The 121,896-nt window shown below is 50.3% G+C and overlaps 2 protein-coding genes and 1 pseudogene across 2 annotated transcripts; 2 read left to right on the top strand and 1 right to left on the bottom strand.

The window, feature by feature from the left end:
- The first annotated feature begins 1,360 nt into the window (after window positions 1–1,360).
- On the top strand, window positions 1,361–91,578 carry LOC105488204 (SMAD family member 6). The gene is made up of 4 exons (XM_011752069.3): window positions 1,361–4,761; window positions 12,659–12,715; window positions 17,276–17,353; window positions 90,577–91,578. Exons 1-4 carry the CDS (start codon window positions 3,945–3,947, stop codon window positions 91,113–91,115), a joined length of 1,491 nt encoding a protein of 496 aa, XP_011750371.2. The 5' UTR covers window positions 1,361–3,944; the 3' UTR covers window positions 91,116–91,578.
- A 23,767-nt stretch (window positions 91,579–115,345) lies between these two features.
- LOC105488184 (cytochrome c oxidase subunit 7C, mitochondrial-like) lies at window positions 115,346–119,198 on the bottom strand. The gene is made up of 4 exons (XM_071101159.1): window positions 119,073–119,198; window positions 116,636–116,700; window positions 115,840–115,896; window positions 115,346–115,697 (listed from the first exon to the last, which is right to left on the bottom strand). Exon 4 carries the CDS (start codon window positions 115,550–115,552, stop codon window positions 115,361–115,363), a length of 192 nt encoding a protein of 63 aa, XP_070957260.1. The 5' UTR covers window positions 115,553–115,697; window positions 115,840–115,896; window positions 116,636–116,700; window positions 119,073–119,198; the 3' UTR covers window positions 115,346–115,360.
- Window positions 119,199–119,225: 27 nt separating this feature from the next.
- Window positions 119,226–121,532, top strand: LOC105488187 (mitochondrial proton/calcium exchanger protein pseudogene; annotated as a pseudogene).
- The last annotated feature ends 364 nt before the right edge of the window (window positions 121,533–121,896 follow it).

Genomic DNA, 121,896 nt, shown 5'->3' with positions numbered 1-121,896 from the left:
GTAACAGGCCGGGCGTGGTGGCTTGTGCCTATAATGCCAACACTTTGGGAGGCCAAGGCAGGCGGATCACTTCAGGCAGGTCAGGAGTTTGAGACCAGCCTGGCCAACATGGTAAAACCCCGTCTCTACTAAAAATGCAAAAATTAGCCAGGCATGGTGGTGCATGCCTGTAGTTCCAGTTACCTGGGGGTGCTGAGGCAGGAGAATCACTTGAACCCGGGAGGTGGAGGTTGCAGTGAGCCAAGATTGCACCACTGCACTCTAGGCTGGGGACAGAGTGAGACTCCGTCTCAAAAACCAAATAAGAAATGGTGGTAACAGGCCAGGCGTGGTGGCTCACGCTTATAATCCCAACATTTTGGGAGGCTAAGGCAGGCGGATCACTTCAGGCAGGTCAGGAGTTCGAGACCAGCCTGGCCAACATGGTGAAACCACATCTCTACTAAAAATACAAAAATTAGCGGGGCATGGTGGTGCATGCTTGTAGTTCCAACTACTTGGGAGGCTGAGGCACGAGAATCACTTGAGCCCGGGAAGCAGAGGCTGCAGTGAGCTGAGATCACACCACTGCACTCTAGTCTGGGGACAGAGCAAGGCTCTGTCTCAAAAAAACAAATACATTAAATAAAAAATAAAAACAAAATAGTGGTAACAACCATACCTATCCCCAAAGTGTTGTTCTGGGGCCTCAACCCCTGACACTTTTGATTCAGCGGGTGGGCCTTTGAACCACATTTTGGAAATCCCTGCCTGAAGAGTACAGTCTGGCAACACAGACCTACACACCACTTCCAGCCAGAGGATGAGCAGGCGTGCTGGTTCACGCCTCTCTGGTTTCAGCATGTTAGCATTGTCAATGCCATCCTCGTTTTAGTGGCATGTTACACAAGTAAGTTCCTGTGCCTCAGTTTTCCTCATCTGTAAGTGGAGATAATAGTAACTATGCTAAGTTCTTATATATTAATAATAATAGTACCTATGTTAAGTGGTGTGAGAATTAACTAAGTCCTGGAACATTGCCTTGCCCATAGTAACGACTCAATACGCATGAACTATTATTATTGTAATCCACAGTCAAAGATAATCCACAAAGAGCAGACACGGGGATAAAAGAAAATACATTGAGTTTCTCTTTGTATTTGAAGATGTATTAATTTCCCCAGGGGCGAAAAGTGACTGAAAGGGGCCACAAGACGGGCTTCTGGGGTGCATTGCTTTTTGGGTGCTGGTGACGTCTTGTGTGTTTGTTCACTTGTGAAAATTCATCCTGCTGTTCGCTTGAGATTTGTGCATTTAACGTGCACAATCTCCAGGGAGCTTCGTGGTTCTGTGAAGCACGAAGGGCAAGCATCCTTATCCGCGGTTTCAAACAAGAAAATGAGGCTAGGACCGCTACTTTAATTTGGCCAAAGTAGGAGATGGGTGTGAGGAAGTGTCTCAGTCCCATCTTTCGTTCGGGGAGCAACCGCCACTCCCAGAGAGCGCAGCGCGAACAGTACCTGGCTCCAGGTAAAGCTCAGCAAATGGTTCTGAATCCTCCTTGCAAATGCCACCCTTCCCCCAGCGCACACAGCCTCTGGGCACGGCCGGGGATTCGCACCGCCGCGCACGCCACAGACCAGCCCCACGCGTGGCCACCCTCCAGGGAGACCCGCTCGCCGGCGCCCCGCGGCCACCGCGGGAGAATGGCGCCCAGCCCCGGGCCAATGAGAGTAGCGGAATTTCTTTCATTCAGCGCGGGGCCAGGCTCCTGCCCGGAAAGGGGCGGGGCGCCGCGCCGGGGGTGGGGCCGCCGAGAGCGGGGGGAGAGGGCGGTGCCGGCCCCGCGGCCTGGCCAATCGGCGCCGCGCCCGGGGGGGGAGGGGGGCCCAGGCCTTTTTTCCCCTCCGCGCGGGACCAATCCCGACTTTACAAGCTTGAACTTTTGCCACCCTCGGACGAGCTAGCGCGCCCGAGGAGGTACCCCGCCGCGCCGGCTCCAGGGGCAGGAGCGGCCTTAACCCTTCCCGCGCCAGGCGTCAGGCTGCTGCCGCCGCGCCCCGGATCCCGCTCCCAACTCACCCTAATTTTCGCATGGAAACCTCGCTAGGGAAAGCGTGATCCCTCACCTACAGCCCTCTCCGAGGTGCGGAGAGTAAACTGGAGAGGGGAGAGGAAGCACCCAGCCTGGAGGCGGCCCGGCCGGCCGGCGGCCCGCCTCGCTCCGAGGGAGGGCCGTGGCGACCGAGAGGAGCCAGCGAGTAGACACTCCCCGCCTCTACACCACCCTCTCCATCTCTCCACTCGGGGCGAGCCTGGAGCCACCGTGCGCAAAGCGCCCTAAGTTCCCTGTTTGGCCCGGCAGAGCGACCCCCAACTTTGTGCAAGGAGCGTAGAGCCCCTCGTGCAGTCACGGAAGATCCGCTACCCCAACATATCCGCCGCCCCCTGCTCCTCAGGCTCAACCCAGGAAGGCACACACGCACACCCATTTTTATTAGCCTGCCCTGGGATGGGGGTTTGGAACAACTGTAAAGTGCAAAGTGTGTTTATAAGTTTGTGCACAAGCCAGGGAGAGGCAAAGCGCCCCGCTTGCGTCCGAGTCTCAGTGGGTCCGCCGAGCCTCGCGCGCCTGCCCGTGGCTCATGTAACCCTGTGTGTATGTGTGTGTGTGTCCGCGGGCGCGTGTGTGCTCGCTCGCATCCGTGCCCTGGGCACAACGCGAGGCAGAAAGCGGGCCGCGGGAGCTGTCAGGCCCTGGGCGGGGGTGCCGGGGCGGTGTGGGGCGGGGGCCAGAGCTCGGCCCGCCCCGGGAGCCGGCCCCTTGGAGCCTCCGGCCCTGCAATGGGACGTGTTCTCCTTTAAGAGTTAAGAAACTTGAAACCTTGTTTGCGCAACAATCAGCGCCGCGGAGCCGCCAAAGTGTCTAGACTGGCATATGATGGGAGTCAGCCAATGACTCCGCGGCGCTCCTCCGGGGGCCCTCAGTGTGCGTTTGAGGAGAACAAAAAAGAGAGAGCGAGCGGAGCAGGGGAGCGATCGAGGGAGCCGAGCCGAGAGAAAGAGCCGCTGGGCGCTGCCTCGCCAGACCTCGCTGGGACCCCGGGGCCACCGGGAGGCACTTTTGTGGAGGGGGGAGGGGGGGCGACCTCGGCAGCGTCGGCGCACGAAGCGTCCGAGGGCAGCGTGGGGCGGGCTGCGACCTCTGCCTCGGTGGACTGCATTTTTAATTAAGGATTCCCAGCAGCTCTTTGGGATTTTTACAGCTTCCACTCATGTGTTGACACCCGCGTCCAGGAGAAACTCGCTCCAAGTGCATCTAGCGCCTGGGACCTGAGACGGCGTTGGCCTTTCGTGCATGCAAATCCAGGGATTTAGGTTTTGTTTGGGATTTCCTTTTCTTTCTTTCCTTTTTTTTTTTTTTTTTCTTTTTGCAGGGAGTAAGAAGGGAGCTGGGGTTATCAACAAGCCTGCCTTTCGGATCCTGCAGGAAAAGCCCATGTAGTTAAGCGCTTTGGTTTAAAATAAGGCAGGGGAAAGGGAGGGCTTTCCAAACACATTTGGGGGTTTGCGCGAGCGCTTTGTGCTCATGGACCAGCCGCGCAACTTTTGAAGGCTCGCCGGCCCATGTGGGGTCTTTCTGGCGGTGCGCCGCCTGCAGCCCCCTTAAAGCGCGGGGACTGGAGTTGTTGAGCAGCCCCGACGCTGCGGTCCATGTAGCCGCTGGCCGCGCGCGGACTGCGGCTCGGCGTGCGCGTGTTCCCGGCCGTCCCGCCTCGGCGAGCTCCCTCATGTTGTCGCCCTGCGGCGCCCCTTCGACGACAGGCTGTGCACGGTCTGCACGGCGCTCCGCGGCGGAGCTTCATGTGGGGCTGCGACCCGCGCAGCCGGCGCCTCGCTGAGGGAACGGACCCCCGGTAACCGGAGACCGCCTCCCCCCCACCCCTGGCGCCAAAGGATATCGTATGTTCAGGTCCAAACGCTCGGGGCTGGTGCGGCGACTTTGGCGAAGTCGTGTGGTCCCCGACCGGGAGGAAGGCGGCAGCGGCGGCGGTGGTGGCGGCGACGAGGATGGGAGCTTGGGCAGCCGAGCTGAGCCGGCCCCGCGGGCAAGAGAGGGCGGAGGCTGCGGCCGCTCCGAAGTCCGCCCGGTAGCCCCGCGGCGGCCCCGGGACGCAGTGGGACAGCGAGGCGCCCAGGGCGCGGGGAGGCGCCGGCGCGCAGGGGGCCCCCCGAGGCCCATGTCGGAGCCGGGGGCCGGCGCTGGGGGCTCCCTGCTGGACGTGGCGGAGTCGGGAGGCCCGGGCTGGCTGCCCGAGAGTGACTGCGAGACGGTGACCTGCTGTCTCTTTTCGGAGCGGGACGCCGCCGGCGCGCCCCGGGACGCCAGCGACCCCCTGGCCGGGGCGGCCCTGGAGCCGGCGGGCGGCGGGCGGAGTCGCGAAGCGCGCTCGCGGCTGCTGCTGTTGGAGCAGGAACTCAAAACGGTCACGTACTCGCTGCTGAAGCGGCTCAAGGAGCGCTCGCTGGACACGCTGCTGGAGGCGGTGGAGTCCCGCGGCGGCGTGCCGGGCGGCTGCGTGCTGGTGCCGCGAGCCGACCTCCGCCTGGGCGGCCAGCCCGCGCCGCCGCAGCTGCTGCTCGGCCGCCTCTTCCGCTGGCCCGACCTGCAGCACGCAGTGGAGCTGAAGCCACTGTGCGGCTGCCACAGCTTCGCCGCCGCCGCCGACGGCCCCACCGTGTGCTGCAACCCCTACCACTTCAGCCGGCTCTGCGGGCCAGGTGAGCGCGCTGCGCCGGCCGGCGGGGCCCCGGCTCCCGGTCCTCGTCCCCTTCCTTGCCCTTCTCTCTGTGACACTGCGGGTCGGCGCAGCTGCGGGTGCTCCCCCGGGTGCCCTTGGAGCGTGGTAGCCACCAGGAGAGGCGCCTTAGCCCAGCCGAGGGGAGTGGGTATCCCAGCACACACCTCAAGTGGCAACTTTATCTCAAGTCTCCGGTAAACTTAAAAGGGTACACGTCGTAGTTTTCTCTGTGCAGTTTCAGGGACATGATGTAGGCTCCAACTTCATAGGCAGTGAAAGGGGAGGGCAGGCCAAGGAGAGACCAAAGAAGTAGGTACTATTTCCTCCTACCTCAATTCCGGAATCTACCCCAGTCTGTACCCAGGCTTCTAGCATTTGTATGCACGTGCCCTTACCCATACTGTGCTTTTCTATGTCCAAGCAGCTTTAAGTTGTGAAATTGGGTGTACACAAATCATAGCTAGAATCAAAAGTCTTCGTCAAATGCCCAATTTGTGCCTTTGTATACTTTCGACAAAGCTTTGCAGGGTAGTCCCTCTCTGGAGTAAAGAGCACCGTCTTTATTCCCCACGTATAATCATTCCCCACATCCCCTTGGGTGTCAAGTGCCAGGGTTTTCCATAGTCCTTCTTAACTTTTGTTTTCAGCTTTTGTATAGAGTTTAGGGTCTTGGTGGCATCTGTGAGTAGTTGAAGAAGCCAGATACTCGATTACCTCTGAGAACTGCCCCCCTTCTTTGTTCTCCTCTTGGGATTTCCTGCACACACCCCACCCTTAGCCTTGCTTACCCGGCTAGGCCCTGGTGCTCAGGTGCAGACAGGCGGAGGCTCCAGCAGGTCAGGAGGCTCCAGCAGGCCAGGAGCTTGCACTTACTTGCCTTGCTCTGACCTCTGCCTTGTGGGGAACACACATTTTAGCCTGTAGCTAGCCTCTGAGGGATGTATGGGAATCCATCAGGTGACACTGGGGTTTTGCAGGGGTGGGACTGGCAGGGAGCCACAGGCTCTTGAGCCTGGGAGGGCTATGAATCCCTCCATTCTGGCTTCCCTGGGGAGAGTCAGCACCCAGGCTGGGAGCACAGAGAGGGTCAGATCTTAGGTCTCCTGACTCTGTGTGGAAGAGGAAGATGGGCCTAGGATGGTGCATTTGTCCTAGGTGTCTTGTCTGTGTGTGGAGTAGTGTCTGGAGAGGAAAGGAAGTTTTCCCTCAGTGATGATTCCTGCATAGAGGGCATTGATGGGGGTGAGTGGGGAGGGGCATGGTTGATCAGGCACCTTACTCCCCTCATGGTAACTCCAGTCCTAATTTAGGATCTATGAGCAGTCCCTGATCTGTGGCCCATGCCAGGCTTTCTATGCACTCTTTTCCTCTTGCTGACAGCTTTCCCTGGAAGTGACTTTCTCCCCTCTGCGAACTCTGTCTCCTCCCTGCCTCTGGGGAAGGAGACCCCTATTTATGGTTGTCTTGTTCCTGGTCATTTTTTTTTTTTTAAGTGGGCCCATTCCACTCTTGTAGAAGCCCCTGGCAGGTATATTCTCTCTTGCCACTTCAGTGTGCCAGCAAATGTTTGTTGAGCAACTATTCTGGGCCAGGCACTGTGCAGGGTGCTGTGGCTAGCAGAGTGGAAATATGAGTAGGATCTGTGCCCTCAAGAAATATAATCCCACGAGGGATTTATGGAGGAGAAATGGGGGAAGAAGGGAAGTGTGCAGGGCCAGGTCACTGGGTCTGAACTACCAGAAGGCTGTGGGGTGTATGTAATAGGATGGCCTGAAGGAGCTCCACAGCTCCAGCCTGGAGCAGGACCTTGGAGGATGGGTCAGAGGAGAGGGAGCCAGCCAGCTCAGAGTTAAGGTGCCAGCCATGCTCAGGTGGGTGGGCAGGGCGGGGAGGAGTGAAAAAGCTGGAGACAATGGACAGGACCGCTCCTGCTACTACTCCTGGGACTAGGAGCTGGCTTGGGTGTTGGTTTACATTTAGTGGTTTTGGAGAGGTACAGGTCAAGAGATACCTGGCAAGCTGCAGTGGAACGGTTCTTGACCATGGACCTAGTCCTAGGCTCTGCCCAGCTCGTAACCTGCCGCTTGACTTTGGATGAGTTACCTCTCCTCAGCCACCGTGCTGGTCAGTGGGGGTGGCTCTAGGAACATTCTCCCCATCTAAATCTGGACTAAGCCTTGGGACTTGATTCCCCTCCTTCTCCCAGAAGGAGGCGCTGTTGCCAGGGCTGCAGCACCCCAAGTCTCCTCCCCTGTTCCTTTGCTAGCTGCTAGCAGGTGGGGCCCCCATTCAGCCACCCTGGGGACCGCTGGGAGGACCGATGGTCAGGGAAGAGTTTCCAGTATGTGCCAGGTTGACCCTCTTGCCCCTGGCCTGAGAGCTGGGGGAGCCCTGGGCTGCTCACCCCACCTCTACCGCCTGGCCGCCAGCCTGGCTCCCATAACTGGGCGGGCGCATAGCTGGGGCTCAGCCGTGCGCGTCCTGATAAGGAGCCTGCGCCTTCCAGGGCTCTGGGGAGAGAGCCCGGGCACCGAGCAGACAGACGCGCTCGCACACACAGCGCAGGCACACAGCTAGCGAGCAAAGTACACTGGAACACCAGCACTGAGGGACTCCCACCTGGCAGCCGTCACCTCTGCACCTTCATGGACCACCGCAGGGAGCCCCCGTGACAGGAGACCCCTTCCTGGGCAGTGTGGAACCCTGCTGTTCGGAGCCCATTCTCCATCAACTTGAGTTGTGGCTTGGGGCTAGTTTCGCCTTTGGGCTTCTTTTCCCGTATCTAAAGTAAGGGATTGGAGGGAATCCCTGCGGGCTGACATGCAGATTCCAGGCCACACAGGCCTCCGTCCCCTCCCCCACTCTGCCCCAGGCTTGTCTCGGCAACAGGGGTCCTGAGGAGGGGACCCACCTCTGCTGGGCATAAGCTGGGGGCCTCCTGGCCTCCCAGCCCGTGGGAGTCAGGCCCCGCTCTGCCTCCCCCTTGGGTGTCTTTCTGTCCCAGGAAAAGCCAGTTCGCTGAGCTCGGTGGGTGCCTATGTGGACGGAAATGTGGAGAAATACTTTAATCACAGCTCTAACCTGTGTTTATAGAGCTCCTTTCTCCTGAAAGTATCCATTAACTTCGGAATAAATCTCCTGCTCTTTGCTTCCCCACTTTTTTTTTTTTCTGTAATTATATTCAGTAAATTACTATTATCCAAATTGCGCCCGGGGAAGAGAGACAGAGCGAGAGAGAGAACTTCTAAACGACTGGAGGAGGCCGCCTAGGAAAACACAGGGTTCCCAGGCCAGGACTATAGGAATTAGAATGGGCTAGAAAGTTTTCCTTTTATTTGGCCTGGCATTATCCCTTTGAAATGAGATCAATTTCAAGTTGGGCTTCCAAGCCCCCGCCCTGCCCGGCTCAGCGGCCCCTAGCCCTGCTTGTCTGCTCCTCCTAGCTCCTCCTGGAGGTGAGGAAGGGGTGATAATGTGCAGTTTGCCTCTTGCTGGCGCCAGCCGGCTGCGCTGTTTATCTGGCTGCCAGGGGAATCTGGGCAATTAGGCTCAGCCAGCCTTAAAGTGCCAGGAGCTCCTTTTCTGCGTGTCCCATCATGGGGCTTAGGGTTGAGTCTTCGGCTTCTGGGGGCAGGAAGGATGGGCACTCAGGAGGCCCCCTCCCCACCCACAGCCCCTCTTTGGGAGGGGGGGAAACTTGGCAACCGGGGAGGCATGTGAATCTTTTCCTAAGCAAGATGCTGAGCTGCAAAGATTGGGGGTGGAAGGTAATGTCCCAAACTGAAACTTTTCCAGGCACTGGGAGAGGCTGTGAACTCTTCTGGCTTTAGAATTTAGGTCTAGATCCCAAAAGGCTAAGTACCCCCTGGGGGCTAACCAGAGGCATGCCTGGGCTGAGCTGAACCTTCTGGTGCACTGGCCCCTGGCTGACTGCTCTTGCTTCTGCAGGAAGTTGGAGGAGATTCCTGAAGTTGATGCCTCAGGCTGGATGTCCAAGGGGGTTGGAGTTGCTGATGTCTTTCTGTCTCCCTCTCTTTTCTTTTCCTCCCTACCAGGTCCACTTCTTTCAGAGGAGCCTGCAGTGCTCTAAAAGTTCTCCTGTTAAAGTTTAGAGCATATGGATTATTATTTTAAAATCAACACAACTTTTAAAAGTACTAAGACAACTTCTAAGAGGGGAGTGGACAGAGGGCCTGGTGGCAGCTCACAGTTTCTTTTCTGATCTTTGGTCTCACCCACCAAGTGTCCCACCTGAGTGCCCACCTTGCCCACCTGAGGTAATGCCCTGGGGCTCCATCAGTCCAGATCCATAGGGTGCAGCCACGTGGGAATGCTGGCTGATTGTTACCCAGTAGTGTTCATAGCACATTATTCATAATATCTAAAGAGAGGAAGCAACCCAAATGTCCATTAGCTGATGAATGGATAAATGAAATATGGTACATCCAAAAAATGGAATATCATTCACTCATGAAAAAGAACGGAGTACCGAAATGTGTTACAACATGGATGAACCTCGATGACTTTGTGCCACATGAAAGAAGAAGCCAGCCACAAAAGGCCATATGTTGTATGAAATGAAATGTCCAGAATGGGCGTGGGAATAGAGACAAAAAGTAGGTTAGTGGTTGCCCAGGGTTTTGGGGTTGGGGTCTAGGAAGTGACTGCCAGTGGGGATGGTGTTTCTTTTTGCGATGAAAAAAAATGTCCTGTGTTTAGATTGTGGTTGATGGTTGCACAACATTGTAAATATACTAAAAAAACCCACTGAATGGTATATTTTAAAAAAGGATGAATCTTAGGGTATGTGAATTATATCTCAATTTTTGGAAAGGGTTACCTGATACTGGTCTCCAGCTGGCCTTCCCCATAATACCTGCAGCTACTTTCATATGTGGCCTTGGGCAGGTCCTTCAGCAAGTGGGACCTTAGTTTTCATATCAGTGAAAAGAAGGAATTGAGTTGGGTGAACCCCAAGGCCTCTTCTGTCTCTGACACTCTAAATCCTTGTGTTGTGGGGTAGAGTCTAAAGCCTTCATGCTTTTTTAGTTGCCTACAATGGAATCTAGTGATTAGCTTTCAGTCCATGCAGTTGTTAAACAGTTGGCTGGGTGCGGTGGCTCATGCCTATAATCCCAGCACTTTGGGAGGCCGAGGCGGGCGGATCACCTGAGGTCGGGAGTTCAAGACCAGCCTGACCAACGTGGAGAAACCCCATCTCTACTAAAAATACAAAATTAGCTGGGCGTGGTGGTGCATGCCTGTAATCCCAGCTACTAGGGAGGCTGAGGCAGGAGAATCGCTTGAACCTGCGAGGTGGAGGTTGCGGTGAGCCGAGATCACGCCATTGCACTCCAGCCTGGGCAACAAGAGCGAAACTCTGTCTCAAGTAAATAAACAGTTGTGTGCATACCATTTTGCCAGAGCTAATGGGAGCCTGGTGAGGTCCCTCCTGAACACTTTGCAGTGCTCCACTACCTGGCATGTCTCCTGGTTCAGGTTCATAGATTTTCTTTCTATCTCACAACATTGGAACTCCCAACTCAGCTATGGCCGTGGGTAGTGGGTGTCACAACTCAAGGCTCAGGTAGCTCTTCCAGGTGGGACTTCATTAGCCTTTCCTGCCTTCCACCTTTTGATTCCCAGGTAAGCAGCCCCTGGAAGAGATGCTGGCATTGGTTACAGAGGCTTGACTCCAGACACTACTGCCCATAGTTGTCAAGATTCACCTTTGGGGACAAATCTTGGGGGCGGATGTCCAGAGCTCCATGCCATGTGTGGCCTAGGCCTCAGCCAGTCAGATTTTTGCAAAAGTAACCCTAAGAAATTGCAGGCTTTCTGATAAGCTCTTGCGGGTAGTGGAAAGGGCATGGAGGTCAGGGACCTGGCCTTGGTTCTGGCTCATTACCTAGCTCCTGAGGAAGTCACTTCCACTCACCAGGCCACAGTCTCCTCCTCAGTACAGTGGAAGCACTGGCCTCAATTCTCTTTTCCTGTGGAACTCCAGCCCTTCCTCTGCGCTGCCCCTTGTCCTGAGAGGCCGGTCCTCCTCAAGGCTGGCCTCTAGGCCTGAGAGCCCCCTAGATCCTCTTTCTGCACATCTTTGTCCACAGGTGCATTCAACTTTACCATAATCCTCATCCCAGTTGTCTATGTCCATATTTAGTGAGCATGTTCTGTGCAGGTGATGTCCCAGACCCAGCGGGGATGAAGCGGTATAAGAAAGGGCATCTCTTGATTCCACCTCATTGGGTGGCAGAGCAGAGTTAGGCCTGGACTGGAATCCCAGCTCCACCATGACTGGCTCAGGAGACATGCGCAAGTCAGTTTTCTCATCTGTAAAATGGGGATAATAATGTCATCTCATTTGTTTTTTGTATTTTGAGAAAGGATTAAATAAAAATAGGGGCCTGATGAGCATAATTAACTACTCTGTACCTGAGGTCTAAAATAATAAAATTGAAAGTGATTGGCATGGAGTGAGACACAAGGTAGGCACCGAGCAAATGTTCACGTCTCTCTCAGTGGCTACTCTGTGATTCACTTTTCCTTCTCCCTAATTTCTGTCCACAGAAAGTCTCTGTTTCTAAACCTCAGAGCTTTGACTTTGTTGGAAGTAACTTTGAGCTGGAAAAGCCAGGGTGGGGAAGAGGTGAGGCCTCATTGGGTGTATGGAGCAAAACAAGTGCTCCTATAACTAATTGTGCCTTATTACAATTGCGAAAAACACTTATTACCCCTTGTGTCATTACTGATACCCGCCTAATAATAGTTATTACCACTTTATTACCACTGAGAGTTTGTTTTAGTTTGCGATTTGATTGTGTTTAGTTTCATTTACCGAAAATGAAGGGTCATTTCATTCATGCAAATTGTTACTTAGTTTAGCAAATTGTTACTTCCCATAAAGCAAGAAGCTAAGGAATTCTTCTGAAGGCAAAGTATATGTTTTTAAGGAGGAGTATTTTAGGCAAATGAAAGGAAACCCAAAGAAAAATATCATAGACAATAAGGAATAATAGCATCTGAGCTGTAGAGAACTTGCGTTCCACCCCTGTCCTTTACAAAAGGGGAGACTGAGGCCAAGAGTGGAAGTGACTGGCTTTAAGACTTCCTATTGAGATAGCTGGGTTTGGCCCTTTGGGTCCTAACCCTTTCTACTGTCCTCCCCTGCACCTAGGAATGCTAGCTCTAATGCAGCTTGTTTGGACACGAGTTTCTGCGTCTGGGCCTTTGCACTTACACTCAGCTCTGACTAGGCTTGCCAAATTTAGCAAGTAAAATGCAGGATGCCCAGTTAAATTAGAGTATCAGATAAACAACACACCATGTTTTAGTATAAGTACACCGCCAATATTGAAAGGGGCACACTTATACTACAAAATGATGCTATGTTTATCCAAAACTCAAATGTAACTGAGCATCTGGTATTTTATCCAGCAGCCCTGGTTCTGACTTTCCCTGCACTCACGTTTCTCTTGTTAAAGTAGTAACAGTTACTGTTTATGGAGGTGTTTTTCGATAGTGCCAAGAGCTGCACTAAGCATTTTACATACATTATCCCAGCAAACCTGGGAGGTCTAGATGATGATTATCCTCATTTTAGAGCTGAAGAAACAGGCTCAGAGAGGTGAAGTAAGTTGCTTGAGGTCACAAAGCCAAATATGGCAGAGCTGGGATTGAGCCCGTATCTCTCTGTGCCCCAAGTCTGTGGCTTTAACTGTTGAGGGGATTTGGGCAGCAGAGGAGGTGGGACAAAGGGAGGGCTTTCTGGAGGCTGAGTTTATTATTTGCGGAAACCAGAAATTAAAAGCATGTAGAACCTGAGGTGTGAGCTCCCCGACCCTGGCAGTGACATGCTGTCTCCTGTCTTCCAGAATCTCCGCCACCTCCCTACTCTCGGCTGTCTCCTCGCGACGAGTACAAGCCACTGGGTAAGTGCACCCTCCTTCCTACCCTTGCAGAGGAGTGTCCCTCACTGGGTTCCCTTCAGCCCAGTGTCTGTCCAGCCTCAGGGCTGGAGGGCTGGAGGGGAGGGGTGAAAGCCAGACCGGTTGCTGTGAAATGGGGTGAAGTTGTGCAAACACTCCCACAGTTGGGCCAAAGCAGACCCAGCTTCTGCAGTAGGCTATTTACATCTCGAAATTCCACGGCTCATCATTAACCTCTCCGTGACCTTTTAAACATGGGCCTTTCGAAGATGAATGGGTTTTGACTTACGCATCTCACTGGAGGTGCGTTGGTATTTCTGTGTCTCTTTCCTCTCTCTTGGGCCCCCCAGCCTTGGGTTATTCTCCTTTAGAGTGTATTAATTAGTAGTATGACAAATAGGTTGGGCATGAAGTCTTTGTTGAGAGGAGCTGTGTATTTTCCCCCTTTTTAAGCCAAGATGTTCACTTGAGCAGAAACAATTGGAGTATTAAAAAGGAATGTATATTGGTATACAAAGCCCCTGGCATGGACTGTCCCCTAGGTGAGCTTAGTGGAGCTGGTAATTTTAGACAACTCCCATTCAGAGGCAGAACATGTTTTCTGTAAAACCTTGAGCCTAGATGATCAGCCCATATTCTGGGGTAGATGTAAGTGGTTTCAAAAGCAGAGACTGTTGGCTCACGCCTGTAATCCCAGCACTTTGGGAGGCCAAGGGGGGCAGATCACTTGAGGTTAGGAGGTTGAGATCAGCCTAGCCAACATGGTGAAACCCTGTCTCTACTAAAAGTACAAAAATTAGCTGGGTGTGGTGGTGCACATGCTCCCGAGTAGCTGTAATCCCAGCTACTCGGGAGGCTGAGGCAGGAAAATTGCTTGAACCTGGGAGGTTGCAGTGAGCTGAGGTCACGCCACTGCACTCCAGCCTGGGTGACAGAGTGAGTGAAACTCTGTCTCAAAAAAAAAAAAAAAAAAAAAGAATAGAGATTGTGGCTGGGAACGATGGCTCATGCCTATAATCCCAGCATTTTAGGAGGCTGAGGTGGGAGGATCACTTAAGCCCAGGAGTTAGAGGCTGCAGTGAGGTATGACTGTGCCACTGCACTCCAGTCTGGGCGACAGAACAAGACCCCCTCTGTAAAATAAAAGTGGAGAGTGCTTGGCTCTCTGTTTCCTCTAGTGGGGTTTCAGGGCATGGGTTCTGAGGCAGAGAAGTGATGGAATCTGTAGGATCCTGACTGGGGCAAGTTAGATTGGCCCTGACAGTGCCAGGAAAGCAACTTTGTGACCCAAGCAGTTCCCGTGGGACTCAAGCTTTAAAAGTCAGATGGCGTGGCAACGATGCTGAAACATTCCACCAAGTGACCGCAAAAAGTGGGTTTTGTTTGGCTTTTTTGTAAAGGCCTCCTCCCAGTAGTGTGTGTTAGCATCATCTGGGAGGTCACTTCTTTTTTTCTTTGTTTGAGATGGAGTCTCGCTCTGTCACCTAGGCTGGAGTGAAATGGCGTGAACTCGGCCCATTGCAACCTCCGCCTCCTGGGTTCAAACGATTCTTCTGCCTCAGCCTCCCGAGTAGCTGGGACTACAGGTGCCCGCCACCACGCCCGGCTAATTTTTGTAGAGACGGAGTTTTACCATATTGGCCAGGCTGGTCTCAATCTCCTGACCTCGTGATCTGCCCACCTTGGCCTCCCAAAGTACTGGGAATACAGGCGTGAGCCACTGCACCTGGCTGGGGAGGTCCCTTCTTAGTGTCGTAGACACTCAGGCATATCCACCCCAGTTTTCCTTCCAGACCCCTCACCTGCCGTGAAGTCAGAAGTGCCCACCAGGTCCCTTCAGAAGTGTGACCTTCTCAGGCTAGGTGGGCAGAGGCTGTCCCACGAGGGTGTGGGAGTCAGCGACCAAACTATGGTGGCCACCCTATTGTTGTTCCAGAAGTAGAATTGTCCCATGAATGGGGGAGCCTTAGTTTCTGGGGAACTGGAGAGATCTTCTGGTGGGAGCTTGTCACTTAAGAGATGAAGAATCAAACTGAGTGAGGGGGAGGAGCTGCCCAGCTAATGAGCTGCAGGGTTGAGGCACAAACTCAGAGCAGCCCCCACTCAGGTGGGTGGCTGGCTGTCCTTCCCTTGGAGGCCTGTCTCAGCATTTCCTAAGTCAGCATAATTGCACTAGTTGCTTGCAAGATCCTTAGTTCCATTAGAGAAAAAAACCTTCAAAAGTTCTTAGTGAAAGTTCTTAGCACCTCAGCTTGAATGTCAAGGATCATCGCCCTGAGGGTTTGTCAGTTAGCATGTGATAAAGCAGCAAAAATCAGGGCACTGCCCAGCCCTGCAGAGTGACCATGTGGAAATCAAACAGTTGTCCCCATGATTTTACAAATGAGATGACTGAGGCCCAGAAAGAGGAAGTGACTCTTACCGGTGGTCAAATAGCTCAGCCCACCACCTGTTTTTATATGGCTTGCAAGCTAAGAATGGCTTTTATTTTTGAAGTGGTTAAAAAAGAAATCCAAAGAAGCCTAATATTTCGTGACACCTGAAAATTACGTGAAATTCAGATTTTGGTGTCCAGAAGTGGAGTTTTACTGGAACACAGCCAGGCTTGTCCATTTCCATTTTGTCCATGGCTGAGGCAGAGTTGAGTAGTTGCAGCGGAGACTGTATAGTTCACAAAGCTGAAAATATTAACCTCTGGTCCTTTATAGAAAAAGCTGGTGAGCCCTGATGTTGCTTGACTCATAGTGGAGGCGGGACCTGAACCTGGAGCTCCAACTTGCAGATGGAGTTCTTCCTCCTTGAGGCTTGAGCAGTGATGGAGGTTGGGAGCGTTCTTTTGCACAGCAGCCATTGAGACACTGTCCAGGGCCTCACTAGAAACACTAGATGTGAGGGTTTGGCAAGGGCGTGATAGGGACTTACTAGCTGTGAAAGGTGGAAACCGCCTGTCGTTCCCACTCTTCTGGAAACCTCACAATGCTGTCTGTGTTGGCTGTAAGGCAGTTCACTAAGAAATAGGACTCGGCTTGTGATGTTGCTACTTCAGATGAGAAGTGGCAGCAGGGCTCTGAGCACTAAGCACTTTGGGAACATTCGGTATTAAAAGCAAAACTCTTCTAAGAAGTTCCCAGTTGAGCATTGAGGGGTTTTTTTTTGTTTTCGTTTTTTGTTTTTTTTTGTTTTTTTTTTTTTAAGATTTTTCCGTGTGTCGTTATTTTTCTCCTAACATATTTTTCCAGCAGATAACTTTTTCATTCCCTGATAAATAGTCCCGGGTTATTTTTTGGTATTATTTTCTCTTCCTTGCATTGTTGCTTTTTCATAAACAAAAAGCCAGTTCACTTCTAAGCCTCTGTGATCACATGAGACCAAAAAACAAAATAAAACCCAGAACACCCAGTCAGCATCTGGCAAGTGGGAAGCTGGAGAGGAAAAAAAAAAAAAAAAAAAAAACAGGCCAAATTGGTTAATGTTTTATCTTCCTGCTCCCCAAGCCATGTGGTAAAAGGAAAAAACTTCCTGCAGGATCAAATGGAATTCTAGCTAGTGAGGGCCTGGGCAAACGGTTTTATCCCAGGAATCCTTTGCCTGGAGTAGCTGTGCTGGACCGGGTGGGGCCAGGTGGGGCCACGCAAGCCAGTCCTGGATTGTGCTGGGTGAGAAGGTGAGTGTGCTGCAGGCGCTCCAACTCTGGACAGGCCTGTCCCTTAACGGGGGCAACACCCATTGCTGGTAGCAGAGGCACAGGCCCAGGAAAAGTTTTCCAAGTCTGCCTGTCCCAAAAGGCATCGGCTTGTCAATGTTCAAGCAGCTCAGTATAGCAGCTCAGTGTTCTATAGAAAATGTGCAAAAGAATTTCTCTTTCTCATCTAACTGTTCTGCAGACAGAGGAAAACCAATAATGTACTTAAAGCTACTTAAAAAAAAAAAAAGAACGCCTTAAGAAAAACAGTCCAGGCATTAAAAGTTGCTGTGTGAGCAGGTTTGGATGTTAGGGAGTGGGGGAGGGGAGAGAAAAAACAAAGTTAATCTGGGAGCAAATGCTTGAGCCCTTAATTAGAGGGGTGTAAGCGGGACAGAGTGAGGACGGCTGGTGACTTGTTAAAACAGTTTCCCCAGCTCCAGCAGGAGGGAGGAAGGAAGGAAGGAAGAAAGGAAGGAAGGAAGCAAGAAGGAACAACTTCAAGAATTTTAATGGTTGTAATTAAGTACGGCAACTATGGATTGTTTAGGGGCTTAATTTAACCTTACCCAGGGAGGCTCCAAGTTGCTACTTGCTCGGTCCCCTGAACTTGGGTTATTTCTGTGGTCAGGGCAGTACGTTTTCAGGTACCAGCTTCACAGTCAGCACTTTCCAGAAGAGTTCTTGGGCTGGGCTGGGCTGGTCGGGGGTGATCCTGAGAAGGGGTTACAGGGTGACATCAGAACGTTGGGAGGGACATGCTGCCCTTTGCAAGCACACACATCCACACACGTGCACACATACACAGATGCATGAGAAAGAAGAAAAAAGAGAGCGCTGCCCCACGGCCAACTAAGTTCTCTTTTTCTTTTCTCCCACAGATCTGTCCGATTCCACATTGTCTTACACTGAAACGGAGGCTACCAACTCCCTCATCACTGCTCCGGGTGAATTCTCAGGTCGGCATTTTTTCTCGTGCATTGCTGTTGTGTTGAAATTTATCGAAGGGGACAGCTGCGGAGGGGGCTTGGTGGAAGACTTTTTGACTTCCCCTCTTCTTTTTGTTTCCCTTTTCCTCCAATCCTTGGATGGGAAGATTGCCAGTGTTTCAGTCGCTGGTGTTCTTGGGGTTAAGAACAGTCTGTGTGAATGAAACCTGAAGATAACTTTTAAAGCACCTGTCTACCACGTTTTAACCAGTTGTCTCTCCCTTGTCTCACTTGGAAATGATAAAAACTCAGCACAGCTCTCCATCTCTCGTTTAGAAAGAGATCCTCTTCCCCCAGCTGCGAGAGGCAGCAAAGTGGAAGTGGTACACATTTGTCTTCCTCCTGTCCCCACACTGGGGGAGGGACCAATGTGAAGGGTCAGAAGATTGGGGAAATTGGAGTCGGTTGAATGAGCTTGCAGGGAGGATCTGGCAAGTGAGGAGTTTGGCAAAGGCCAGTGGTTTCTGTCTCTCTCCCTGAGCAGCGGATGCTGGGATAGGAAGCCGAGGGAACCCTGCTTTGGAGTCCTCTGTCCCCTGCAGTTAGAAGCTGGTCATAGGGACCCCCACATCCGGAGGAATACCTGAATCAAACTTTCCTTGAGAAATGAGAGGTTGGTGTTGGACTGGGGACATTGAGGGCCAGAGGCAAGGTCTGTGGGGCCCTTTGGGAGCATGGCTGGTGGCATAGTGGCCTGGTGGCGTGCTGGCTGGGACTGACAGCCCCTCAGGCTGGGGCTGCATACCTAGTGGGCATGGCTGGATGGCTGTGTGTCTCCATCTGAGCCATTCTTCCCTCACCCCACATCCATGCCATGGTAGCAGTCGCCAAAATAATAGCCATTTATTGAGTGTATGCTATGGCTAGCACTCCACTCGGCTGCTTTTATGTGCATTCTCTTGGAACAGCCACGGGCTGTTTGTCTCCAGGGTCTGTGCTCTTCATCACTGTTTTGTCCCCCACTTTTCTGCAAGGGCCAAATGTACCTTCGATACGTGTATTTCCCCTAAAGTCCTGTCATTCTTGATGCGGTCTCTCTGAAACTCTAAGGATAATGCAGCACTGGTTGCTCACAGCTGCCTGGCCATTTCCCTGGCCCACAGCCTTCGCCCATCCATTCCCTTCTCACCAAGACATGGGAGCTCACAACAGTATGGCTGTTGCAGAGATGGGGAGGCTGAAAGTGGAAGCAGGAATGTGACTTGCCACACAGGGTCCCACATTGGGCAGCCTGGTCCTGGGCTCCAGTGGTCCTGGAATCCAGGTCTTCTGGGTCCTATTCCTGAGTGCCTTCTGGTCTCTGGTGGCTCCCCTCATTAGGGTACTTCCTTCTCTAATAATTTCTTTCCCTCAAAGTCCCAACCAGATGAACACAAGTTAAAATTTCAATCCTTTCTTTTTCCTCTGCACCTACATGAGTGAAAGCCACATATAATTTTGAAGCAGGGGGCTTAAAAGTATTTCTGAATTTACGATTTTGTGTCACTGCCAGCCCTCAGATGGATTCCATTGGCGTTGGTTGTCTGGACAGATGGGTAATTTTTTGGCATCCTCTTTCTCCCTATTGTTAATGGTGGAAAGTCTGTGGTGTGTGTGTGTGTGTGTGTGTGTGTGCGCGCGCGCGCGCGTGTGTGCATGTGCATACCTTACCGTTTCAAGGTGTTTGCAGATGTAGTCTCATTTGATCCCAGCCATTCCAGAGGAGGCCTGGTGTGGCTCAGGCTGGAAGGACCAGACCCCTAAGCACTTGCAGGAAGCCCCTCCCTAAATCCAGAGGCTGGGAGGTCTCAGGAGACCCCAAGGCCATTAGTTTGGTTGCCTTTGGGCCTCACTGGGCCTGTGTCTGAGATTTCCGCCCAGATACCCCAAAGTAGTCTTTGGTATTGGGTGGTGAGAAGGTCTCTGCTACTCGTGACTGTGCAAAAGGACTGTGTTAGAAAATGTGTCCAATGCCTTAGAATTCTAAGGAGTGGAAGGATTTGGAGAGGAAATTGGGGATTTCCTATGCCAAGGACATTGAGTGAGGTCTTGAAGGACTTTGGTCTGAGTTCTGGGTGGCCTCAGTAGGTGAATGGAGTGTTTACCTTTGTGTCATCCTGGTCCCTTCCAGGGATGCCATGCGAGGAATGTTTCCCCCCGAGGGCCCACTGTTAGCTTTTCCAGCTCGCTCTGTGCTGTGGGGATCTGAGGTCCTGTGGGTTAAGCTGCCCACCTGCCTACTTGGAGCCCGGAGACAGGGGGCTGTACTGGCTGTCACACTGGAGGACATATTCAGGGAGGGAAATGGCCTAGGGGTGACAGGTCTTGGTGGGTGGTGAAGGCACGAGTCATTCTGCAAGATGGAATGCAAGGTTGTGTGGGAGGGCAGGGCCGGAGGTGAAGTCAGAAAGGTGAGGGGCAGAGGCGGGCACAATGTGTTGGGCCAGGCCAGGGCATTTGATGTGTCTAAGGACAAATAATAGGATGGTGCTGATGATGACAGCAGTTGACATTTATTGACACTCACTACGTGTCAGGCACTTTACTAAGCGCCAGCATCCTCCATTTCATTGACTCCTTACCACAACTCAGTGAGACAAGTGTGATTCTTCCCATTTCATAGAGGAGGAAACTGAGGCTCATTGCCGGGCCAACTGCCCATAATGTAAGTGGCAGGCTTGGAACGTGAGCCTGCACAGTGTGACTGCCCAGCTCCCGCCCTGAGGGCCCTGCCCAGTGTTCTACAACAAGCATCCCTGTTCCTTTCCCCAAGCCAGACCCTGGCAGGAGCAAAGTAAAATGATCAAAAGGAGCCTGGTGGGCACCTGTCCTGATTTAAGTACCGGGGAAGGGGATGAAGGGCTAGCAAGGGTGCAGGGCAGCTCCATGCCCTCCCAGGCCACTACTAGACAAACGTTGGGGACCACCCAGAGATCACACCACTTGCTGGCCTGGCCTTCCATCTCCTGGAGTTCTGGGGGTCTGCCGATCGCAAGAGCCTTGTCACCCTCAGTGTCCTGGGATGCATGTCATCCCCAAACAGGGTGTCTGCAGCTCCAGGATGGAGACTGCCCTAGTTTGTCTCGCACAATGACAATCCCAGCGTCGGCCCTGGGACTCTGTTTTATCCAGCTCCATGGTCTCGCTTTACTTCCCTGTCCTGTTGTTGAGGTCACTTGGGGGAAGGATGGGCCTCTTGAGGCTTAGTCCCAGGCCCAGGCAGGCAAGGAGGCATGCAGGAGGGGCTGCAGGAGAGGAGACGCACTTGCTTCAGCTCTGCTGAGTAGTTGATGGAAAACCTTCATTTGATCTCTACATCAGCTCCCAATTTGGATACGTGATCCCCACTAAACAGTGTAGAGGGGGCAAGTGGCTTCACCAAGGTGACTGGGGCTGGGGGTGGTGGAGGGAGGCTAGAATGCAGAGCTTTAAGAAAATCTAGAGACCTTACACCTGGAGTCTTTGATGGGATTTGGGAAGAATGGAAAGCCTAGAACTTTTCGGGTACTGTCAGGACTCTGGCACTCTGGTTTCCTCACCTAATTCAGGGCCTGGGGTACTGTCAACTGACTGTCCAAGGCCCCTGTCAGGCTGTCCTCTTCTCTGCAGTATTTCCATTCCTCTTCCATTTGCTTGATTTCAGTTTAGTTTGGGGAGGAAAGGAAGAGAAAGCTAGTTAAGTAAATTCATACTAAGGTGTGAGTGGCTGGTAGGCAAACTTTTTTTTTTTCTCCAACTTTAAAGTAGAACATGCCATAATTCTCAGAATTGCAGGATGAAGAAATGGCAGTTCCGAGAAAGGCTGGTGGCAGAGGGCAGGGTTCTCTCAGCATCTCTGACTCCAGCCTAGAAAAACAATGAACATGTCAGAAGGAGCTTTAAGCCCTGAGTGAGGGAAGGAGCCCTGGCCAGGCCGGGCTGGGTGAGCTCTGAGTCACTTAGCGGGAGCCTGAAGTGGCAGGGCTGCTTAAGCACCCGGGCCTGCCTGACTCCATGCTGTGGGGCTGGAGGCGGCGCACAAGGCAAGCTTCTTTAGGACCAGTGGCTCCCCTCTGCTATCTTATTCTAGTGCCTGTAAGATAACCGTTCAAATGCTTTATTAAGCACCCTGTCCCTCCGTTTTCTCACTTGTAAATCGAGGATGATAATAACGACATATCCTTAATGGTGAGGGTTAAATGAGATACTTTACCCCTGCCAGGGTCTGGCGCAGGGAAGGGGATGGGGATGCTTGTTATGGAACACTGAGCAAGGGCCCTCAGGGTGGGAGCTGGGCAGTCACTGTCCAGCTGTATACAAGGCACGGTCTAAGCTGCCCATCACTGGGATCGGGCAGTCCTTGCTGGAACCTTGGCCCTCTGTGCCTGGTATCTCAGTCCTCACAGCATGTGGGTTTCTTTAGAGCTCTGTCAGTGACAGCAGGCCCTTCCGTTTAGAAAGGAGGATGCCAGGGGAAGGAAGGGAGCCACAGTAGGCTACCTGGAGAGTTGGGGGCTGGGCTGGATGTGGGTGTCTTTCCTCCACCAACCAGACTGTAAGCTCCTTGAGGGCGCAGATCATTGTATAGATTGTTGTATTGTGTAAGTTGGCAGAGTTTGGGAACAGAGACTCAGGGAGGTTGGGAGACTGGCTCAGAGCCACACAGCAAACAGAGCAGTGTGGATCCACCTAGGGTTGCAACCCAAGGTGGGTCCACACTGCTTACCCACCTGCCACTTGGTAGCAACTGTGCCTGCCATTTGCCCATTTCAGGGGTCCCTTGGGGTTGGTGCTGTCTGATGTTACCATCAATGCCTAATGAAGCTGGGAGAGGAGTGTGTGTGTGCAGCGTCATTTCCTGCTGCTTTCTCGATTACAGGGAGCAAGTGTGTTCTTGTCCAACACCCTCATCTAACAGACTCTAAGAGTTCCGTGTTCCAGGGTGTGCGGTTCGGTCCATTCTGTGGGTCCTGAGTCCCTATAGCTGTGGTGGGCTGAAGAGCATGGGCTCTGCACCAGTGGTCCCTGTGATCAAGCCCCGAGTCGGCCATCTATAAGGTGTGTGACCTTGGGAGAGCCACTCAGCTGCTTTGTCCCTCAGTTTTCTCACTTGTAAAATGGGGATGATAATAACAACATATCCCTAGTGGTGAGGGTTAAATGAGATGATGCCTGTGAGTCTGCCAAGGCCTGGCACACTCCATGTGGTGGGTGTGGCCATCGCAGTGTTCCAGGCACTGTGCATAGGGCTAGGGGCACAGAGATAAAAGTTACATTATTTCTTCCCTCAAGGTATTCACAGATAGGTGAAGACACAAACAATAACAGGAGGCAGTCCAGGGGAAGAAGAGATTAGTGATCAACTGTTGGTGTGGTAGGGAGGTAGCTGGGAAGGCTTCCTGGAAGAGGCAATATCTAAAGGCGATATTTAAAGAATGAATGGAAGTCAGAAAGATAGGATTTGGAGCATTCCAGGTATAGCAGATGCAAAGACCTGGAGGTATGAAAAGAGCTTGATGTTGAGAAACCAAAGGAGTTGCAAGCGACTGGGAAGCAAAGCTCCAGATGTTGGTGGGAGACGAGATGGGCAGAGGCCAGGACCTGGGAAAGATTTTTTAAAAAAACTTTTTTCCAAACCTGCAGAGTGGACATATAAGTGCCAGCTCTGTGAATTTTCACAGACTGATCACACCTGACCGATAGGCAGGGCGTGCAGACTGTGGCTATCACATGACGATGCTCCGGCCTGTCACGTGAGGGTGCTCATTGCCTGTGGGTCTGGGGTGCTGTATGCAGAGTGGTTTCAAAGGGAAAGCAGGAGGGCAGGGGATACGTTTTAGCTGAAAAGAACATTTCATTAAGTTTTGGAGAGCAGGAAGGGCATTTCATCTGGGTGAGTGGTGCCCTGAATCAATCAGACTTGAACCTAGCCTGGTCCCCTTGGGTTTAAGAGGTGGCCCTCGGGCGTGACCCATGCTCACTCTGCCTATCCTCAGGGGTCAGGCTCCAGCCTGGAGACAGTGGACAGGTTGCCAGACTGACACCAATTCTGGCCAGCACCACCCTGCCATGTCCAACTCAGTAATGGGTAGGGGAGAAGTTACATTCAGCTCCAGTTCCACATGGATGGTATTTACTACTCACATCAAGCCCTTGCCATGTGTCTTTTTAGCTTTGACCAACCAAAGGGAAAAAAAATGCCTTCCCTCCCTAACGCCTCCTGAGTATCTCACAGAAGGACCCATTCTTCCTGGGCTGGGGGAGAGGTGTGAGGGGCGGTCGGCAGGAGTGATGGGGTTGACTAGAGCAGTCCTGGAGGAACAGGCAGCTGAAGGAGGGCCCAGAAAACCCGTGACTGCCAAGAAGCAATGCGGGACGGTGGGCAGTGTGCCAGAGTGGTTTCTAGGCTCAGCTGTGCCCTTTTCCTGCCATGTGACCTCAGGCAAATTCCTTGCCTCTCTAGTCTCAGTTTGCTCAGCTGTATATTGGGTCCACTGGGTCACTGATCTCAAGGGTTTCCTGGTGCTGATGTGTTCCAGGCTGTAAGTACCAGCTCCCAGGCCTTGGGGTGGGGAGTAGTCAAAGGGCTAGGGCTTCTGTCCTGGGGCATCTTAGCTTCTCTTGTCATTGTCCAAAGGCAAAACTGTGGCATGGAACAAAGTCATGAGGAGGGAGGGGATCAGTGTCTTGGACCTCCACCCCTCCATCCCAAGGCACTAAAGCTTGGGGGCTGCGGTGGGGGTGTACTTGCAAAGTCCAGAGAGGGCAACTGACTCAGCAGAGATAACAGAGCTTTTAGATTCCCCATGGCCTCAGACAAAGGACTTCAGGGCTATTGTGTTTCCTGAGTGTGGGCTTTTGAATGACAAGTCAATGTATTGAACATTTATTATTCAGAACTTACTGCAACCAGGTGTGGTGGCTTGTGCCTGTAATCCCAGGCTGAGGCAGGAGGATTGCTTGAGCCTGGGAGTTTGAGACCAGCTGGGGACAACATAGCAAGACCCCTACCTCTTAAAAAAATTTAAAAATTAGCTGGCCATGGTGGCACACACCTGTAGTCCCAGCCACTGAGGTAAGAGGATCACTTGAGCTCAGGAGTTGGAGGCTGTAGTGAGCCGTGATTGCACCACTGCACTCTGATCCAACCTGAGCAACAGAACAAGACCTTGTCTCTAAAAAAATAAGAAAAATAAAAATTGGCCGGGCGCGGTGGCTCAAGCCTGTAATCCCAGCACTTTGGGAGGCCGAGACGGGCGGATCACGAGGCCAGGAGATCGAGAGACGATCCCGGCTAACACGGTGAAACCCCGTCTCTACTAAAAAATACAAAAAACTAGCCGGGCGAGGTGGCGGGCGCCTGTAGTCCCAGCTACTCGGGAGGCTGAGGCAGGAGAACGGCGTAAACCCGGGAGGCGGAGCTTGCAGTGAGCTGAGATCCAGCCACTGCACTCCAGCCTGGGTGACAGAGCAAGACTCCGTCTCAAAAAAAAAAAAAAAAAAAGAAAAATAAAAATTAAAAACAAGAATTTATTATAAAAAAGGGGAAAAAAGAATCTACTACATGCCAGTGGCAGATGACACAAAATGGAGAAAGGCTGGACCTTCCCCTCTAGGAGCTGTTGGTCTAGAGGAGAGGCAGACAGCAAACAGACAGTGGTGACCGATCATGCTGAGTGCTGCCCTAGAGATGTGCTCAAAGCAGGGGACTCTGTTGGGGTGGGGATGGGAGTGTTCAGGGGGCATTCACCTTTACAGAGAAGGTGATTCTGAGTTGGGTTTTGTAGGATGACTAAGAGTTCACCAAGAGGACAACAGGCTGTAGATAACCTTTCAAGTAGGAGGATCAGCTTGTGCAAAAAGCAAGGAGGCATGCAGTTAATACCATACACTCTAAGAGTTTGTGGCTAGAAAGTAAATAAGCGAGAGATGGAGGAATGGGGAAAGATGAATCCAGAGAGGTTGTCCTGAACACTAGAGGAATGAGCTGAAACAGAGGGATCATGGTCATGGATACCAGGGAACCCTGGGATATACTTGGTCCTGAAGGACCTCATCTGACTTCTAATACTGGGCCTAGCTCAGAGCCAGGGAGTCATTGTGGAATGAATGAATGAATGAATGAATGAATGAATGAATGAATTTTTGCCTGGGATAAAGAGATCCAGAGAGAGCTCTTAAAGACAGAAAGATCATCACACATATTTAATAATCACAGCTAACACAGAGCTCTGTGCCAGGTATTCTCTAAGTGCCATAAATATATTTGTTCATGGACTACTCTGAACAACTCTCTGAAGTAGCCACTTTTATTAGCCAAATTAAAGGAAGACGTAACAGGCTCAGAGAGGTTAAGTGACTTGCCCAAGGTCACCCAGCAAGAAAGCAATAGAGCTGGGATTGGAACCCAGGCAGTCTGGCACTTGTTGGGTTCCTCTGTGTCTGATGAGGTGCCCTTGCTGGCCCTGGAAGATTCAGGACACAAACATGGTTCTTGAGCTTCTGTGTCCCTGGGTACCTGAGACTCAGCATGAACAATGATCACCAAGCCCCCCAGCAGCTCTGCTCATTGGGTGGTTGCTGAGTAGATAAATGAATGACCAGTGAGATGGCAGGTGAGTGGGCTTGTGAGGGGAGGCTGCTGGCGAGGCAGGGTATCGGGTGCCTGTCCAGGGCTGGCTGCAGATGGCCCCTACCCCTCACTATACATTGGCAGCCTGCATCATCAGGGGAACCAGCAGGTTGTCTGAGGAGACCTGAAATTCCAGAAAATGTACTTGGTTGCGTCCAGCCTAATCACAACCATCTGCCTGCCGGGCTCCAGGGTCCCCCTCCTCCTATCCCCACTGGCATGCTTTCCCCGGGTGTCTGTAACAATCGGGCGTCTGTAACAATCGGGAACTGCGCTCGAAAGTTTCCTTGTCAGGGTAGAGTGGCTGTTGCCAAGAGCTACTTCTTTGATGCAGAAAATATATCCTGAAGGCACTTTGTCAGATGTTTTTATATTAAACATTTTTCCTCCATGGCCCTTGGCTGCCAAGGGAAGCAGAGATGCATTGCTTTCCCAGTTGTCCTTTGTGGAAGGAATTCCTGATATTCATGGCCTGTTTCCCCATGCCCCCCAGTCAGGGCTTGGCACCCCCTGCCAGCGAGGGTAAGACCTTGGGGCTGGCATCTTTGCAAAGCCGGGGCTGCTCTGGCCCCAGGGAGGGACCCTACCCTCACCATTTGGTAGCAGTTTCTAGATTTGGAAAAACAGAGGTCTCATGTCTGGAGCGGACATCAAAGCTACCATCCCAGACTGCAAGGTGAATCATTGCCAAGACTTTAATTGATCTTTAAAAGGAGAGGTGGGAGCTCACAGATAGGGGTCTGGAAGTCATTTTGATCTCTTTGAGTTGTCCAGGATAGTGCCAGTGCTGGACAGAGCAGGGAGAAGCTGGGCTGGGAGGCCTTCCATGCCAGGTGGGGAAGAAGGAGGGGAGGCCAGCTCCGTGTCATGGGCTGAAATTGGGAGGGGCAGGGCACCATTTGGCTCCTCAGCAGCCATGGGAGGCAGCTAAGGTGAGGGGCTTTGCTGGGCAGATGTGGTCAGTGGGGAGCATTGGGAGAGGGGCTGGGCTGGGTACAGCTGTCTGACTCCAGCCTCCTTGGAGAAATGAGGTGAAATGGGGCACCCAGCAGGCACTGCTGCAGACAGGTGGCCATGCCAGCCCCTCAGGGCCTGTGTCCTCCGGGTGTCCCAGGACTGGTTCTCCCCCACCTGCCACCCCTTCACTTACCTTCCCCAGTCCTGCCCACTGCCTTATGTATGACATTCAAGGGAAATGTCCCTGGCCCTGCCACCCAGTGGCTGTGTGGTCTGTAAACCACACGTCCACTCTGGACCTCAGGTTCGGCCCCTGAGGAGGCTGCTGGGCCCGAGGGATGTGCAAGGTCACTCCTAGGCTTCTTCCCTGCACCGCCGCCCCCCACCCCAGGATCACTGGGGAGGAGACACTGTTTCCAAAGTGAGGACTCCAGGCTGCTCCCCAAGGGCAGATGTTGGGAATGAGGCTTGGGGGGCTTGGCTCTGAGAGCAGAGCCTGGTGTGTTGTAGACGTTGGGGTTATGTTTGTGATTCACGGAGGGGTCCACTGCTCCTTCCCCCCTCCAAGGATTCAAAATAAAGCAGGACAGATTGCACAGAGAGGCCAAGGCGTCTCCACACCACCAGACTCTTTCAGCTGGGATTGTCTGTCTCAGGCCCAAGGAGACTCTGACTGGGGTTGGGGGGCTAGGTGATGAAATCTCTGGGGCCTCCTGTGCTGTTTGACTGAGAGGGGAGCCGAGGACCGTGGAGAGAGGGCCCAGGCTCTTCAGTGGGCAGACCCTGTCTCCTGCTACGTGGCTGCCCAGCTGTCCTAGCTGCATTCTCCCTCACAGGGCGGAGGCCAGAGAGAGCCCAGGGGTTTCCTCTGAGTCTAAAGGTAGCACCACCCCTACCTGGGGGCCAGGAGGCCCAGCTCCTAGTCCTGACTCTGTTCCCTGTTTCTTGGTGGCCTCAAACTGCTTCCACTTGGGCTTGTTCATGTGTAAATGGATCATTTGGTCCAAATCATTGGTTCTCCACCCTTTTTGCCCATTAATCCTCTGAAGAGTTTTTGAAAAGCTCAGACCCTGTTCCAGAAATGGTTGGGGCTGGACTGGGCATTGGAATTTTTTTTTTTTTTTAATTCCCCAGGTGACTCTAATGCGCAGCCTGGGTTAAGAACCCAAATCTAAATGGACCTGGAAGGATCGCAGAGCCCCCAGACCGTCTCCCCCTCAAGGCAGGAGTCCTTTCTGTATCAGAGCCCCTGGCTGGTACCTGATTACTTCTGGGCATGAACATACATGGGATAAACAGCCTGTTCTTTTGTGAGCTGTGCTGGCTCTAGTCTCTGTAGCTGTGATTTATGTTCTGGGGGTTAGCTGTGCAAGGGGGTTACATCTGACCATCCCTCTGAGAGGGGTCACTGGGGGCTTACATATTCGATTCTCGCCACAACCCGGTGAGGCAGGTGTTGTAACTTCCAGTTTTTAGATGAGCAAACTGAGTCTGGCAGTGGTTAAAGTAACATTTGCTGACCAACTCCTCCAAACGGATGTTGTCATCCTATGCAGGTAGATTCTCTGTGATTGTTCAGGAAAGCTGGAGCTAGCCCGACCTGAGCCCTGATACGCCCTTGCCCTGATGCCTCCCTTGGGTCTGAACAATTTTACTAAAAACTAAAGAGCCATACAGCGCTCCCAAGGCCCGCTTGCAGACCTTGCAGTGGGGTGTGGAGTGAGGGGTAGGGATGGCCGGCACAGGCTGAAAGCCCAGGCTTTGGGGCCAGGCAGACCTGCTGTCAACAACACTTTGCTTCCCTTTGCGGCCTGCATTTCCTCTCCTGAGAGGTGGGCTCAGCAACAGCTTGTAGGAGGTCATGGACATCACCATGACCCTATGTAGCATGGTGTGCCTGGCACACATGTACTTTTCAGCGAATGGTAAGTTAATGAATTGGTAATCAAGTGTTAGCTTGAGGGATGGGATTGTGAGAAGGAGAAAATACCCAAGAGACTGGGCATTCTCAGCAAACTTAGAATCTAATAGAAAAGACTGGGGGAAAAGCGCTTCCTAGGGAGGCAAGGCGAATGCTGTTTCTTTTTTCTTTTTCTTTCTTTCTTTTTTTTTTTTTTTTTTTTTTGAGGCAGAGTTTCATTCACCCTGTCACCCAGGCTGGAGTGCAGTGGTGTGATCTCAGCTCACTGCAACCTCTGCCTGCCAGGTTCAAGCGATTCTCCTCTCGCAGCCTCCCGAGTAGCTGGGACTACAGGCGTGCGCCACCACGCCCAGCTAATTTTTGTATTTTTAGTAGAGACAGGGTTTCACCATGTTGGCCAGTCTGGTCTCGAACTCCTGGCCTCAAGTGATCTGCCTGACTTGGCCTCCCAAAATGCTGAGATTACAGGTGTGAGTCACTGTGCCCGGCCATAAATGCTGTTTCTCCAATGAGTAGTGTGCCAGGTGGCTGCCAGGGAGGCTGGGGTCACAGCTGGGTTTGAAGGTGGAGGGTTTCACCAGGCTTAAGCAGGGAAAGGGCATCCCAGCCTAGGAAACTGTTGGGCAAAGGCAGGAAGATGTGAGGACACTTGTTCTGGGAATGGGGAGTGATTCTGGCAGGGCAGTAAGGAATGAGGCCCACAGGGAGAGGGCCTTGAATGCCACTTCAGGGCGGGCTGGACTTCTGTCTGTGATAGGTCAGGGATGGGTGTCCCAGAAATCCTGTTAATTGATACATGGATGACTGTGGGCTTAGCGAATAGGTTTGTATGGCCTCAAAATGTGGAGTTTTTTTGTTTGTTTAATGTAAACTTTTTACCAATGCATAATACATGCAGAAAAGTGCAGATGTCACATATGAACAATTTTCACAAAGTGAGCATTCTTTTTTTTTGAGAGGGAGTGTTGCTCTTGTTGCACAGGCTGGAGTGCAATGGCGCAATCTCTGCACACTGTAACCTCTGCCTCCCGGGTTCAAGCAATTCTCCTGCCTCAGCCTCCCCAAGTAGATGGGATTACAGGCATGCACCACCATGCCCAGCTAATTTTGTATTTTTAGGAGAGATGGGGTTTCTCCATGTTGGTCAGGCTGGTCTCAAACTCCCAAACTCAGGTGATCCTCCCGCTTCAGCCTCCCAAAGTGCTGGGATTACAGGCGTGAGTCACACCATGCCTGGCCAAAGTGAGCATTCTTGTGTCACTGTAGCCCAGATGAAGCAACAGACCATGACCTCAAAAGCCCCCTCTCATGTCCCCTTTCAGCCATTCCCCACTCCCCACTCCCCACTCCCCACTCCCCAAGGGTACCTCAGCTCTATCCTGACTTCTAACCCCATTGTCTAGTTTTCTGGTTTTTGAACCCGATGCACACAGAGGCATACCCTGTTGCCTTTTTGGAATATAGCTTCTTTAACTCAACAGAATATTCGTGGGATTCATCCTTTTTTTTTTTTTTTTTTGGGAGAGTCTTGTTCTGTCACCCAGGCTGGAATGTAGTGACGTGATCTCGGCTCACTGCAACCTCCACCTCTCAGGTTCAAGTGATTCTCCTGCCTCAGCCTCCTGAGTAGCTGAGATTACAGGAGTGTGCCACCACGCCCAGCTAATTTTTGTAGTTTTAGTAGAGACGGGGTTTCCCCATGTTGGTCAGGCTGGTCTTGAACTCCTGACCTCGTGAGCCACCCTCCTCGGCCTCCCAAAGTGCTGGGATTACAGGTGTGAGCCACTGTGCCCAGCCTCATCCATACTGTTGCTGTGTATTGCCAATTGCTCATTCTCATGGCAGGATAATATTCTGTGGGAATGGACCGTGATTCTAGTCTAACATATCCATTCTATTACTGATGGTTACCAGTTATTGATAGTGCCTGGCTTTTGGTTTCTACCCATGATGTTACAGTCAATACCTTATACCAGCCTTTTTGAGGACACGGGGTCATACTTCTCTTGGGTACATACCTGGGAGTGGAATTGCTGAGCTCTACATTATATGTGTGGTCAGCCTTATTAGATATGGCGCCAGATTGTTTTCCAAGACCACAGCGTTTTAGTCAGAAGCCCCTCTAGAGGGGATTTGGTTCATTCGCCCCCTTACAGATGGTGCTTTGAGAGGGGCAGCGCCTGTGCTTGGTCCCCAGTTCCCAAGTAGCAGACCTCGGCCTAGAGCAGGGTCTCCCCTCTCTGTGTCTAGGACCTCTGCCCACGCGGAGGTGGTGGCCATCCTGCTACTCAGACAAAACTGAGTCCTGTCCCCATGCGTCTCCCTGCATCCCCGGGCACCCCTGAGGCCAGATTTTAAGCTCCATAATGTCCTTTCCTAAGGCCCTGGGCAGTGCACTCTGGGAAAAACAAAAAGGAGAAAAGAGTGAAAGGAAACTAAACATTGGAAAAGAAGTGTGTTTCCAATAAACTGGGCCTTTCACCGGTAGCCAAAACATTACATTCCTGTACCCCGGGAGCAGCCGGCCGGGTCTGCCTCTCTGGGCTGTAAATCTTGCTGGGAGTTGGGTCAAGATTGTCCCCGGGACACACAGACGGGCAGTGTCCTTTGGGGCTTTGGATCCTTGGATTTCAGGGTGACAGTGTGGTGTTTTCAGCTGGCTGACTGGGCCCCAGGCGAGGGGGCGCCGGGCCCCTCTGACAGCATGGACTCCCAGGCCCTTCTGAGGGAGCACTGTGTGAGTTACCGTAAGGGATTTTCTTCCCTGGCCTGCCCCCTCCCTTTCTTGGGTGCTTTGATGGGTTTGAGGTGTTTATAGGCTTGATTCACGACCGAGTTACCAGGGTTTTCCACGGAAATAACTTATTAAAGGGGCCGTGCACACAGCGACATTGAAGTCTGGAGAGTGGTGTGCATCAAAGGCAGCACCGCGCCCGGCCAGTCAGCATTTCGCTGGGCTCTCTGCTCCAGACGAGGGCCTGGGCCGGCAGAAGGGGCGGGGAGGGGGTGGGCCTGGACTGCAGGAAAAACACTTGGGCTTAAGAAAACACTCCCCAGACAAACTCAAATTCAGGTCCATGGAAAAAAAAAGGTGGGGAGGGAGTTAAAGCCCGAGATCCCAGACCAGCCCTCCATCAGACCCTCCTGCCCAGATGCAGGGACACATGTGGGTGCCCCGCTGACGCATGGTGTCCGGATTCTCTGTTTTCATGCCCGCACCTCCCCTTGGTGCAGGGCTGTTCCTTGGAAGGAAATGCCAAGGATGCGGACTGCCCACTGCCTTTTGCCAGGGATGGATGGAGGGCTGGGCTGGGCCATGGGGGAGAAGTTGGGGTAGAGGGATTTTCTGGCTCCTCTTTTTCTGAGAGTTTCTTTCCTTTGATTTTGTGACATCTGATTTGTCTGTAAGGCTCATGAAAAGCTTCCTTTTCCAGGAAGCCTTCAGGGATTGCACAGCCCACAGTGGCCTCTCTCTTCTGAACCTTCAGTAGCTTTCATCTCTGTACTGCTCCCTTGTAGTGCATTGAATTTGCATTGAGTTTATCTGCTGTCCCAGTCAGATTGTGAGTGACTTTTGGGCAGGACCTTGGTCTGCATTTGCTTCTTGGGGTTGTAACCAGGAAACTGGTGGCCCTGGTGCCTGGCATGGCCCACCTCATGCAGGAGGACATGGTGTGGAGTCATTCCCCAAGAGTCAGTCCTGGCTCTTTCATAGTAATAATGACAGCAGCAGTAGAAGTAGTAATAACAGTGGCTAAAAGATGAGTACAAAACAGGTGGCAGACACTGTGCTGTTTCTTGTTCCTTAAGCTTATTTCGTCCTACCAACAAGATGAATTCTATTTTCACTTACCTCCACTTGACAGGTGAAAAACCTGAGGCTCAGAGGGGAGAGGTAATTTGCCCAGTGGCACCAAGCTGGTAAATGGCAGAGCTGGGGTTTGAACCCAGGCCTGCCTTCCTCCAGAGCTTGTTTCCTTGGATGAGTCACTTTATTTTCTGGGCCAGAACGGTCATCACATTCTATCAGTGAACTCATAGACTGGGTGGAGAAACAGGAAGCCCTCATGAGGCTGCATAGAGTTTGTTGTTTTTGTTTTGGTTTATTAAGATATAATCAACATACAGTAAAATTTTGTGAAAGTGTATTAGTGTATGATTTTTTATAATTATGTAACCATTATTGCACAGTCAAGATAGAGAACATTTCCATTACCCTTAAAAGTTCCTTGGTGAGTTTTTGTAGTCAGCCCAACCCCAACCCTGAGCTGCTGGCATTCACCCATCTGATTTCTGTCTCTATAGTTTTGCATTTTCCAGACCATCTTCCAAATGTAATTATACAGCAAGTAGCCTTTTGTACCTTTTTAAAAACTCAGTATACTGCTTTGAGATTTATCCGTGTTGTTGCTTGGATGGACATTTGGGTTATTTCCAGGTTTTTTGGCTACAAACATTTGTGTTCAGGTTTTTGTGTGAACGTGGTTTTCAGTTCACTTGAGTAAACGCCTAGGAGTAGGATTGCTGGGCATATGGTTGAAAGTACATTTAACTTTACAACAGGCACTGTTTTCCAAAGTGGTTGTACCATTTTGCAATCCCAACAGCCATATATGAGAATTCTAGTTACTCCATATCCTCACCAGTGCTTGACATGATCAGTTTGTTTTTATTTGAGTTATTAAGCGGTGGTATCTCATTGTGGTTTGTTTTCTTTTTTTTTTGAGACAGTCTTGTGCCATCACCCAGGCTAGAGTGCAGTGGTGTGACCTTGGCTCACTGTAACCTCTGCCTCCTGGGTTCAAGTGATTCTTGTGTATCAGCCCCTTGAGTAGCTAGGACTACAGGCATGCGCCACCACACCCAGCTAATTTTTTGTATTTTTTGTAGAGGTGGGGTTTTACCATGTTGGCCAGGCTGGTCTAGAACTCCTGGCTTCAAGTGATATGCCCACCTCAGCCCAAGTGCTGGAGTGATAGACATGAGCCACCACGCCTGGCCTTGTGGTTTTAAATCACATTCCTAATGATGAATGATATTGAACATCTTTTCATGTGCTGGCTTGCCATCTGTATATCTTCTTTGGTGAAGTGTCTGTTCAAATCTTTGCACTTCCCCTCCTCCCCACAAAGAGACAGGGTCTCACTCTGTCACCCAGGCTGGAGTATAGTGGTACAGCCATAGCTTACTGTAACCCTGAACTCCTGGGCTCAAGTGATCCTCCTGTCTCAGCCTCCCAAGTAGCTGTGACTACAGCTGTGTCCCACTGTATCTGGCTAAGTTTTATTTTATTTTATATATTTTTCTAGAGACAGAGTCTTGCTATGTTGCCGAGGCTGGTCTCAAAGTCCTGGCCTCAGGTGATCCTCCTGTCTCGGCCTCCCATGGTGTTGGGATTGCAGGTGTGAGCCATCTCACCTGGCCAATTTTTAAATATTAGGTTGTTTGTTTTCTTCTTATTGAATTTTGAGGGTTCTTTACATATTCTAGTTAGCAGCCATTTAAATATATGTGTTTTGCAAGTATTTCCTCTCAGTCTGTGGCTTGTCTTTTTTTCAATGAAGTCTTTTGAAGGTTTTAGTTTTGCTGAAATTCAATTTATCAGTTTTTTCTTTTCATGCTTTTTATGTCAGTTATATGAAGAACTCTGCCAAACCCAGGGTCAGAAATTTTTTTTTTTTTATGTTTTCTTCTGGAAGTTTTATAGTTTTAGGTTTTACATTTAGGTTTATAATCCATGTTGAGTTAATTTTTGTATGAGGTGTAAATATGAGTCTAGTTTCTTTTTTTTTTGCATATAGAGGGTGTTCTATTATTGTATCATTTGTTGAAAAGACTACTTTTTTCTTTTTGAATTAACTTTGTCTAAAATAGTTGATCATGTATGTGTGGTTCTCTTTCTGGATTCTTAACTTTGTCCCATTGTCTATGTGTCTGTCCTTTTACCAATACTGCACTGTCTTGATTGCTGTAGCTTATTATAGTAAGTTTTGAAATCAGGTCATGTGAGTCTTTTGTCTTTTTCAAAGTTGTTTTGGCTATTCTAGGCATTTGCATATTTATATAAATTTTAGAATTAGCTGTTGATTTCTACAAAAAAGGCCTGCTAGGGTTTTGATTGGCATTGCATTGAATCTGTTGATGAATGTGGGCATCGTTGTCATTTTGATAGTATTGGTTCTTATAGTCAATGAACATAATATATCTCTCCAAATATTTAGGTCTTTTGATTTTTCTCGTCAATGATTTGTAGTTTTCAATATACAGATCTTGCACATTATTGTTAAACTTGTACTTAGGTAGTTCATGTTTCTTGGTGTTACTGTAAATGTTACTTTTAAACATTCTCCAGTTATTTATTGCTAGTGTATAATTGATTTTTATATCCTGACCATGTATGCATAGGACTTGCATGGCTTGGATGCTTGGTGTTGAGTGCGTTGTTTCAGGGGAAGAGTTGCAAAGTGAAGAATTTATTTCTTCTGGATTCCCAGAAACAAATGTGACACTTTGGGCAAGTTGCCTCAGCCTTTGGGTGTGAGTTTTTCTTGTCTGTAAAATGGAAGGCAATGGAGAAAAGTGGATTCAAAGACCTAGTGAGGTCCCATTCCGCTTGGGCACTGATGTTCACATAAACTGCAGGATGGGAGATTTGGAGGAGAGCTGAGTCCTTGTCATGGGGAATGCTTTCCTCATTGTACGGAACTGAGAGGGCAGGGCACTTGCCTGCGGTTGCACAGTGGCTGATGAGGGGACAGGTTTCCTGTGCCCGACCTGGGGTCCTGCACTCCTGATTTGGACTGGGAAAGGCAACCCAGCATGGTGACTGGGAGGCGACTCCACAGCCGGGAGGCAGGGAGAGGCTGGAGAGGTGGCCATCAGTGCTTGCAGCCAAGAGGCCCAAGGCTCTTCCGGGAGCTCTGACCCCCAGGAGTGGCCAGTTCACATTTGGCTGTTTTCAGAGTAGAAAAGCACTGTGCTTGGAAATGCGGGTTTTGGCTGACCTCACCCCGAGGTACTGAGTGTGGAGTTTAAAGGCCTTTGTAACTCTTTGGTTTGGAACTGGGTTCTGGGCATGGCAAGGGGAAAACACTGGAATGCATTAGTGCTCATTCCATTCGCCCTGCCTCTCGGAGAGGGAAGCAACCTCGTCTTCCTTGGTCACTGCAGACAGCTCGGGAAACTGAAGGGGGAACAGAGGAGGGAGTGGAGGTTAAGGGAGGAGAAGAGCCTTTTTAGTCAGACAGGCCCTAGCCTGGCCTTTATTTAATAGTGCCAGGAGCAGCTCTACGTACATGGCACTACCCTTTAGCTTTGACTTTTATGATACCCTGTAAGTTATTTCATTTTACAGATAAAGAAACTGAGGCTTAGAGAGGTTTCACTTACCAGAGTCACACAGATAGCAAGTGAAAGAGCTGCGATGCAAACCCAAATTTTCCCTGAACTCAAAAGCTGGTGTGACGGGAAGTGACTGTTTATTAGGTAGATGGCTTCCATTTAGGATGATGAAAAAGCTCTGGAACTAGATAGGGTGATGGTTGTACAACATTGTGAATGTACTTAATGCCACTGAACTATGCACGTTAAAACAGTTAAGTTGGTAAGTTTTATGTTATGTGTATTTTACCATATTTTTAAATAAAAGCTGTTGTGCCTTCCATGCTGCCTCCTGCCATGGTAGGCTCCGTGGCATGGTAGAGTGTGGACCCTCGTGGCTGTGTCTCCCAGTGGGTAGGACTGCCCAGGTTCTAGCAGAAGGGTGTGCAGGGGCTGTGGCCAGCAGAATAGCCACAACCAGCTCAGCCTTTTCATGCCATCCCCTGCTTTTAGGATAGAGAGAAACTCAGGCCCTGGCAGCGTCATTATGAGGATGCCAGGACACCATCCCAGAGCTCTTGGTCCACACAAAAGAGGTGGGACCTGAGGTGACCATGGCCTGCTGGCCACCAAAGCCACACCATAGTCCAGGGCTGGGTGGGAGCCAGAGTGGATGGCCGGGTGCCTGCCTATTTGGCCTCTGGTCTCTGTCCCTTGGCACTGTTGGGAGTTATGACTCTTTCCCCAACAAGAGCCTTCTCCTTTGGGAGGGCAATCAGGGAAGGAAGTCAGAACTTAACTGCCTATATTTTTTTAGAGATGCATCATGAAGGATGTAGGGGGAAATGATATGAAGTACTTCAGCCAAAACAAACAAGCCAAACACCAAATAAAATGGGCTAGATGAAGCAAGTGTGGCAAAAATCTTGATAACTTTTGAATCTGGGCGAGAGGTAGTTTAGGTTGGGTTCTTAGGAGCACGGCCTGAGATGGGATTCAGATGCACATAGTTTATTGGGGGGCGTGTTCTCAGAAGAAAGGAGTGAGGGGAGCATGTTGGGGCAGCAGGAATGTGGTCTCTGCTGGAGTCTAGCTCAGCCTGATCCCTGGGGACGTGGAGAGGGAACTGCTCCTCCGAATGGTCACACCTTGAGGTATGGGGCCCAGCCCTTTGTTCCCATGTCCGTTGGTCATTGGCTGTAGGCAGACAGGCATGTGCGCGTGCACACACACATACGCACACCCCTCATTGGAGCAGGGCATTATTGCCTGACCCAGGACAATTCTCCCGATAAAGGGACATCTGTGAGCCATTACCCCAAAACTCCCAGTAGCTAGAAGTAAAGAGGACCTGGACAGGGCGTGTCACAGCATCCGTGGCATAGGTGTATGGGGGTTTATTGTTACTGTTCTTTCACTTTTGGTGTATGCTTGACATTTTTCCTAAAAAATAAAAAACCTCTACTAGAACAAAGTTCTGAGGAGGAAGGAAGCAAAGCCACCCACCGAGCCCTGGCTGTATGCCAGGCATCTTGCTTGCCTTCTTCCGTCTCGGGGATTTCACCGATACCAGTGGGGAAATTGAGACTCAGGAAAGTTAAAGGGCCAGCTCTAGGTGTAGGGTTGCCAGATTTAGCAAAAAAAACCACAAAAAACAAAAAAAAACCAAAAACCTATGCCCACTTATATTTGAATTTCAGAATACAATGAAAAAAGTTTTGCATGAGTTGTAGCGTCATGTGTCCCATCCAATACTGGGGACATACGCATACTAAAAAGTTACTTGCTGTTTATCGAAAACTCAGATTTTAACTGGGCGTCCTATATTTTTATCTGATAACACTACCTAGGTTACACATCTTGTAAGTGGTGGAGCTGAGATTCATAGTGAGGTGGAGCTGACCCTGAAGCTTATGTTTTTCACCCCTGAAGGGTACAGCACTAACAAAAGGTTTTTGGAGGCATTCTCTCACCAGGGCCTCATGAGGGTGCTGCCTGACAGCAGAGCCCATTAGGATCATCCAGACGGCTTTGAAAAAATATTGAGGCCTGGGCTCCACCCCAAACCAATTACATCAGAGTCCCTCTTAGACACTCTCCCCTTCCCCCTCAGTTCCTTTTTTTTTTTTTTTCTTTTTGAGATGGAATCTCGCTCTGGCGCCAGGCTGGAGTGAAGTGGCGTGATCTCGGCTCACTGCAACCTCCGTCCCACCCTGGGTTCAAGTGATTCTCCTGCCTCAGCCTTCGAGTAGCTGGGACTACAGGTGCGCGCCACCACGCCCAGCTAATTTTTGTATTTTTAGTAGAGATGGGGTTTCACCATGTTGGCCAGGCTGGTCTCAATCTCTTGACCTCATGATCCGCCCGCCTCAGCCTCCCAAAGTGCTGGGATCACAGGCATGAGCCACTGCACGTGGTGCCCTCAGTGCCTTTTTTAAGGTCTGCAGGTGAATCTAACATGCCCTCAGGGCCAAGAATCATTGGCCTGGGCCGCCAGCTCTCATTGTTCATGAATTTGAGAAGGAATAAACCAAGGGGGAAGGCAGGGAGCACAGGCCTCTGGAGGAGCTGGCATCACTTCTCCTTTCAGCATCCTCCCTGGGTCCCTGCCTCCAGCAGGACCAGGTTCAGCCTGGCACATGAACTCTGCCCCAAACTGCCTGCATGCTAGGCTCTTTCCCAGCCTTTGCCAGTCCCTCTACTTGTAATGCCCTGCCAGGCTGGTTTTGCCCATCTGGCTGGCTCCTCCTGTTGCTTCTGAAGGTCCCACACACATCACCTCTCTCTGGAGCCTGCCCTGACCCCACAGCAGAGCTGGCCACCCCATCCTTCATTGACTCGTGGCTTCAGGAGTAGCACTCTACTAGCAGAAGTGAGCGCAGGTCGGCTCACCCACTTCGCTGCTAGCTCAGTACTTCTCCACGTCCGACAGCAGTGCCTGGCATGGTGTAGGCACTTGGCACGTGAGTGTTGAATTGGAGGAAGGAGGAATGGTTTTGTTGGGCGAGTGGGGTCCCAACTTTCCTCCTCACCCCACTGGCCCTGGAGGGATCCCCCTTTCCCACCACTCCTCTTCCTGCTTGGCACCTAAGTTCTGTTTGCCTGGAGCCTGGGCCCTTTGCAGCCCAAAGGTAAACAGGTTTATAACAACTTTAGAGAAAAAGGGGAAAAAAAATAAAAAAAAAGGCAAGTGAGCCAGGAAGTCATGCAGTTCCAGCTTCAGGCCTAAGGAGGTGGAAAAAGGCCTATGTGGCAAACCCAGAGCCTGGGACCCAAGCCCCAGCCACGCGGAGCTGAGCCTCCAGTTCCCAGAACTTAACTCTGGATAAACATGGAAGTAAGGAGTGCCGCCTCCTCCCTTCTGATATAGGGCTGGGAGGAGGAGAGGGGGTGAGGACCCTGGTTAGGAGAGGGAACTGTGGGGTACCTGCTCTATGGTAATAATAAAAAGGCTTTTAAAAAATTGTGATACAATTGACCGTCTGGACTATTTTTGCGTGTTCGGTTCAGTGGCGTCAAGTACATTTACATTGCTCTGCTACCATCACCACCATCTATCCACAGAACTCTTAATCTTGCAAAAGGAGAAAAGCCTCCTATTTTATCCTGTGGAAAATGTACACCAAGAGGCTATTCTTATATCAATAGCTGGGGACACAGATGAAGAAAACAGCCCCCTGCCTGTGGGAAGCTCCCACGCTTGTGGGGCAGGCAATCCCAGGACAGACAGGCCCATGGAGCCAGGGAAGGCTGCTCGAGGGAGGATGGTGAGGCACAGCTGGAGGTGTGCAGCAGGCGCACGCTCCAGGCTCAGCTCCGAACAGGACACTGGGGCTGTGCACACGTGCCGCTCTCATACATGGATCTGTTCGTGTCACCATGGACGTTGCAGGGGGTTATGAGAGGAGTGTCACGATCCTCCAGGAAGTTTGGAAAATAGAAAAATATTGCCTGTTCCACAACCACCATGCCCAGTTTCCTTTCTGTCCTTCAGTTTCTTGTCTCATGCACATATTTCCACTTGATCACAGCCCAGTGGCAGAGAAGATAACATTTTCCTCTCTGCCCTCCTCACCTTACGTCACATTAAACACTTTTCCATGTTGCACCCAGGCTTCCAAATGTCTCCGAAAAACCCTGCTTTGTCCAGGGAGTGTGTCCTCCATGAATTCCCCTCCAAGCAGTAGGGTGGGTGTGGGAGTGGCTGCATCTGGGGCCAGAGAACGGGTTCCGATGGGTGGACTGAAATGGAGGAGGAGTGAGGAGGGACACTTTGGCAGTTTGAGGGCATCTATCTGGAGCAAGGTCATGGATGGTGGAGGCTGAGACTGTTTAGGTGGCATCTTTGAGTCACTGCAGTGCATTCACAGGCGTCCTTCTCTGGGTCCTGTATCACCTGAGAGTAGCTAAGGCCCTCATCTGGTTGCAAATAGGACCTTGGTGTGGATTGTGCTATCCTGCAGCCTTCTGGACACTAGAGGTGACCTGTGAATGTTTAGCATTATGTGTCCGTCTTCCCAGGGCTCTAAGAGAGGAACCTTACCCAGGCCTTCTTTTTTTTTTTCTTTTTTTAAATTGAGACAGAGTCTTGCCCTGTCACCCAGGCTGGAGTGCAACAGTGTAATCTTGGCTCGCTGCAACCTCCGCCTCCTGAGTTCAAGTGATTCTCCTGCCTCAGCCTCCCAAGTAGCTGGGATTACAGGCACCTGCCACCACGCCCAGCTACTTTTTGTATTTTTAGTAGAGATGGGGTTTTACCATGTTGGCCAGGCTGGTCTAGAACTCCTGACCTCGTGATCTGCCTGCCTCAGCCTCCCAAAGTGCTGGGATTACAGACGTGAGCCGCTGTGCCCGGCCTTGCCCAAGCCTTCTAACTGCCAGCACAGAGCCCCTCCTGTCCCACGTGGAGCACGGGTGGGCAGGCAGGCCAGCAAGAGCCACTCAGGGACTGCAGGTGTGCATTGTTAAGAGCCCTTGGTGAGGGGTGCAGAAGGTGTGGGCGGGGGGCTGGCAGTGGCATCTTTGTAGTTTGCTTTAAATATACCTATTTGCTTTTGTTTTGCAAAGAAGCATGTGGCTTCTCAGGGAAAACTTGGAAAGCTGAGAAAAGTGCAAAGAGATGCAGGGAGGGAACTCCCATAATCTGACTGTCCAGAGATAACCACTGTTAACATTTTGCTGTATTCTGTTTAAATTAAAAGAAAAAATTTAACTAGTTTTTTTTGTTGTTGTTTTGTTTTTTTGAGATGGAGTCTTGCTGTGTTGCCCAGGCTGGAGTGCAGTGGCGCAATCTTGGCTCACTGCAAGCTCCGCCTCCCGGGTTCATGCCATTCTCCTGCCTCAGCCTCCCGAGTAGCTGGGACTACAGGCGCCCGCCACCATACCCGGCTAATTTTTCTTATTTTTAGTAGAGATGGAGTTTCACCATGTTAGCCAGGATGGTCTCGATCTCCTGACCTCGTGATCCGCCCGCCTCAGCCTCCCAAAGTGCTGGGATTACAGGTGTGAGCCACTGCACCCGGCCAAAATTTAATTAGTTTTTAAAGAGATGGGCCTCCCTTTGTTGCCCAGGGTAGCCTCAAACTATGAGGCTCCAGCGCTCCTCCCACCTCAGCCTTCCGAGTAGCTGGGACCACAGGAACACACCACTGCACCTGGCTGTTCTGTTAAAAAATACAGTTTTGCGTCCTGCCTTTTCTCCTCAACATTACATAAATATTTTCCTGTGTCATTAACATTCTTCATAAACATTGTTTTTGATGGCTGCGTTCTATTCTGGCCTATGGATCTACTAGGGCTGAGTTCTTAGCTTGTGAGTTGGACACCTGGTCTCCCAGGTGGGAGAAAGAGCGCCGGCTGGGAGGTGGGATGTGCCCACATGGCAGGCCATGGCACTCTCACCCTGGCAGTCCTCCCCTGTGCATTCCTGGCTGTGCTACATCCTGCCCAGTCCTGTGGACATCCAGCATTATCCATTCCCCTTTTTGAGCTTTGCAGTCCTGGGCATGAATTGAAGGCTCTTTCAGGAAGCCTTCTCTGATCACCCAGCCTGGGGTGGCCAGTGGGTATTTGCCATCCTCTCTGAACTCCTGAGGAGACACTGCTGATCCTCAGTACATGCTGCCCAGATGGCATGGTGGGATCGGTCCTGCCATGTTTGGCCTCTTTTTCTTGAGTTCTTTGCAGAGCCTGACTTTAGAGTAGTACTTTGCCATTCACTAGCTGTGTGACCTTGGGCAAATTCATCAATCTCTCTGAGTCTTGGTGCTTCTTCTGTAAAATAAGGGTTATAGTAATGGACCATTTGCCTGGTTCTTGTGAAAACCAAAAGAGATTATATGCCAGGTGCTGAGTACTGTGCCAGGGACATGTTGGGTGCTTGATAAGGGATGGGGGTTATTCTGAGTGTCAGTAGTGGGACTGTTTTATCCTGCCATCTCCCCTTCCACCCACCAGAATGAGCAGCCCAGTGGGTAAAGGTTGACCAGAACTATAGTTGACTCAACTACAGTTGAGTGAATGATCTTTGCTCCATTTTTTTCCTCCCACACTTTGGTTGGGGAAACTGAGGCCACCCTGAAGTTCCCACCTACACCTCATGACTTTCTCAGATCCCTGGGGGGTGGCTTAGGAAATGTCTTTGGAGATTTGGGAACACACTGGATACATCAGTTGGTGAGCCAGGGAAATTAGCAGGAACGAGCTCATTTCGATAGCAATGAGCTGAGTCTCCCTCCAGCTGCCAGATATTTACGAGGCTGGCTAGGTGCCGGCGGCCGGAGGCCTCCAATGGCCCTCATCCCTCTGCCTTCCGGCTGGAAATAATTCGTGTTTAAAAAATAACAATAATAAAAAAAAAATCTCCATCTCCTCTGGCCTTCTGGTTTCTTCGGCCCCAGGTGGGGAGATGGTGGATGCCTTTGCCCTGTAAGCAGCTCTCTGTTCAGGGTAGCCGGACAAGAAAGGCCATCCGTGGCCCTCCCCAACCCTCCCTCATCTGCAGAAGATTGAACCACTGTACCCCATTTGAGGTGGATTGCCTCAAACCCCACCCTCAAATCCATCACGTTTGAGGTGGATTGCCGAGGGTCTTTACCTCTGGAGCAGACCCTGCTCTTAGGTGGGGAAGGTTTGTGTCTCGTTAGGCTCCTGCAGGAACTTTGGGTCCTTTTCCTGCTCCTGACCTCAGTTTCCCCATCTGTAAAATGAGGAGGAGATTGGGTGGGAGGACATATAACTTGTAGACCCAATGTTATATCGAAACTAGGGGTCCTGGGGTTGAGAGTTTTAAACCCTGACTGGGAACCATCATCCTTTGCAGCATGTGTTAAATGCAGGTTCCCAGGCTCAGGCTCACTAATCAGAGAATCTCTAGGGTAGGGCCTCTGAGTGTACATTTTTGGGGCAATTTAGAAAATGGAGAGTAAATTTGCAGAACTCCATTTTGAAGTACACAGTTCAGTGGTTTTTAGTATATTTGCAACATTCTGCAGCTGTCACCACTCCCTCATTCAAATGCCCCGAGAGATTCCAATTGCCGCCAGTCCCTCTGGGCAGCTCTACAAGTGCATGTCCTGAGGCATTGAATTGGACCCTTACATACCGAGGCTGCAAGGCTACTCTCCTGGTTGGGGTTTCCTGCTGACAGAATCTGGTTTTCAGGCCCTTTATGATTTAAGATGAGAAGTTTCTGAGAGGAGGAAGCCAGACTGGGGGAGAGATTGCCCTGTTTTTCTACAACTTTCCAGGACAGCGGAGGTCTTGCTGCCTTTCCCTGTCCCCAGTGCCCCACACACTGTGAGCAGGGGGGCAGTCACTTACTCAGAGCTAGTGACCCTTTCAGCTTCAGCATATGGAATTCTTGTGGCACTTTTAGCATCTCACAGCCACGACACAGGTACAGTGGTGGCCCCGTACCCTGGAGAAGCCCCTCTCCCCTTTCTCAGCCCCCCTCACAGGAGTCAGCATCCCCTCACTGCCCTGAGCGTGTGCCCTTCCTCTGGCCACTAGGGGCTGAGGCCCTGGTCCTCATAATCCCACAGATGTCTGGTTTCCCTCAGAGCGACTTGGGGTACCTGGAAGCTTCACCCCTAACAGGCCTTTGTGAGGGTCACAGTCTTAGGGTGGGGGGACAAATTACTTTTGTTCCACCTTGTCAATGAAAGGGATGGACTTTTTCCCAGTGCGCCTGCCCTGGCTGAGGGTATGTCTGGTGGTCTTGGCCAGGACACTCACCCTTGTGTCTTCCCGGCAGTGAGACCCTGTGCAAGATCCTCTGCAGCCTCCGTGTTTGTGGTCTTGAGGCCCCATGGGGTCTAGCCAGCCCCTCTGGACAATAATTGGTCGCTCTGAAAATGGGATTCAGCCACAGGTGACCCCTTTTGTGGGGAAGGAGTAGCTGATTGGCTACGCACTCCCTCATAATGAAGCTCGTGCTCTCAGGGTCACCGCCAGCATTTCTGACCCTGTCCACAGTTAGCACTCATTCCCAGGCCCCCAGCTGTCCTTAAGGAAGCCAGGGGGGTTGGTGGACATTGCCTTTGCTTGGACTGCCCTCTGCGTTCCCTGGCCTGAGGCCTGGCTTTGTTTCTGGGCTTGGGTGCTCTTACTGGGTTCTTCTCTGAATCTTCAACCCTGACATCTTTTCCCTGGAGTCCCCCACCTGGAGTCCACATTCCAGAACAGCTGCCCTTCCACGGTTAGCATGTGGTGGTGGTCCATGCCCTGACCCTGTGACTGTTCCCTCTGTGAGCCTCAGTTTCCCCCTCTGTCAAATAACAGGTCCTTTATAGCCCTGCCCCACCATGTGTCACCCTGTCCTTGATGTGACAGCTGCCCAGGGGAAGGCGTAGTGAATGGATGGATGCTCCCACCAGCCAGAGACCCCTCCAGTTCCTTTTTCCTCATGGGATCCTGAGAGCTCCCTGCAGTTTGCAGTGAGAGTGGCAGCTGAGTTTTCTTTCTAAGAAAGAGAGTGGCTCTGGGCTGGGTAGTTATCTCCCAGGGCACCCCCAATAAGCCAATCTCACAAGGCTGACTTGGACTGCATTCTTTTGGAGTAGCTGGGCTTGAATGGTGAGCAGGGGCCTCTGGGCTGGCATGGAGTTGGTTTCTGCATCTGTAAAATGGGTACATACCTGAAAAAGCTTTTGTGAGTGTAAAATGAGATCACATATGCCCATACATGTGCAGGTATAATCCTCCTAGCTATCAACGTCACTGATGCCCTCATTATATAGAAAAGAGGCTCTCAAGGATATTAAATGGCTTGTTCAGCCAGTTAGTGAAGGAGCTGAGCCCAAGCCCTACCTCAACTGCATTTCCTCTTTCTTTTTCTTTCTTTCTTTTTTTTTTTTTTTTAAGCAATACATGATTCATGCAGATCATCTAGAAAACAAGAAAAGCACAAAGGAAAAACAGATTACCCTTAATGCTACTGCCCTAAAAGAAAATAATTATATTATTATTCTTAAAATTATTTGGATGTTATTTTTTGTATCATCCTCTTTCTTAGCAAAATATGGGAAGTAGAAATGGTCTCTATGTAGCCAAATGAAAAAGTTCATATAGCTGTTTTATAGCTCTTTTCTCTTAGCAATTCTGAAAACATTGTCCTCAATTCAACACCTGGTCTGTGATTTTTGATGGCTGCTTAGTATTCCATGCCATATTTACGTCACCAATCCCCCAAGGCTGGATATTTAGGTTGTTGCAGTGACTTTTTTAAAAAAGAAACTATCATAAAACATTGCCGCTTGGCGAGCATCTTATGTCATTGTGCACATCATTGGTGATTTCCTTAGGATATATTCCTAGAAGTGGGATTGCCAGGTCAAAGGCCACACACATTTAAGGTCAGAGTGCCCTCCGGAAAGGCTGTATCTGTTTTCTCTCTCAGCAACCCTGGAGGAGAGGGCCCGGATCCTGTAACTCACAACCCTTTGCTATTTCCAAACCACGAGCCCAGAAAGAGTCGAAAAAAACAAAAACCACGACTCTGGGAGCGACTTCCTGCCAGAGGAAGGGAGGCATTTGGTAAATAGTCCACTCCCAGTTTTTGAGTGAATGCTGTGTGGCCTGCCTCGGGCCAGGCCATTTGGGAACGTACTAAAGAGTAAAGACCAGGTCTGTGTCCTCAGGCGGCTTCCATGTGCCTCAAGGGGGAAGACATCATGTGTCGGGACACCTGGCAGACACCTGAAAGGCCACCGGATCCCAAGTCCAGGCTGAGGGTGGGGCCATGGCCACCACATCCACTCCATCCACCTCCATCCCTGGCACCTGCTCAGGGCCATGTGGACTAGACGTGCAGTGAATGTTGAACAACAGAAAGCAGTGTGTTACCCACAGAAGCTGATGGTGAACTCCTTAAAGTAAGCTTTGAGTCTTGTTCATGGCTGGCTACACCCCCTAAGCCTAGAACCTTGTTGTCGTAAATACTGGTCAAGTGAACAAAGGCTCTGTGGGACCAGTGAATCCAAGAAGGTTGGTGGAATGGTCTAGATCCCCGCAGGAAAGTGGGATAAGCCAGTGTGCTGCCCACAGCCCTCATCACCAGTCACTCTAGTGGGTGCTAGGAAGCACTGGGTGGGGAGTCTGGGCTGATTTCCTGTCCCCAGCTCCTGTGAGACCCGGGCAATTGCCTGACTGAGCCTCAGTGTTCTTAAGGGACCAGACTTTGTTCTTGGGGGCTCCTTTCTGGTTCTTGCCAAGAATCTGGGTGCCTGTGGTCAAGATGGGGGCTGGGGGGAGGGTCAGTTGCCAAGAATTTGGCCCTACAGGTCCAGCAAGCCTGCCCCCCACCAGGTGACCTCTGGCCAAAGGGTGGCTGCTTTCCAGCCCAGGACCCTGCCCTCCCCAAAACCTCTTAGCAGGACCCTCTAAGGTGGCTGGTGGCACCCCCAGGGGGTATGGAAATAAGGTGATCCAACTCTTCCCTGGCTGCCCCTCTGTTTTGAATAAGGTTGTGGATTGTTTATTTGAGAGAAGAGAGGCTCCAGCCACACATCCTGCTTTTAAAATCCGGAGCTCCAGCCGAGCCCTCTAGGCCTTGAGCCCCCTACCCGCACCCCTACCCTAGGTCCCTCTTTCACAGCACCCCCACCCCAGCTGGCATGCCTTCTGCCTGGCAGCTCCAGAGGCCTCTCCCCCGAGAGAGGACTCTCCTCACCCCACCCGGCTTCCTGGGCCCCACTTTTAAACAGCTCTCAGTGGTCTCCTCCCGCCTGTTCTCTTCTACTCCTTTCCCTAAACGCCCCTTCCCCACAGGCCAAGGGGAAAAGGGCTTCCTACTCCAGGAGGACACTTGTACTTTGGCAGAAACACCCATCTTAGACTTTCCTGGTATTTTGGTGATCTGACTACTCAATCTATTTTGTTGATGAGGACACCAAGTGTTAGAAAAGTGATGCTGCTTGTGTCGGGTACGTGGCCCACCAGTGGCCTGGCAGAAGACTCAGAGTCAGGCTGCAGCCCAAGCTCTGCCTCCGGCTTGCTGTGTGACCTTGGACAAGTCCCTTTCCCTCTCCGGGCCTCAGCTTGCTCACCCACAGAGTGAATGGGTGGGTGGTAGATGCTCTTTGAGTTCTTTCATCTCTATTTCTTTGTCTAGATAAGAACCACATGGTGTCAAGTGTGGAGGCCCCTTGCAGTTCCTCTGTTTTTCCCCAAAGTCCTGTGGTACCCCCACCCCTCCCTCGTCCCCATGTCCCACAGCCAGTTCAGAGCCAGAGACAAAGGCCTGTTGCAGGCAGGTGTGACCAGTGGGGATGTGTCCTAGTGCCTGGCTGGTGGGCCCGGATAAGAGGCCCAGGCTCCCCAAGCATCACAGGGTGCTGGGGGTGGGGGAGATGGAGCAGGCTGGCAGTGGGTTCACCATCCTCTGCCCACCCCTTCTGGAACCTCCCCAAGCCCTCCCATACAGGTGAGGGAAAGTTTCATGATAAATGCTAGACTTGCTGAAAGGGACACGGCAGCTGTGCAACTTTGGTGACTCCTGTCCTGTTAATCCTTTGTGAAGTGGGGGTTTTCTGCCCCAGCAAAGCTGGAACCCTCACAAGGCCGCATGACCCACAGGCTATCCTCCTCCCTCCTGTGGGGCGCGTGGGCTGGTTCGTGTGGGCTGGGGCGCCTGGGGTGGTTTGTGTGGGCTGGGGCATATGGGCTGGTTCACGTGGGCTGGGGCGCGTGGGCTGGGGCGCGTGGGCTGGGACGTGTGGGCTGGTTCGCGTGGGCTGGGACGTGTGGTTTAAAGGTCTGGAAGTTAAAGGTCTCCGTCCCTGGCAAGCCAGCTCTTTGTTCCACATCCTCAAGGACCCTGACTTCAGCCTATTGTTCCTCCTGCTGACACAGAGGCTCCAAGTTCCTCTCTGGATTTACACTAGGGTGGGGTGGGGGGTCCTGGTGTTGGCCGTGGGGGCTGGGGATCTGTGCATACCTGCTTATTAAAAGTCAGTCACTCATTCAGAGAAAAATGCTATTTTGAGACACCATCTTGCATGTGGGAGGCTGAGACAGTGACTGCCGAAGTTTTTGTACCCTGAGTTTTGTCAAGCTGAGGCCTGGACACTTCTGGCTGTGGCTGATTTTGTGTCCTTGGTGGACACGATAATCAAACTGCTCAGGTGACCAGGCAGGGCGAGGTTTGATTTGACAGCAGCTGGCGGAGGTAGTGCAGAGGGCTTGCTTCTGAACTTGAACTTACAGTACCCATAAGTGAATCTAGCAAGTTCCCCGGCTCCATGTGATTCCCAGACCCTTCAAATCAGAGTTGATGGTGGGGGAAGAATTGAATCCCCCAGAGCTGGGGGCATGATCCAGCGCTCCAAAGGGTTAATCTTGTTTTGAAGTATTAATAAGGGAAGAGTATGTTTGAGTGACTTTCTGGGATATTGTGCTTTTGGACATTTAGTATGTCAGTTCTTGCTATAATAGCACTAATACATAAAGTTCCTCCTGGCTTGATTTTCATTTTACAAAAATAATCCAACTAATCTAATTGATCCAATTGATCTTCCCTGAGAGGATCCAGCCAGGAGGACAGAAATTCTTATCTCCACATGTCAAGTGGGGAAAATAGGGCTTGGCCAGAGGTTGCGTGGTTTGCCGTGTTTGCGTGACCAGGCCAGTGGGACATGGATGGGTCATGGGCCTCTGACTGCCAAGGCCTGGCCTTCCCACCACACCTGCCCTTCCCCAAGAGTGCCTTACCTGCTGGTGCTAAGGAGCCTGGCCTTGATTTGGACTCCCTCCGTCAGCAGGAGGCTCTGGCCAGACTCCCTGCTTCCCCGTGGGGGCACTAAGCCTGCTCCTCCCAGCTGGTCTTTGTGGGCCCTGGCCCCCTTCTTTTCTGGGTGTTCCCTCTGGGGGTTCAGGGGCTTCGTGGTCAGGAGGCTGGGAGATTCTGAGTGCAGAGCCTGCCTGGCATTGGCACTGCCTACTGGCATCTGCCTACTGGCATTGCTGCTTCTCACCTGAAGCTGATTCATAGGTAGTTTTTAGGACTAGGTCAGCCTTCCTCGGACACTGACTCCATGGTTTCCCCTTAGTCACACCTACCTAGGATAATTGGAAAATGAGGAGCTTAAACTTCATAGAGGTTGGACGAAACACCTGCCTTAGAATGCAGGGCCAATGCAAATCACTTGGGGATTACTGGACATCAGGAGTTGTCTGGGGGTGGTCACTTCTGCTCTGGCCACCATTTCCTCAGGACTGACTGCAGCCATCTGTCCCGTGTAGGAACCCTTAATCCTTACCATTCTCACAGGGATGGCCTTAAGTCTTCCCTGAGAGCCCTTTGCACCCCACTTCTCCTTCTCCGGCATGAGGCAGTGGCTGGGGGTGCACACAGCCACCCCACACCCTAACTTGCCCATTGTAGCCAGACCCCTCCTTCCGATCATGAGCCTCCCTGGGCTCCATAAATCATCCTAAGAGCACATTCCTTGGGGGATTTGTAAAATAATCAAAATATTTGGGGAAAAGACCTTAAGATTACTTATGGCTATTAGTGGGATCCATATATTTTGGCACCAAGCATGGCTTAATTGAAAAAATATGTGTGCTTGGTGATTTCTTTCTCCCCCCTCCCTTTTTTTTTTTTTTTTTTAATAAGGAGTAGGCCCAGAGAGAAGAGTGGTTAGGCAAAAAAATAGGGAGGAATTAAATATCAAAAGAGTTTGTGTGGAGGAGCTGTTTACAGAATTGTGGAAAATATAATGCTAAATGGAAAGTAAGCCTTGCCTATATAGTCCGGGATTATTAATAGAGCCTAGTTGCCACGCACATAATGAACCTTTTAAGAGACCTGGGACAACTTTCCCCTTTGCAAAACAAGTTTCCTTCGAATAGCACCATTCACGCAGCTAAGGGCATTGGGTTACAACAATAAATAAAAATGAACAGTGCCCTGAGAAATTCAAGGAATGCACAAACGTTTCAGTGATTTAGTATGAGAAAACACTATTTAAACATTTAATTGAATTGCATACTTTCATCTTTAAAACGTTAGCGTTTGAACTGCCACCTGAATCTCCCTCTCTTCACTTCATTAGATTGCAAGGCCCTTTCAGGGGAGGGAGTTCCTACTCTCCTGCCCTTCCCCAGGCTTTTCCCCTTCCCTGCTGTTCCCTAACTTGCTTTTGCCCAAGACTGTCAGGAAAAGGAGACTCGACGGGAGTTTCCTTTTAAAGCTATAGGGAGAGACTTGGATGAGATGTGCTTTTCAAAATATTTTATTTGCCAGGACTTGATACGAGCTATGGATTCCTGGGTCAGTCACCACCCCTGGGGACTCAGTTTCTCCTCTGTTAAATCAGGAATTCAGATTAAGAACTTTGTCATAATACACATGCCCGATGCCCACTCTAATTCAGTTGGTTCCCCAGGTGCTTCTGTTGTGCCTTCTTGGTTCAAAATTACCAGAGTGGGCTCGGTGTGGTGGCTCATGCCGGTAATCTCAGCACTTTGGGGAGGCTGAGATGGGTAGATTGCTTGAGCATAGGAGTTCAAAACCAGCCTGGGCAACATGGCAAAACCCTGTCTCTACAAAAAATACAAAACTTGGCCAGGTGCAGTGGCTCAGGCCTGTAATCCTAGCACTTTTGGAGGCCAAGGCAGGCAGATCACGAGGTCAGGAGTTTGAGACCAGCCTGGCCAACATGGTGAAACCCCGTCTCTACTGAAAATACAAAAATTAGCCGGGCATGGTGGTGGGTGCCTGTAATCCTAGCTACTTGGGAGGGTGAGGCAGGATAATCGATTGAACCTTGGTGGCAGAGGTTGCAGTGAGCCGAGATCACGCCATTGCACCCCAGCCTAGACAACAAGAGCAAAACTCCATCTGAAAACAAACAAACAAACAAAAATTAGCCAGGCATGGTGGCATGCACCTACCCAGGAGGCTGAGATGGGAGCAAAGTTGAGCCCAGAAGGTTGGAGGCTGCAGTGAGACATGATAACTCCACTGTACTCCAGCCTGGGTGGCAGAGATCCTATCTCAATAAAACAAAAAAAATTAATGGAGTGGAAGCTCCAGAGGGCCCCTGCAGGTCTAGGAAACGAGGGGGCAGAGACACAGCGATCATTGGGCACTTCCTGTGTCCAGTGAGCTCAATGCATGATGGAAGGTGCCTGGTTGAATCCTCCTGGGTCCAGGGACTCTGTGATTCTAATCGCAGCTGATACCTACCCAAGGAGGACTGATCCCAGGTGGCACCCCCTTCTGTGTGCCAGAATCGAGTCTTTGTACATGGACAGTTGTTCAAAGTTGCTGGGACAGTGGAGCCTGCTGCAGATTGGATTTGGCTCTGAAGAGAGAAAGGGAAAATCATGTGTCCTCGGCACATTTTCCAGCCCTGGCGAGGTGTTGTCCTTCGAGGTTAATGTGTACACATGGGAAGCACACGTAGCCCTCACGCACGTGTTCTTTCCTCAGAGATTAACCAGTGGCCCTGTACTGATTGCCAGCTTATCCTCTGGGCTGCTGTGAGGGACACAGTGGGGCTTCTTTGCAACCCTACCCTGGAATGGCTTGAAATCTGTTTTTACAGATAAACAGCAGAGCAACGTGACCTTGGGCCAGTCACCGCTGAGTAAGACAGAGGCATCAAATCGAGACAACTAAGAAAACCCCCTTGGTACCAAACCCCTCTTTCTTTGTGGGTATCTTCATAAACTGTTGCATATCTTAGCTCCGAGTTAGACTGGGGGTGCCTTGAGGACAAGGACAAGTGTCCTTCTGTATGCTCAGAAGATTGGGACATTCCATGTGGCCAGTGAATGCTCATTGAATGACTCATCCGAATTTCATTTTGCTCCATTTAAGGGAACATCCCTGTACCTAGTGTGGAGTACAAATCAGATAGGACCCAAACCTTGTTCTCACAGTGCTTCCCATCTTTTGAAGGACTTGGATTTGGCTATGGTCTGATTTATTTGATGCCAAGGGGCAGTTTTCCCAGGAGCAGATCTCGCCCCAGAAATTCAAGTGCACAGTGTATCGTGGCAGGGGGGTTGACCCAGGAAACAGCAGTTAGGAGAGTGCTGGGAAGGGAAGAGAAGGGGCCAGTGCAGGTGGCATTATCAAGCCAGCTACTTCTGTGGGCAATCGGAGCTGAATCCTGCTGGGAAGTTAGAGAAGCAATACAGAACTCACCCCAGCTATCCTCCTCAACGGGTGAGGGAGCTGGGGTATTAATCCCCCACTCCTAGTGCATGTGTTCCTGGTACTTCCCAGTACTCAGGCAGAACAAGCCCCTAGCAGGCAGGGCGAGTCCTAGGACAAAAGCAGGTGTTGGCATTTGCATGGAATTGGTAGGGGCTGAGGGTATGTGAGCAGAGCACCGGCAGAGGTGTTTGCTGGGCCTCCACGTGTCAGGCCATGAGTAACCCAGAGACACCCCCACCCCCCGCACTGGTCTCCTAGAGCAATAGTTTGTTCTAAGGAAAGGAGAACCCAGCAAGTCCCTGCCTTTTGGAGAACAAATACCGAGAAGGCCCTGTGCCTGAGGTTCTCTGAGTAAAAGCACTTTGCAAAATGTTGAGCCTTGTTCTGCAGGAAGTCAGAGGGTGGTGGTGGTGATCATCTTTGCTCTGCACAGAGGGCTCAGACCTGCAGGCTTTACCTCCTACTCTAGAATCCAAAGGTGGGGCCAGTCCCAGCTCGGCCTTTTGGTAGCCCGTGGCCCTGGTGAAGCTGCTGAACCTACTTGCCCACCAACTGTGAGCCTTGACTGGTAGTCCATGAACAGTGCCTGGTACTTCCCCGCATAGTGGATGTTTAGGACTATTCATTCCCACTCCCATCCCTTCCAGGCTGATCGTGCATGCCCTCCCATGGCCCTCCCATCAGGCTGTGAGGTGGCAAGCTGGGTGGGTCTATCGCTGCCTCTTCCACAATGGGAAACTGAGGCCCATAGGAACTAAGACCCAAAGCCCTGGCCTCCTGAGCCCCTAGTCTACACTGCTTTCCTGATGTGGCAGGCCTATGTCAAGGTCAAAGCAAAGTGTGTGAAGCCAGTGGTGGGAAGGAGGTGACTGGCCATGCTCTGGCTGTGGCCCTCACCCCGTCTTCAGTGGGTCATTGTGCCAGATGTTTGACTCACCAGAGCTTGGACGCCTGAGTTGTCCATTCTACCCCTGACATCTGCATGGTGCCAGGCACAGAGCAGGATGTCAGAGCTGGAGGGACTTTGGCGATGGGCCAGACCAAACCTTTGTTTTGTTGAGAAGAGGAAACAGTCTCAGAGACACCAGTGACTTCTCCGAGTCACACGGTGACTTAGTGACAGCCAGAATTGGAGTTGGGCCCTGGAGGGCCAGCGTGCCTTTCCTCCTACTTCTTCCGTAGGAAGCTGCTATGTAAGGTATGTTTTATTGTAGTTGCTTATAAACATAATAAAAACCCTGTCATTTAATGGCAGCTCTTTTTTTTTTTTTTCCCAGGCAGTTAATAATCCAGCTTTTCACTTGCTCCTCAGGGAAACCATTGAGGGAGGTGGAATGAGAATTGCCCACTTTCAAGCTGGAGTCATTGAGGCCTAGGAAGCTTTTCTGGGTCTCAGGACTCCCAGGACTCTGGGACTCTCGTAGGTCAGGATGGCTGGGGCCAGTGCTGGCAGCTTTGCCTCCATGGGGGGCCCTCCCTACTTTCTGACAGACCACAGATCTTGCTGGAGGAGAGCCTCAGGGGAGAGCCCCAGGCTCATGTTCAGAAGATTCAGGTTCAAGGCCAGGTCTGGCATTGACTGTCTGTGTGACTTTGGAGGGTGTTTTGAGTTCTTCCACTAGGATAGATGGTCTTGTGTCACTCCACCAGCTCTTGCCCCTGCTTTCAGAATGCTCACAGTTGAATGGAAGCAGACTCATAATTTAATAATACATACATAGGGCTGGGTGCAGTGGCTTACACCTTTAATCCCAGCACTTTGGGAGGCTGAGGCAGGAGGATTACTGAGGCTGGGAGTTCGAGACCAGACTGGACAACATAGTGAGACCCCGTCTCTAAAATAAATAAATAAAAATTAGCTGGGCGTGGTGGCACATGCTTATAGTCTCAGCTACTTAGGAGGCTGAGGTGGGAGGATTGCTTGAGCCCAGGATTGCTTGAGTTCGAGGCTGCAGTGAGCTATGACTGCATCACTTCGCTCCAGCCTGGGCAGCAGAGTGAGTCCCCATCTCTTTAAAAAAATAAAAAATAAAAAAACCCAGAAAACTTTTATAGAAATCTGAATATTTTGCTGTGGGAACCCAGAAGAATTGCCTAGGCAAGTGTGGGAAGGCTTCACAGAGGAGGTGATGTTTGGCACGGGACAGCAAGGGGCATCCAGGGAGAAGGTGCAGGGGGAGAGGGGTAATGTTTGCCAAAGGCGTACATGTGCTGCATGCTTTCAGTGTGCTGTCTTACTGAATTCTCATGACATACAACCCTTGGAAGGTTGTTTCGTTATTGCCATTTTGCAGGTGAAGTTGAAGGGCCCCAGAGAGGGAAGAATGCTTGTTTGGGGTCTTGCAGCCCAGGTTTTAAAGCCCCTTGTCCTCCCTCCTCTTCCTCCGCAGCCTCCCATGCATTTCCCACAAAGGTCCCTGAGGCCTGATCAGACCCTCCCAGCACTTTTAGGATCCGGGATGTGGGAAAGGTGATGGGTCCTGTAAGAGGGTGTGCCCAGGGAGGGGCAGGGACATCCAGTGCCCATCTCAGTGCCAGCAGCCTGTCATACCCCAGCCTGCCCTTCTGTCACTCCAGTCGCAGGGATCTGGGCAGATGTGAGTCCTTGTGCATTGGGCCATCTCCAAGGAGCCCCAGTGGCACCTCCTTGTTCCTGTAGCACTCAGCACTGCTGCTCTAGGCACCATCTCTTCTATTCCCTCCTCCTGCCTCGGCTCCCTTGGGTGGCCTTTTGTAAGGATCTTATTTGTGGGCCTGAGTCCATTCCACAGATGGAGAAACCAAGGCTCTGAGAAGGGAAGTGACTTACTCAAAGTCATACCATACTAGGAACTGGGCAGAACTAGGAGTGAGCCTTGTGGCTCCTCTAGCCCTCTGCCATGGTAGGAGGGCCAACAGGATCTAATACTTGCTCCCCACCTTGCACAACTCAGGCCTCCCTTCCTCAAAGATCCTCATTGAACTTGAAGAGGAAATTTACATTTTTTTCTTCCTCTTCTTGCAGGACTTCATCACTCTTTCGGAGATTTAGGTCTGAGGGAAACAGCCCAGACAGGTAGCCAGGACTCCTCGATCCTGGCTCAGGGGTGCCCAGGCTGGATGACTCGGGTTTCATTTCCTTGCCAACTTCCTGGCACTGCCTGCCCTCGGAGGCCCCAAAGGGCAGTGTGCAGGGTGCCTGGAAGCTCAAGTTCAGATGTCACCTCTATATAAGTGACATGTAGGTGAGTGGTCATGGGCTCATCTGCCCTGCTTTGTAAAAGTAAAAATCTCATCTCAGGATTGAGTTAAGAATATACATAGTAATGCTCCATAAATGGGTGCTATGGCTACCTGGTCTTCAAAAACAAGGGCATATTTCTCATTCCTCCAGTCTCTCCGCCTGACAGCAGAGTATTCTCTGGACTCCTTCAACCTCTGCCACTCTCAATAAGTGGGCCAACCTCTTGCTTGTGCTCTCAAATTAAAGGCAGGGGTCAAGCTGAAACTTACCCTTGCAGAAAGGTCAGACCTTTGCCTGGCTCTGGGTGTCACTGCCTGGGTAATGGGCAGGCTCTTCCTGTGCTGCAGAAAGACTGGACTGAGCTTTGCAGTATTCAGGGGTTCATACTTGCATCTTTTAGACAGCCTCCCCTGACCACCTTCCACTTGCACGTGGACATACACTGTTCACCCAGGTCTCTTGTGTGAAGTACAGCCAGTGGTACCGGGCAGGAGCTCAGTGAATGCATGTGCCCATTTTATTTTCTGTCCCTCAGCATTGATACTACGAGGTGGATAGGATTCATTTATTCTCATTTTCATACCATTTAGTGATTTCTCTGAGTGCCTTCTGTGCTGGGCTTTGTAGGGTTATGCAGAATGAGTGCCTAATAGCTGTTCAGCACAGAGTTGGGCCTTTTATGTAGAGTGTCTCTCAGAATCCTTATAACCATCCTGAGGATGGGATATGATTAATTGTAATTCCCATTTTACAGATGGATTCACTAAGGCTCAGAGGAAAGGTACCCCAACAGGGTGGGAGCTAAAAGTCCATTTAAGACAACAATGAAAAGGACAGAATGAGGCTTTGTGGCTCCTAGCAGAGGTAGCAGAGGGGTGCTAGGTGAGGGGAGGCTGTGTGGGCTGGGGGTGCTATGTGTCTCACCTCACCAAGCAGATAAGATTCCAGTAGGGGCTGAGGGATAGGCTGCTTTATTCTTATCTGTAATCCCCTCTTCTACTGCTTATTTGCTGTGTGACCTTAGGCAAACACCTTACCTTCTCTGGGCCTGTAAATTACTGCACACTCTCAAGGTCCATTTTTGTTTTTTTTCTGGAAACTGGCAGCAGATCAGTTGTGTGCAGAAAAGAAGCTGTTTATTGGTTCCAGTGCTGTCTTTACCCTTCAAAGCCTTCATAAGGGTTTGGAGGGGATGGGGAGGAGTCATGGCCCACTACAAAGGGCCACTGCCATGTTGAAGAATCAACACCAGTTTGAGGATCCAGCAGAAATTTCTGTTTGTTCACGGGATGGTGCCAGGCAGGTTCTCATGGACTCACAGGCCCAGCCAGCGTGACAGGTTGGCTTTACATTGATCTTTTTTAGATATGAGGGTTAACAGTAAGATTCTTTATGGGAAGAGAGAAGTGAGTGTGTGTTCCATTGCCAAATAAGAAAACAGATTTTTTAACAGCCAAGTAGATGATCCCTTCTGCTCAAGTTTCTTTTATGAGAAGCACATTCCAGGTATTGAACCATCCTTGAATGACACCACAGGGACTGATGCAGGGAACCCTGGGTTTTAGCTATGAAGGGAGAGGTTGCGGTGCTCAGTAGAGGATGTAGGGCAGGATCTTGAGTGTTGAAGGCTGTGTCTGCAATTGCTTACAGGTTCGTGAAATCACCACTGCAGCCATCTGCTTACCTGGGCTTCAGGTGGAAGAGCCCCAGCTTGTCTCCGGACTTTCAGGTGCTCTGGGTTTTGCAAAGGGCTTTCCTATCCTCCTCTCCACTGCTCTGCTGGTACTCCAGGGTCTGGGCAGTGGCTGCTGTTGTCACCCCATTCCAGGGCTGAGGACCTGAGGCTCAGGGAGGGAGGAGCCTGCCCGAGGTGAGCAGCAGGGTCATCCCAGCAAGTGAAGGGGCAATCTCCTCCTCTCTGGGCTAAGCTGGGTTTGGCCCCCACCACTGTATGGGGCTTCATGCCAGGGGAACCCACAGTGGGGTTAAACAGAAAGGCCTCCTGGAGGAAGGAAAAGATTCCCGGAGTTCTATGCTTCAAGCCATTTTGGTTAAAAAAAAAAAAAAAAAACCTAATTAGAGGTGACAATGGTGACTTTGTCTGTGTGTTCACTTTTTCCTCCTTCTTCCCCACACCTCCCCCTTCTCCCTGTCCCTCATTTGTTGTATCCATGGGAAAACTAGGTAACATTATAATTACTGAAAATATTGTGGGTACGTGGAAGCTAGGAGTAGGGGGTGCCTGGGAGTGCAGGAGGCCCTTTAAAAAAAAATTTTTTTTTTTAGGTTTTATTTTATTTTTTTTCCTTTCATTTGGAAACGGAGCCCTTTGCAGTCATGCTGTCACAGTTAAAATAAGGTTTAAATTACAGGCCAGCCCGTGGCTTTTCCCCTTTCTTTCAGAATTTTTGCCAACTTGCAATTTACTTAATGAAATCCTGCTATTCCGTTTAACAGGGATATTTTTTGCAGATGTTGATTTAACTTAGCTTTGCAAAATATGTGAACTGTACCGTTTCTTTTCCTATTTTTAACGGTTTCAGGATTCTAGTTCAGCAGCTCCACTGGTGCTGCCATGCCAACAGTGGTGTTTACTCCCATCCCTTGAAAATATTTGTTTTCCATCGTTCTGTCTGCCCTCCCCTCCATCCCACATACCCACAAAGGGGAGGGTCCCATACACATGGCAGAATCTGCCAGTGGAGATTGGACTGGTGGGGCCAGAAGGGACACCAGAGTTTCCGATAGTCCATCCTCTTGGGTTTGAGGAAACCAAAGTCCAGGACTTAACTTGCCTAAAATCACAAAGTGGATTCAGGCAGAGTGGTTGCAGCATGAGCTGTGTCCCCTGGACAGAGGTTAGGGTTGGGGGTGGGAGGAAGATGCTACCCTTATGTCTGTTTTGGCTGTTTCTCCTCCCTGGGAAGATTCCTTCCTCCTCCCCTACAGGGAGTTTTGGGCCCGATGCTCATACATTGGGAGGGAAGTTCTGCCTCATGTCTACCTGAGACGGTTGTGGTGTAGTGGAAAAAACCCCGACTGGGAGTCGTTAGACTTGGGGTTAGTGATGGGGAACTTCTGCTGCTGACTAGCTCTGGTGTCCTGAGGACATGGCTTAATCTCCCTGAGCCTCAGTTTCCCCATCTGTAGCATACATGATAGTCCTCGTCTCCTGGCCATGCCATAAGGATCTAATAGACAGGGGTGGTGCGAGACACACAACACACAGCAGACGTCCAGGGAACACTTCTTAAACATCCTCACCAACTGCCAACTCCGATACGCAGGGTATGGAAGGAGGCGTGGTGTGCGGTCCCGGCCTGCCTCTGAAGGAGTGAACCTGGTGTCTAGGGGTGTCAGACATAGCAAGAAATGCTGCTTTCCTTTCGGCTCAGGGACCCCCTGTAGCCACCCTTTCCTTAAGGAGGAGTCCCCCAGAATGACAGAGGTTCATGTGGACTCAGGAGACAGTAGACACAGTATTTAGCCCAGGGGAGTGAGCAGAGGCCCAGAGATGGTGTGGGGCTGGCTGGAGGCAGAGCTGAACCCAGGCTCACTCCTGAGGGGTGTCCAGCAGGACCCTCAGGCTGGGTCTCCCAGGCTGGGGTCTGTCCTGCCTTGATGCCAGCCCCTTCTGGCTCTTGTCCCACAGTCTCTTGGAGGTCCTGCTTGGCTCTGACACTCTGGGGAGGGCTGAAGAGAATTCTGAAGGTGGGGCCCCCTGGCAGAGGCACGAGGGCAGCAGTTCAGTGCCTGGAGGGGGTCTGGCCAGGGCTGCCCTGAGTGCCGCATTCTGGTCACACAGCCTGGATGCCAGAATGTCCACTGAGCCGCAAAGGAAGTGCTGGCAGGACAAGAGTTGCGTGGAATGCGTTGGGCATCCTGGGCACTGGGGTAGGCTCTGCAGACGTGGTGGTGGTGGCCTGACTAGGGGCAGCAGGGACAGCTGTCAGGCATGCGTGTCTACCCCTGACAGCACTTTCCCATGGCCACCAGCAGAGCCCAGTGGGGCCAGCTTCTTGTTAGTCTGATGGAGTGGGTGTGGGATACTCCTTGAAGCGAATTCCACATTTACTCCATGGATAGAAAGTTGTTGTCATTGTGTGTCTGCGGGTGGACGCAGTGGCAGGAAAGTGTGACTGGAACTGTTGCTGACTTGAGAATTAATCACAGAGATCCCTGTACATTCACAACTCTTGGTTCTTGAAAACTCTTTTTTATTATTAATATGAAGTAATACATGATTATGCAAGAAATATAGTGACATTCTCTCTCTATAGAATTTAAACATACTGCTAAACAGAAGCTTCTCTTTCTTCCCCATCCCACTCTTCTCCTGAGAGGGAGTTTCAAAGCTTGGCAGGATGGAAACAACAACAAAACATGATAAATTTCAAAAAACAGAACAGCATGGCAGGTCCAAATACTCATAACAATAAATATGAATGTGTTAAAATAATCTATTAAAAGATAAATGCTCTCAGGGCCGGGTATGGTGGCTTACGCCTGTAATCCCAGCACTTTGGGAGGCTGAGGTGGATGGATCACCTGAGGTCAGGAGTTCGAGACCAGCCTGACCAACATGGTGAAACCCCACCTCTACTAAAAATACAAAAATTAGCTGGGCATGGTTGCAGGCGCATATAGTCCCAGGTACTCGGGAGGCTGAGGCAGGAAAATCACTTGAACCCGGGAGGCAGAGGTTGCAGTGAGCCGAGATCGTGCCATTACACTCCAGCCTGGGCAACAGAGTGAGACTTTGTCTCCAGGAAAAAAAAAAAAAAAAGATAAACGCTCTCAGATTTTGTCTTTATACATCCAGCTACATGCTAATCTAGAAGAGATATAACTTAACAAAATTATGGAGAAAGGTTGAAACTAAAGGGAATGGGGAAAACATATAGTAGTCAATGCTAAAGAAAAAGAAAGCTAGAGGAGCAATATTAATATGAAGTAATAAAATTCCAGGCAAAAAAGCAGGAACCAAGAGGTTCAGAGCAAACTTTTTCTGTAAAAAGGATAGTAGACACTTTAGGCTTTGCAGGGCACACAGTCTCTGTTGCAACAATCCAGCTCTGCCACTGTAGCCTGAGAACATTTATAGATAATACATAAAACAATGAGTATGCCTACGTTCCAACAAAACTCGGTAAAAACAGCTGGCAGGCCAAATTTCTCTTTTGCTGATTCCCTTATTTATATCGAAGCCAAAACGATCTGTAAGGTATAATAGTCAAGAATCTTTGTATACCTGATAATATGTCTTTGAAATATCTAAATCAAAAATGGACAGAAATAAGAGAATTTGGTAAAGCCCCAGAAAAAGTGGGGCTTTATAATCATGCTTTCAGAAGTGCTTTACAGATGTATTGGACAGAGAGAGAGAGAAATATTCATGAACAACACAGCAGACTTTTTTTGTTTCAATGGCTTTGGGGGTACAAGTAGTTTTTGGTCACATGGATGAATTCTGTAGTGGTGAATTCTGATATTTTAGTACACCTGTCACCTGAGCAATGTACACTGTACCTGATATGTATGGGTACTTGGGTTGGTTCCATATCTTTGTGACTATGGATTGCGGCACAGTAAACTTGATGATCTACATATGTATATGTTTATAGGCGCTCGTCCCACTGTACTTTGCTGGATTTTCGTTTACTCCTTTTATTTTTTAAACTAGAGTGGTCTGTCTTACCTCTAAATAGGCTTCAGAAATAAAGACCAGGAACAAAAGCTCTGAATCTTCACTGCTTTGTACAATCCTAGAGTTTGCACTTGTAGAATCCACCTATCTTCTAGTATTATTTACATCCACTTGTCGGCACCAGGTGGGATCCTGAGATCCAGAGGTAGTGTAAGCAGGGTCCCTGCCCTCTGTTGGGGTGTGCATACCTGAGACTGGGAACTGGGAACTGGTTCTCCTTGCCCAATACAGGTGCTTACTCCTGACCAGATAGTCAGGGCCCTGCGTGGTCTGGTCCCCAGGCGGCCTCTGCAGACTCTTCACTAGCCCTTATGCTGTTCTGCAATCTGGTCAAACGAGACCTTTCTGGCCTTGTCTTCTGCCTGTGTACCTCTGCCTATGCCGTTCCCCACACCTGGAATGCCGCCTTTCCTCCCCATCCCTCGCACCCTCCCTGCCACTGCACTCAGCCTTCAAATCTCTAATTGTTAACCTTCCTTTTCTAGACGGATGTGATGTCTCTCTATTCCTTGCCTCGCTGCCCCTCATTATAATGCTCTTTTGCGGTCACACCCTTTCTTCCTGTTGGACTTGGAGCTTTGCAGGCAGAGATGTGTCTCAGTCTCCTGGTGCCCCATGCAGAGCAGTGCCCGTCATGGCTGCTAGGCGGTGCCTGAAATCCAGAGAAGGGAAGGAAGGCAGCATGAGGGGAAGACTCCCTGCATGCCAGAGCGGAACTGTCAGGATACCGTACCACCGGTGTGACTTTGAAAATTGAGAACATCCACATTGTAGGGTTATTGTGAGAACTAGGTGTGCCTGGCACATGGCGGGCTCGAAGGACTTGTCAGTGATTAGTACTTTAGTCCCCTTCCAGTGATTCATCCTCATGGCTGCTCCTGATCTTATGTCACAGTTGGGAAACCTGAGGCCCAGAGAAACTGAGGCATTCACCCCAGATACACAGCTAGGAAGCGGCAGAGCTAGGATTTGAACTGAGGTCGTTGATTCCAAATCCCACAGGGAGGTGCACACTGTCCCAAGGGCCTGTCCTCAAACACACCCAGACACACTAGTCAGGGCCATCCGTGACGGCTCCAGAGTGTCGCCTTCCCGGCCAGTCTCCCAGGCCTGGCGCTGGGACCAACCACGTCTGTCTTATGCTAGGAAGTTGACTTGGTTTGGTCTCCTTCCTGCCCTTGTCATCCCTCCCTGGAGGAAGCTAACTCCCTCCCCACCATGCCAGGCTGTTGAACCTTCCTCTCGAGGGATCATGATATATCAGAGTCAGAAAAGGGGCCTCCTAAATCTCGTTAACAGCATAGGTTCCCGAGCTCCACCCAGGACCCATGAATCAGAATCTCCAGGGGCGGGGCCTGGGAGTCTGGACACCAGGGCAGGACAAACACTGCCTCTTTTAACCCTTTTAGTTTTCAGTTGAGGAAGCTGGAACTCAGAGGGGCGTCTGCATTGCCACGAGATCCAGTGAGCCTGAGAGCCGGGAAAACCCCTCTCTGGGCTCTTACCTGGTCTGTGGCTTCTGTCACTTCCTAGCACTGTCCCTGTCCCTCCTGCCCCACCCCCAGCCTCAGAATCTCTAGCAGCCCCGTACAATGGAAGGGGTTGCGAACGGGCGTGCAGAGGCTTTCTGGAAACCAAGCTGTGCTCTCAGACTTCCTGTGTCTTACAATGTTATCTTCAGAATAGGAAACTTTGCCCCATTTTTGCAACGCACATCCTTTGCCTGAGAGTTGGTGGTGGTGCTGGCCAGCCAGGGCGGGTCACTTCGCAGGCACAGGCGGGGAGTTGTTCCGACAGCCATGCGAGGAAGGACTCTCTCCCTTCTACCCACAAGAACAAATAAACAGACCATTTTGCAAAAATAATTCATGTTGGCTGGACTCACCAGGATTATTTGTCTCCGTTCCTTGGGTCTGGTGGTATCTGGGATGGGGGGCCTTCCTCCAAGGCAGCAGCCCTAGCTGTAAGGCCCTACCTTCCTGGATGACCTTGGATGAGTGATCTCTGCGCTCTGGGCCTCAGTTCCCTCTTCTGTAAAGGGAGGAGGTCAGGCTGAATGATCTCTGGCCCAGACATTCCCAAGGAATCCTTTAGATTTCCCTGGCTTCCTCCACATTTCTTTGAAATACGCACACCCTTGCTGCTGGACGGTACATTCCACAGCACCCTGTACTTCTCAGAGCTTTCGCCAGCCCAAGGGTGGCATGCCCACCTCACCCCATGACATTTACATGGCCCACTGGGGTGGTGTGCGGATTCCCCAGACAGCAGAGTCCATTTTGAATCGAGAGCAAGGAAGTGGCGCTCAGAACTCCCAGGCTGGGGCGTCTTCAAGCTTATAGTCAGCTCGGCCCTAGGCGACTGCTCACCTCCTGCAGGCCAGCAGCAAAGAATGTTTGTGTTCTTCTTCCAGTCTGAGGGAGGGCTATTTTGATGTGAGAGAAAAAAATAATGCGTGTATAGCCCACTAAAGAACTTGGAACTGACCAGAAGGAAGGAATGATGTTTACAAAAACAAGAGTCTCCCTGATTTCCTTGAACTCCCCCGTTATTTTCTCCTCACTTCCACCTCCAATGCCTCCCTCGCCGCACCATCAGTCCTCCTTCCGGTATGCCTGCGTGGGTGCATCCTTGCACACAGTAGGCGCCTAGCAAGCGTGTGAGAGGGACTCTGTCTCCCAAGGAAATGCCTCTCTGGCATCTCAGTGGCACTTCTGCTGGCTGAAACCCAAACCCACAATGAGTGGTTCTTGAAAACATTCTACCCACTCTTTCCCCTCAGGGAATTTGCTTCCAGGGTTTCTGGGTGGAGCTCCCTGTGTTCAAGGCCAGGGCAGCCCTCTGTGGTGGGGTGGGAGCACTGCCTGGAGGGGGCACTTTGGGGGAGGTAGAGGTGGTCAGACTCCAGCAAGAAGGACCTGCCGGGAAGTGGTTCTTGCTGGGTCTTCACAAATAAGTGAGTTGGTTAGAGTAAACACCATGGGGGGAAAGAGGGCTGAACTCAGTGGATGCTCAGATTCCAGACATAGAGATAAAGAATCCCGCCCATCAAACTGTACCGTTAAGGGTCAGCTTCAGAACCCATGGTGTCTGTGGCAGAATGTCCGTCTGGTGGCAGGATGCTTGCACAGTGCCAAGCCCCAACTGTAGTGTTTTTATTGGTCTTACAATAGCAATTTTTGAAGCCCAAGGGGAAGATGCAGAGGAGTTGGTAGGGGGAGAGAGAAAAAGGAGTTCACTAATACACCTGGCTTCCCTGTCCCACAGGAGGAGTCGTCTCCAAAGGACACAGAGGAGAGGTCCCTACCAGTCTTGGGATCCCCTTCTGAGGCTGCTTCCTTCACCCAGTGGGTGCAGTCAGGGTCTTGTTGAGCCAGAAGATGTCCAAAGTGCCCTCAAGGCAAGCAGCAGCAGGGACCCGTTGCACAGTGGGCTCAGTGAGATGTGCTGAGCACCTCCAGAACTAGGAGTCGGAAGGTGGAGGGGAAAAGAGCAATCCTCAGTCTGGTGGCCAGGCCTGAATCCCTGCCCAAGGTCAGCGTGCCACTTGGAGGGGCTCTGCATTCCTCAGGGGTCCTCAGGCTGGTGGGCTGCAGGGTAGCACCAGGACAGGGGCACCCTGGGGAGACTGGCGGCTCTGGGTCTCCCTGGCATGGCTCCAGCCCCCACGTGCCCAGAGACACAGGCAGTTGCTCCTGACTTGGTGCCCTTGGGGACTGACCCAGCCGGAACCTGCCATTCTCTCGTCAGTGCCGCCTCCCCGACTTGGCAGGGCCATCTCCTTGAGCTGGAGCAGCCTCGGTATTTCCAGCTTGGCCCCCTGCCCACTTCTCTGGGGCCTCGCAGTCTGTCCCTCTCAGGCCAGGACCGACGCACTCTCTCCACGCTTTGGCTTCACAGCCTTGCCCAGGGCCTCTTCCTGCCACTCCACACTCCCCAGCTTATCTGGGGCCCCTCATGTCTGTTTTCCCCAAGGCTGAAAATGCTGCTTCCTCCCACGGAGAGAACCTGGGGCCCAGCTAATGTGTAAATCACCAAGGAAGCCACAAACGGGCTGTCCTTGGTTCACCTACTGCAGTTGACGCCTGAGGGGTTTCCACACAGGGGTGGGGCCCACCCTGCCCGTTTGGAAAAGCCCGAGTTGGCAGAGCCCCTTGGCCAAATGCCCTAGGCAACGCTGCTTCTCGAAGATGGGCATGGAGATAACTGGGTGGCGTGTTGGCATGCCAGAGCCAAGGGCTGCCACTCCTTCCTGGGTGGCCACTGACTACCAGAGCAGGGCTGAGGCACCTCGGCCATCCACTGGACTTCCTTTCCAGATACACAGAGAAAGAACACTGACAGCTCAGGGGCTCCTCACCAGTTCAGGCTGACTGGGTGGTGGGTAATTGGAAAGGATACTGTCTAAGAAATCAGGTTTTGTGATTTCCAAATACTGTAGACTGTGATACTAACTGGATAATGTTTCCCGTCAGAGGTCATGCAGAGATGTGCTTTCGAGAGCAGATAAGAGCGATTTGTAATTGGTATGCCAGTTGTTTATACAGTGCTAATAGGATAAACAGTTCTCCTGAACCTTATTTATATTTTGCATTTGTTTATCAAAACTTTTTTTTTTTTTTTTACTTCGACCCAGCTGCTTTCGGAATTATTACAAACTCTGGATTTATGAGTCCTAATTAATGGTACTTTATTGTATGTGCACAGTAATTTATCTTGGTGGGATGCGTGCTTTATCCGAAAGCCTCAGTATTTAGGGAAGGGAAGCCAAGAGACAAAAGCGTCCCTTCCTCCCTAGAGTATATGAAGATATGGGGCCAAGTCATCTGTCTTGTCACATCAAAAGCAGATATAACATGGAATGCAGAAAGCATGAGATTTAAAGATCTTTCCTAGACTATATATCCTAAGGTGCTGAGTCCTTGGAGTTCACAGTTGACAGCTCGGTGGATTCTGTGGGTAAGGTTGACATACTGGAAGCTGTGTATAGACCCAGAGGAGGGAGATGACCAAAAGGATACTAGGATACTTGATGGCATTTACCACGTAAGTGTTTGTCCTTGCTATGATAGGTTGCTTCTATCATTTTTGTCCTTCTCTGATCTCACGGCTTCATTTTGTCTTCCATCCAGCTAGCAGCAAAGGCTCAGCATTGTTGCTGACATCAAGTACCCATTCTAACTTGTAACTTAAAAGGAGGGAAAGACCTTTGTTACTTTTAAAGACACTGCTCAGATTCCACCCCTGGGTTTCACCGCCATAAGGCTCCATTTCACACCAAGGCTGGTCCCCTTGTTTCTCGGGGTGTTTGTTCATGCAGAGACCTCCCGAAAACTTGACCCAGCGAAGAGGGGTCACACTTCCATCCTCAACACCCCTGAAGATGCTTGAATGACTTTAATAAGGCTGAGTTGCAGCCCTCACCCCTGCTATCCCCACTACCCCAGTCGCCTGGAGCTTTCCTTCATCCAGCGAGGAGAAAGCGAGTGGATGAGGTGAGAAGCAGCACCTGCTGTGGCTCAGGCTCAGGACTTTTTTTTTTTTTTTTTTGAGATAGAGTCTGGCTCTGTCCCCCAGGCTGGAGTGCGGTGGCGCGATCTTGGCTCACTGCAACGTCCGCCTCCTGGGTTCAAGTGATTCTCCTGCTTCAGCCTCCCAAGTAACTGGGACTACAGGCGCCCGCCACCACACCCGGCTAGTTTTTGTATTTTTAGTAGAGATGGGGTTTCACCATGTTAGCCAGGATGGTCTCTATTTCCTGACCTCGTGATCTGCCTACCTCAGCCTCCCAAAATGTTGGGATTACAGGCGTGAGCCACTGTGCCTGGCCAGGACTGCTTCTTAACTTTTAAGTCTCGGTGTCTCCCTTTCCAGCTAGTAAGAATTGCCAGAGGGGAGGGCTCGTGATTTCACTGATTACTCCCTTCCTACACAAACACACAGACCACTGCGTTACTTGGTCGGGGAACATCTACCCATTTCACAGACAAGAGAAACTGAGGCACATCATGGCTTTATGATGATGGGGGCATGCAGGTTGGATTGGTGCTATGGGATGAAGTTGGGAAAGGCGACTTCTGGATATTCAGGTTTTCTGCTGTTATTTTTAACTCTGATGTTAGGCATTCTTTCTTGCAGCAGTGGCCACAAGACAGGACTGGGATGTTGTGCGACACTTGATGTAACTCAAAAGGCCGGGCCCGCAAGTTCCCTACTGAGGAGGAAGTGGTTAGGTGGCCAGGAATGCAACCTGCGCCTCCCAGATTAATTAATAATTGAGAGCTGGCCCCCAGCCAGACAGAGCTGAGAGAGATACAGTGAACAAAGAGTAGTTAACTACAGTGGGGGAAGGAAAATTTGACTTTGCCTGTGGCTAAAAGGGAAATTCACAATGGCCATGATTTATGGGCTGAATTACTCAGGATCCTCCTTAGTGGGCATGTGCTCTAGGAATGCAGACGCTGGCGGCCTGCAGGGCCATTTGTGCCCATGGGGAAGGGAGGTGGAGGGGATGGGGGGCAGGGGGCAGGCGCCAGCCTCGTGGAGGAGGCGCAAGTCACACCCGTGGGAGATGTCAAGGAGAGGGACTGTGCTGACTGCCTGTTGGAACTAGGTACAGGCTAGAAGTTGAGCAGCGTCCAGGATGCACTCTGTGAAGAGAAATGGCAGGAAGAATGGCTGCGGGGTCTGGCTGCCCTGGGTTCGGTTGGGGCTTGTCAGCGGTGTGACTTAGGCTGGGGGCTTAACCTCCCTGAGCCTTCATTTCCTCCTCTGTAAAGTGATACCTGCCTCCTAGGATTGTTGTCAGCATTAAATGAGATGGGATATGTGGACATAGATGCTCAGTAGCCACTGGATTCCCATAGGAGACCCAGCGAGAATAGAGGGTGTCTGCAGCAACCTAAATAGGGTCCCTGTTAGTGAATCTCTGCCAATGTTTGCTGGGCCCATGTATGTAAGTTGCCTGCTGGGTAGACCCCAGCAAGGCTTCCCTGTGATTCAGGAAAGGCACCCCCTCCTCCCACCTATCACACAGGTCTCTGTAGCTGCAAACAGCCCGCTGGAGGGGAAAACAGTTCTAGAAGGCACTTGGGCATTGCCATCATTGAGTTCAGCCCAGACGTCTCCATGGGACTCTGGTCTTTTCTAGAAGAAATCCAGAATGATGAACTGGATCATGGAAAACATGGCATGCTGATCTTCACTGAAAAGTTAACCTTGGCAATAGAAGACCAAATAGAAGCCGGTTGACAGTTGTGATCACGGCCCTCATGTTATTGCTGTGTTGGTGTTAGTCATGCAGTGTGTGCTTTTATCCAGAGACAGGCTAAAGAATTACTCTGAGAAATATGAAACTCTTACTGAGCTAATGACTCAACTTCTTCAAGATGCTGGGCGGGAGGCAGTGGCATTGGAAGGAGCATCTGATCCTGCTTCGTCATGCACCTTGTGGGCCGCGGGGTAGTCACCAAACCTCTGAGCTTTATATTCCGTAAGCGAAAACAAGGTCATTTATGAATGGGCTTGCAGAGTCGGGAAACCTTCCACAGTTCAAAAGAACATCCCACCATCACCATCAATGAGGATAGAACCGCCCTTTTGGCATGGGCTGTGGGAGCCAAGCTTGGCCTCCTCCTACCTTGGAAACCAGTCTTGGACTTGGGGTAGAGGTGTGGGTCCTGGGGTCTCTGTGGGGCTATGTCTGCCTGTTAGTCTGGTGGGATGCATATACTGGTTGACTCCCTCCCTCCTCTGCACCTTTCACCCCTGATCAAACAAGCCAGCTCTTTCCTGGCAGCTTGGGAGCTTGGGCATGGATGCGTCAAGCAGCTTCAACTTGCCTGCATAGTAGCACAGCCACAGAGTATAGACGGGTGGCCATGGCAGAGCTGTGTACTTCTGCCAAGCCAGTAGGGCATTTTGCAACATTTTTGTTGAGAATGCTTAAGTCTCATGTTCCTGCATTCTCTACAGCAAATGTTAGTATTTAATTGTGGATTAATAATCTCTCCAGTCAATATTAGCTTTTTGTTAATTATAAAGCATTCCTGCTTGTTCCAGAAACACGCAAGAATGACCGAGGCAATCCTCACTTTAAGAAAATTCAGTATATATAGGTCTCTGCATTCACCAAAGAGGTGTGGATCCTGTATTTTTGTATAACAAAAGGCTATTTTAAAGGAAAGGATTTAATGCAAGAATTACTATCTAATGTTCCACCTTTGTACTTTTAATTTTGGAGTGATTATCCCAAGCTGCATCTTTTTTTTTTTTTTTTCCCTTTTTTTCTGGAGACAGGGTCTTGCTCTGTTTCCCAAGCTGGAGTGCAGTGGTGCAACCATGGCTCACTGCAGCCTCGGCTTCCAGGGCTCAAGCCATCCTCCCACAGCCTCCAGAGTAACTGGGACTCCAGGTACATGCCACCATGCCTGGATAATTTTTTTATTTTTTTGTAGAGATGGGGACTTGCTATGTTGCCAGGGCACATCTCAAACTCCTGGGCTCAAGTGATCCTCTCACCTTGGCTTCCCACAGTGCTGGGATTACAGGCATGAGCCACCGTATCCAGCCTACATCTTTAGTGTAAATAGAGGCAGGTATATTTGACTTGCAAAGGTCACCTGATTCTGTCTAGTTGGTAAATAACAAAAAAATAGTGTTAGATGAAGCTTACATTTGAGAGCTTTGCAAATAAGGAAACCAGCTTCTCCACCCATTCTTTGGCTCTTCCATTCAAAGCCATGTTCCCTGTTCCATTTACCTTCATAGACTTAGCAAGCCAGAGAAATTAAATCCACCCCCATGGCCAGATTAGATGACTTGTAGGCTTTAGGTGATTTTATTTTATTTCATTTTATTTCGAGCCACTGAAACAATCCTCACACATAGTGAACTCATTTGCCATTTTGTTAACCAGGCTGCATCAGGAGGATCAGCAAATGGGGACACTGGTTTTCCACGCCTACCTAACATACTGACCTCTGAGCATCAGTAGTACCATCTGTTAAATGGGAACAGTGTTGCCACAGTGCCTTTTTCAAACCTGGTTTGAAAGGAGGCAGACGACTTTCCAAAAGCCCTTCCAGCCTTTGAGTTTTTATATTCAGCTCCCCATTGCTGAGAGCACCTCTGTTAGGCCACATAGTACCAGGTCCTCGGGGAGTGTTATGCCCAGACCGTTTATTCCCCGAAGAAGACCACCAGAGTCCAGAGTCAAAGCTAAGCAGCAAGGATCTTTATTACAGGTTCGAACCTGGAACTCTCCCTCGCTCGTGAAACGAGACGGGCAGGAGAGCTCCCCCACTGAGCTCCGAGCAGTGTTATATAGTCTAAGAAAAGTGGGCATAGAGTTATTATACAAATCAGATATATGATTGGCTAGTGTTTGAACAAGGCGATTTGGCTAACTATGATTGGTTCCCGCCATTTCTGATATTTTGGTTCAAACTTTGAGGCGGGAGAGCAGGTTTATGGCAGCAAGAGTTTATCTTACTTAAACACGTCTTGTGACCTTGCCTCAGAACTTACAAAATCTCTGGTATGTGCAAAACAAAATCTCTGGTACGTGCAGAAAACCAGGTACTCACAGAACTTACGAAATCTCTGGTATGTGCAAAGATTAGAGAGCAGAACAAGGGTGTAGCGGGTGGGGGGCGGGTACACATCTATCTTTGTGTCCTTTCATTTCCCCCTTCTCATAAGTAACTGGATGTCCAATCTTGGATTTCCAGAGTCTTATAATATAGCCTCACTTTCTGGGTGCAGGAGAGGCTGGTGATGGCTACGGAGGACCATTAGTTGGATGGTATGAAACCTTTCTCTGACAAATTGTAAAATTTTATTTACCACACAGGGGCCTATAGTGAATAGAAGTAGTAAAGACATTAGGGGGCCTAAAAGGGGTGCCAGAAGGGAAAACATTGAAGAGCTCCACCAATTGTTAGCGGCTGTAGTGAATTGTTGCTTTTTCATTTCTAAGCTTAGTTCGTGTAGGCGTTGGACTCTTTCCTCAACTAACCCTGACTCATTTATATAGAAACAGCATTCTTCTTTGAGGAACATACAGGTACCTCCTTTCTCAGCCGTGAGTAAGTCTAAGGCTCTGCGGTTTTGAAGGGTGACCTGTACTAGGGAGGTGAGCTGCCGCTGAAGGGAGGCTAGGGAATAGGCGGAGTCTTCCATAGCAACAGAGAATTGTTGTAACAGCTTGTCGTTTTCTATCATGGAGTGTTGTAGGGCCCCTCCTGCTAACCCCGCTGCGATGACAGAGGTGGTTAAGGATATTCCGGCAATTAGTGGTAGAAAAACTGCTCGTCTATGTCGCGCAGTTTCAGTTGGGGCAGTCCCTGCCCAGCCTATGAACTCTGCCGGGGTCAGCAGGGTCAGTCGGGGAACTAGTGTAACAGGGATGCACAACTGTCCGTCAGAGATGCTTTTGGACAGAGTTTTTAACAGAGTCATATTACACCAGAAGAACACACCAGGGGGAGCACGTATGGGGCTATTAGGTTGCAGAGGCTGCTACTGAATGCTGAATAACAGTAGGGGTATTTCTCTTGGTATGGGTCACGGTACAGGGCTACATCAGGTATTGCAACTGTTGATGAATTAGAATCTGGCATATAGTTTGTGGGTGGGGAGGAAAGGGGAACAGCGGTTAATGGTGGTCTTCCTAAGGTTGCACACATAAAGCAAGAGGACAGGTCGCCTAAACCGGTGAGGTTGGCGAATGCTAGCCCTTCTTGTAATAGGGTTAGCCAGGAGAAGGGCTGCAAGTCTTGTGATAGCTTGGTTTCCTGTCTGTGGATTTGTGTATGGATTAAGGGTCGAATCTGGACTAGACTCCGCCACAAGTACAGGTGGCTACTAGGCCAGCTACTACTGGCATCGTAGTAGACTGCCCCATGTTGGGGCGATGTCCACCGGGAGTGCCCTGGATCTGTTATTATCCAAGTGAATATGTTGGGAGTCCTTGTCGGGTAGCGAGTCCTGAGGAGGTTAGACTTTCTCGGGTATTCGTCCCATACCCTGGCTGAGTGCATTTTACAATAGTGGTATGGGCAACCTGCATTCTGGTGCCACCAATAATTCTTACAATTATATTCAGTCTGATCATATTCAAAACAAATCATGGGTATCCCCGGTTGGGCAATTTGGAAATTAGTGAAATTGAGGTAAATTGGAGTATTGCACCCGGAGGGGGGGCAGTCTGCACTAGCTAGCAGTTTACCCGCTTGGGGGGTTTCCCCGGGGTGAGTTTTGTTCTCATAGAGCCAGAACCTCCAGACATAGGGATTAGACGGCGCAGCAGTGAGGAGAGTCAGATGCATAAGGCATAAAAGCATAGGTAAGCTAGACATGGTTACGGCTATGGGGATGACGGCGCAGGGTTAGCTTTAAGGGATTGTTCTTAGCTTTGTCTATAGTCCATGTAACCGGTGCTCCAGACGGCTCGAGAAGGTCGGATGTTGGGTCCACTGGTTTGACGTGTGTGTAGTGGATCCACGAAGCGATGCCTTCTACTTTGAGAGCGGTGGGAGTAGTCAGGAGTACTTGCAGTGGTCCTTTCTACCTGGGTTGAAGAGTTTCTTGCCGGTGGCGCTTGACTAGGACCCAGTCTCCCGGCTGGAACGGATGAGGCATTGGCGGAGGTCCTGCCTCGTACAGTTCTCATAGTCTGGGCCAAATTTCCTGGTGAATTTTCTGTAAGGCTTGTAAGGAGAACAGGAGCTCAGAGACATTTTCAGTTTCAGGTTTGAGTAAGTCATCTTTTAGACTGGGGACCAGGGGTGGGGGTCTGCCATACATGATTTCATATGGTGTGAGGCCCAGTCTGTAAGGGGTATTTCGGGCCCGGAACAGAGCGTAGGGGAGAAGTACTACCTAATTAGCGCCAGTCTCCATGGTCAATTTAGTTAAGGTCTCCTTCAGAGTCCGATTCATCCTTTCTACCTGTCCTGAGCTTTGGGGCCTATAAGCACAGTGTAATTTCCAATTTGCCCCAAGAATGGAAGCCAAATCCTGACTTACCTTAGCAACGAAGGCTGGTCCATTGTCTGACCCTATTTGGACGGGAAAGCCATACCTGGGGAGGATTTCTTCCAAAATTTTCTTTGCTACAACCTGAGCAGTTTCTCTCTTAGTTGGGAACGCTTCTGTCCATCCTGAAAAAGTATCTCAGTCTCTGACGTTACAGCCGCTCCTGCATACCGCTGGCCTTGGTGGACGTAGCTGCTGCCATCAGTGAACCAGGTGAGTTCTGTGTCGGGGAGCGGACGATCTTGCAGGTCCTCCCGCACCCCATGCACCTGAGCCAGTATCTCAGTGCACTCATGGAACGGGGCGTCCAAGTCTGGATTTGGCAGCAGTGAAGCAGGGTTTAAAGAGGTTGGGGGCAGAAAAGTTATTCTGAGGGGGTTTAACAGCAGTCCTTGATAGTGGGTGAGCCGGGCGTTACTCATCCATCGGTCCGGCGGCTGCCGGAGGACGCCTTCAATGGCATGCGGGGTTATAACGCGCAACTCTTGCCCCATGATAAGTTTATCAGCATCTCGGACCATTAGGGCGGTCGCCGCAATTATCCGCAGGCAGGGTGGCCAGCCAGCAGCCACTGAATCTAATTTTTTTGACAAATAGGCAACTGGCCTCTGCCAGGGGCCTAGGTACTGTGTTAACACGGCTTTTGCAACACCTTTACTTTCATCTACGTATAAGTGGAAGGGCTTGGAGACATCAGGGAGCCCCAGCGCGGGGGCTGATAACAAGGCAGTTTTGATTTGTTGAAAGGCCAGCTCAGCCTCTTCCGTCTAATTGAAGGGCTGCCGTTCCTTTGTTGCCTGGTATAGGGGCTTGGCTAACTCAGCAAATCCGGGTATCCATAACCTACAGAACCCTGCCGACCCCAGGAATTCTCTCACTTGCCGTGTCGACTGGGGTCTAGGGATGCGTAGGACTGTTTCCTTTCGGGCTTTGGTTAGCCAGCGTTGCCCCCCTTTTAATAGGTACCCCAGATAAGTTACCTCCGACTTGCAGATCTGAGCCTTTGTTGCTGAGGCTCGGTAGCCTAGCTCCCCCAGAGTCTTCAAGAGGTCCTCAGTCCCTTGAACACAAGTTTCCGGGGATCTGGCTGCTATTAAGAGATCATCAACATATTGCAAAAGAGTTATTTCAGGGTGTTGCCGCCGGTACTCACCTAGATCTTCATGAAGGGCTTCATCGAACAGGGTTGGCGAGTTCTTGAACCCTTGTGGCAGCCTGGTCCATGTTAGCTGACCGTTGATGCCCCTCTCAGGATCCGTCCATTGAAATGCAAAGAGTCCTTGACTTTTGGGAGCCAGAGGAAGGCTGAAGAAAGCATCTTTTAGATCAAGAACGGTATACCACTGTTTTTCGGGATGTAAAGCACACAGAAGGGTGTATGGATTGGGCACAGTGGGATGTATGTCCATGACCTTTTTATTAACTTCTCTTAAATCCTGTACTGGCCTGTAGTCCGTACTGTTGGGTTTACGAACAGGTAACAGTGGAGTATTCCAGGATGAGTGGCAAGCCCGTAGGACTCCCTGGTCTAGGAGTCGGCGGATATGCGGCGTAATTCCTTCTTTTGCCTCCAGGGGCATAGGATATTGCCGAACCTGAACCGGGTCCGTCCCTGGCTTAACTTCCACAAATATGGCAGGTCGATGTTTAGCTAGCCCTAAGCCCCCAGTTTCTGCCCACGCTTCAGGGAAACGCTGGAGCCAAGAGTCAATTTCCTGATCGGGGAGCTTTTGCTCTTGATGGAGTCTGTACTCATCTTCTAAGGTGACAGTCAGGATAGATATTGGCCTGTTTTGGGAATCAGTTATCTTGGGCCCTTCTGGCTCAAAGTGGATTTGGGCCCCCATTTTTGTCAGCAAGTCCCTCCCTAGTAGAGGGCAGGGGCTCTCTGGGATGACTAGGAAGGAATGGGAGACTTTTCCCGTTCCTAAGTCTACAGTCCTCTGGGTTGTCCAGGGGTATTTTTTGATGCCTGTGGCCCCGTGCACCCAGGATGTTTTCTTAGACATTTTTCCAATTGGTTTGGTTAGGACTGAGCGTTCCGCCCCAGTATCGACCAAGAAGCGAACTGGGGACCCCTCCACTTGCAAAGTTACCCTGGGTTCGGGGAGGGGGTCCGAACCCCGTCTTCCCTAGTCAGAGTCCTGGGTAACGAGTACGGAGGTAGGGTTAGCTGGTCTCCGTTTCTTTGGGCAGTCTTTAATCCAGTGACCACGTTCCTTGCAATAAGCACACTGATCCTTTTCTAATCCTTGCCTAGAGCCTTGCTTTGTCTGCTTTCTGCTTTGGCCATTCCCTGCCTGGGGGAAAGCTGCTACTAAAACTTTGGTCATTTCTTTGGTTGCCTTGAACTGTTTTTCTTCTGGAGTATCCCTATTATTATAAACTCGCTGGGCCATCTGAAGGAGGTCCTGAATCTGCTTTCCCTCTAAACCTTCTAATTTCTGGAGTTTTCTTCTAATATCTGATGCTGCCTGGTTTACAAAGGACATTACTACCGCAGCCTGATTTTCCGGTGCTTCCGGGTCCATAGGGGTATACTGTCTGAAAGCTTCCATTAATCTCTCTAAATACACAGCGGGGCTTTCTGTCTTACCTTGTAACACAGAATATACTTTAGCCAAATTGGTGGGCTTGCGAGCTGCAGCCCGGAGACCCGCCATTAGAGTCTGGCGATAAATGAGCAGTCGTCCCCTACCTTCTGCCGTGTTGTAGTCCCATCTGGGCCGGGTCAAAGGAAAAGCCGCGTTAATGAGGTCAGGATTTGCAGTTGGCTGGCCGTCATCTCCTGGAACCAGCTTTCTGGCCTCAACTTGTATTCTTTCCCGCTCCTCCATTGTGAACAGGATTCGGAGGAGCTGTTGACAGTCATCCCAGGTTGGCTGGTGAGTAAACATGACACTGTCTAACAACGAGGTTAGATCTTTGGGATTATCGGAGAACCGAGCATTTTGGGACTTCCAATTGTATAAATCACTAGTGGAAAAAGGCCAATACATGAGACGGGAGAGCCCGGTATCATCGAGCGATCCTATTTCTCTGAGAGGCAGGGCTACGGTGGAGTCAGGGAGTCGGGAAGCTTGGTCCCGCAGTACGCGGCCTCGCGTTGGGCCGGCCGGCCCCCCCGGGTTACTTTCGCTCTCGGCTGCTTCCGCTTCTCAGTTTCCCTCTACGGAAGCACCACCCTGGGGGACTGGGTCCTGCGGGATAAGGTGCGGATATGGTGGGGGAAGTGTGGGTTCTAACGTTAGGGGGTCCTGGCTGTCTGGCAGCACAGGGGCCGAGGGAGCAGAGGGAGTCCCTTGTCTTGTAGGTCGCATTACTAGGACCTTGCAAGGCTCAAGGATGAATGGAGTTATCCAGGGCGGTGGGTCTTCCACAGGATTTTGCCACACTAGAATATAAGGAATTTGATCAGGATGTCCTGACTGCCCTGGCAGGAAAATCTTAGTTTTTACCTTAGTAATAATAGAGAGACAGAAAGTTCCTTCGGAGGGCCACCCTACACCGAAAGAGGGCCACTCCGAACGGCAGAAAGTAGCTAGCTTTCCCTTCTTTAGTTCTACGCTTAAGTTACGCCCCCGAGCCTTCACATCCTTAAAATTGGTAACAAGGAGTGAGAGCGGCGTGCTCTCGTTGTTGCCCATCTTTGGACTGCTCCTACAAAGAGAAGGAGGGACGAAAATGAGTGTGAAGCAGAGGGGAGTATCCGACAGGTCCGGTCCTGGAAGGGGAAGAAAAGGTTTTATGTTTCGTTTTGGACTTACACTTAACACTTAACAATAACGGACAGACAGTGAGAAACGATGAGCCTTCGCGAGCGCGTGTCGGACTTCCGACCTGAGTCAGACGGGGCAACCAAGGATGGAGGCCCCCAGATGGGCACTGGGGGACGTCTCCCACCAGTCCCGAGTGGCTGTCTTTTAGCGCGTCCGCCAAGACCATGCCACTTATAAAACAGACCAATACAGATTACAGATTACGGATTTCGTGAAATTTCAGGGAGACAGACAGAGACAAAGACAGAGACAGTGACAAAGCCGGCTTACCTACAGATTAAGATCCATTGACTTAGGGTCTGGTGGGCTTGGGGGAAATCCCGGACGAGCCCCCATTTGTTATGCCCAGACCGTTTATTCCCCGAAGAAGACCACCAGAGTCCAGAGTCAAAGCTAAGCAGCAAGGATCTTTATTACAGGTTCGAACCTGGAACTCTCCCTCGCTCGTGAAACGAGACGGGCAGGAGGGCTCCCCCACTGAGCTCCGAGCAGTGTTATATAGTCTAAGAAAAGTGGGCATAGAGTTATTATACAAATCAGATATATGATTGGCTAGTGTTTGAACAAGGCGATTTGGCTAACTATGATTGGTTCCCGCCATTTCTGATATTTTGGTTCAAACTTTGAGGCGGGAGAGCAGGTTTATGGCAGCAAGAGTTTATCTTACTTAAACACGTCTTGTGACCTTGCCTCAGAACTTACAAAATCTCTGGTATGTGCAAAACAAAATCTCTGGTACATGCAGAAAACCAGGTACTCACAGAACTTACGAAATCTCTGGTATGTGCAAAGATTAGAGAGCAGAACAAGGGTGTAGCGGGTGGGGGGCGGGTACACATCTATCTTTGTGTCCTTTCAGGAGGAGAGGGGAGATCAAGCCAGCTGAATCCCAGGCCAGCCTGCTGGTGGATGAATTGGATGGAGACACGTACCCTTCTGTTGACAGCATAAATTTGAGTGTCACAGAAGAGGGGTGTGTGATTAAGACCCAGGGGCTGAGGAAGGCTTTCCAAAGGAAGTGACAGTGGTGTCTGGATGGTTAAGCAAGTTTCTGACAAGTATTAGGGAATGGAGAAAGAAACTCATGGTCACTGAGTGCCGGGTACTGTCGTCAGGCTCTTCTTGAAAACCCCTTAACCCCTGTGAGTTAGGTAATCACCTAGAGGAAACCAGGCCCTGGCAGCACTGGCTCCATGGGTGTTCGATGTGTGGGGTAACTCAGGGCTTCTGCTCAGAAGAGGTCTCTGCTTAACTGAATGCTGTGCTCTCACCATCTTGAAAATCTTCATAATTTTGGAACAAGGGGGCCCTCACAAGTAGACAGCTGGTCCTGGTTCTCAGAGATGTGGTCACCTGCCCACGGTAACATAGCTGTGAAGATTTGCACGAGTTCACCTCTCCATCATCTGTGGTCTCAGGAAGCGTTCCAGATCAAGAGAGTGGATGGATGAAATGCACACTGGGTGGGGTGTTCAAAGTCCAGGGAGCTAAGCGGCCTGGTGGCAGGAGATGGTGAGGCCAAGGATTTGAGGGGGCTGGGCTGTGGGTACCTTACCTGGTTACCCCCTGGGACAGTTCTACACCAGTGTGGGTGCCTGTTCCTGAGAGCTGAGACAGGCTAATTGAGGGCAATTTTTAGGTACTTTGCTTTTATGGCTTTATATTAGTTAGGTCCAAGAAGAAGTCTAAGGCAGGAGGTTTGCCAATAAAACACATTGTATATGGGGAATAAAAGACAATTAAAGGTGCCTCAAGTTCTGTCAGCTCTGGGAACCTGCAAGATGGAGAATGTGCCAAAAGAAGGGCTTTTTTTTTTTTTTTTTTTTTGAGACGGAGTCTTGCCCTGTTGCCCAGGATGCAATGGCGCAATCTCGGCTCACTACAACCTCCACCTCCTGGGTTAAAGCTATTCTCCTGCCTCAGCCTCCCGAGTAGGTAGGATTACAGGTGCCCGCCACCACGCCCAGCTAAGTTTTGTATTTTTAGTAGAGACAGGGTTTCACCATGTTGGCCAGGCTGGTCTTGAACTCCTGACCTCAGGCAATCCACCCACCTTGGCCTCCCAAAGTGCTGGGATTACAGACCTGAGCCACCGCGCCCAGCTGAGAAGGGCTTTCTTGAAGCCTACCATCATCTGCGACAAACCAGCATCCCTGCACCTCTGATGCACCCCCAGGCTGTCCCTATCTGAACCCCAAAGGACCAGTTTTGTCTCTGTGATCTCAGATTAACCAGGGACTTCAGGGTTAGGTTCAGTTGGTGAACTTGGGCATTTAATGCCTGAGATGAGAACTCAGGCCCAGCCTGCTGTGAGAACAACAGCCCTGAAGGCTGCTGCAGGCCCTGGTTTATAGGTGAACCCGGCAGTTTGGCCATAAGCAGTGCAGACCCATAGGCTGGGAGGATTTGGGGGCCCCTTCCCATCTCACAACTGCCACCTGGGGACTGAGGTACCAGCTTCATTGTCTTGCACACTGTTATTTTAGAACCTTTCCAGGGGCAATAATGAAAGCAAGGCTTTCCCACCCCAGGTGGTCTCTGAGTAAGAAAACAAACAAACACACTCCAGAGTCTGACTTTATGATAAAACAAAAGAGGACTTGGAATGGGAGCAAAGTTCAGAGGCTTTGTTGCAGAAACTGGTTCCTTCTCAAAACGTGGGCTGATTTTATAATCTGCTTGTCTTGCCCTGGCTCTCCCTTTCCACCCTCGTTCCCTCCAGGACACAGGGAACCAGAGTTCCCCCACCTGGGCTCCTGTCCTCCCCAAGGGCCTGAGGGGTTTCCCTGCCTTGCTTGCCAGGTGGTCTTTTCCTTTTCAGGCTTGAGTAGTTGGGGTTTCTTTTAAGAGGGCAGCACCACTGTTTCTGGCACAGAGTCTGAGGGATGAGTCCTCTGATGGAGGAGATAGCTCTACCACCAGCCTCCGTGTGGCTCTTCAAAGCTATAGCTGCCTGCAGAGAGTGTAGTGAAGGGAGCTTGTACCACAGAGCCCCGGGACCTGCAGAGAAAAGCCGTGCTGTCTGGGCCCAGGGAACCCGGAGCAGTCTTAGCGGGTGGGAGACGATCTCTTTGGCAGGGCCAGACGGGTGAGCTGCAGGTGGAGGGCAGGTAGAGGCATGCTGATGGGAGTGGGGCCCCAGGTTTCATCCTCTGGTGGGTCCCCTTGCCCGTTGGAGTGGTAAGGCCTAATAGCTCCTGGGGAAACGGCCTGTGGAGGAGACACTGAGCAGGCCTGTATATTAGGACCTGGGTGAAAAAAAAAGCTTGTTTTGTGTCAGGGTTGCAAGATGAGTTCATCTGTTCAGGATTTGTTTGAATACTGCAAGAGATAAAAGAATGGAAACCTTACCCATCACAGCCCGGGCCACCACTTTGTTCTTCCAGAGAGGTGGGGCCAAGCAGGCTGCAGTCAGGGCGCCGAGGCTGAAAGAAAGGCCTTTCTGCAGAGAAAAGCCTGCAGAAAACCCTTGGCCTCGAGAAGGCTGGGTACAGCCCAGCCAGGTGGCCGCTGACCGTCAGGATACCCCAGATCACTCCTAAACCCCTCCTGCGACTGGGGGACTCTGAGGACCACCCAGGAGAGCTAAGGGAGCATATGAGGCAGCACCAAGGAGGGCCCAGAGGAGAGACAGTGGGCTCAGGGTCAGGCCAGTCGATCGGGATTCCTGCGCTGCACTCTCACTTTGGGTCTGTCCTGAGGATTGGGATGATTCTGCCTCCTGGACTTGCACAGTTCAAAAAGGATCATGAATGAAGCATGTAGAGCGCCTCCCACTCCCCAGGGACGAGCCAGGGGTAGCAGCCCTTGCCCAAGATCAATTATTATGATTGTAGCCCATCTACAAAATACTCATTTTTGTGTTTTAGAGGGGTAGAATGTTTGAGTGTGGGGGACAAACTACACTTAAAAGCCAAAAAGTGTGTTTCCAGGGCTGCATAGGGGGCCAGAAATAGCTGTTAGGGTGTGATATTTGAAAAGCCCACCGCCCTCCTAGGAAGGTGGGCAGCATGTCGTGGGGCAGTGTCGTTAGCACTGTCACCTCCGAGGACCCCTCTTCTTTTCCAGTCTTTGCAGAACCCCCACGTGATGGCGTGGAGTGGACATGGCTAGCTTCTTATAGCATGGTCTCTGTGCCATTGCCCTGACGTCCTCTAGGATTTTGCAGCCCACAGGTTGCAACCACAGGAGTGATGCAGAGTCCGCATCTCTAAGGTTAGATAGATGGAAGCTCAAATCCCAATTCTGCAGCTTCATCGCTGAGAAGTTGGGGTATGTTTCCGGACTTTCAGGCCTCAGCTCTCTCATCTTAAGATGGGAGAATTAACATATGTTGAGGTAGTGCATTTAAAGGGTTTCAGACACTGCCTGGTATTTGGTAAAGGTTTCTTAAATGTGAGCTAGTTTATTATATTATTATCATGACTATTATTATTTCCCCTTGATTCTCAACTCCACTGGCACATACTATGTTTGCAGGTGTTACTACTGAATATGAATGCCCTTATGAACTATACAGGCTGAGTTACTCTGTCATATAATTTATATATATATGTAGATAAGGCTGCATGGTAGTAATAATATTAGTAATCATAATAACTGTTAACTTATGCAATGCCTATTTTGAGCCAGGCATTATTTGACACACTTGAAATTAATCCCAACACCCTGATGAAGTAACCATTGATTGCATCCCTGTGTTACAGGTTAGGAAACTGAGGCCTAGAAGGGTGAAGTCACTCGCCCAAGATTTCACAGCTCTGAGTGGCAGAGCTGGGATTCACATGCAGGCACCTTTGCTCCCTAGTCCATGCTTTTAACCCTATGCAGGAGACATCCTGGTCCCAGCTGTGTCACTCATTTCCACTGTGACCTTGGCAAGTCACTTTACCTCTCTGAGCCTGTTTTTGCGCCTTGGCCATGTGGATGGCATGTTCCTCAGTCTCCCTCCTCCTGGTTCTGTCATGCTGCCCTCCTGTTCCCATCACACTCCCTGTCTTAGGGGCATCCCTCCACCCGCAGCCGACTAGCTGAGCAGCTGTCTGGAGGGTGGTGGCCAGTGTAGAGACCAGCCGCCAAAAGAGCCCCTGAGGTGGGCCCTGTGCAGGCAGGCTGCAGTGGTGGCCAGACCGCCCGTGATGTAATGACCGATTAGGAACTTCCCCTTGGAAGCCCGGCTTCCTCTAGGAGCCAAAGGTGCTGGAGCTGAGGTGGGGGGTGGGGAGGGGTGGGGAGGGGTGGGTGGGAGCTAATAAGAGGAAACTCCTGTCAGCTGGGCCCAGCTTTTGGAAAGAGTTCAGCAGAGAGGCTCGTTCTAAGCTGTTGACCATTAACATGGCCCTGTGCACATTCCTTCTCTGCTTTTACTGCCGGAGCCCGGTGGATAAAGAAAGAACTGGTCTTCCCCTCCCTTCACAAAGAAAAGAAAAAGAGCCTCTAATTAATGCTGCATCTCGAGACTTGCCGCAAAACCTGAAGCCATTTCTGCAGCTTAAAACGACAAAGGAGAGTTAAGTGGAAACTCCTTTTTCCCTCTAAGTTTGATAACAAAAACTACTTATCGAATGGGCAAACAAGGCTTTAAAAGGGGTGTTAGGTTAACCAGATGCAGGGCCACGTAATTACTCCCAGGCCTGGGAGCCACAGATGAAAAGCTGCCGGTTGGACTGGAACTTGAAGCCACAGGCATGACATGGGACAGAAGAAAGGAGTTTTCCAGGAGGGCAGGAGGCCTCAGTGCAGCCCTGTGCAAAGGAGATTGGAAAAGCCAGCCCTGGGCCCCTCTTCAGCTCTGCCACCAACTTGCTGGGTGACCCTGGGCAAGTCACGTAACCTCTCTGGGCCTCTGAGACTTTTGAGTATCTCTTCTTTGCTCTCGATAGGGTCTGGGCCTGTCTGCCCTTGTTTCAGGCCTATCAATGAGGTGCTGAGCAGGCCCTTTCCATCTAGCCCTGGGAGAGCCAGGGAGGTTGCTATGGCCCAGGTGTGTGTGAAGTAGCAGCAAAGACTTGGAAGGTGAAGGAGTAGGGACCACCTGCTCCCCTGCTGACCCAGACCCTTGAAGACCCAGAGGGCTCGGGCTGAGCCTCCCATGAATGCCCTGAACCTTAGAGTCTAAGCTGGGCACAACGCTGGTTCCTTTAGGGGATGGCTGAGTCTGAGGCAGTCTGGTCAAAAGGAAAGGGGGAAGCAGGAAGAAAGCAGGCTGCAGTTTATGCTCAGGCTCTTGGAGCTTGCAGCCCACGGGGGAGCACACAGGAACGTTCCTGCCCTTTGTTTTGACAGAAAACTGCTGATTTGAAGAAGCTAAAGGCTTTTCTTGGGATTTCAGCACTCCCCGCCTCCCTCAGACTGCAGTCAGCTCCCTTGGTGCCCCTGCACCCCCACAAAATTACATGTTGGGCTCGCAGCACCCTCCCTGGGCAGAGAGGCGTAGAGGAAAGAATGCCAGCCATCGGAGGGGCGGATTTCTGTGCAGGGGAGAAGGCCTATTGTTGGGACCAGTCACCTCCTCCTCCTCGGTGCAGACAGCCACCACCCTCTGGTGGCAGGAATGTGGTTGCCACCAGGAGGATAAAGGGCTTGTCCCCTGGGCCACTGTGGAGCCCTGCTGGGGCCACTCTAGGACAGCTACAGGACATTGCCACTTTCTTCTTTTTAATTTTTTTCAAGGTCTCATACCTAAAATGAAATCCACGGTTCTTTAAGCATACATGGCGTGTCTTTTTACAGCACAGATGCCCAAGTTCCCATGGTTCCAATCAAGAAATCAGACATTTCCATCATGCTGGAAAGTTCTCTTGTGCCTCTTCCCAGCTGTCTCCCTTTCCCCAGGGGTAACCACTGTTCTGATCTATTTTATTTTATTTTATTTTTTGAGATGGAGTTTCGCTCTTGTTGCCCAGGCTGGAGTGCAGTGGCACAATCTTGTCTCACTGCAGCGTCCGCCTCCCAGGTTCCAGCTATTCTTCTGCCTCAGCCTCCCAAATAGTTGGGATTAAGGTGCCCGCCACCACACCCGGCTGATTTTTTTGTATTTTTAATAGAGACGGGGTTTTGCCATGTTGGCCAGGCTGGTCTCGAACTCCTGACCTCAGGTGATCCACCCGCCTCAGCCTCCCAAAGTGCTGAGATTACAGGCGTGAGCCACTATGCCTGGCCACTGTTCTGATTTACACTGCCGTAGATTAGTTTGCCTTCTCAAGAGTTTTGTCTCGGTGGAAATATACCACGAACCTTCTGTGTCTGGCCTCCCACGCTCAATGGGATGCCCTTCAGATTCATGCACCTTGTTGCGGGTGTCAGTAGCTTGTTCCTTTTTCCTGGTGAGTAGTGTTTCATTGGCTGGATGTTCCTAGTTTTTGTTTATTGGTTTTCTGTTGATAGATATCTGAGCTGGTTTCTGGGTTTGGGTGGTTAGGACTAGAGCTGCTAGTCCTAGGAACATTAAATCACGGAAATTTAGAGCTGGGGAGAGAGTAATGATCTCATTGTTCGGATGGGAAGACTGAGGCCAGAGGAGGGAGATGACCTGCTGGATCAGGGCCAGGAGGCAGGACTCCTCCCAGGCTAGTGCCATCCATCCCAGACACAGCGCCTCTCCTCCTCCCCCGGAACCCTCCCAGCAGGACCCAGAGTCTGGCTGGGAACTAGGCCAGGCCCTGAGCAGGGGGTAGTGATCGGGCGTTTCGGTCAGAACTCGGTCATCTTTGATGTTGTTCACTCGGGTCTGACTCCCCGGTATTTATTTGCAATTAAAGAGTTGGTTCCTAATTAGGCTGATGGCTGTGGGAGATGGCAGTACCACAGCCTAGGAGCCACGAGGAGAAAAAGATCCTTCTGTAAGAGACTGTCCCCTCACCTGAGTGGCAGCCCAGGCTTGTGACTGAGAGGCACAGGGTGAAGGGGCCGTGCAGCTGTGGGAAGTACAGAGTAGGGACCATGGGTTAGGGGGCACCTACCTTCTCACTCATGGTGTCACAGAGAGCATGTCAGCTTGTGTTGGACACACCACATGAAATCTGAATGCACATATGTGTGTGAGAGGATGGAGCCACAGCAGGGCTCATTCTAGACATTCAGACATGCATTGCTTCATTCTTCCATTCCTTCACTCACTGGGCACCTCTTTCACTGCAGGTACCAGGCTAGGGGCTAACCCCTAACATTTGTAAAGTGCTTCGCAGTTTGCAAAGGGCCTTGTCCACAGTCCTATTGAGACCTTCCATGGCGGCGACCCTGGGCCATGACCCACAACCCCACTAAAGATCCCTGGCCTCTGAAGGGTAAGGCCAACACTGGAGCCCGTAAACAAGGCAGCTCCTTCCTTCTGCACCCACTTGATTTTGCCGGAGTGTCTAGAAAATTCAGAGATGGACAGTGTGTGAGTGGGGCACTTGATTATTGAATCAGTCCTTTTGCAAATACAGTGAATGAGTCTTGGAGACATTTAGCAGTTTATCGATGGCCACATATCCAGTCACTGGTGGCAGCCTTAGGACAATCTCACTGTGAAACCTTGTGGACCATGCGGCATGGGTTAGAGTAGAATTCTGGGCTCTCAAGTTCTGGCCCTAGGTCTGCCACCCACTGCTATGTGTCCTTGGGCAAGTCCCTTGACGCCTCCCAGGATGCTGTCTTTGGGGCACCAGATTATTGGACTCCATTAGTGGTCCCAACAGGCCAGTCTCAAAACTAAGTTTTCATTGGTCCATGGTGAAAGAAATAAAAATAAGTTAGAAAATAAGTCTGTACATGGCAAAATAAAGCAGTGGTAGGCCGGGTGCAATGTCTCATGCCTGTAATTCCAACACTCTGGGAGACAGACAGGCAGATTGCTTGAGCCCAGGAATTTGAGACCAGCCTGGGTAACATGGCAAAATCCGGTGGTGTGTGCCTATCATGCCAGCTACTTGGGAAGTTGAGGTGGGAGAATCGCTTCAGCCTGGGAGGTCAAGGCTGCAGTGAGCTGAGACTGCACCACTGCTGTACCCCAGCCTAAGTGACAGGGTGAGACTGTTTCTCAAACAGAAACAAAAATGAAGCAGTAGTCGCCCTGTGTCATTCCCAGCTCCCCTGTTAAAAAAAAATGTGTTGGTTTGTGGAAGGCTGAAGTGTTGGGTCTCACTGGATAAGATAATGTCAGTGGATACTCAAGCTCTGACGCCCGGGGACTGAGAGCTGAGTGGGGACAGGGAGGCTGAGAGTGGCTGGCTTACCCTCTGGATCAGACAAGAGACCCTGGTTTTTGCCCACCACCCTTCCGTGCCCTAGGGCCTGAACCCACCAGCCCACCAGCTGGGTTCAGGATTCCCTGTGGGGTGGGGGGTGGGGCAATGTCCAGGCACTGGGACGTATTTTATTTTCTGCCCCCTTCCCTTTTATTAGGTTGGTGCAAAAGTAATTGAGGCAGGAGGGTCACTTGAGCCCAGGAGTTTAATCCCAGCCTGGGCAACAAAGCAAGACCTCATCTCTACAAAAGAGCTTTTGAAAATTAGCTGGGCACAAAGGTGTACATCTGTGGTCCCAGCTACTCGGGAAGCTGAGACAGGAGGATTGCTTGAGCCCAAGGAAGATATGCAGCCTTGGGATAGATGGAGACCCACCCCACCCCTTCCCAGTCAGAGTGTAGACCAACTTGGGGGCACTGGCCAGGAGCGCAGACGCCTGTTAAGGACAAAGGAGGGGCTGCAGTTCAGGTGCCCCAGGAAGGAGAGGTCAGAGAGGGCTTCCCGGAGGTGGCGGTCTGTCTCCCTGGATTTGGGAGACATGGCCAGGAGCGCAGGCCTGATGAGGTGTAACGCAGTCTGTTCCATCAAGGAAGCTGCAGGGGATGGGGCCTGGCTCAAGCCCTGGGTGTCCCTTAGCTGGATGGCTGGGGCAGGCAAGGCCTGAGGGCGGCTCTGTGGATTCATCCCCAGTCATAGGGTACCATAACGCGCACTGGGGCTAGGCTGGGGACATGAGTTTTGAGCGGGGAAATGGGGCGAGTTTGGCCTGGCTGGGGTGGGGGGAACTGAGAGGAGGGGGATAGGAAGTCCCACCTGTCCTTGAATTGAAAAACTTCCTTTTCTTTTCTTTTTTGTTTTTCTTTTTGTTTGAGACAAGGTCTCACTCTGTCACCCAGACTGGAATGGTGACACATTGTAGCACAATGACAGTTCCCAGTAGCTTCAAACTCTTGGGCTTAAGCAATACTCCTGTCTCAGCTTCCCGAGTAGCTGGGACTGCAGATGTACACCATCATGCCCAGCTAATTTTTAAACGTTTTTTGTAGAGATGAGGTTTTGCTTTGTCACCCATGCTGGGCTTAAACTCCTGGGCTCAAGTGAGCCTCCTGCCTCAGCCTCCCAGAGTTCCCAGCCAGCAACCTTTTGGAAGCTGGGAAAGAGAAAGTCGCTCCCCCCGCCCCCTGCACCCCTGCCCTTCCCCAGCTAGACTCTGCCTTTTTCCATGGGTCGGGTAGAGTGGCTGGGCAACTGTCTCAGAGCCTTGTCTGTGAAGAGGTGCAGCAGTGACCCCTCCCTCAGTGAGACAGTAAATGGAGTCCTCCAAGAGTGGGGATAGTGACGCCTCAGCTTGTAAACAATCACCTCTAGGACTCATGGACCATGAGAGCAGTCATGCTTACAGATAGGGAAACTGAGGCTTAGGGAGGGAGCGGCACTTGCTCAGTGTGCAGGTTTTAGGAAGGAGCCAGGGCAGAACTGTCTCTGGAGTGTGGAGAAGAGCTCCCCTCTAGAGTGTGGCCTGGCACCAAGGCGGCCCCAGCATTCACTGGTGTGTACTCTGGGCCTCAGTTTCCTCACCTGTGGAATGGGCTGCTAGCAGAGGTGAAATGAGGCTGTTGTGAAGAAGGGGCCCATCTCACAGAAGGCACTCACGAATGCCGTTGCCCATCCTGTCTCCCAGCATACTCCAGGCTTCGCTTTTTTGCATCCCCACCTTGCTGTGCCTGACACAGTCATGGAATTCTTGTTGGTTGGTGGGCAGTGTGGGTGCTGGAGTTTCATGGCCAGGCTAGCACAGTGCTGCTTTTCTGGCCCTTGGGGGCTCCCAGACCCATGCCAGATAGATGGCTGGGGAGAGGGGCACTGGAGTGGAGTGACTGGAGCTCAGAGTCGGCTCTCCCAGCTGCCCATCTGCTGGGACTGGCCTAATGCCTGAACCTAGTGACCGCCCAAGGGCTTGAGCTGTCTCTGTCACTATTGCCCACTGGCTAAGGGCAGTTCAGTCGAGGGCAGGATGTAGAACCTCTTCCTCCTCCTCTCCTGACCATCAGCTGGAAGCATCAGAGGCCTCCCTGGAGACTGAGGCAGAATGATCCAAGCTGTGGGCTGGTGTGAGGACTTGGATTACCCCTTGGATTAGCAGACTTGGGGACCTGGGTCTGGGACTCAGTGCCAGGCACAGGGCAAGGGGCACACTCATGAAGCCTGTGCCCAGCCCAAAGCCACAGCAGAGCAGTCAGCCTCCAGGAGGCCCCTGAGGCAGACGGCCTTCTGCCAGGTGGCTGGGCGGGCCTCCGAGTGTGTAAGGGGACGTCAGGGGCCCTGCCACCCTGTTCTTCTGGGGCTTCTAGGCAGGGGAAAGACCAAGGCAAAGGCAGCCAGAGCTGGCCCCACGCAGGCTCCCAGGTGAAGCTGTTAGAAGTGTTGTCCTCTGGGATTTGGTTGGACTTTGATCAGTTTTCCTCAGAAAAACAGCCATGAAGCACCTTGCTTTGCTCTGTCAGGCCTCCAGCAGAACACCTCCCTCTGCACAGGCCCAGGCCAGGGACCTGTGTGGAAGCAGGCATGGCAGGCAAATCATGTCACCTCACTGGGCAGTTACAGGTGCCTGCCTGCTTCTCAGAGCTGTGAGCTCCAAGGAAAGGCCAGATGTCAGAATCTGAGAAGCTGGCCACATGAGAGCAGGGAGCACCCTGGTCTGTGTTGGTCTGAACTTTGGTCTCAGAAAATTGTTAAACTCCTCTAGACACACAGGTGGCCCGAGTCAGAGTGTGACAAGGGATTTCAGTAACACCTTAGCTACCCCTTTGCTATACAGTGAGGAAACTGAGGCCCAGAGAGGAGCAGCACACACCTTCGATTGCTGGGCAGCTCCAGAGCCGTTAAGGAGCCATTTTCTTTGTCATTTAGGGACCCTCAGCTCCTCTGCCATGCAGAAGTGGCTGCAGTTCTGGTGAAAACCTGCATTTCCTGCCAAGAAAGCCAACTGAAGTGGGCGGTACCGGGAGGCTAAGGCTGAGGTAGAGAGCAGTCGGGCAGTCATATTTATAACAAGGTCACCACAGGAATCCTGCTGCTTCAGGCCGGATGGGATCCTGGGGGCAGCTCCCCCCACCCCCAGCCCACCTCCCTGTGCTTGAGTCCTCTAATGTGGTGATGTCAGCCCCCGCCCCCATCCACCAAAAGCCTAACCCTACTTTGTCAGGTTGAGACTTGGACTAGTGGGTTCAAATCCTGGCAGGGTGCCCTCCTCTGTAGAAGGAGGAGAAGGTGGCGCCCTTGCAGAGTGATCATGAGGACCAAGTGAGTCCTGTGCGCTGTGAAGAGTAAGAAGCACAGTGCTCCACTCCTGGTCCGTGATGGGTGCTCCACAGTCAGTCCCTCCTTTGGGGGCGTGCAGGCAGCTGTCTGTCTCTCCTGCTAGCATGAAGAGGCAGGGGCCGGGTATGCAGGGTTCATGTCTGTGCTTCCACAGCACCTAGCACACAACAGGTGTTCTCTGGCTTGCACTCTGTGGCTCATAACCTCTGTTTTCTCCTTTGTGTGAGTGTGTGTGTGTGTGTGTGTGAAAGAGATGTCCTGTTGTGTGCTATATTTCCTGAGGACAACCTGGCACACAGTCGGTGCCCACATGACTGCTGAATGCTGGAAACCTTACCCAGCTCCCACTGTGCAGACAGCAGAGCCCACCTCCGCTCCCCGGTGCCTCCCACCTCCCCACCCCGAATAACGCGGCGGTCCCTGTGCTTGTCCCGCAGACGCCAGCATGTCTCCGGACGCCACCAAGCCGAGCCACTGGTGCAGCGTGGCGTACTGGGAGCACCGGACGCGCGTGGGCCGCCTCTACGCGGTGTACGACCAGGCCGTCAGCATCTTCTACGACCTACCTCAGGGCAGCGGCTTCTGCCTGGGCCAGCTCAACCTGGAGCAGCGCAGCGAGTCGGTGCGGCGAACGCGCAGCAAGATCGGCTTCGGCATCCTGCTCAGCAAGGAGCCCGACGGCGTGTGGGCCTACAACCGCGGCGAGCACCCCATCTTCGTCAACTCCCCGACGCTGGACGCGCCCGGCGGCCGCGCCCTGGTCGTGCGCAAGGTGCCGCCCGGCTACTCCATCAAGGTGTTCGACTTCGAGCGCTCGGGGCTGCAGCATGCGCCCGAGCCCGACGCCGCCGACGGCCCCTACGATCCCAACAGCGTCCGCATCAGCTTCGCCAAGGGCTGGGGGCCCTGCTACTCCCGGCAGTTCATCACCTCCTGCCCCTGCTGGCTGGAGATCCTCCTCAACAACCCCAGATAGTGGCGGGCCCGGCGGAGGGGTGGGTGGGAGGCCGCGGCCGCCGCCACCTGCCGGCCTCGAGAGGGGCCGATGCCCAGAGACACAGCCCCCACGGACAAAATCCCCCAGATATCATCTACCTAGATTTAATATAAAGTTTTATATATTATATGGAAATATATATTATACTTGTAATTATGGAGTCATTTTTACAATGTAATTATTTATGTATGGTGCAATGTGTGTATATGGACAAAACAAGAAAGACGCACTTTGGCTTATAATTCTTTCAATACAGATATATTTTCTTTCTCTTCCTCCTTCCTCTTCTTTACTTTTTTTTATATATATATATATATATATAAAGAAAATGATACAGCAGAGCTAGGTGGAAAAGCCTGGGTTTGGTGTATGGTTTTTGAGCTATTAAAGCCCAGTCAAAAAGCTAATACCAGTCACTCGATAATAAAGTATTCGCATTATAGTTTTTTTTAAACTGTCTTCTTTTTACGAAGAGGGGCAGGTAAGGCTTCAGCGGATTTCTGACCCATCATGTACCCTGAAACTTGACTTGAGTTTTCATGTTTTATTGGATAAAGATAGAACGGATTGAAAAGGGAGGAAAGTCACATTTACTCTTAAGTAAACCAGAGAAGGTTCTGTTGTTCCTTCCTGCCCATGGCTATGGTGTGTCCATTGGATAGGGATGGTGGTGAGGAAAGGGAAAATATACTGGCCATTTATCCTGAACAAGCTTTTCCAGTCTCATGGAGGAGGTTCATGCCCTAGCCTAGAAGGGCCCAGGTCTATGCCTCCCATCTTTGAGCTATGAGCAAGCTAAAAAAAGACACTATTTCTCACCATTTTGTGGAAATGGCCTGGGGAACAAAGACTGAAATGGGCCTTAAGCCCACCTGCTACCTTGCAGAACCATCTGAAGCCCCATGGTGAGTAGATCCTTTTAGGACCTCGACAGGCTATTTCCCACCCCCCAGCCAAAAATAGCTCAGAATCTGCCCATCCAGGGCTGTATTAATGATTTATGTAAAGGCAGATGGTTTATTTCTACTTTGTAAAAGGGAAAAGTTGAGGTTCTGGAAGGATAAATGATTTGCTCATGAGACAACAAGGTTAGAAGTTACATGGAATTGTAGGACCAGAGCCATATCATTAGATCAGCTTTCTGAAGAATATTCTCAAAAAAAGAAAGTTTCCTTGGCCAGATAACTAAGAGGAATGTTGCATTGTATATCTTTTTTCTTGGAGATTTATATTAACATATTAAGTGCTCTGAGAAGTCCTGTGTATTATGTCTTGCTGCATAATAAATTATCCCCAAACTTAGCAGCTTAAAATAACTAACATTTATTATCTCCCACAGTTTCTGTAGGTCAGGAATCTGGGAGCAGCTTAGCCAAGTGGTTCTGGCTCGGGGTCTCTGGTGAGGTTGCCATCAAGCTGTCAGCCAGGGCTGTAGTCATCTGAGTCTTGACTGGGTCTGGGGGACCTGCTCCAAGCTCGCTCACTTAGCTGCTGGCAGGAGCCCTCAGTTCCCTGCCACGTGGGCATCTCCACTGGGCTACTTGCAAGATGGCTTCCCCAGAGCAAGTGATCCAGAACAGCAAGGGTGAAGCTGCTGGGTTTTTTTGTTTTGTTTTGTTTTTTGTTTTTTGTTTTTTTTTTGAGACAGGGTCTTACTCTGTCACCCAGGCTGGAATGCAGGTGCCCCATCATGACTCGCTGCAACCTCAAACTCCCTGGGCTCAGGTGATCCTCCCACATCAGCCTCCTGAGTAGCTAGGACTACAGGTGCACACCATCATGTCTGGCTAATTTTTGTACTTTTGGTAGAGATGGGATTTCACCATGTTGCCTAGGCTGGTCTTGAAATCCTGAGCTCAAATGATCCTCCCACTTCGGCCCCACAAAGTGTTGCGGTTATGGATGTGAGCCACCATGCCCAACCTGAGCTGCTGTCTTCTGTAACTAGATCTCAGAAGTGACATACCATCGCTTCTGCCGTACTTATTTGTCATACAAACCATCTCTGTTACAATGTGGGAGGGACTACACAAGGACATGAATACCAGGAGACAGGAATCATGGCCACCACATCCTCCAAGAAGAAAAACCGTTTAACTTTGTTTCCCAAAGTTATTTACGAATAGACTGTCCCCACCCCTGTAATAATGTCCCCATACTGAGGCATGCCGGTGCTTCTGGGCTGACCACAGCTGTTCACGCCAGGGTGCTCTGCACTGAGGCCCTGACCTGAAGACACTCAGCAGAGATGGCTGTCACACTGGAGTATTCAGAGGGCTCTTGGTGTGGGGGCAGGACGGGAGGCACCACAGGCTCACAGGCAGTTTGTGGGTGCACGTCCAAAAGGAATAAGCAACCACTTCCATGCGAGTGCCGAGAAGGAGGAATCGGGAGGCCTCCTAAGAGGCTCAGTGCCTTGACCTCTGGTCCTCACAGGACAAATGAGCGGGAAGCCGGCAGGCTAAGGGTGGCAGAGGGTGCAGGAGCAAAGAGTTTGGGGATGGCAGAGACCAGGAAGCAGGAGGGGAGTTTCCAGACACTCGTGCTCTGGAGCCGGGCTGCCCGAGTTCAAATCCCAGTTCTGCCACTCAGAGTGACTTTAGTGACTTCATAGCTTCTTAACATGCTTTGGTGTTCCCATCTGTAAGATGGGAATAAGACTGCCCCTACCTCAGAAGTAGGTACGAATTGGGAGAGTGAAGCACGCCACAGAGTACCTGGTCTGTCACCAGGACACAGCTGCCATTATTCACACAGAGCCAGGGCTGGAAAGGGCCGGGCGACCCTCACACACCAAGATGAGGAGCTAGGGTGATCTTCAGGGGGCAGGGGGGAAGGTGGGCTGCTTCTCAGTGGGCCAGGGAGATGAGCAGATCTGGGCAGCTTAAGGATCATTGCAAGGTCCTCTGAGCCCTGAACCCATCCTGGCTCCCCTTGAGCCTGGTGCCCACCAATGCCAGTCTCCTGAGAGGGGCTTCTTGCCATTAGAGGAAGCAGCCAGTCACCCTGTAGTGCCTGGATGTGGAAGTGATCATTATAATCTGCCATCATCACGGGTTGACAGCCCCATTTTATTGGTGAAGAAACAGACCTGGAGCAGGGAGGTGCTCATCTCAAGCCTGTAGTCAAGGAATGCTGGAGTGTGACCCAGGTTTCCTGCCCCCTACCCTGGGGACTATTGCATGCATATAGAAAGTTGTCATCCTCTCCATCTCCCAGATTCTCAGAGGGCGACCAGCCAGGCAGATGACTTTTTTTTTTTTTTTTGAGACAGATTCACGCTGTCGCCCAGGCTGGAGTGCAGTGGTGTGATCTTGGCTCACTGCAACCTCCGCCTCCCGGGTTCAAGCAATTCTCCTGCCTCAGCCTGCCGAGTAGCTGGGATTACAGGTGCCCACCACCACGCCTGGCTAATTTTTGTATTTTTAGTAGAGACAGAGTTTCACCATGTTAACCAGGCTGGTCTCAAACTCCCGACCTCAGGTGATCCGCCCGCCTCTGCCTCCCAAAGTGCTGGGATTACAGGCCTGAGCCACCGTGCCTGGCTGACATTTGCTTCTTAGAGCTAAGCCTCACTGGCCCCACCCTGGCCTTCAAGGAAAACTCTCCTGGTTCTGCTGCCAACCCAAACTCCTACACCCCTTCCCATTGTAAACCTGAGGCCCGAACTGAACGTGGAAGTCCCCATGGCTCCCTACCCATTCTGTTTCCCCGCACTGCTCAGGCCTTGGCCCTTCTGTCTGAACTCTGCAGGCTCATAGCAGGCTGCTCTGTGAGGATGTGCTTGGAGCGATGACTAGTGACACTCACTCACTCCCTGGGAGTCCTTGCAGATAAAGAAGCCAATGCTTACATTAATGATCATTTGTCCAAGCTCTCTGGAGGAAGGAACAAGCCCCTGTCTCAGATGACAGTCTGGAGCTCTCCCCATGCCCTGGTTGTGATTGGCTTTGCCGGAGTGGGCTTGTCTCTTGGGGGACAATATGCCCTCCTGAAAGACTGAATTCTGGGGACCCAGGGATCTCAACCTTGAAGCTATCTCCTGTTCCGAAGCTGAGGACTTCCCTGAGGTCCTCGGATGGCCTCAAGTGTCAGGGAGAGGCCCTGTGGCCGCCTTCTCGGGGGTCTGAGAGTCCAGTTCCAACCCCTCAGTTTACAAAAGGGGAAACCGAGTTCTGGGAGTTGGCCTAGCTGCTGAGTTCAGTGGTGGCAGGACCTGCCGTTCTCCCTCCTCTCCTAGTCTTGTTGCTTCGCAGTAACTTTGTGGTTTCCCCTAGACCACCCAGGGATCTGGTGACTCAGGCTCCAATGGAGACACTTTCTAAACAAGCCCTGGGTTCTCTGCAGAGTGCTGGGGGGAGCCCGGTCCCTGCAGGCCCTGGGAGACAAGATTGGTAGGACTTACTGCCCCCCAAATCCAAGGTGATGCCCCAGAGGTATTCCTGCAATTGACTAGGTTTTTGGGGAAGGGTTAGTCCCCACATTCTCCTCTCCCCTCCATTCCATACCCCACTCCGATCTCCAGCACCTCCCCTGCCTTAGTCTCTGGGTGTGTATGTTGAGGGTAGGAATGGAGGGGTTGACCTAAGGAATGAGAGGAACAGATGGGGAGAGAGAAGAGAACCTGGAGATTTTGGGTTCTTGTCTCAGATGAGAAAACTTGAGGCCAAGAGAGGGGTTGCGAGTGGCCTGAGGTCACACAGCATGCACACACATTATTCATCTCTGGGGACTTCCTGGTGCTCCACACTTCCATAGGCCACTTCCTGCCCATGTGTCCCCTCCTGCAAACTCCCATCCCACACATTGCAAGGGGCATAAAAGCCCCAACCACCTAGGCTGCAGCTGCCTTGTTTTAATCCTGACCCTGCCACTTAGCAGCTGTGTGACCTTGGGCAAGTTACTTGAGTTCTCTGTCTCAGTTTCCTCATCTGTAGAAGTGAGGAATACTAATATGAGAGTATCTACCTCCTAGAGTTGTTGGGAGGATTAGATGAACTCGTGCCTGTCAGGCGCTCAGACCTGGCCTGTATTAAGCACTCATCAGGTGTTCACAGGTATGACTTGGGGGCCTGGAAGGCAGCTTAGGGAGGTGAGTAAAGCTTTGGTGTGGGGACTCCTCAAGTGTGAGCACTCAGATCCAGATCCCTGAGCCTGCTGGTGGCCTTGGGCAGTCACCTGACCTGTGTGAACCCCTGTTTCCTCAGTTGGGGAGTTGAGTCAATGATCCACAGTCACATCCCTCCCCTGACAGCTGCTGCCCCTCTCTTGCTACCACCAATCCATCCTCCACCCGCAGGGATGGTCTGCACCCAAATCTGACCCACTCCTCCTCCAAGTGCCAGGATGACTCCCTGTACCCTCAGAGGATGTAGACCTGCCTCTGAGAGCGGCCTGTGATGCACTGATGGAATGTGGTTCTGCCCCATCTCAACCCCAGACAACCCCCTTCAAACACTGCACTCCAGACTTCTCTCTCTGTCTGTTTGTGTCTTCCAGGCCTTTGCCCAAGTTGTCCCCTCCTCTCAATCATCTCCCAGCCTACCCCATCCAGGCTCTGACCACACCGGTGTCTACTCTTTCTTCCCCTGGAGACTCCTGAGAGCCAGAGATGTCTCATATCCCACTGGCTCCCGTGGCCACGGGCCAGCCTAGTGGCGGATACAAAGGATGGACTCCCTGGATGTTTGTGGAATGAAAAGACTCTGGAGGTAGTGGATGTGGGCGAGTTATATAAACTCTAAAGGGCCAAGCAGGCATGTAGAGGGGGGTATGTTTATTAGCGTCATGTGTCTCCATGACAACCCCCAGCTGGCTTCTCCCTACAGGCCCCTAAGATCACTCACCCCTCCCCCACCCTCAGGCCCAGGCTCTGGGGGTTCATGGCCTGCAGCCTTATTCTACCCTCTTGAGAGTGTGATGGCAAGAATTGCTGTTTGCATCTGTTAAAGTACAGGAGAAAAAAAAAGAATTCTTGGTTTGTGGTGGGAGGTGGACGCGGTGGGGGGGCATCCATTGGATGAATTAGAACCACAGACTTAGGGAACATCTGAACTGGGAAAGGCCTCAGAGTGCGTCTAGTGCATGGCTATCCCTGAACTGAGGCCCAGAGAGAGCAGGGCGCTAACTAGGGTCACACAGCAAGGCAGTAGCAGAGGGAGGCCAATACATGACTTGAAGCTCCTTCCAGAGCCAGCCTCAGCAATGCAGCAAAGGCTTCTGGGAAGCCAGCACTGGCCTGAGCAAAGCAGTTGAGAGGCAAGAAGAGTTGGGGTGTGGATCATATGTTTCATTTTGCTTTAATTGTGGTGAAATATATATATATATATGTATGTATGTATGCATATATATCATAAAATTTCCCATTTTAACCATTTTTAAGTGAACAGTTTGGCAGCATTAAATACATTTATATTGTTGTGTGGTCATCACCTCCATCCATCTTCAGAACTTTTTCTATCTTCCCTGTGTTTTTTACATTTTACTGTGGTAAAATATACATACCATAGAATTTGTCGTTTTAACCATTTTTAAGTGCACAGTCCTGTGGCGTTAAGCACATTCTCATTGTTGCATTCCTTATGCTTTTTAATGAAAGGCAAATGAAGACAAGGTTTTTAAATCCTTCACCGTGGGATTTTGAGCCCTTGCTGACTTCCAGCAGCCCTGAGAACCTAGAGGTGGGTGTGTGTCATCCTGGTCCATTTGGGGGTTTGGAGGAGGCTGTTGCGGAGTTGGGGAGGGGGTGTTCAGGCTAGGCTGATCACCACTAGCGACACAGACTGAAACAGCCTGGTAGCCTCTCTAACCTTTTTATTTAGTTATTTCTTTTGAGACAGAGTTTCGCTCTTGTTGCCCAGGCTGGAGCGCAACAGCGCGATCTTGGCTCACCGCAACCTCTGCCTACCAGGTTCTAGAGATTCTCCTGCCTCAGCCTCCCGACTAGCTGGGATTACAGGCATGTGCCACTACTCCCAGCTAATTTTGTATTTTTAGTAGAGACGGGGTTTCTCCATGTTGGTCAGGCTGGTTTCGAACTCCTGACCTCAGGAGATCCGCCTGTCTTGGCCTCCCAAAGTGCTGGGTTTACGGGCATGAACCATCGTGCCTGGCCCTCTCTAACCATTTTTAAAACAACTATCAATGGGGCTAGTGGAATGTGGATAAAGTGCCCAGGATTTCTGAGCCTGAGACTGGGAGTCTATGGTCTGAGCAGAGGAGAGATGGTTTTCAACTTGACCTCCTTGGGCTCCCTGGGGTACCATGGGAGACCTGGGTAAGTGATGCTGGGAGAGTTCCCCCTCTTCCCAGGCCTCAACTGCCCTTCAAATGAAAAATCTGAGCCAGATGGCTTCTGGGGGAATTCAGGGGCTCAAGAGAACTCCTGCCCCTCACTCAAAAGTCTTATGCTCCCAAGACAGGCAGATACAGCGGACTTTCATGTTGAACCTGCAGAGAGGAGCTGGGACGATTGCTAGTAACAGAACTCTTACTTCGCTTAGTGATAATAATAGCAGTAATCATTTACTGAGGGGCTTGTTATGTACTTGTTATGTTTATATTATGTCATGTAATCCTTATCCCATTTTATAGATGAGTCTCAGAGAAGTTAAACAAGTTTGCCAAGGTCACACAGCTGGTAAGTATCAGAGCTGGGTCTCACACTCAGATCTCTCCTTCCAGAGCTGATGTTCCTACCCCCACACCCCTGCTGGTGGCAGCACTTCTGAACTTGACTTTCCACAGCTGTTGAGCACACAGGCTTTGCAGCCAACTTCTGGGGCTCCAGGCCCAGCTCTTCCTCGAGCTAAGTGACTTTAGGCATGATACTTATAGTCTCTGAGCCTCAGTTTTCTCATCTGGTAAAATGGGCATAATAATATGGTAGTTAGGGAAATTAAATTAAATGAGTTAATATTTGTGAAGTAGTTAAGCAGGGCCTGGCCTATCGTGAGTGACATTTAGTATTTGCTGAATCTTTAAAATAATCATGTTTGGGCCAGGCATGGTGATGTGCGCCTATAGTCCCAGCTACTTAGGAGGCTGAGGTGGGAGGATCACTTGAGCCTAGGAGTTTGAGTCCAGCCTGGGCCACATAGTGAGACTCTGTCTCTATAATTTAAAAAAATTAAATACATAAAATATTATGTCTGTTGCCAGTTTTTTGGGTCAGTTCTGCTTGAACCAGCAAGTTGGAAATGTTTATTTTTAAAATAGTTTTGCTTTCTATTTCTCATCATTGAGCAATGAACAAAATGGAGTTTTTGGGATGCCTAGGAAAACACGCACATAAACACCACTGCATATATGCACACAGTCTGAGATGCATTTTCATTAACATTTTAACAGAAACACAACTATTCATGAGTCTTTGCAGAGGAGAAAAAAAAATCTCTTCCAAAATAGGCCTTTCAATGTTGGCCAAGTTCCTCAAGTTGCCTAAAATGGGCAGCATTTTGGTGTTTTCCAAGTACAGTGTATGTATTAGAAGCTGATCTTTTGGAATTATTGACTGCTCCCGTCCCTTATTTCCTTTCCTTCTCTACCGATGGGGCAAGGATGTTTGCCATTCCTGGCCCTGATGACAACTATTTTGACCCTTTAAGAATTCTCTGCTTTGTGCTGCTCCAAATATAACATCAATGAATGTCAAAAGGCACATCAGGTCCCCCAAAAAGCTGAATGGCACTGGGTCTGTCCTGGTGGCTCCTGAACCCTCTTCACTCTAGGGCCCAGGGGCTCTGAGGTCTAGCTCCTAGGGCCCCTTGGCACCATGTGGGCCCACACCTAGGATCCCTGCTGCACCCTGGCCATGATGAGAGGTGTCCTTGTCACAGCTTGCAGAAAAGACTTGAGCCACGCAGATTTTTAAATTGAGGAATTGTCAATCCATATGTCTGGGAAACTTTGTTCTGTCTGAGTCTGAGCCTGGGTGCTCTGCTAGGTGAGGGCTGACCCAGACCCAGAGGAAGCAGGAGATGTCATCACACATCTTCTGTGACAGTTCCTAAGCCTTGGGGGTGGGCTCCCAAGTGACCAGGAGAAACCAAAGGCCTTTGAGGTAAGTTTGTTCTTAAATTTTCCGTCGTTGGGGAAAGAGGAGACACTAGGTACCTGAAGTCCACAAAGCCAATGAAAACCATCCTTGGACAGAGAGATTTCTCTACCTTCTCCATCAAGCCTTATGCCTGAGCTACTGATGATGATGGAGGGGCCAGCTTCAGAGAGAAGTGAAAGTGGACACAGGTTTGAATCCTGGCTCCATCATTTTCCAGTTTGTGTGAATTCAGGCATTTCATGTTTCCCCCGAGCCTTGGTTTTCTCATATGTAAAATGGGGATGATATCATCTACCATGTAGGAATCAAATGAGAAAGCATATCGCATTTAGAGACAATTCTCCATGGGTCTCTCTGCAAATATTGCAAGCAGAAGCACTGATGGCCTTTGTTCTGGACTATCTTTTAAAGGATATATGATAGCCACAAGCATTAGAAGATAGAGTGTCTCCCTTTGGTGCAATGGGCAGGCATCTTTACTGCCCATTATAAAAGATTTGGGTTCCCTAGGTCCAGGGTTCCTCTCCTGTAAGGCACCTCCACTGAGTGTGCAGGTATCACCTGTCTCTCTTGGCATCACAAGGGAAACTATGATGATGCTCATTCTGTGTCATGAGGAACAGAAAGAAGTCCTTTGTCTCTGACCCAGGAGTCTTGTGTCTTCTCATGTCTTTCATGAAGCAGTGACAAGCTAACTTCTTATCTTATTTAAAAAATAGATAAAATCTCAGATTCTTCACAGTTCTTGACAGTTTTGATGATCAGGATGGGGTGCTGACAGAGAAATAGCTTTCTTGAAGAGGAAAGATGAGGATCTCACAAACCAATTCATGCAATTTGAGGGAAGTCCATGGAAATCAGCACCAAACATACTAATCAAATTGTATGGTCACATGGGCAATAAATGGCCCACTATTTTATTTTAATTCTTGTTAATGAGAAGGAATTGGAGAGGTGGTTGCAGGCTGAGTACTGGGAAGTAGGTTCAAAGACAGCTGCCAAAACAGTGCCTTGGTGGTTGTTAACTCTTCTCTGGGCTTCCTCACCAATCTAACTGCCAGCCTCAATCCCTGCCCCCCCGCCACTGAAACAAAGAAGCACTAAGCTTTATCCTGGGTGGGCAGAAGGTGGCACTGCCTTTCAGGTAGCAATTACAGAGATGGCCACATGCACAGAGAGTGAAGGGAGGCAAACTCACTCCTGCTGTGGGCAGAAACTAGAAGGGTTGTTACAACTTAGGCGGGTTCACTCGGGAGATGCGGAGGTGAGCACATGACGCTTATGAAGGAAGAAGGACAACACTCAGCCCCTCCTGCCCTCTAACATGCCAACTGGAGATGCCATCCATTTGGAGATGACAGCAATAGGTCTCAGTTTTCTTGTTATTTATTTGTTGTTGTTGTTGTTGTTATTGTTTTTACCATGGGCCCTGGCTGCTCTAAGGGAATATATGGGAGTTTTGGCCTGCTTGGGGAGATTTCTCTGAGACAAACAAACTCCTAGAGGAAACCAGAAACGAAGAATTGGTGGGCATTAGGGTTTTTGTTTGTTTGTTTTGTTTTTTTGTTTTGTTTTTTTTTTTGAGACAGTCTCGCTCTGTCACCCAGGCTGGAGTGCAGTGGCGCAATCTCAGCTCACTGCAACCTCTGCCTTGAGGGTTCTAGCTATTCCTCAGCCTCCCAAGTGGCTGGAATTACAGGCATACGCCACCACGCCAAGCTAATTTCTGTATTTTTAGTAAAGATGGGGTTTCACCATGTTGGCCAGGCTGGTCTCAAACTCCTGACCTCAGGTGATCCGCTAGCCTCAGCCTCCCAAAGTGCTAGGATTACAGGTATAAGCCACCATGCCTGGCTGGTATTAGGGCTCTTAATCCTTCATGTTGGGTTTGCAATACCAATGGTGACCCATTAGAGAATGAGAAATTGAGCCGAAGAAATCTAGATAAATTTTTGCTATCAACCCACCACCCTGGAAAACTCTCCTAGTCCTTATGTTGAAACCACATAAGAAGTTGAAAGATCTTACATTTGGGGCAGCACATGCCCTGGATTCAGGTGATCTCCTGTAACAAGTTGCTGCACTGTCTGCAGGTCAGGCCCAACTTAGTCTATGGGCATAAATCCCGTGGCCCCAGCCAGAAAGTAATGTGGCTACAGCCGCTGAGTCAAGGTATCACTAAAACTAAGCTAGAGGTGTCAACAACGATGACTGTAAGAGAGTTTGGATATTTGTCCCTGCCCAAATCTCATGTTGAATTGTAATCTCTAGTCCTGGAGATGCGGCCTGGTGGGAGGTATTTGGATCGTGGTGGTGGATCCCTCATGGCTTGGTGCTGTCTTTGTGAGAGTGGTGAGACCTGGTTGTTTAAAAGTGTGTGGCACCTCTCCCTTACTCTTTCCTCCTGCTTTCACCATACGACGGGTTTGCTCTCACTTTGCCTTCTGCCATGAGTGAAAGCTTCCTGAGGCCTCCCCAGAGGCAGGTGCGGGCCCCATGTTTTCCTGTCCAGCCTGCAGAACCATGAGCCAATTAAACATCTTTTCTCATAAATTACCTGGTCTTAGACGTTCAGGTATTTCTTTAAAGCAATGCAAGAATGTCCTAATATACTACCATTAGAATGTCCCAATATAGGGCTTTAAGTGGACTGCTTAGCTGGGCCATAAGCAACCACCATGCTGGTTGAAGCCAAAAGTGAATGCACCTTGCTTACTGGCACCGAAGCACTCTCTCCCTTCACAGCTCTGATTGCTCTCTCCTCTGCTACCACAACCTCAAGTGATCTAAGGAGTAAGATGATTGGGGTGGGGCTGGGCGTGGTGGCTCACACCTGTAATCCCAGCACTTTGAGAAGCTGAGGTGGGTGGATCACGAGGTCAAGAGATCAAGACCATCCTGGCCAACATGGTGAAACCCTGTCTCTGCTAAAAATACAAAAATTAACTGGGTGTGGTGGCGCGTGCCTGTAGTCCCAGCTACTCAGGAGGCTGAGGCAGGAAAATTGCTTGAACCTGGGAGGCAGAGGTTGCAGTAAGCTGAGATCGAGCCACTGCACTCCAGCCTGGCGACAGAGTGAGACTCCACCTAAAAAAAAAAAAAAAAAAAAAGATTGGGATGGGGCTAAAGTCTTCTTGTTCCCAAGGGGGCTAAAGTTGCTCTCATTCAAGCACGCTGAGGAGCTTTAGAGAGGAGAAGAACTCAAATCTTGATGGGTTTGCGGGAGACAGGCAGCCAAATCAACATCCTACCCATGGTGGGAGGGGAGCCTGGATTCAGCTAATGTACTTGAATAGGTTCACTGAGGGGAAGGGAAACTAACATGATACTTTGGGCCACGTCAATATACTGCTATTGTGGCTTCTACATCTAAATGGCTGGCAGGAATTGGCGATTCGATGCCTGTGCTTCGCTGTCCCATAAGGGTCACTGAGATTCTCTCAATGGGGAAAGTTCATACACAGAGAAATGCTGATACCTTTGGGGCCCCACAATCCTGACGACCCCTTTGAGCTATAAGAGCAAAATGTGACAGGTGATTTTGCTGATCGAAGCTTCTGGCTAAAAGGAGAAGCTTTATATGATTTATACTCCTTTATAAATTGTCTGTTAGCTTGCTACTGGGCTTAGTGAAATTGAACACCTAACCAAACAGGGGTCTTGTGACTGCATGGTCTGATATTCCCATTTGGGGTGGGTCAACTCAAATTCAGTGACTAACAAGGTGGGAAAGGCCAAGTTCTATTCATCCAATGGGAATGGTAGACTCAACAACAGAGTTCACCTGGCCCCAACAGCATCTCAGTTTTACATCCCTGTGGGGAAACTTGATCCCACCCTATACCACCTGAAGCAAAGCTGCTGGCTCAGCGTGGACCTTGATCCACAGAGGTTCCCCCAAATGACTTGACCTGGTTCACTGATGGTTCAACTGAGCCAAAACCCAACCGCGTCCACCAGGCTGCTATGGCTGTCCAACCTCAGTGTCAGCTCTGTGGAACCAGAAATGAGCAGAAATTCATGCTGTTTTCACAGCTCAGGCCAACTCCCTTTGATGAAGCTTGTGATATTTTTACTGACTCTTGGATGTAGCCCATGGCTTGGTTGTTTGATCTGCCACTTGGAAAACTACAGACTGGCAGATTAAAGACATCCCTCTTTGGGGTCACCAACTGGAAACATTTGAGGCTGCTGATCTGGGTCACTCTTGTAAGATGCCCATCATAAGGGCCTGTTCTCTGATGAGACTGACTGGCAAACTGGCTCTGCTCAGACTGCCCCCATTGCTGCCTAGACCTGTCATCCTACCAGACCTGTCAATACCTCTACCTCATAGAGATATACTAAGTAAAGGACTCCATGCTTCTACCGTTGCCTGCCAGACTCGTGACTCCTGCCAAAAGCTGACCTGGATGTCTTTCAGTGGGCATGGCCTCTGTCTGCTTATAGCAGATTGACTACCTTGAACCTTGGACCTCATCTGGTAGCTATTGTTGGCTGCCTCACTTCTCTTGACACGTTTTCAGGTTCTGGCATTGCTGTTGCAGTCTCACCGGCCAATTCCAGCTACAACATTGTAGTCCTTGAAACTTATCTGTCTTGTCTTCAGCTTTCTGGACAATTTATAGCTTGATAAGAGTGCATTTGGGCTGGGCATGGTGGCTCACGCCTGTAATCCCAGCATTTTGGGAGGCTGAGGCAGGCGGATTGCCTAAGGTCAGGAGTTCAAGACCAGCCTGACCAACATGGTGAAACCCCGTCACTACTAAAAATACAAAAATTAGCTGAGTGTGGTGGCAGGTGCCTGTAATCCCAGCTACTCGGGAGCCTGAGGCAGGAGAATCGCTTGAACCCAGAAAGCAGAGGCTGCAGTGAGCCGAGATTGTGCCATTGCACTCTAGCCTGGGCCACAAGAGTGAAACTCCATCTCAAAAAAAAAAAAAAAAAAAAGAGAGAGTACGTTTGATTGCAGAAAGCACCCACTAATGGGCTGACCATCAAGGTATTTGATGACCTTCCATGCTTCCTGCCATCCACCGGCATCCAATACTGCTGAGTGTTGGAACAACCTCCTTAAAACTTGGGTAGAGGTTTCCAACTCTGTCTCACCATCTCCTAGTCTACACACCTGAATAAGGCAGTTTGGTAGTTTGGTCATCGATTCTGGCTGTCCAGAAAGAGATCATTTACTCTTGGCCACTTTCTGGGTAATGACCAGGATGAAAGAGGTGGGGGGTTTATAAAGACCAATTCTGAGACTGGGCATGGTGGCTCATGCCTGCAATACCAGCATTTTGGGAGGCCAAGGCGGGTGGATCACTTGAGCACAGAAGTTCGAGATCAGCCTGGGCAACACAGCAAAACTCCATCTCTACAAAAATACAAAAATTAGCCGGGCATGATGGTACTTGTCTATGTTTCCAGCTACTCGGGAGAGCCTGGGAGGTTGAGGCTGCTGTGAGCTAAGATTGCACCACTGCATTCCAGCCTGGCACCAAGGTGAGAACCTTGGCTCAAAAAAAAAAAAAAAAAAAAAAAAATCAATTTTGAAAATTTGAGATTCTGCTCTAACAATTCCTGGGCCTTGTACTTCTTACTTCTCCTGAATGGCCAGCCTAGTCGATACAACCTACAGTTGATAGTTCGGCCAAGAGGTTCACTGCAGCCTTGACTTCCCAGGCTCAAGCGATCCTCCTGCCTCCTCCCTCCCGAGTAGCTGGGGCCACACACACATACCACTACACCCGGCTAATTTTTGTATTTTTGGAGAGATGGGGTTTTGCCATGTTGCCCATGCTGGTCTCTTGGGGATTCAAACTGAATTCTGTTTAAATTTTATAAAAATATCCTGTTGCTCTTGTACCTGACCCTTCTGGAAGAAAAGTCTGGATACATGTAAGGCACAATCGGAAAAAAGGTGAAGTTACAGCTACTGCAATGGAACACACTGCTTTTGGGTTAGTGGAAGAAAAGCAACACCCCAGCACCTGGGAAAGGGTGGACACTTTAGATTTCAGGAGGCTTTCTCACAATGGAAGATGCCCTGGTGCCGCTCTCCCAAACTGTTGCAAGTGCCTTAAATTTAATAACTGCTGGGTTGATCATCCTGCACCAGACGGCTCTAACCATTATCTGGTTGCCATTTCCCTTAACTTTACCGAAAAACTAAGAAGTTAAAGGAAATAGCATGAGATAGCCCAGCTCCTGCACCTCCCATGCAAAACACCTGTCAGCACTTACGGATGTCTGCCCTGCCCCACATGCATTGTTCCACGGACACCTTGGAAGGCGGCGGGGCATGCATCATTTCATGGAATGATGAATGGTACCTGACTGGTGGTGTAGACAAACAGGACAGATTGGACTGACTGCCCTTAGGCAGTCTCTTCAAAGACACATAATTTGTTACACAGGTAAGAGATAACTCTTGCACCATCAGGCCTCTTGTTTTACGCTCACAGTAATGCTTCAGTTTCTGTGGGATAATGCCTGCTTTGCAGGGGAGAAGCAAAAGATCAGAGAAGTCAAGCGATTGCTTAAGGTCACACAGCCAAGTGTTGGCACTGGGTTGTGACCAGGTCTGCCCGACTTCAGTTCCAGTGCTCCCTAAATTCGGCGTCAGTAGTTTTTTCCCTTATCCAAAGTGCTGGCATTCTTTCACGTGCCCTACAGACCCTGGCCTGTAGCATTTCATGTCTCTTGGTTCTGGATACCACCAGGTCTAAGACTGGAGAGGCTTAGAAGGCTGGGGGTGGGGCGGGGCACGGAGCAGCCAATGAGCTCCCTAATGCCCCCTACTCATAGGGGAATCTCCATTGCCTCATCTGTGAAATGGGTCTAAGACATGCTTAGGTCTTGTGGTGAGGAAAAAATGAGCTCAGAAGCAGGAAAGTGCTTTGGAAAATGGGAAGTACTGATGTGGACAGTGATGTGGTCTGAGACATGGCCCAGGAGAGAATGAAAGGCTTGCCAGAGGGCCTGGGATGGACAGAGCAGAGTGGAAAGGGCTAATCAGAGTCTGGGCCAGGGTTTTCTCATGAGCTGCCTTCTTGTGCCTGAAATCCCAGATATGGCTTTGAGTTAAGCAGTGCATCTTTTAGACTCTCCTTTTTCTTTTTTTTTTTTTTAGATGAAGTTTCGCTCTTGTTGCCCACGCTGGAGTGCAGTGGTGCGACCTTGGCTCACTGCAACCTCTGCCTCCCGGGTTCAAGCGATTCTCGTGCTTCAGCCTCCCGAGTAGCTGGATTACAGGTGGCGTCACCACGTCCAGCTAATTTTTTTTGTAATTTTAGTAGAGACAGGGTTTCGCCGTGTTGACCAAGCTAGTCTCAAACTCCTGACCTCGGGTGATCCACCCACCTCGGCCTCCCAAAGTACTGGGATCACAGGCGTGAGCCACCGCACCTGGCCTAGACTCTCCTTTTAAAGCACTCCTCCTCTTTAGAGCAGTGGTATTGTATTTTACATATAACATAATGGAAGCCCATGCACATGGAATCTTACATACATTCTCTAATGGGATACTTACCACTGGGTACTCACACTAACCCCTTCGTCCTGTTGTGCAGATATAGAAAAATGAGGATGGCGGGATCTCAGTAATTTAAGTTCTCACGAGAAATAAGAGACAGAGTCAGGGTTTGGACTGAGATCTTTTTTGCTATAGAGACTAGTTGTTTTGGGGCTCCTCACCTTTTCTAGCCCCCTAACTCTCACGCCCAGAGAAGCCAAACGCACTGAGGCTGGGGCCTCGGGAGAGCAGACCCAGAATCCTCCCCCATGGTAGGATCCCAAAGTGACTAAATGCCAGGTGTCCACAGGTTCACCTTCTTCCAGGCTGGAAGAGGCAGCCCCAGACCACCATGGCTCTGAGTACATGATCATCTCTCTGTGACATCACCATAGCTGTTTCGTCCTGGGTCCCTCTGCTTACCCCAGGAGTGACTTTTGTTCCTCTTTCTAGGATGCAGCCAATTTTAGAAAGATGGATCTTCCTAAAATTCAGCCTTGGCCGAGTCAATGCTCTTGCAAAGCCTTCCATGGCTGCCCATCGAAGCCTGAGCTCTTCCCAGCGAATGGAAGGTCCTTCCTAGTCTGCAGCTTCTCACCCTCCCTAGGCTGAGCTGTCGTGCCTTCCCGGTTTGTGACCCCAAGCCTTTGCTTCTGTTCTTCCTAGAAGGCCCTTCACCCACTCCACTGCTGAACTGCAGACAGGAAATTCTCTTCTGTTCATTCAAAATGGTGATTCTTGTGAACATTGAATGTTTTTAGTAGGAGATACATGCACGTGGGCCAAATGGCATATAGTGACAATTGTCTCCTCCCACCCAGGCCCAGCCACTGTGATCCCCTGGAGCTACCTGTTGGTTGTGTGTTTTGGAGTCTTTTGCTATTTTGGCTTCTCAATGCTCCTGCTTACCTGTCCCTTCCTCAGGGATGCATCCCCTAACGGCTCTCCCCTCACCCAGCACAGGTAGACCCTGAGTCCTCTCCGAGGGCTTGCACAGCCCCCAGACACCCGTCCTTGTTCCAGCCTTTGGCACATGCTATTGTGACTGTCTGTTTACAGAACTACTGTCTCGCTAGCCTGGGAGCTGCCTGAGAGTGGCAACTGTGTTGTGTTGGGGTCTGTGTCCCCAGGAGGAGGCGAGGGCCGTGGCACATGGTGGGCAAATGTAGGTGATGCTGGAGGTCTGAGGGGTCTTCAGATGGTGATGGCACAGTGCCTGGAGCGGCTGCATTGCACAGAACTCCCCTGGAAAGGGAGATTTGCTTAAGAAGTGGAGCAGGGGAAACCGAGGAGATGGTGGAGGGAGGTGGGGCGGGGAGCAAATAGCTCCATGTTCACCTCACACTACAGAGCAGAATAAATTCCAGATGGATGAGACTGCAAAATGTGAAAACAATGAAATCATAAAATAACTAACATAAAATGTTCGTGATTTTGATCTCTGGATGGGAAGGGCTTCTCTAAGCACAGCAGTAATGGAAGGAATTATAAAGGAAAAGATGCGTATATTTGAATATTTAAAATTGGAAACTTCTGTACATCAAAACACACCATAAATAGAATTAAAATAAAAAGAAATATGTAAAGAGCACTTACAAATCAAAAAGAAAAAGAGTCTAAAACCCAGAATGAGAAAAAATGGGCAATGGATGTATAAAGGAAATCAAAAGGGAAAATTTCAGTGGCTAAGTATATGGAAAAATGCTTAATCTTAGTAGAAAACAAAAGATTCCATTACAAGAGGGAGATGTTGTTTTTCACTGATCACTTTGGTCAAAGCATTTTTTTTTTAAGTCATGCTCAGTGGGGCTGAGATAAAATGAGATGGGCGAAAAGCATGTTCTCTTTCCATGCGGATGAGGCTATAATGGCAGCTGCTTTCAGGAAATCAGTTTCTCAATCTGGATCAAAAGCCTTAAAAATGTTTGTACCCTTTGTTCCAGCAATGCTGCCTCTGGGGATCTTTCCTGAGAAATATTCATTTTTCTATAACGGAAAAAATTCTGAAGCAGTCTAAATGTCCCATAATAGGAAATTACAGAAATGATGGCACATCTATGTGTCAAAATATTATACAGCTTTTAAAAATTATGCTTAATTGTTAATGGCACTTGCATTTGGGGAATGGCGGGGGGAGATGGAGATACAACTGGATTTTTTCTTTCTACTTTCGTTTTTCTGGACTAGTTACCTTACCATACACATGTATTATTGTTATAAAGAAAAGCATCATGTTTTAGAGTACTTTTTATTGTATAGAAAAATTATCATTAAATAATGCTGAATGAGAAAAAAAAGCAGGTGATAAACATACATATGTGTAATGTGATACTTCATTTATACATATATACATAGATAATGTAGTAAGCACTGAATTCAGCCCCTAGCAGAATAAAATGGTGTATATATGCATGCAAATTTATAATAATATTAATGATATAAATGCATGCATATATGAAGTTAGGAATCATTTTTGCAATCTTTTTCTTTTATAGTTTCCCACATTTTAAAAATTTTCTACACAGATCATATATCATTTTCATTCTATTAAACTTCATTATCAATTATAATTATAAAATGTTTCTCCACAATAAATGTTGAACAAAAAGGATTTGCCATTAAATCTCAATTAAACATCTCTGGCTGCCAGTGCTCTGCTTAGTTGAAGTTTGACTCTATTAAAAGACAATAAATAAATCCTCAGGCCAGGCGATGTGACTCATGCCTGCAATCCCAGCACTTTGGGAGGCCGAGGCAGGCAGATCACGAGGTCAGGAGATCTAGACCATCCTGGTTAACGCGGTGAAGCCCCATCTCTACTAAAAATACAAAAAATTAGTCGGGCATGGTGGCACGTGCCTGTAGTCCCAGCTACTTGGGAGACTGAGGCAGGAGAATCACTTGAACCTAGAAGGCAGAGGTCACAGTGAGCCGAGACCGCATCACTGCACTCCAGCCTGGGCGACAGAGCGAGACTCCGTCTAACAGATAAATAAATAAATAAATCCTTACATTTGTATCATTTAATAGTGGACTTCCACACGTGACTGCCTCCCTTGATCTCTGCAGCACCCCTGTGAGGTACTGAGATGAAGGGAGATCACACAACATAGGGAAGTAGCAGACACACACACACACACGCACACAAATGTGCTGTGACCTTGGGTGAATCACGGTCTTCAAGGGATCCAATATCACACAAGCCCAGTGGTGCAACTTTTGATGAACAAGCCATTACACAGCTTTCTAACTGGGCCTCTTGGCCTCCCTGTGGTCCAGTGGGCACTGGTGGGATTTGGCAAGGCAGCAGGGGAGGAGAGGAGCACCCCAGGGTCCTTGTGAGGGGATGGGGGCATCTCATCTCTCGTTTGGCTTTCAGAGAAGGCTTCCTGTTGCTGTCCCTGACTAAGTTCTCCCCCTCTTGTTGCCCCACAAACCCGCCCTTCTCAGCCCAACAGTGGGTTTGGCAGTGCGGTGGCATTTCCTTGGAAGAACAAAAGAGAAGACTGTGTCCTGCAAATGCTTCCAGGGTAACTGCCTTCCGTTCCTTCAGTCATTGAATTCATGTGTGATTTCTTTCTGGGGCAGACAGGACACAGAGCGTTCTCTCAGCCTCAGGGCAGAAACTCCAGCTCACAGACACACTGAAAATTCTCGCGAAAGGAGCCGACAGGACCAAGATTAAGGGGGAAGCATCACACTAGACATGTTGGTCATATACACTGGAGGCCAGCCCACTGAAAAGCATTTAGGAAGCAATAATAATAATGATGAAATAGCAACTATTGTTTATTGAACACCTTTTATGTGCCATCCATTATCTCATTTAATTGTCCCATCATCCCTGTGATGGGCAATGTTATACCCATTTTACAGATGATGAAACTGAGACTTAGAAAGGTAAGATGAGAAGCTGTTCCAATACCATGTTAGTAAATGGCAGAGTTGAAATTCAAATCCCAGTTATTCTCCCTCCCTTATTAATGTTCAGAACTTACCTAGCATATGGTATTCTCAATGGGGGTTGTTAGAAATAGATGGATTTCATGAGTACCTGTGAGTACCCACTAAATGCCAGGCCCTGGCTATGGTGCTTTCAAGTGGCATCTCATTTAACCTTTAGAATAGCCCTTGTGAGATGCATACAGTTCTCATTTTATGAATCAGAAAACTGAGGCTCAGAAGTTTGTCCAAGGTTACACTGAGCCAAATAAAGGCCTTTTTAAAGAAAAGCACCCAATGGGAAGAATGAATGAGGAATAACCTGGATGTAGGGATCAGAGTCCCAGAACCCAGAAGGATGGGAGGATGGGGTAGATACTGTCTCCGCTCACAAGAGGCAGCAGGGGGTTGAGGGGGAACTGTGATTTTTGGACAAGCCACCGCCCTGGCCTCAATTTCCTCAGCTGAAAAATGGGGCCACCAATACCTACCATACTGGGTTGTCATGAGGTTTAAATGAGATGATGTACACGACGTGCTTAGAGCAATACCTGCTTTCCCTTCCCCTGCTGCTCTCTGTCAGTTGCTCAGCACTCTTGGGGGTGGGTCCTGTAAAACCAGCCTGGCATCCCACCCTACCCCCATCCTGATCTAGCACCAGTGTGTACTAAGAATTTATGGAATGAGGACCAGCTGAGCTTGTACAACTCACTTATCCTCTCTGGGCCTCAGTCTGGACCACCAGGGTGGTGGGGGGCAGGGGGATGCTGGATGAGACCATCTCTGGGAGCCTCACTAGACCCAGCTAAGCCCCATTCCTGTCTTTTTCCTACCCCCGGCTTCTATTACCTTCGCTCTGAGTCTGAGCACAGGCAGCACACACAGGCTCTGGGGGCTGAAGCAGCTGCCTATTGTCCCAGGAACTGTCCCCGAAGCCTTCTTCAAAGGGATCCCCTCAACATACTCCAAGTGACAGATTCAGTCTTCTTTCTCCCACAGCCCCTAGCAGAGGCCCTCCTGTTCCAGCAGTGGACAGGAAAGTGACTCAGCCCCCACAGCCCCCTCCTCAGACTCACGCACCCACAGCCTTTGCTTTGGAAAAAGGGTGGTTTTCATTTCTTTCCTTTTTTTTCCTCTTCAAGCACTCTTACTTGTTCTGTCCCTGAGCTGTCTCTCCCATGAGCCTCCGTGGTCTGGGCCAGAGGTCTATGGCCAGCCCTTCTCCGTCCTCTCCTGGTGGAGGGTCCCAACAATGGAGCGGGCTGTGTGGCCCTACTGTGAGTAGGGGAAGAGGTGGGCCTCTGGAGGCCCCCACTGGCCCCCTATTATATTGGCTTCTATTAAATTGAAACACATAGCACATCTATTACACAATAAACCACAGCTATTTCATGGATCAAATTAAGTTTTATTTGGGCAAATTACAACCTTTCCTACAGTTGTGCCTTTGTGAGGCCATTCCTTTTTAATAAAAGCAAGCATTTCTGGGGCTGGCCCTCCTGGACCAAAGCACCATGGTGGGTTGGGGACTCAGGCCGGGGCTGGCAATAGGATGGGAGCATGTGTGCGTGTGTGAGAGAGATGGGAATTCTCGGGGCCCCTCTTGGGAATAGATTTGGCCTCCTCCTCCCCCTGCCTCCCCATCCTGAGGTTGCCATGGGAATCTGCAGAGAACTTCTCATTAAACAAGAAAAAAGCAGCAGCAGCAGCAGGAAGGCATTTCCCGGAATCTGGGAGGAAGTATGAGTCACCGGCCTGCTAAGTGAGCCCTGCGTGGCCACTGCGGCCCCAGCCCAGGAGGCCTGGAGTGCAGGGCCAGCCATCAGAGCTGCACCAGGCCAGCCCGCATAGACACGCCCGCTGCCCAGGCTGACGCAGGCTCCAGGAATGCAAACAAAGCTGGGTGGAGGGGCCTTCCGAGGGCCAGGGCACTGGGCCAGGAAGGAGGCAGCAGGCCTGCAGGAGAGGCCTGCGGAGGGGCCTCGGGCCTCAGACAAGCCCCTCTCTGGTGTCCTTGGAGCCCAGGATACCTGGCTGGTAAGACTTCTAACTCTGGGTGTGACCTGGCCTAGCACTGCCAGCTCTGGCCTTCAGGCTCCTTGTAGGGCAGGGACAGGGGTTGCTCCTAGATCAGAGGTTCTCAAAGTTGGTCCCTGGACCAGCAGCATCAGCAGCACCTGGGAACTTGAGAGAAGTGCAGATCCTCGGCTCCCCGCTACAGACCTACTACATCGGAAACCTTGGGGTGCAGCCCAGCGATCTGTGATTAACAAGCCCTCCAGGCAATTCTGATGCATGCTGAAGTTTGAGGACCACTGCATGCAATAATCTGGGGGCCAATATCAAACCCACATCTGCTAAAAAGTCATTCAACAAAGTGAGATCTAAGGTTTAAGTAGCGCTCACTGTGTGCCAGGTACTGAGCTCACTGCTTTGTGTATACTAACTCATTTAATCCTCAAGCCAACCCATTGAGGTCAGGTTCTGTGATAACTTCTCCATTTTACAGGTGATATAAATGCTGCTTTTTCACCAGAAGCCACAGTTCTGGGATCTCAGAAGTGATGGATGATGCTAGGCCCAACTCATAGATTGGCCCATGCCGGCTAACTAGTACGGTAGCTGGCTGGCCATTCCCTGGGTAACTTGTCTTAAAATGCCCTTCAGAAGCTGTCCTGCCACCTAAGAGGTGGAGAAGTGGGGAGAACCCTCACTCCAGAACTGGAGAATCAGGCAAGTGGAGTGAAAGAAGCAAGAAGAGGCCTGAAGGAAGTGAGGCCTGAGAGAGATTCAGGGTCCCATGGAGAACCGCTTCTCCAAATGTGGTCCCTGGCGCAGCAGCATCAACAATGCCTGGGAGCCTATTAGAAATGCAGAATCGTGGACCCTACTCAAGACTTGCTGAATCTGAATCTACATGTTAATAAGATCCCCAGGGATTTGTGAGCACATTCAAGTTCAAGAAATCCTGGGTGAGGCACACGGGCAGATCCCTGACCCCTTCCCACTACAGGATCACGGGGATCTGGGATCTGCGCCATGCTCAGCCCAGCTCCATGGGGGCTCTGGCTCCCTCATTGGCACAAGCATCCCCTCGGTTAACCCTGGAACTTGAGGTCACTGGAGGAAGCCTCCAGTTCTTAAAACCCCACAGCCAAACTAGTACAGTGAGTGGGAGGCTCTCACCCTTCTGAGTCACCACTTCCAAAGGTAGAGGATCTTCACTTCCTTTATTTCTTTTCCTAGAATGTGGGCTCTGGGTTCTAACCCAGGCTCTGCCACTTACTGACTGTGATCCTGGAAGTTGCTAAACTTCTCTGCACCTTGGTTTTCCTTTTCTGTAATATGGAGGTAACACGTTTTCTTTTCTTTTTCTTTTTCTTTTTTTTTTTTCAGATTTGTATTTCCCTTTTATTGTATATATTACCAACAAAATCCTGACCTGGGAATCAAAAATTTAATATAACCTCAGTTGAACACCATTAAATAAGCTAAATCACAGAGTAATACTGGAATGTTATCCAAATTAATAAAGTAGGCAAATGGCCAATTATTACATTCCCTATTTCAAAAAAGAGGCATTAAGCATTCATGTCATAAGTTTATTAACAAACATATCTAGTATGCCATATGAGTTAGAGTTTGATCCATTTCCAGAGGCTGTATCTCTTAAAATGCTCCTCATATCTGTTAAATGGATGAACTGAAACATCCTTATGATTTAAGCAGTTGGTGTCTTACTATAAGGAAGGGTGCAGCAAATGCAGATGCAAAGTACGAACACATCTTAACTAGTAACGCCCACTTGTTTTCCACTGAAAATGGCGAATTCTTCCCAGGGCCCTCCTCATAATGGCTCCTACGGACCACAGAGGTTGTGAACCTCCAGATGCTCTGACCCAACATAGTGCTGCTGGAAGCTCTGCAAAAGGCGCAGAGACCGAGGACGGATGAAATGGTGGCATCTCACCAAGACCTTGTTTTCATGACCTTGTTCCCGTGCTCCGAGGTAACACATTTTCTAGATCATACCTTTTCTTGGTGCATATATCTAAGCAAATATATACATCATGCTTAGAAGAGTGGTTGGCACATAACGCCATTAACATTCATCACTTGCTGTCAGTCTTCTGTCTTTCCCTCCTCTGGGTGACCCTTGGGCTGGGGTGGGATGAAAGGAAGGTGGTGCTGACCTGTGAGGAGTCAGAGAAAGCAGTGCAAAGGCAGGGATACTGGACTGGAGGTGACTCCTGTAGCGGGAAGAAGGAAATGTGTTTGTATGACACTGGGGTATGCCAGGCTCAGTGCCAGGCACTTTCTTCCCTTCCACAGTTATACCAGGATAGTGCTGTTATTTTATAATCTTACAGATGGGGACTGAGGCCCCAGAAGGGCAGTGACCAGGCCAAGGTATTGCAGTTAGTGAGGGGTGGAGCTAGTGCTTGGTGGGTCTGCCTGGCCAGCTTAACCTCAGCCACCCTCATGTGCCCCATGCTTCCTCCTCCCCTGCAACCCAACTCAAGCCCTAGAGGGGGATCCAGGAGGCCAGGGCTGGCAGAGGAACAGGGAGTCTGAGAGGTCTTGGGCATGAAGCTTGTGGCTCCTTCCCTAGGGCCTTGGTTTCCCCTGGTTGGGCCTCCTTTTCGCAGGGCAGCGGGACAGGTCTACTGAATGGACCTATCATGGGTTTGGCTCCTCCTGGCTTTGCTTCCCCTGCACTTTCTGTCCCTCTGTCCCATGACTGGGAGGCATGACTGGGAGGCAGGCCTTTGGCAGATATGTTAAAACACCAGCAGGGGGTACTTCTGGTTTCAGCTCTGATGTATCAAGAGCTTGGAAGTTGTCACACCCATCCTCACACCATGAAATAAGTTGAACAAACTGAAAGTCAACAATGTTTCTTAATTCTCATCAGAGAATTAAAGTCACAGGGCAAACTGCCACTCTGAAATCTGGGGAGATGAGTGAATACAGCCAAGATTAGCTTACTTGAAGCAGAAACCACTGGAGCCAGGAACTGTTGGGAACACTTGAATAGTAATTTTGATGAATTTCTGGAAATTAAGAATGAACTTGTTTGAAAATTAAAAACTTCTGGGGGCCTAGTTGTAGGTCTCCCTTCAATACTTAAGTGGGTTTTACCTCCAGGAACCCGACCAGACTGACACTGGGAAGATCAGAGAAAAAAAAAAAAAAACCCTGTTCCAGACAGAAAGAGTGGAAAAATCACCATTTGAAATACCCCTAGAGCTTTCTCAGTGACAAAGGCCAACCCTCCCGAGAAACTACTTTATCAGAGCCTTGTCTGACTGGGGCAATTAGACAACTCAACCCCTTCCATCCTTCCTGTCTGTCTTACTTAAGGAGAAGGGAAAAAATAATGGGGCCAAAAAATGCTTCTGAAGGTCACAGCCCAGGGGCTCAGGCCAACTAAAAAACTAAGATTTAACAATAAGAGTATAGAATGCCTCCTCTCCCCAACATTTTATTTCCACCACCACAACAGGTCTTCAGTATAATAACAATGAATTACAACTGAAACAGCTATAAGACACAGACTCTTTAAGAAGAAGTTCTTAGGGAAACCCAAAGTTAACCATGGAGAAAAAAACAAACCAAGGAAATTAAAGGAAAGCAAAGCCTTTGGCACCTATAGCTATAGCAAAGCCTTTGGCACCTTTAGCTATAGCAAATCTTAAACACAGCTCAGCTCTAGTAAGATTAAAATAAAAACTCAGGCTAAACATGGTGGCTCATGCCTGTAATCCCAGCACTTTGGGAGGCCAAGGTAGGTGAATCACTTGAGGTCAGGGGTTCCAGACCAGCCTGGCCAACACAGCAAAACCTCATCTCTACTAAAAATACAAAAATTAGCCAGCCATAGTGGTGGGTGCCTGTAATCCCAGCTATTCAGGAGGCCGAGGCAGGAGGATCACTGGAACCCGGGAGGCAGAGGTTGCAGTGAGATGAGATCACACCCCCGCACTCCAGCCTGGGTGACAAAAGTGAGACTCTGTCAAAAAAAAAAAAAAACAAAACCAACACACACACACACACACACACACACATTAAAAAAACAAACAAACAAACAACAACAAAAAAAAATCCAAAAAACAATAATCAGAATTAGCTGGGCATGGTGGTACACGCCTGTAATCCCAGCTACTTGGGAGGCTGAGGCAGAAGAATTGCTTGAACCTGGGAGATGGAGGTTGCAGTGAGCCAAGATTGTACCATGGCACTCCAGCCTGGGCAACAAGGGTGAAACTCCACCTCAAAATAAAGAAATAAATAAATAAGAAACAAGTGCAGTGAATAGAAAATAATTACAAACATGGTAGATATTAATCCAACTATATCAATAATCACTTTAAATACAAATGCTATAAATGTACCAATTAAAAATAGGCTGTCAGAGGAATAAACAAAAGCTATCTGTTGTCTACAAGAAGCCACTTTAACTATAAAGGTTAAAAGTAAAGAGACAAAATCTAACACTTGTTCATGACAAAACTCTCAAGAAAGTAGGAACAAAGGAGAATTTCCTCAACTTGTAAAGAATATTTGTACAACTTTAGCGCTAACATCATGCTTAATAGTGAGAAATTAGATACCTTCCAGTGAAGGTCAGAAACAAGCCAAAGATGTCCCCTCTCACCACTCCTATTCAACATCATACTGGAATTTCTAGCTAATGTAATAAGATAAGAAAAAGAAAGAAAAGGTCTATAGATTAGGTAGGAAGAAATAAAGCTCTCTTTATTCACAGATGGCGTGATAGTCTATGGAGAAAATCTCAAAGAACTTCAAAAGAATGACTAGAACAAATAGCAAAGTTGCAAGATACAAAGTTAATATACAGCACTGGGCGTGGTGGCTCATGCCAGTAATCCCAGCACTTTGGGAGGCTGAGGTGGTGGATCACCTGAGGCCAGGAGTTCGAGACCAGTCTAACCAATATGGTGAATCCCCATCTCTACTAAAAATACAAAAATTAGCCAGGTATGATGGCCGGTGCCTGTAGAACCAGCTACTCAGAAGGCTGCAGGATAATTGCTTGAATCCTTTTAGCAGAGGTTGCAGTGAGCCGAGATTGAGCCACTGCACTCCAGCCTGGGCGACAGAGCAAGACTCCCTCTCAAAAAAAAAAAAAGAAAGTTAATAACAGAAGTCCATTGCTTTCATAGATACCAGCAATGAACAACAACAATTTGACATTAAAAATGCAATAACACTTACCAAAAAAAAAGGAAAAAAGAAAAGAATTTTTTATGTATAAATATAACAAAATGTGTACACGACCTACACAAGGAAATGATAAAACTAATGAAAGAGATCAACCATCTAAAGAAATGGAGTGCGCAGGAGCGGAAGTGCCCAATGGTGAAGGCAACCCGGCCTCCTCTCCCGTCCCTGCTCTGCCCACCTGGTCCCCGGAAGTCTGTGAGTGACTTGGCCGCCTTTGATGCTGGGTCCTGGAGCTCTTCGTTGGTCCGCAGCCTTTGTCAGTCGTCCTTGCGGGCCAGCTTGAGGCGCAACATAGGCCCAGGAGCCTCAGAGGAGGAAGAGGAGGAGGAGGAAGCTGCTGCAGGAGGCCCATGTCATCCATCTTACTGAGGAGCTGTCAGGGCCGGGCGGCCTCCCGCCTCCCACCATCCCCCGTCGCTGCCCTGAGGGGTAACCTGGGGGATCATGTTGGTCTCCGTCGCAGGGCTGACGAGCCCCGTGAATGTTCCATTTAGCTGCCGCACACCCGCCTATCCGGTGTACCTTCCTTCAGAGGCCATCACCTCAGCCGTTGGCCTGTGAGGCGGGAGCGCTGGCACACAGTGGCTACGGTGGCGCCATGTTTGGTGGTCACGGGACCTCAGGACCTTCCTGCGCGCTCCTGGCACTCATCTCCCCACCTTGGCAACGACTCCGTAGTCAAGTCCTCCAAGGACAAGAATAAGAAGTTGCAGGAAGGCAGCCCCGTATACAGGCCCCCTGAAGAGGCGCCAATGAAGTCTGTGGGGCAGAGGGTCCTGGACAGGCTGAAGCACTATTACCACGGCTTCTGCCTTCTCTGGACCGCCACCAAGATAGCCACACACACGCTCTGGAGGATTCTCAGTGGCCACATGCTGACCAGCTGGGAGCACAGGCAGTTTGTCCCTGTCTGTGCTGACCTCTTTTGCCTGGCCCAGCTCCTGATCTTTGCGGTGGTGCTTTTCATGGAGTTGCTGTTGCTCATGGTAGTGAAAATCTTTTCCAACATGTTGCTGTCCACATTTGAGACCCAGTCCATCAAGGAGGAGAGACCGAAGGAGCAGCTATGGGGGAGCTGGAACTGGCTAAATTTCTCCAGGACACCATCGAGGAGATGGCTGTGAAGAACAAAGAGGTGAAGGGGAGGACTGCCAAAGACTTCTCCATGTTTTTCCAGAAGATCTGAGAGACAGGAAAGACTTAACAGCAAAGAAATCATGCGCTTTCCCAAATTATTTGAGGATGAGCTGACCCTGGATAACCTCACCTGCCAGCAGCTGGTGGCATTGTGTGAGCTGCTGGATCTCCAGGCCATAGGCACCAACAACTTCCTATGCTTTCAGCTCACCATGAGGTTGAGGTCCATAAAGGCCAACAATGAGCTGATTGCTGAGGAAGGGGTGGACAGCCTGAATATCAAGGAACTGCTGTCGACATGTAGAACTCGAGGGATGTGGGCCCTCTGGGTTTCAGAAAACCATCTGAGGAGCCTGCTGAAGCAGTGGCTGGATATGCATTTGCATCAAGAGATCCCCATATCACTGCTCTCATTGTCCCGAGCTATATACCTCCCAGACACCCTCTCTCCTACTGACCAGCTCAAATCCACCTTGCAGACTCTTCCAGAGATAGCGGCGGAGGGAGCCCAGGTGAAAGTGGCCAAGGTTGAGGGCGAGCAGGTGGACAACAAAGTGAAATTGGAGGCTACATTACAGGAGGAGGTGGCCATCCAGCAGGAGCACAGGGAGAACGAGCTGCAGAAGCTATCCCAAGAAATGAAATGGAAGAAGCCACCCCTGAGAGGCCAGTGGCAGACCAGCAGCCAGAAGTGCCTGATGTGATCCTGCCCTCAGAGGCCCTGAAGGACACTGTCCCTGTGCTGGAGATCTTGAAGGAAGAGAAAATAACCAAAGAAGAAATGGGTGTACTTAGTGACTCATGTTCTAAACTGAAGGAGCAAAATAAGTCCCTAACCAAGGAGAAGGAGGAGCTGGAGCTACTGAAGGAGGACGTCCAGGACTATAGTGATGACTTGCAAGAGATCAAGAAGGAAGTTTCAAAGATCAGCAAAGAAAAATATGTGGAAAAATCTAAAGCCAGCAAGACACTGACAAAGAGAGTTCAGCAGATGATCTGGTGGATAGACAGCTTGATCACACAGCTGGAGATGGATCAGGGGCCTGGCAAGCTGGGCCAGGCAGAGGGCTCAGGGGGAGCGGGAGAGAAAGTCATCAGTATCACCGAGCTCATCAGCACCATGAAGCAAATCAAGAACATTCCAGAAAACAAGCTGATCAGCTTGGCCTCAACACTGGATAAAAATTAAAATGGCAAGGTCAATATTGACAACCTCATTAAGGTGATTGAGCTGGTGGACAAAGAAGATGTTCACATCTCTATCAGTCAGGTAGCTGAGATAGTGGCAATGCTGGAGAAGGAGGAGAGGTGGAGAGGAAGAAGAAGGCTAAGGGAAAGACTGAGGAGGAGGCTGCAGAAGTGAAGAATTAGGGCTGGTCTTGGCTCTCAGGCATGTTGGTGGCCCTGCAGGTGTCTGCCTCCATCCTGCTTCACTAGCTGTTGTGGTAATGACCATAATAGTGATCACTTTGAGGTGATTTTTTTTTTTTTTTTTTAGTACTAGAAGAAATAAATTTTATTTATTTATTTATTTATTTATTTATTTATTTATATTATACCTTAAGTTCTAGGGTACATGTGCACAATGTGCAGGTTTTTTACATACGCATACATGTGCCATATTGGTTTGCTGCACCCATTAACTTGTCATTTACATTAGGTATTTCTCCTAATGCTATGCCTCTCCCATCCCTCCACCCCATGACAGGCCCCAGTGTGTGATGTTTTCTGCCCTGTGTCCAAGTGTTCTCATTGTTCAATTCCCACCTACATGTGAGAACATGCAGTGTTTGGTTTTCTGTCCTTGTGATAGTTTGCTCAGAATGATGGTTTCCAGCTTCATCTATGTCGCTACAAAGGACATG

This window comes from Macaca nemestrina, chromosome 7 (assembly GCF_043159975.1).
Source record: "Macaca nemestrina isolate mMacNem1 chromosome 7, mMacNem.hap1, whole genome shotgun sequence".
Lineage (NCBI taxonomy): Eukaryota > Metazoa > Chordata > Mammalia > Primates > Cercopithecidae > Macaca > Macaca nemestrina.
This window is presented reverse-complemented; position numbering and strand designations above follow the sequence as displayed.

Coding starts and splice junctions, on each gene's coding strand:
- LOC105488204 (XM_011752069.3), top strand. CDS start 3,945: ATGTTCAGGTCCAAACGCTCGGGGCTGGTGCGGCGACTTTGGCGAAGT. Junction 4,762..12,658: donor CAGCCGGCTCTGCGGGCCAG/GTGAGCGCGCTG, acceptor CCTGTCTTCCAG/AATCTCCGCCACCTCCCTAC. Junction 17,354..90,576: donor TGCTCCGGGTGAATTCTCAG/GTCGGCATTTTT, acceptor CTTGTCCCGCAG/ACGCCAGCATGTCTCCGGAC.
- LOC105488184 (XM_071101159.1), bottom strand. CDS start 115,552: ATGTTGGGTCAGAGCATCTGGAGGTTCACAACCTCTGTGGTCCGTAGG.